This window comes from Aphis gossypii, chromosome X (assembly GCF_020184175.1).
Source record: "Aphis gossypii isolate Hap1 chromosome X, ASM2018417v2, whole genome shotgun sequence".
Lineage (NCBI taxonomy): Eukaryota > Metazoa > Arthropoda > Insecta > Hemiptera > Aphididae > Aphis > Aphis gossypii.
This window is the reverse complement of record NC_065533.1, coordinates 31,339,301-31,483,479: the sequence shown is the minus strand read 5'-3', so window position 1 is coordinate 31,483,479 and position 144,179 is coordinate 31,339,301. Positions and strand designations below refer to the sequence as shown.

At 25.2% G+C, this 144,179-nt stretch overlaps 10 protein-coding genes, 1 long non-coding RNA gene and 1 pseudogene across 13 annotated transcripts in view; 5 read left to right on the top strand and 7 right to left on the bottom strand.

Moving 5' to 3' along the window:
* The window catches only part of LOC114128802 (keratin, type I cytoskeletal 9), a 14,005-nt gene extending 1,979 nt beyond the window's left edge, over positions 1–12,026 (top strand). The window contains exons 2-5 of the mRNA XM_050206877.1: positions 7,201–7,333; positions 8,923–9,072; positions 9,590–9,847; positions 11,486–12,026. Of these exons, the coding sequence (XP_050062834.1) occupies positions 7,201–7,333; positions 8,923–9,072; positions 9,590–9,847; positions 11,486–11,601 (657 nt within the window). The 3' untranslated portion in view covers positions 11,602–12,026. The remainder of the gene's footprint in view (positions 1–7,200; positions 7,334–8,922; positions 9,073–9,589; positions 9,848–11,485) is intronic.
* LOC126552194 (uncharacterized) lies at positions 6,056–7,960 on the bottom strand. 2 transcript variants are annotated; one of them, XR_007606026.1, is made up of 3 exons: positions 7,837–7,960; positions 7,120–7,326; positions 6,056–6,963 (listed from the first exon to the last, which is right to left on the bottom strand). It is a non-coding gene; the product is annotated as an uncharacterized LOC126552194 (long non-coding RNA). The 2 variants fall into 2 exon arrangements; XR_007606025.1 differs by having other exon boundaries at positions 6,056–6,960.
* Positions 12,027–14,137: 2,111 nt separating the features above from the next.
* Positions 14,138–21,341, bottom strand: LOC114128801 (uncharacterized). The gene is made up of 2 exons (XM_027993384.2): positions 20,455–21,341; positions 14,138–15,281 (listed from the first exon to the last, which is right to left on the bottom strand). Exons 1-2 carry the CDS (start codon positions 21,154–21,156, stop codon positions 14,778–14,780), a joined length of 1,206 nt encoding a protein of 401 aa, XP_027849185.1. The 5' UTR covers positions 21,157–21,341; the 3' UTR covers positions 14,138–14,777.
* An 8,463-nt stretch (positions 21,342–29,804) lies between these two features.
* On the top strand, positions 29,805–53,584 carry LOC114128800 (eukaryotic translation initiation factor 4 gamma 3-like; annotated as a pseudogene).
* Positions 53,585–55,746: 2,162 nt separating this feature from the next.
* Positions 55,747–59,811, top strand: LOC126552470 (uncharacterized). The gene is made up of 4 exons (XM_050207171.1): positions 55,747–56,164; positions 57,768–58,287; positions 58,954–59,170; positions 59,407–59,811. The coding sequence occupies exons 2-4, from the start codon at positions 57,845–57,847 to the stop codon at positions 59,809–59,811; spliced, it is 1,065 nt and encodes a 354-aa protein (XP_050063128.1). The 5' UTR covers positions 55,747–56,164; positions 57,768–57,844.
* A 1,569-nt stretch (positions 59,812–61,380) lies between these two features.
* Positions 61,381–67,526, bottom strand: LOC114128803 (uncharacterized). Its single transcript, XM_050206061.1, has 7 exons — positions 67,411–67,526; positions 65,717–66,236; positions 64,828–65,044; positions 64,194–64,594; positions 63,191–63,386; positions 62,825–63,109; positions 61,381–61,833 (listed from the first exon to the last, which is right to left on the bottom strand). The coding sequence occupies exons 2-7, from the start codon at positions 66,157–66,159 to the stop codon at positions 61,543–61,545; spliced, it is 1,833 nt and encodes a 610-aa protein (XP_050062018.1). The 5' UTR covers positions 66,160–66,236; positions 67,411–67,526; the 3' UTR covers positions 61,381–61,542.
* A 6,327-nt stretch (positions 67,527–73,853) lies between these two features.
* LOC114127495 (uncharacterized) lies at positions 73,854–81,573 on the top strand. 2 transcript variants are annotated; one of them, XM_027991740.2, is made up of 15 exons: positions 73,854–74,182; positions 77,595–77,780; positions 77,851–77,896; positions 78,202–78,407; positions 78,488–78,578; positions 78,650–78,738; positions 78,855–78,991; positions 79,055–79,238; positions 79,303–79,499; positions 79,564–79,723; positions 79,799–79,885; positions 79,958–80,050; positions 80,111–80,205; positions 80,316–80,464; positions 81,286–81,573. In XM_027991740.2, exons 2-15 carry the CDS (start codon positions 77,613–77,615, stop codon positions 81,342–81,344), a joined length of 1,761 nt encoding a protein of 586 aa, XP_027847541.2. In that variant the 5' UTR covers positions 73,854–74,182; positions 77,595–77,612; the 3' UTR covers positions 81,345–81,573. The 2 variants fall into 2 exon arrangements, with proteins under 2 accessions (XP_027847541.2, XP_050062504.1); XM_050206547.1 differs by lacking the exon at positions 73,854–74,182 and adding an exon at positions 74,691–74,710.
* A 68-nt stretch (positions 81,574–81,641) lies between these two features.
* LOC114127496 (sodium channel protein Nach-like) lies at positions 81,642–92,322 on the bottom strand. The gene is made up of 10 exons (XM_027991742.2): positions 91,562–92,322; positions 90,192–90,395; positions 89,252–89,414; positions 88,984–89,126; positions 86,160–86,313; positions 85,141–85,435; positions 84,091–84,144; positions 82,669–82,804; positions 82,202–82,320; positions 81,642–81,892 (listed from the first exon to the last, which is right to left on the bottom strand). The coding sequence occupies exons 1-10, from the start codon at positions 91,657–91,659 to the stop codon at positions 81,642–81,644; spliced, it is 1,617 nt and encodes a 538-aa protein (XP_027847543.2). The 5' UTR covers positions 91,660–92,322.
* Positions 92,323–94,913: 2,591 nt separating this feature from the next.
* On the bottom strand, positions 94,914–109,007 carry LOC114127500 (sodium channel protein Nach-like). The gene is made up of 10 exons (XM_050205718.1): positions 108,863–109,007; positions 108,571–108,774; positions 105,243–105,402; positions 102,956–103,098; positions 101,810–101,966; positions 99,862–100,156; positions 99,404–99,457; positions 98,612–98,747; positions 96,135–96,256; positions 94,914–95,441 (listed from the first exon to the last, which is right to left on the bottom strand). Exons 1-10 carry the CDS (start codon positions 108,955–108,957, stop codon positions 95,281–95,283), a joined length of 1,527 nt encoding a protein of 508 aa, XP_050061675.1. The 5' UTR covers positions 108,958–109,007; the 3' UTR covers positions 94,914–95,280.
* A 629-nt stretch (positions 109,008–109,636) lies between these two features.
* Positions 109,637–115,601, bottom strand: LOC114127498 (small glutamine-rich tetratricopeptide repeat-containing protein alpha-like). The gene is made up of 7 exons (XM_050205719.1): positions 115,362–115,601; positions 112,616–112,828; positions 112,255–112,370; positions 111,375–111,524; positions 110,265–110,507; positions 110,109–110,174; positions 109,637–109,881 (listed from the first exon to the last, which is right to left on the bottom strand). Exons 2-7 carry the CDS (start codon positions 112,826–112,828, stop codon positions 109,743–109,745), a joined length of 927 nt encoding a protein of 308 aa, XP_050061676.1. The 5' UTR covers positions 115,362–115,601; the 3' UTR covers positions 109,637–109,742.
* Positions 115,602–115,830: 229 nt separating this feature from the next.
* On the top strand, positions 115,831–125,319 carry LOC114127497 (protein penguin). The gene is made up of 12 exons (XM_027991743.2): positions 115,831–115,998; positions 117,421–117,672; positions 117,740–117,954; positions 118,019–118,249; positions 118,317–118,525; positions 120,411–120,594; positions 120,652–120,780; positions 120,872–121,026; positions 122,116–122,261; positions 124,490–124,657; positions 124,728–124,818; positions 124,904–125,319. The coding sequence occupies exons 2-12, from the start codon at positions 117,432–117,434 to the stop codon at positions 125,046–125,048; spliced, it is 1,914 nt and encodes a 637-aa protein (XP_027847544.2). The 5' UTR covers positions 115,831–115,998; positions 117,421–117,431; the 3' UTR covers positions 125,049–125,319.
* A 13,062-nt stretch (positions 125,320–138,381) lies between these two features.
* Positions 138,382–140,084, bottom strand: LOC114127499 (uncharacterized). The gene is made up of 3 exons (XM_027991745.2): positions 139,952–140,084; positions 139,528–139,874; positions 138,382–139,103 (listed from the first exon to the last, which is right to left on the bottom strand). Exons 2-3 carry the CDS (start codon positions 139,870–139,872, stop codon positions 138,405–138,407), a joined length of 1,044 nt encoding a protein of 347 aa, XP_027847546.2. The 5' UTR covers positions 139,873–139,874; positions 139,952–140,084; the 3' UTR covers positions 138,382–138,404.
* Between the last annotated feature and the right edge of the window lie 4,095 nt (positions 140,085–144,179).

Genomic DNA, 144,179 nt, shown 5'->3' with positions numbered 1-144,179 from the left:
CAGTGCTTACAGAGCTTATTACGTATATATTTTAAGGCTCAAACCAATGTAAAAAAAAAAAAAAAAAAATGAAAACTGTTATACTGCCGTATAGTAGAGCAGTTTAAATAAGTTTGATAATATAAACAGCTTAAAATTAATCTAAATATTAGAAAACTAATTGCTTTGAACAAATAATAATAATATATATAATAGTATAGGTAATCAATCCATAGATAGTAGAATTGAAAATTTTGTAAATGTTTGACCACAAGGCACAAATTTTAACTATAAACTATAAGTAAGTTTTCGTGATATTTATAAATGTTGTCAAAATATAATCTTTAAACACTTAAAAATAAGGAGAGAGGTGTAGTTAATCGCTCTGCTGTAAAGTTGGTTTTGAGTACATGCGCTATGCTATGATATCCCCAGCGGTCTGTCTAACCAGTTACGTTTTTTTCTTTACTCTTTAGTTAGATACTTAGGAAGTAGATATAGTTTATAAACCAGTGGCGTGCACAGCTTTTTTGAATGGGAGGGGATATTCATTTTGATCTACGAGCAAAATCTTGAATTTTAAACCTAAATTTTTTTTCATGTTAACAATAAATCATTGCAAAAAAATCCAAAGGGGGGATATGACACCCTGATCCCCCTCCCGTGAGCACGCCACTGTTTTAAACTGAAATCAGTCAAAAAATGTGAACAGTTAAGCTTACGTATTGATGAGTTGAAGAATTAATATCCTTTTGATAAGAGATTAGGACTATAATAAAATATTACTTAAATTAAATTCATGATAATTAGTAAAAAAATATCTTGGTTAAAATTATATCTTTACTTATACAATATATATATTGACTATATTCCATGAAAATTAATTCAAAAAAATTAACTGACATAAACCAGCCTTTTTGAAAGGAGTTTAAAATTGTACTATTTTGAAATACCTATCCTGTAATCTCCTGCGAAAAAAGTCTGCGTAATCTTATGGTTTAGAGTGTTTAGAGTAGGTTACCAATTGACATAGCGTAATAACTTTGTTACTGAATACCTAAGACGGTGTAATAAATATGTAAGACGTCTAGTCAACTTAAATATTATTAAGAACATTTTATGGTATAGGTGTTAATGATATTTCTATTGAACATTTAATATGATATGTTCCTTATAAGATGTCATTGTTTATAATTTAAAATATTTAAGAAATTGTATAACCTCGTAGGGCGGAGTTTTTTTTAAGTACTTGAAGTTCAAATTCACAAAAATATATAACTTATTTTATAATTAAATATGTAGGTAATACATTTTTTATAAGCAGTTCACACTATAACCAAAAAAAAACTAATCAATTTATAAATATATTTTTTTTTATAAGCGTTTTAAGTTAACATTTAAATAAAATTAAATATTTATGCAAAAAATAAAAATGTATTTTTTTGTTGTAATTAAAAAAATACGATTAGCAAGTACTTGAAACTTTTAATGTACGTACCTAATTAATAATTTAATTTTATACACATTAGAAATTTGTTTGTCCAAACCGGTGTAAAAAAAACGCATCAGGATATTTCGCCTCTATTTCTATGAATATTTTCTAATAGGTACATTTATTTATATTACTATTAGTAATACGATTTATTGGCATAATTTTATATAAAAAAAAAGTTGTAAATTATAAAAACATTTTGAAAAAAAATTAAACATCAATTATATGGTACCTACATTATTTCGGTGCGGGATAACTTAACACTTATTAAGACCATTGAATTTCTAGATACAATACGTAATTTAAGTTAATTTTATGCTTTTGCCTGCTGTTCATTCCACAAACCTATTCACACCGTTCTACGGTAAGTCGGTATTGGCTAAAAAGTTAACAATATTATATAATATTAATATAATTTACAATAATAATAATATTAAATATTAATAATATAATAAATTGTATTTTTTTGGCAAATTAATTTAATTTATCATATCATAAATAATAAACTAAATTACGCTAATAGGTATATAAATATATTATAATATGTAATTAGTATTATAGGTCCAAAGATTGTCTTTTTTCAGCCCCTTTCGAATCGTGTATAATAAATTTCAAAAAAATTTCACTTTAAACATTTATAAAAAAAATAGCCAAAGTATTTTCAATGTCTTTCAAATGCTATAAGAAAAGATTATAAGAAATGTTGTATTAAATTATTAAGTTTTTTTAACTATCGAATAAAAATGTATCATACTCAAATCGAAAAATTATCAAATATTTCAAATGTTCATAAAAAAAAGCCCAAATATTTTTAATTTTATTACTTTATACCTAAAAACTTTAAATATAAATATTTGTTCAATAAGTTTTTCATTTTTAAAATATATAAAAATAAAAAACGAAATTTGAAAATACATTAATGAACCACATTTTTGTCGAAATCGAAATATGGATTTGCATGAAAATTTTCTATTTTAGTACCATTGAAAACTTTTTCAAGTTTACTTTTAATTCTCTAAGCTTCAAAGTAGAAAAAATACGTTGTATAAATCAATACATTACAATTTACAATACATTTGATACACGTATATTGATTATAATTTTATAAATTTTTAATACATTCCTAAAATAAGACTATTTATGACTGCCTGTTATTAGATAATATTATAAAATTAATAAAAAATTTTAATCAAGTATGTATAACAACAAAAATATATATTATTTGATTGTATTATTATTTATTAATGATTAACTATTATGAAACCTATATGTCTTTTTTAAATATTGTTTAAATATGTGTTTTATATCTTATTAACTGTCGTAATATTTATTACAGTATAATTATAAAATACATAAATAATAAAATAAATACATTGAAACTAATAATATAAAATATGTAGATAAACCTACTATAAATACTTCAATATTATAGAGAGTCAATTAGATATTTGTAAACGTACAACAATATGTTTTTGAAAAATGATAATTGATAAGTGTTAACTTTGAACAAAATAATTGTGTTAAACTTAAATAATAACTATCACCGCTGTTTCTTCTACGTCTATATTAATAGGTACCTATATATACTTATTATGTAGGTAGGTACATATATATATATATATATATATATATACATATGCAACAAGTTTTATATTCTAAAAATCTAAAATATTACACGACTATTCCTATAAATAAGAACTTTGTGTTAGGTAGGTACGTCGGTACGTGAATGTATAAACACGCGTGTACTATTTACTTGACTTCACGAAATTCAATATCCGATAAATTTCAAGTCTTAATAAACACCTTTACAAGTTCGTGTTGAAGTTGTCAGAAAGTTTTAAGTTATTCGTGTTAAACACTTAAAGACGGTTCACGATGTTCACACGTTCATCATCAATGTTTGCACTGATCGTTTCAAATAAAGTGTAAACAGACAAATTAATTATGATTTTTTAATCATCTTCCTACTTTTAAAACTTATTTCTTAGTTTTACGTTTATTGAATTTCAAATTTTCATTTTATTTTGGTAAGCTACTCGTTTGGCAGTTTGGCACGCTCACATTATTTCCAATAATAGTCAGAACTAGTTTAAAGTTGTGAGTATCTACCAATAAGCATGTAACTTAATAAAGAAAAATAGTAATGGCTATAAATAAATTATTATTATCTAGATAAACAACCGTATGTATAATTTGCGCCAAAAAAAAATCTAAAAAAGTGCTCCACTCCTTTCTCAGACCTAACCAGTATACTACATTCCCACACACTTGCAATAATTTAATTATTTTTTATTTAAATACTAAAATATTCATTAGATATAATTTATATAACAAAACAACGTTTGCCGGGTCAGCTAGTACTATGTAGGAATATTAAATTTGAATCTAATGCAGATAAGCATCATTATATACGAAAAATAATTCTGAAAGGAGATGATTTTTCTGCCTAGGATAATATATAAAATATATTATATTTTAAATTGGTAGTAAAACCACCTTTTATGTTTTAATGATCTGAATACCTAAAAATTAAATCATGTAAAGAAAATTCCAATTTAAACGACTGGTACTGGTGTATGTTTCAAGTTTTTACGACTAGTAATTTTTAACTATAACAAAAATCAAAAATTATTTGATAGTAAATCGTTATTTTACTAGTGAATTTTGCATTTTGTCAACATTTAAACTATAAGGATAACATTTTAGATTCTTAACGAAGTGATGAATGTATTGATTTTATAATGATGTGTGTGTTTTTTTTGTTGTTTTTTTGTTTGTTTTTGTGTCAGTGTACAACTTAACGAGTCGAAATAATGCTTCAATTTCAAACTTCGGGGGTGGTTTCCGATAGCAAAGTGAATACCCTTGGTGCATTATAGAGGTCAAAAGTAAGAATTTTTTAACAGTTTTCAAAAAACGAGTCACTATAAATTTTAAATACTTGAAATGTTCACAAAATTTTTATATTAGTGTTATATAATATATACAGATAAATTTAGTCATTTTATTATACTTAAAAAAAAAAAAAATCAAAAATCGTTAATCAACATTCTTTTTCATAAGCGTTTTAAGTTCAAATTTGTATGAAACATATCAAAGTCGCAAAAATTGCAAGTTATTTTGTAATTGAGAATTCATACAATTTTTTGTATACAGTATACATATATATCTAAAGTTAAAAAATTCAATACTAAGTTTTCCATAAGTTTTCCTTCAAATAGCTTTAAAAAAAACTCGAAGCCTCCTATAGGAAAAATGTTATGAGTAGGGCTAGGATTTATATGCATTTGCATGTTTTTTTCCTTAAGTCCAAATTTAATGGTTGTCAGATTTGTCCACGATTTGGCTTATTCTCGTTTAAATAGAACCAATTTATTTTTGCATATTTTTGCATATTTTGAACACAATGCATATAATTGCATATTTATAGATTTTTGGAATTTTGACTTTTTTTAACTTAAATTTTCAAATTTTTATAATTTATTGTTAATTTTAAATGGTGTTTTTTTTCATAAAATCGATAATTTTTGGTTTATCCGTCGAATTATTGTAAATATAAAGTATAAATATTATCTATCTAAGAAATCGATATTGATTAACTCCAGGATAAATCGCATTATTTAAAATATGCACCAATAACCTCGTGTGATGTGGAAGGAGTTTTAGTCAGTATAAATCTATTTTACGTTCAAATCGCTGGATGTTTGTATTTGAAAATTATTGAAACAACACATTATAGTAGCATGTATAATGATATAATATAAACTAATATTCAATATTTTAATGTAATAATAATACAATTTTGAATTATGATAAATAATAATACTCTAGAAATAATAAAAATTTGTTTTGCATATTTTTGCATATTTTGGTAAATAAAATGCATATTTTACAATTTTTTATTGCATATAAATCCTAGCCCTAGTTATGAGCATTTAAATTTTAAATTTTTACGAAATCGCGTAACGATACGATTTATCCTCAAAAGATTTACAATATTTGTTATTATTCAAAAAGTATAAGCCGCAGATAATTGAAATTTTAATACAAAATTCCTCATGAGTTATTCTTGTAATTATTTAAAAATTATAAAATTATAAGATTACATATAGGTACAACTTTTTTTTTATTAGTGTTTGAAGTTCAAATATTGACAAAAATTCGTCAAAATCATGAATATTTGCAAATTATTTTGAAGTTATAATTTATAAAAATGTTTGTATAAGTAGCTAAGAATTGAAAATTTAATACAAGATTTTCCATCCATTTGGCTTACAATTGTTATAAAAGAACTTAAATTTCGGGGTATCCAGGCCATTAAAACATCAACCACCTTTTTGGTTGACAAATCGTCTTCGTTCAGAATCGTTTTCGTATACAATGATACCTATTTGATTCAAATTTAACACATAAATAATATAGTGACCAACTGTACAGCAGAGCGGTACCTACTTGACTACACTTTTTTATACTAGTAATTTTAAGCTACAACTAAACTTTTTCTAATATCTAATATTATTTTGTCTCAAGTCTTCATATATATTTTTTAGATTAAATTAATCTAAATTGGGCACGTGTAAGTATTATTTTATAGCTGATGCGATATTAGTAGATTTATCATCTGGTGAATTCCAACAATTTAAGTTAAAAGTGTAGCGCAGATTACACATTCCATTTCGTTTTCTGTCGTGACGACAGTGGCGTAAATTACAAAATTAATTTTTAGATTAGCGCAAAATATACATGTTATATTTGTATATTTTAGCACAAATTACATAGGTATGTGCTAAAATGTACCTATCTATTAGTGGCGCAAATTATCCTCTCCCAGGTAAACACTCGATGTCTTATACATCAAAGTATATAAGTACTAAGGTACATCGTAAAACAAACCTATATAAAATAAGTAATCCATCATAATTTTATTCATTTTTTTATAAACTTTGTATTATTTAAACATTTTCTTATAAATATTAAATAATAATATGAAAATAAATTTTTATTTCCTGTATCTGAATCCTGATATCCTGAATCCTGAATCTCTTGCAAATTACACTGAAATCTATCAATAATTATTAGAAAACTAAAATACACAATTGTATGATATTTCAATAGCTATTTCTATTTTATGATTAATTTCTGGCGACTGGCAATATTATTTTTTTTATTTGTTTACTCTTTCAATCCATAAAGTTAAAGTAATATGATCAATAAATAAAATTAAATAGTTAAAAAGTACTTATAAAAAATTACAAATTTAAATATAACAGTGATCAGGTTAGGTAAACATTTTTTTTTATTTTTCGCGTTTATTAAACAAATAGATATAAATAATTATTCGAATTTTGTTTTTAACTTTTTTTAGTAGTTTAAATGTATACAACCATTGAACCATACAGGTTAATTCCATGATCCATAATCACAATTATGTACATTTTTTTGATTCCGAATGATGGTCATTGATGATATTGGACACATTTGGGTACCTACTTAAAAAAATTTTTACATGGCATAGTTGGCATACATATCTTTAAAGAAAGATAAAAAATATAGCAATGTACATTTAATGGTTCATCGTAATCAATGGTTATTGAATTAAGAACTTTTGTGTAATGCGGTGAATATATAGGTAGGGCTTCGTGTACCTTATTAATGTTGTATGAACAACACTACAACAGTACAACTCTGGCATGCGATGATTTTTAATTTATTATTTTTATTTGAAGGCACTGGAATTGAGCCCCAATGACAAAACGGCTTTGGTTTCTAGAAGCAAGTGTTATTTACTTCTCGGTCAACCACGTTTGGCATTGAAAGACGCCGAAGTGGCGTTAAACGAGGACAGCACATATCTGAAAGGTATCATAAAAAAATTATAACTTTGTACTAGAAATAAAAATTAATACAAAATTTCTTGTTATAAGTTACAACCACTCGCAGGGTGTATAAAAATAATATTTTACAATATCTATTCTAAAAGGTTATATATATACCTAGTTATTTATATATTTTATGTGAATATAATAATTATTTTGCGCAGAGAGGACATTTTTTAAAATATAAAAAAAAATTAAGCGAGTATGTACTTATATTTAACTATGTAAGATTTCAAAATTCTTCGGTGCACCACTGTAGTACTATGTTGTATCTATTTCTCGGTTTAACATTTAAGTCACTAGTATTAAATAATATAAAGAACATATTTTTTCTATAGTGATTATAATTGAAAAAAGTTTTAGGAAAAATATCACTGATAATTATCAATAGGTAATTTTATTTGTATGGGCAACTTTAAAATCAATTTTAAATGTATTAAAATTCGAAATATTATCAATTATCAAATCAGTTAACTATATACTTACTCTATATAGTAATTATAATAGCTAATATAAAAACTCAAAGCAAACTCAAGGTGACTCAAAGTTACTAAAGAGGCTATTTTTTAATTTAGCAAAAAAAAATTATTGGTAAAATAAATAAGTTTAATTAATAAATTGAACTGATAAAATAAAACTAGTAGGTAACTATGTGCATTAGCTTTGTTCCTATAAATATATATTTAAACATTTAATCAGTTCACTCTAGAGTCTAGTTCAATATTAAATAGAAATTATAATAACTACGTTTTCCGAAAAACATAGATAATAAAAAAACAGATAAACGCTAAAATTTTACAAAGTAATTTAAAAATGCAACATAGGCCAGATATAAAATTACACAGGTATCAGTAAATTGTCCATCCCTGCTATAATTGGATGTCCATTTCCTGTTGAAGCACCATCAACTATTATTATAACGTCTGTTTTCGGCCAAAATAAATTAATATACTATTTTGTATATTTTTTAATCCAAATCAAAAAAATTATAATGATTACAATAGACACACCATAATATATCCATATCTCGTATTGTTTTATTTATATCATGTCAAATAATATATTTTCCTAACGTATATATTATATTATACTCTATTTGTTGGATTTTTATTTGATACACAGCGTATATTATAACTTATAAATATTAGTATAACATATTAATATATATTATTCATTACCTATGTAAAAGTCAAGAATCTAAGTATAAAAACTATTCTTTAAATTTATTACGATTAGTATAAATACTTAATAGTGTACCTGACATCTACCAATTTATATAATATAGCTATACAATATTATAATTATTAAATATTACAAACAAGCTTTGCTTTTGAAAAGAGAACCAAAGATTAATTAATTTATGCTTTATAATATGTTTGTAAATTTAATTTATAATTTGGTACCACAGATAAAAAATATTAAGATACGTTGCTCAAAATAATAAACTAATGCCCTCCTCATCAGAATTTAAGAATTACTGCTATTGACTACACTGTCATTAACATATCATACACTACATAGACCTATATTAGGTAGGTATATAATATTATATTTTTTTTTTACGTTATGCAGCCATTTATCAGAAAGCGGAAGCACTGTATCATCTCGGTGATTTTGAACACAGTCTCGTGTTTTACCACAGGGGACTCCACGTTCGACCAGAACTCGAACAATTCAGGCTGGGAGTGCAAAAAGCCAGAGAAGCCATCGAAAACGCTATTGGTAAGTCCTAAAGTCATCCATATCGCCTGAGTATTAAGCTCCGTTACGCCAGCACTGCCACTTTTGAATTTTAATATCAAACCTTGACAGTATTATGTACTGTATCATTTAAAATTGTGATTTTTGAATATTTGGTAATGACAGCACTGGAGTAACGTTATTCAAGCATCCAGCACGCGCGTAAGAAAAACGGTTTTGTCGGGTTTGAGGAGTTGTACAAAATGTTATTTTACTTGTACAAAATGTTACAAAAAAAAAGTACATAATACTGTCAAGGTTCGATATTAAAATTCAAAAGTGGCAGTGCTAGCCTCACGTAGCTTGAGTTATCTTCAATGATAATTTGGAATATTTTATATTAATTGTGATTACATTTTAATGCACTTTTAAAATATGTCCAATAAAATCTTTATTATTATTATTATTAAAAGATTTCGAAATAATGAGTGCTGTTCGATAAAAGAATCACTCTGTATAATTCATAAGTTTAAATATAATATAAGATATCACTGCTCAGGAAAAATGAAGGATACCGCCATCGTGATACAACATGTTGATTGGGGAGACAAACGTCAAGTAACCGTGGCTAGAACAGTAAACGGAGGTGATAGTGCCGTCGGCGGTAGCAGAGGATCGACACCAGCTGTGACAGGGTCGACAACGAGGCGTAAGGAAGCAGCAGTGTCCGCAGCCACCACCAAAAGTCAATCAAAAATGCTGCTCAGGGAATTGTGTGTGGACAAGGAATATCTGGAACACTTGACGATAGATCCAAGTAATATAATTATTTCTAGACAATACAATAAATATTTTTCTCGTATTTTAAAACGCAGCAAAAGTAATAGAAAATACATATTTATTTTTAGTCTTTAAATTATACTGATTAATTTTGTGTTTTTGTAGAATATTAAGATCCTAGCCCAAATTGTTTTAAATATGACACCACATATTGATCCAAAATATAATGAAGTCACCACCACCATAAAAATCATTAATTAGGTACTAGGATGTTGGCATGATATTTGAAGGCAATATAAACAATAAAAAAACACTTCAAATGTAAAAAAGGGAAATAAACATTTATTGACAAAATATCTTAAATCTACCCATCTAGAACACATTTCAATTTATAGGTAGTATAAGTACTTTAAAAACTAAATTAACTTTATCGAATAATATCTACTTTATTAATAGGTACGTTTATAAGTGGTCTAATAGCTATAATAAAGCATATGTCTCAAAAGTAATTTTAAACATAACATCGACAAAGCAGTTTTCGCAAGCTTATATCGATTTATACCTACCGTTAAATTATTATAATCAAATCAAATGGTAATTAATCACAAAAATAAATAAGAGAAAAAAGTAAATATTATGTTTATCCATTACTTAAAAAATTAAATGAAACACATTGTCATAATATGATGGTATTTATTTATCTATCGTTATTTCAATAAAATTACATTTGTTTTCAAATCTAATCCCTTCTAATTGTCTATCGATTAGGTACTGTTAATTTTATTATCGATTAATATATTATATTTACTTAAATACGATTACAATAATTGTTTTCTACAAGTGAAAGTTTTAGACCAGACAGTGGTGGACACCTAAACAATCATAAATATATAATACTACAATCTATCCACATTTTTATTTTTTAGAATTGCCATTTAAAATGATTAAATGTATTGGTTTTACAATGATGTTTATTTCTTTTTTATTCTGTAAACACTTTTTCTCCCCTTAAACTTGCTCAAAAGTACAAGTGTAGTATCTTTTCTGAAAGGCAATGTTCTTGAGCTGGTACTTTAGAGAGGTCATTTTTCGATTTCCTCAATAGTTATTTAACGCCACGGAAAAAACACCGAAAAATTACAAAAAAACGGGATTTCAATTTATAACGCTTTGTTATAATATTTAAATATTTAATGAAATAAAAAAATATTCTTTCGTCCGTTCAGAATCGTTTTTTATCGAATACTGCAAAATTACACTATCCTCTCCGAGGACCAAAGGGACAATATGGACAAACTTCCTCTACCGCAATGCTAACCTACTTTTTTAAAATATATTAGGTTCTTGTATGCAACAATTATACATTTTAAAATAATATGAACTAATAAAAATAATAATTAATTAATATAAATAGTTTGCTAACTCTTTCAATACACTACTATTTTTATATTTTATAATTTTTAAGCTATAATAAATTTAATATATAACTTTTGCACCTAAACCAAAACATAATATATTGTAGGGGTGTACTAATAGGTACAATTCATTATTGTGTTATATTTATATACATTGCATTTTCCCGACCACAATTTTATTATCTTAATCATTATATTCACTAAATTGGACTAGCATGATAATCAAACGTATGTTTTTTTATTTTTTTTATTTTTTACAGACATTGTGAGTGCAATTCAAGAAAACGATAACTATATACTCTCCGAAGCGAAGGATGGCATTAGTTTTTTGAACGGCCGAGAAGAATTCTGGAAACAACAAAAACTTATTAATTAGTTAATTAATTTTTCTGAGATAGGTACCTAGATCAAAATTAAATAGATGTAGTTGTACTTACTTATAGTAGTGGCATGGTGAGCAATTTTAATTATTGGAGCCAAATATGTTTTATCCATCCCATCCGAGACCCACCCACCCATTCATAACAGGATATATACTAAAATTGCTTAAAATAAATAAACTTGCTAATATCTCAATTCTCAAGTTCATAATTTAGAAGCAACTAAGCAATACATTTTACAAATCTACCACCATCTAAAAAAACTGCCTCACCACACCACTGACTTATAGTTTACGTTAAATGACAATCGGGAATGTTCGATTTAATTTTAATTTTTTTTTCTATTTATTTATTTATTTATTTACTTGTAAATATAAAAATACATAATACCTATAAAAAATAAATATATTTGATTTATTAAGTAGTTTTTTTTACTCTATAAATATATCGCGAGGATCATATTGATTTTACAACTATGTTTTAAATTAATTAATTGTTATTTGTATTTTTTTTTTTAATAAAGAGAAAAAATAACAAAAAACAACAAAGAGTTAGAGAATATTTAAGTAATATCAGTTTTTGACAATGCCAAATTATGTCATTATAAATGCATATTTTTAATTATTTCTTAAAGAACCCAAAAGTAAATAGTTCAAAAAAAGTCAAAATATTAAAAAAAAAAAAAAAAAAATATATATATATATCATATTGTATAGAAAATGATAGTATAAACATTTGGTGAACATGTCTAATATCATCGGTCATTCAATTTATAGTTATTATAATAAATAATAATTATATTATTTCACTTGAAACTTATTTAGGTACATTTTTAATGAATTCCTAATTACAATATTATCAAGATTTTGTTAAAATACCTAGTAAAATACTCGTACTTAAAAATATTTTGTATTTAAATTCGCAATATCTTTTAATTGAGAAATAAACAACTCATTAGGAACCTTATAAAAAATGTTCAAGCATTTTTTCCCTAACAAAATTGTTTTATTGACACATATAAAAAACAAAAAAAAAAAAAAATCAAAATATTCTCATGTTTATAATTAACTCAAACAGAGTCAAAATGTTTCAAAAATTATACCATATTTATAAAATGATAATACAAAACATTTGGTGAATATTTTAGTAGATGTATCAACGAATATTAAAATCAATTGTGTTAAAACATGGTTTTTCGTAAAAATTCTCATTCTTCCCGATTATATTTTAAATGATATTAAAAATTTTTAGTTTTAATTTCTCATAAGTACAAATTAGTTTCAATTTCCTATCCAAAACTATTTTCAACATCCTCAAAGTTGAAGATCGAAGTATTTTATTGACCAGGTACTTATCGGTACACACACGTCACACACGTCATTTTAAAATCGAAACATGGATTGCTCCATTCGGAATCTAAAAAAATATTTCAATTATTTATTTCTCAAAATATTTCAAATTGATTTAAACTATAAAAATTATATTTATCACTTTACAGTTTTAAAAGTATGTCTGGAGATTACTAACAAAATATCTATCGCATTTGTATAGGTACTAATTATTATGTTTATACCAACTTAAAGATATTGATCTCTTTATCTCTAGATGTTTTTTTTTGCCAGAAAACATTCTATAATAACGCATAACTATCTATTATTTATTTTTTTGTTTTGATTTAAAGCATCTATTTTTTGTCAGTAATATAAATTTACTTAATTAATAATTATATATTTCTATAGTCATATTTAAATTCATATTGCAAATTCCTTGAAAAGATTTTCTTATGAAGTTTTTAAATTCAACTTTAATAACTAGGACTTGGAAGTATAAACTAGCAAATACATATTTTTTTTTTTAATAAATCTCAGAACATTCAAAGTACCTACTTACAATAAATTTATTTATTTGAACATTTTGAACCAATTTATAGACATTTGGATTTTGGAAGCAAACTTCTTTTTTTTAGTCAATTGATTTTTCAAGTTTTCAAATTTAAATTTGACGGTAGACACCGTATCAATATTCTTTAACACCAACATTTCCACTGATAAATTAAATATTAACATTTTCAAAATATCGTGTTATATCAAACAATGAAGAATTTAGTAGGTATTTCATAAGATATGTGCATGTAATAAATATTTTAAATAATTAGTTATTTTTATCTAACATATTTGTTATAAATGCTTATAAAATAGAAACTATTATCTTCATTTAAATGAAAAAGTTGTCAAAAATTTAGCTAGCTCTGAGCTCTCATTAAAATAATATTTCTAAATTTATAATTATATCTCCCTATGAACGGATAATGGATATACAAGAAATCATATTATATTATTTCACTATTAGTACTTTTATACCAATACTCCAATAAAAAACTTTTTAATATGTCCTCGTTTTGTTTTTAATAATTATAAATACAAATACATTATTAAATAGTAATATAATAAAAAATAATAATACAATTGACATAACATATATTTATACATTATACATAATTCAGTCTACACGAAAAATAATAGATATAAAACTTAAAGTAATACCATTTCATTAATTTCATAAAAATTACTTTAATTTAGTTTAATGAACTTTTAATATGCTTTCCAAATTAAAATTATGCTTAATTATATACACTTTAAGATAATATAGTAGATTTTATTATTATTATTATTTTGTGTGATATAACATTTAAATTAAAAATACATAGTACATTTTTAGCCATTGTTACAAATCTCTTTTTTCTTGATCAAAATTAGTGCAAATAATCAACTAGATAAATATTCTATATTAATTTTTTTTATATTTTAAATGATATTAAATAATATAATTATCAATTTTAATCATCCTAAATTATAGTAAGAAAACTGTTTATAAAATATTTTTATACAAAAAGTAAAAAAAAAAAATATTGTAAAGAGATTCATACTTTTATACAATTAAAATGGACTATTTTAATATAACATTATAAATAATCAAATAAACTACTATGATTAATTAAGAAAATATAAAATTGAAAAAAAAGAACTATTTTAATTGTTTTTAGTTATAGTATAATGAGTAAATTATTAAACTGATGATAAAATAATTATTGGATATGTAATTTATATGACTAATTAACTAATTGTTATACTTATATTTTTATATTGATATATATACATAAATATGACTTATACTAAACCTGTCTCATACAATTATTTGGACTACTACAAGACATTGATTGCCATGGTATACTGATGTTTCTTTGATCTTTAATTAAATATATTGCTTCAGGTAAAGCATGTGAATAATCTATTTTAGAGTAATATGGTAGTATCCATTTCATACAAATAATACAACGACCCACTAAATTAAAATACATCCACAATGTACGAGGTATATCTTGTCTCTTGAATGGTACACAATTATCCATCAAATTATACAATGCTAAATGACTTAATGGTTTTACAGTAAGTTCAAAATCTTCTGTCAAAATCTTGTTAGTGTCAACTGCCGCCAAATATTGAAGTAAGTGATCATATTTTGATTGACTTCTTGGTAAATTAAATAAGTTATCTGATAGGTCGATTTCGTTATAGGTTTTATAAGATAAACTATGAGGAAAATATACTAACAAATTGTCATAAAGAAATAAGTTTTTGAGTTTCTTGAGTTCACCAATAAACTGAGGTAAATATGACTGAAAAAAAGCAATATTTTTCAAATTATTCATTGGATTAAAATAACTAGGTAATTAAATTCTTATTGTGTATAAAAAAAATAATGCATGGTTTTTTATAATAATAAATAATGAAAAGAATAATTAATTTTTTTTTTTTTGATTTTTCAGAATTATAATCAATATGAAGCCTGAAATGATATGCATTTGCAACATATAACACCAATTATAAATACTGAGTTTAATTTTGCATAATTAGAGGATTAATGCATTTAACTTGAGATAAATCAAAAAATTAACTTTTTAATTTTTCAAACGAATCTCTGTGCACTTTTTGTATTTTTTCTCTGACCTATACATAACGCAGGTACCAAATGTGCATTTAGCTGAACTAATCTTGTCTTTATTAGCTTTAATATTAAAGATAATTAACCAATTTCGATATTTAAGTTTAAATCTTCCGTTTTTACTTTGGATTTTTCTATAATGTTTTAATGATTTACACCTTATCTTTATCAGCATTTTTAATTAAATTGTAATATTATAATATACACCAGGGGTGGCCAGTGAGAAGAGACTCGTAAGCCACCAAATGTATTAATAAATATAGAAGAGGCAAAATGTAAAAAAAAAGGTCATATTATAATACTTATATAATATTATATAACACATAAATTCATATTAAAAATGTATTGTAAAAATGTTACTATAAGATGCAAGCCGCAAAAGTCTATGTGGCGAGCTGCGGTTTGGCCACCCCTGATATACACTCATACCTTACATAAAAATTGAAATATCAAAAAGAGTCAAATTACAAAAACAGAAAATGTTATTAAGTTTATGTTTAATATTTCACAATTCACTCTAATATTAGAGGTAACACTAGATTAGTTCTGTTGAAGGAAAATTTGCTGTCTACAGGATACAAAAAAAACCAATGACTTAATAAATATGAATAAAATAAATAAATACATTTTACTGAATAATAATAACAATAATAATAATAATAAAACAGTAAATATTGTAGTTGTTGTTATTAATAATGTTATCATTAATTGAAATATAGAATATTGCAGTTAATTATTTGAAACTATTGAACAGTTGTTTTGATTTTAAATAGGCATATGAGTATTTATTATTGTAAATTATATAAAATTTGAAACTGATTCCTGGTTCAATTAATAAGAATTTTTTTATAAAGTACTTATATGAAGTATAAATAAAATTTATGTAACTGCATTAGGGTGCCACTTATTTTCTTATGTTATATTTTTTACTAGTGCGCCCCCTAATTTTGTTTGTATGTATCTTTTAAATTAAAATATATAGTTTGAGCTCAATTGAACAAATTTAACACATGGCGACTAAAGCTGAAAGTTGAATAATATAAGTATATCAGTTTCTATAGAACTAAGTATTATTATAGTTTTATAATAAATGATAGAGATATCCATCTGATAATCTTTATTACGCAACAGCGTAAATTGATTATTATTAATAAATAATAACCTTTTATCGTACTTGGGAATATTCTGTTATCCTATATATATATATATATATTTATACCGCAGTTAACACACAAAATAATAAAACATACCGTCAGTGTGATTTGTTGTGCAGTTATAGTATATATTTATTTCTTAGTTTAGTTATTATTCAAATATTTAAAATGTCTTCGCGTGAAAAGTTTTTTCTAATTGGTTACATAAATCATCAAATAACAGGTTCAAAATTGCCTTCTAGAGGTGACTGTCTAAAAGTTTTATTTTATAATATGAGAATAACAAAACTAAATTTAAACGATAACGCTTCATTAGTGATTGAGGAATGTATAGTGTTTTGGAAAAAAGCTAGGATTCCGACACAAGTACCTCATAGATGCAAAGATAAGTTAAAAAAACTTTATGAAGAATGGAAAGGTATTTTAAAAAATAAAAATAAGACCAACCAAACGTTAAAACAAAAAGAACAATTATTTGGTGATTCTATGAACGACCTTTTTGATATTGCTCATCAAGATTCACTTAATATGATAAGTATACAAGAAGATAAGTTATTTTTAGTGAAGCAAAGAGAAAAAGGACGTACAGGTTCGATGCTTGACGTTGACATAAAATTAACAAATATTGAAAACGAAAAGAAATAAGAAAAAAAATGAAATGAAAAGAAAAGAAAATTATTTGAAGAATATTAATACAACAGCAGGTATTTTTTATTTTATTTAAATTTAAGTTCAAAATTACTTCTTACATAAAGTTATCTGGTTACCTAAGGATTATATAATTTAATTAATATAATATAAATAATTAACTAATAAATTTTTAATATTTTTAACTAAAAATTAAAATAATATTTATTGTTTATTAATTATTTATTAATTTTTTTTTTTATTATTTAATTTGAATGTTTTTTTATCATTTATTTTTTTAGCTACGGATGAATACAGTACGGAATCTGAACCAGAATATTATATGGATGGATCTTTTGAAATTGATCAACAGCAAGAAATAGGTCCATCCAAGCTTAAAGGGTTTGTAAAGAACTATTGACCTCTAGATTAGCTGCTGCTTTTGACAAATGCAAAATTAGTGAAACAATTAGTACATTTACTAGTTGCATTTTTGGAAGCTGTGTCATTAGATCCTTCGGATTATATTATCAATAGGACATCCATACGAAATGCTAGAGCTGTCTATCGTGAATCATATGACAAAAAATTAAAGCAATCCTTCACTAATTTAAATGTTAAGTCAGTTGTTGTTCACTGGGACACTAAAATAATGGAAAATTTATCAGGAAAATTTGTCGATAGATTAGCAGTCATCGCTACAGGTACGAATTTTCAACAATTATTAGGAATACCTGAAGTGTCGGTGGGGACAGGACTTGAAATTTCTGTTGCAGTTTTTGATACTTTAGAAAGTTGGGCACTACTAGATAAAACTCAAGCATTTGTTTTTGATACAACCGCGTCGAACACTGGTAGATATAATGGCGCCTGTACATTATTAGAAAATAAATTAGATAGAGATATTATTTTTTTTCGTTGTAGACACCACATATTTGAAATAATTCTAGCTGACATTTTTAAAAAATGTAAAATTTCACCAATGACAGGTCCTGATATTCCTTTATTCAAACGATTTAAGGGCAAATGGAATACTATAAACTTCAATAAATTTGTTACTGGAATCTCGAATATAGACATTAAAATTGCATTAGGAAACAATTACATTGACATTTTGAATTATGCAAAACTTAAACTTTCGTCAAATTTAACCCAAGATGATTATAAAGAATTATTGGATTTGATAATTATTTTCTTGGGAGAAGTACCTCCTGGAGGAATTAAGTTTAAAAAACCAGGTGCATACCACCATGCGAAGTGGAGGGCCAAAGGAATCTATTGTCTAAAAGTTTATTTATTTCGGCAAGAGTTTAAGTTAACAAAAAATGAGGATAATTCTATTTTTCATTTTAATTTGTTTTTAATTAAATGCTATGCATGCTTCTGGTATTCTGCGCCAAATGCCAATGAAGCTTCATTAAATGACATCAAGTTTTTAAGAACCTGCTATGAGTATCGCAAAATAAATGAAATTATTTCTAATTCTGCTATTCAAAAGTTTCTTAAACATTTGTATTATTTAAATGAAGAATGTATCACGTTAGCACTGTTTGATAATAGAATAAATGAAGACACCAAAATGAAAATGGCTCAAAAAATTATAACAATTGATGAGGAAGATGATTATGAGGAAGAAATATCGGAAAAAAAATTAACTTTAAGTAAACAAGAATTAATTTGTCTTTTAGAAAACGATAATAATAATATTTTATTAAAACTTGTGAACCATAAATCTAAAAATTTTTTAGAACGATTTGGTATTTCAATTGCATTTTTAAAATCACATCCAAATATATAGAATAATTTATCAAAATTCATAGAAGGGCAAAAAATTGTGAGTGATCTAAAAGTAGTAAACGATCCTGCAGAACGAAGTATAAAATTAATGAAAGAATTCAATTATAAAATTACTAAAGATGAAGACCAAAAACAATTTCTATTAAAAGTAAATGATAAATATTAACTTTATATAAGTATAGAATAATATATTAACAAACATTTTTATATTTTCAGGCTATTCAAGATTATCGTAAGAAATATCCAAAAACTGCTACATTAGAATATCTTAAAAAACCTTTATAAAAATTTTATCTTTTAAATAAGTTAATCATTTTATAATTTTATAATAATTAAAATATATAACTTTTAATTATAGTTCTAAGATAAAAAAAACATAAATAAATAATATAATAAAAATATAATTTTTTTTTTTTAATTAAAGCAATTATACACCAAAAACCAATATTTTACTCTTTTCCACAAAACTTTGAGCTTAAGTCACCACCTGTTAATTCAGTTCGATCAAGCTCAAATTACACTGACATTACTTTTAGGTTTACTGTAACAATATTCCAGCCTGCACTCTTAACAATTTAGTTAAAAAATAAATTTTTCAGTCATATAAATAAGTGGCATCCTAAACTGCATATTTAGGTAATCTCTTTATTTTACTTCATATTTATTAATTTTTAAATACATATAATTCTAAATTCTAGATTAATAATGAAATTTTAGGCTTTTGCTTAAATTCTCAAAATGAATATATATTTTTTAAATAATCTGTCATGTACAATGCACAAAAAACTAGTATTACCAAATAATGGTATTTAGCTCGGTATTTACTATACTTATAAGTATAGTTTAGTATTAAAGTACTAAAAAACAAATAAATTTAACTAATAGAATACATGTCAATAAAGCAAAAAAAATTAAAAACATGCAAAATAAAACTTTATATTTGAATTCTCCGTTCTATATAGAATATTAATTGTATATTACTCTACTACATCTATGATGAATAATCAAATGCTATAAACCCTGCTAATAAGATTAATACTATTTGTAACAAGACTTATTGGATATTCAATAGATATATGATAGATGTAGTAAAATATAGGTACATTAAAAATACAATAGGTAAATTAAGAAAATAATATAAAACAATAGCTTAACGATCTACAGTTAATCAATACAATGGAGAAAGAAATAATAGAAAAATATTATAGTTTATAAAAGCGGATTGTAAAAAGATAATAATTATAAGTAGTAATGAATTCATTTAATTACCAGACTATTGTTGGTTGCAGATAAAGTTTGTAGATTTTTGAGGAACATTATTTCAAATGGCAATTTTTTCAGACCTATGGCATCTATTTTTAAGGTTGTTAATGTATCGCAAATCTTGGTAATAGACGTCCAATTCCAGAAGGTATCTTGATTAGTAGGTAATTTACTACCCGATATACTAAGATATTTAATAGGCAAATGACCAATTTCTACTGGAATCGTTGGTAAATCACATTTTTCCAACACAAGTTTAGACAAAAGTCTCATGTTCAATACACGGTTATCAAAACGATTAACAGCTATGAACTCGGTAGTCATTGGATCAAAACGATTAATAACGGCTTTTTTAATAGATACTGTCTTGGGCATTTGATGTGTACTAATCTTCACATTTTTCCCGTCAACAATAGCCTTAATATGAGTGTAGAACATGAGAACTTCTGACTTATGCTGAGAATCGATCAACAATATTTGTTTAGGATCCCTGAACTCCAATCCCATTTTTCCTTCTGAAATAAATTTGTTGTACAGATTCTTCAACATGGCCAAGTTGAAGAATTTAATATTCGGATACATTGAATTCTTGACACACACATAGTATTTGTCATTTACTTTTTTGGTCATCACACATGATTTAAGTGGTCGTCCTTTAGACTGTGGAGAGTTTAAATCTTGGATAGTGAGCGAACATCGGACTAACATCGTTATATTGGAAAAAACACGCACTTTCACAATTAATTAAAAACGAAGAGTTTCTATCGAAAAGAGCTTACATTAGATCCGCAATGGTCGTATAACCAAATCGAATGAATACTACAATATAATATAATATTTCTGTAATAATACTACTATTTCAGTTATCGGTATTCCAACGTTTCGCGGCTAAATAATAAATATCACGAACCGAGATAATACTACTATCTTAGTGATAAGTATCAAACAGTGTGAAAAAAGTACTGAATCAGCTGTTTTGCTTTTACGGCCTCCATGAATAATATTCGCACACGTTACACCGGTGCAGTTATGGAGGTAAAATAAAAACGGGCAAGTTTCTTGTGTATCGCTATGCTTTACGTCAGAATGTAGGTGTAAAGTGTTGATGGGATCACTGTAATGGAAGTATTAAATTTTAATTCGATTATATATTATTGTAGACAACATACAATAAATGATTCTGAATAGAGACGGTATTACTTACATTATTATGTTATTATGTTTTTTGATACCTAGTGTTAGTTACATTATTACTTTAATAATTATTATTAGAATACAGCATACCATTATGGCCATAATTATAATGCTGACATTAAAAATGTCATTTTATTTTAATTGACGAAAATTCGCATTCCAATTTAAAAATTTGTAATGTTAAACGTAGGTAATTTATCAACAGTGTAAATTGTTTGCTTTAATATGACGCATTTTACTACTCACATATAATCACTCTGCAGTACCTATACTCCTTTTAATATTTTTTCATTCACTATTCGGCGACGTTGATTCATTTCAACGATCACAGTTTCGTCATAGATTATTATATACCTATTAGTATACCTATTTGATTCATGGTTTCGTATAGTATTTTGTATAGGTAGTGCTTGTTACATTATTACTTTGATAATTATTACGTAGGTACACGAATTTACATTATTAGAGCCATCAGTATAATGCTTACATTAAAAATTTCACATTATTATAATTGACTAAAATTCACTTTCCAATTTATAATAATGTAAGTAACCAAAAGTGCAAATTGTTTGCTATAATATGACGCAATATTATAATATTAAACTGGCAAAAACAAAATGTTTGGTGTTATTGTGAATTTGTAAATCTTAATCGTTAATATTTTATATTAGTAGGTGAGCTAATACCTAATGCATATAACTATCTAAATTATCTTCAAAAACATTTAACATCTGAAAACAACAGTTTATTAGTTAGCTACACAACACTTTGAACTAGTTAAACTTAGAGCTATTAAATAGGTAGTATGTATTTAATATTATAAAGAAGTTTGAACTACCTATCAAACAGGCCAGTAAAATGACAACTTCGTAGAATTTATTGCACTAATTCTCTATTGAGTTTATTCGTCTTGAATAGTATAATATAAGAAATAGTGAATTACACTAATTACAGTTGGTAGATGAAACTTAGTAGAAGTATCATCAATTTGTAATAAAGTTTCACACCACATATTATATATAATATATATTATATAGGTCAGTGGTTTTCAAACTTTAATTATACACGGCACACCGTAAACTTCAAACAATTTTCACGGCACACTGACCTTTTTTAAACCAACAAAATTGTTTTGAATTAATTATTAATTTATTTTCTTATATCACAATTCAATGCAATCGGTAATTTATGAAAATACCGCGGCACCCAGTTAGAAAACCACTGATATAAGCTGTAATCGTTTACACACTACATAATTTTTCCACAATTTCAGATGTTGGTAGCACCATACTCCACTGGATGATAATACCATAGACATAATTAATATAATAATTATTAATTTATATTATTATTTATATAATTTATATCTCAGAATAGATTAGATGATAAATTGATACTACCATGGTACCATTAGCAGGCTGCTTCCTGTGTAGTGTGTAGTGTGTACCGTACCGTACCTACTACCGCAAGCAGCAGTTATTGTCGTATCTTAAACTTCAGTTTTAGATTTAAAACCGGTCGACAACTTTTGTTTGTACTGTATGTTAAAATATTATTCTAACCTTTTAAGTGAACCACCGTCATCAATCGTAAGATCATGAATGAATGTTTTTCATATTTAATTAAATCATAACTTTGAGAATCAATGAAAGCCAATACTCGAGGATCACATCGTCCATCACAGTCAATATTTTGTTCTTCAAAACCGCAAAATTTTTAATTTGTTCCTTTGTATGTATTGTTCTATACTACTATTTTTTTCTGTTCAATATTTATTTTAATTTTAGGAAATTCAGTATAATACACAATATGTATTGATGTATGGATAATATTATTATCCTAAATCAAAGTAATCAATGGTAGTCTATTTTATAATGTAAAAAAAGGTAACTGCACATGAAGTTTTAATGTTTTTAAAATAGGATTTAGTATTAGTATAAAACATCTATATTAAATTTAAAAAATATACACAAACTGAAATTACAAAAATTCTATTCCTTATAAAAAATATAGTTTACACAAATTGATCATTTTGAAACTAACCAGTAGATTTAAAATTTAATTTTGTAATTATTCAAATACACGTGCAATCTATCTATTTGAGATTTTTTTTTTTTAAACAAAATAATTTTTTTTCATAAAATAGTGACAAAAATAGAAATTTCTAATTTTGATTTGTTAATAATTAACTCAATTTTAAAACCCATACCAGTAAATTTAGAATAAAATTTTCTTTTTGTATTTTTTTAATTCTACTCGAAGGTAATCTAAGTTTATACATAATATTATGTTCTTATGTAACATATATAACTAAACAAACCTTTTTTATATCATAGTTTTGTGTATAAATGCACAATTTCAATATTGAATTGTCAAAATTCATTCTATTATCATTAGTTTCAAAATTTAATTTTACTCTAAGACATTATTAGCTTTTACATAATATATTCATAAGAAACTTATACGAAACTAAACAAGCTTACTTTACCTTTCTAAAATGTGGGTATTTACAGAAATATGAGTATTTTATTAAATTCTATATATTAACATACCTATAGTTCAATGAAATACTCCCACTGTTTTAAAAAAAAATATTTATGAATTACCTACTATTATTATTTATTTCTATTATATTATTTAACATTTTTTTTTTATTATTTAATTTAAGAAGTAAGGTTATTTCAGATTTTAGTTCACATTTTATCATGACATATCAATAAAAAATTATAATACAAATAAAAATTAATTATCTGTTAAAATTTATGATATTTTTTGTTATTATGTTATTATGTTTAGGTATTGTCAAATTTATTACTGTAAATGGTAATATTTTTTAAATTATTAATTAATATTATTTTTATAGGTGAATGCGTCCCTCTATGAGAGTTTAATAGTTCAAGAGTACAAACAAATAACTAAATTAATAATTATTAGTAATAAGAACAATTTAATAGTATCATCAGAAAAATTAAAAATATATGGTGTTTATTTAAGTACATAAATGAATTATATAATACATAGATAATAATAACAATTTTACATTATATTATCATGATTCGTGTGATGAATTTCATTTTTTTTTTTTTTTACTTACAAAATGTTAATATAGTGAGATAAAAAATAATATTAATAAACATTAATACCTATCTTGATACATGCACACATTACAGTACACATAATCAATATTAATAAACTTAAGTGTAAAGCACAAACTTCAATACTAACTAGATAAGGTACTCCTATATTATTTATATTATGAACAGTGAAGCACATGTATCAGTTTCAGTAATTTTTTCGGTTGGAAAAACATCACATTTATTATGTAAAATGTATTAGGAATAATATTGCTTTTAATGGTAAAATATAATTATAAATGTAAAATGTTTTATAGAATTTTATTTTTTTTTTAAATATTAGATTTAGAAATCATAAAATACAATGCAACATAATATAATAGGCATTTGCCATATAAAATACCATATAACGCCAACCAAAAACCAGGCTTCAACTGTTAGAAGCAGTTCTATACAGAAATCTGTGGTGTAAAGTACTCAAAAATACAACAAAATTATCAGTTATCACAATATAATTTTTACATAATCACATGAAAAGTTGTTCATTCATTATTTTTAAAATAATTTATGATCGAGGAATTTAAATCTATTTATAAAGACTTGGTATCCTAAATATGTGTCATTATATAATAGTATAATACTATAGATATTCCTTACATATATTTTACAAAAATTTTATAAATTATATCGTTATGATTAATGCTATATTTACTATTTTCCGGCATGTGCATAATATAAATAAAAATTAATTGTATATTATAGATAAGTAGGTTAAGGTGAAATTCCCAACAAGTATTAATATTTATTTAACATTTTATAATACATTTAATTCATCATAACATAAAATTAAACAATTCAATTGTATAATGTTAAGCTAGTTAAGTATAAAATAAGCTTCAGAAAATAACAAATAGATAAATGTTTAAATAAATCTTATAAAAAGTTAAACCGCAAATTTGTAACATAACTTTTTATAAGAAAGTACATTTGTATTACTTCAGTAGTTCTTTTTGTTGATCCTTTATTACATATATCAAATTTATATGTCTTCACCGCTATAAATTCTCATATGAATTTTGACACTTGAGCTCCTAGCAAACTTTTTCAAACAAATTTTACACTTATAAGATTTGGATTTAATATGAATATTTATGATGTGTCTCTTCATACTACATTTAAAAGCAAATGTTCTAGAATATATGTCGCATTTAAATCGTTTTTCACCTGTATGAGTTCTCATGTGTCGATTTAAAATAGTAGATAAAGTAAATAATTTATTACAAACATCACACTTGTAAGGATTTTCACCAGTATAGATCATCGTATGATTTTTTAAATGGTTTTTTCTAGTAAACATTTTATTATATTTTGTAGATTTGTCTTTTGTATCTGAATAACTTTGAGAAACTATGCTTTCAAATGTATAACCATCGATATAATCTTTTTCGATTTTTATTTCTGTTCCATTTATATTTAATTTTCGTACAGTTTCACATCCAGTCCTATAAAATAACATCATATTATTTTTATATTTTTTGAAAAGATAAGTAATTATAATATTCATGTGTCTTTTTTTTCTAATATAAAACTAGGGAGCTAAGGGGATTATTAACCCACCCAAAGATGATTTAAGTTCTTTAGTAAGTTTTTAATTTTTAGCCTTTGTATTGGTAAAAAATTTAAAACCTTGCAAAAAAAAAACTATCAAGATGGAATTCAATAAGTAAAATAATTCATAATCGCTAAAATTTCTAGAAACCTAAGGTTATTTTTTGAAAAATACAATTAATTTAAATACAAATTTAAGGCACGTTCGTTAATAATGAAAGATTACAAAATCAATCTTTTATCTAATCCAGAAAAAAAATTAATAATTTTAAGAACTATTTTGAAAAACTACTATAATATAATACAAATTATAAAAACAATCACAACTTACCTTACAAAAAAAAAATATATATATATATATGAAGAGATAATGTAAAACTCGGAGTTAAGAAACCAAGTTTAGAATAAATTGAATAAATCGTAAACACATTAAAAAATTATAAAATACCTGAAAATAACATCAACTCAGAATTTTTAAAGCTATGTGGGACAAAAATCTTAAAAAATATACAGTTTCTCATTGTAGAAGTGGACAAATTGAGAACCTAAGAAACTTAGTTTCTTTAGTTAGCTCAACCTTGCTTATTGTGCTAAGTAAATGTTTATATTCAACTATTTGTATATGGTATTTTTGTTTAGTATCTCTTAAATATTAAATTAGAATAATTTTTATATGCATACAAAAATGGTTACCTATAGAGTAAAATATCTTTATATGATTAAGTATCAGAAAAAATTGTAAATTATTGTATTTATTAAAATGTTGATAACATTGATAACAAAAGTAATGCATATTATAATATTATTATGATTTTTTATTTATTAAGAGATATCTATTTTATAAATTACAAAATAAATACATATTTTTTAAATGTTATCAAAATCAAAATAGTATCCTTATTATAATTTTATATTATGATACAAATACTATTCTTACCCAATTTGTGATGATTGATTATCACTATAATCATCAGTCTTTTCAATGAATTCCTGTTATATTACTATATCAGATGGTCGATTGGTTAAATGATCACATCTAGTAAGCGAAATGATCAACACTCTTGGGCTGTTTAATATAAAATCATACTTAAAATAAATTACAAAAAAATAAACAAATTATTTATTATTAAATAGATAACTACTGTATAAGATGTAATGCACTAACTGAATAATACATATATTATAAATTATAAGAATACCATGTGTTAGAACATTTAAAAAAAAATAAAGTTCTTTAAAAACAAAACTAGTGTGAATTTATTATTTGTAATTTTGCATTAATAATGTATTTGCTTACTTGGAATTTATTGTAGAATCAACTAACGGTGTTCCATGTTAAATTATTGTTTTTCACTTATGCGTTATAAAACCGAAAAAAAACACACTGAACAGTTAACAGACTCCAACAGCGACTGAATATGCTGTTTTTAGTGCTTATACTGTTAAGATATGAAGACGAAGCTACGACGTGTCCAGCCGTCGTTTCTAATAAACCAGCATACCGACGATAACGCACGCTTAGGACGCGTTGGATACCACGCTTGGCGGCAGCCGCCTAGCCAGAAACCGATTCAAAATGGATTTGAATTTATTATTATGTTTACTTGAGATCCATCAGACGAATAGAAGGCACATAGCATGTCTTATAAAATTATACCTACCTAATGATTAAGAAATTTAAGCATGTTATATCATTATAATAGGTATATTGTGTGTGTTATTAAACATACCTTACCTATGATAATTTAAACTATTTTATAGAATCTAGATACACGTGTTGTCAAAATACTAAATTCGTTAATAAATCATTAAGCACGAAATTTTATTTGATGATTTAACACTTAAAAGTATATAACTCATAATCATAAACCACGGATTAAGATATAATATCTTAGCCTGTGTTATAAACATCAACAATATAATATTGAATCGCGGAAAAAATGACCACGGAAAAAAAACCCAAACTAAAAAACACATGCCGGAAAAAAAGCCCAAAAAAATATATTATACATAATATATTTACATTTATTTATAGATACATATTTTAAATAATATTCACAGTAGTAAAATATAATACTTTATTAAATTATACATACATACATACTTTTTAGCAATTCAATTAAATTTTATAATGTTTTAACTTAGCTTTTTATTGTTAATTATCATTATTATACAGTTAAGTTAATTTTAATTTTTTTATGTATAGATATAGCCTAAAAGTTATTATTATAATTAACCTTATAATTCAACAATTTACTATTGTATAAAAGTAGAATTAGTAATACTAATAGTATTAACTATTGATTGTTATCGTTTTGACACCATTTTAGTATTGTCTCAATTGAGACAAATGTAATCAATGATTATTAATTAACCCTTAATAAATGTTGATTTTGCTTGAATAAGTTTAACTTTTTTTTTATAGACTACTTATCGAAAATTATTTTTTTAAATTAATAATTTATTATTATTATATTATTTAATTATTATGACTATGCGATCTCTCATATTATAATTATTAGTTATTATTATGTTACCACAAACGAGAATAGTTTGTATTTTTAATATTTTGTTCCTATATGTTTTATTAAATAATTATATGATAAAATTATTTAAAAAATATTATTATTTATTTTTAAAAATATATTATATAATTGTAAATCCATTGTATAATTAACAATCAACCACAGTTTATAAAATATTTCATAATATAAGATTACAATGATAGCACTTTATTTTCCGTGGGCTTTTTTTCCGGCGTGTGTTTTTTAATTTGGGTTTTTTTTCCGTGGTCATTTTTTCCGCCTCCCTATAATATTATATAGGTAAGTATGATTATAATTAGATATTATCCAAAGTTTGGATGGCAATATAACATAGTGTTGAACTGATAAATGATAATGATACTAACAAGTACATATTATTTTAAATAAAAAACCGACACTAAAAATGAACAAAATGAAAAAAAATTGTATTCTAAGATTCATGAGACAGTATCCGATCACCTACAATGTATTTCAAAACATTAGGTATCTATCATCATTCGTCATCACCAGTCAAAATTACGAATAACGTATGAGCAACCGTGAACGGTTGTGAAATTGAGGTGAATTAATAAATGAATGGTTTATGGTAAGCATATTTCAAAGTATATTTTTATTGTTTGTTAGTTTCTGATAAATGACATTGTTTTATCATCGTCTTTGATTAGAGGCCTATAGTATATTGCACTTATAATATTATAGAGCTGCCAGATTTTAAAATCACCAAACCGGAAAATCTTATTATTAAATCTAATTAACCTAACCGGGGTGAATGGCAAACCTATAATATTAACCTATGTGGTCGCAGATGGCAACTGGATTTTACACAACTCACTGTTCAATTTCTTCCTTATTATTATTTTGTAGGTTAGATTTTTAATGTTAATATTTTTATTTTTTAATACCCACATGACGTATTATACTTGTTATAGGATATCAGAGCACTAATCAATATTGTCGTATACTCAGAGCGTCCCGATAAATATCAACACCACTTACAGAAAGACACAGCAACAACCAAAGTAGCAGCTACAACCGTAACCGCCCATATACTGTCAAATGTGGCCTCAATTTTTTCAGGCAAGTTTTGATCTGAATAAAAAGGACGTCAAAATTGAATAAACAATTAGAGACTAAGCTGTTTTAAAATTTAATAACACTACTACGGTGTAAATATTCAGCTACTATATTAACTGTAGGGACGTAACACTCAATATTGATCTCACACACCAGAAACTATTACCTACCATGAGTTTTAAAATTTAATTATTCCTAATTATGATATAACTTAATACATGATAAGTTTATTTTAGATTTCTAAAAATTAAATAGCCTTATTTTTTTAACAAAAAAAACAGTGAAACACACAATTTATTTTTTTATTTTGGTTATAAAACATTCAATATTGATCTCAGACCCTTTAAACATCAATATGCAAAGGTTAGACACTCACAAAACAAACAATAAAGAAGTCATAAGTGTACATCAAATTCTGGTGACCAATTTGCTTTCATTAAATGGTTAAAATGAATTTTGGCTACAACTTCATTTTCTTCAAGTGACATAATTTTGAAACGTTGTGTACACAATTCTGTTGAATCAGCATTTGAATTGTCATTAAAGAGTATATTATAATTAGAGTGATCAGACACAACATGATCCAAATTTATTAATTCAAGAGGAAGTATATTGTCATCTTCAAAATTAATAGTCTGATTTACATTTTCATGATACAACTGAGATAAGTCATTTTTAACTGTCATTTCTTTATCACATTCAGCATTTTGTATCAAAAGCTTGATTCCTTCATCCCATCTCTTTTCCAAAATTTTTTTTATATCAAATTTGAAAACAGATTTACGCTGTCTTTTTGAAACAGTTTTTTTTTATGTGCATTGTTTTTTATCATAAATGGTTTTTTTCTTTGTTTTTGGCATTCTGAAAAATAAATTAAGTAAATATTACTTATACAAGTATTTTAAAATATTGTGTATTATAAATTATACATTATTAGAATTATTAGGTATTTACTTTAGTAAACATTATCAAATAAACAATTCAGTAAACAGCGATAAAAAAATATAATTTTATTTTTACTTATGCTATGTAGAATATCAAATGTATCATAGTATCAACCAATTAATTATTACTATTATATGAATAAACTCTGTTGATACATAAACAAAATTCTAACCTATTATAGTACATGAAAATATATGAATAGAGAATAATGAAAAGTCTAAACTCTAAATCAATATTATTTTGTCATCATAGATTTATACAATAGGTTTTACTCAAGCTGAGAAATCTCAAAACGATATTTAACAAATTTTTGTAATAATTTCACCTCTAATTCATAACAAATGATATTACGATTACTGAAATAATATTCACTCAGCTAGTGTATGTATATTGTATATTATTTATTTATTGTATGTAATTTGACCAATATTATTTTCGTTTCATAAACAATAAATAATATTATGTTCAAATTGTACAGTAACAATTGAAAATGACACAATCTACAAGGCCCTTGAATAAATTCTCCCAGATATAATTTTAATTAAAAATAATTTATATATTTTGTGAATAGTCAAATATTTAAATTTTACCTTTGTTGCTTGATCTTCAATTTTAATGAAATCTCGGAATAAGCTCGACTGAAATGAATCTTAAATACTCCGAAATGCTTGATGTGTCGAGTACAAAAATCTCGTTACTGTATAAATAGTAATGAATAAAATATTTTTGATAAACAACTATTTTATTATGTGTTTCCAACTAGTTACTGCCAGCTCATCAATTTACATCCACATTTTTTTGTTTTTAGGTTATGTTCAATGTGATTAACATTACAAATAAGAGTGATAAGCACATGTTCGAAAAAATTGTTACCTTTTTTCGGGTGGTGGAGGTATACATTTTTCTCCGGGGGTATTCCCCCCCCCCGGTCGCCCCTTCTGAAATAAACACTGATTTACTATAATTATTATATTACTTTGACCACAGTTCAATTACATTCGATTATCTATTTATTATTATTCATTAATATTTTTGTCGGGTGTATCCAATAGTTAAATTGGTTAGGTTAAATAATAATTGTTTTTGTAGTGTAAAATGGCTGACTTTTCTCATCAAAGAGGTACTTGTTTACATTTTATTCACTATCATTTATCATTTATGAAAACTGAACAGAAATGAGAAAACAATAATTTCAAAAGATTATATTATTATAATGTTATATAAATGAACTTTATGAACTGTTCTATGATATAAGTTTATAACATGTCTATAATGAATGAAAATAAATAATATAATAATATGCAGTTTAACTTAATAAAATAAAAAATTCTCACATTTAAACATATTAAACTTTAAAAATTAAATAATAGTAATATAAAACTTAACATTTTTGTTTACCTAATTATTATTGATTCATAAAAAGTATGTGCTTGGTAAGTTTATGTCTGTCACTCAGTGGGCTTAAAATTTCAGTTGAATACATTTTTCCATATGCATGGAGTCTAATACCTACTTAGATATGTTTCAACCAGTAAAGATATTAACAGCATTTTGTGGAGTCTATCAAATAATGGAACATAACATGATACATCTTTGAATATATTTTGATCAAGGGAAAATTTTTTGTTACAAAAATCTATAATTTTTAAATCTAAATTTTGAATATTCAATTTTTTTAAATCGTAGTCAATAATAGAAGATAATTTTCAGTTTCAGATATTATTTTAAATACTTTCGGAGTAGCAGAAATTAAACCTCCATTACTTCTAAAACTAACAATTTTTTTTATGTTGGTTAATACATAATAATTAAGTTCAGAATATGGTTCAATAAAAGATTGAATGCATGAGGTACAATCTAACATGGTTATAATTTTTTTCTCAACATTATCACATACGTATTACATTATATTATTTTTACAATTTTTATAACAGGAATTTTTATTGTCAAGAGCAATGTTGATCAGTTTAAAATATCTTCATTCATTTGAACCAAAATTATCAGTTAAATTTTTTTTTATTTTTTGAACTATGAGTAAAAAAAAAAATTGACACAGTTATAACATTGTCAAAGGAATTAAAATTACTATTTTCTGAACATTTAATAGCATTTTTTATAGACTTTAATATTTATTTTTTAATTTATTTTATATAAGACTATATTAACTGTAGGGACGTAACACTCAATATTGATCTCACACACCTGAAACTATTACCTACCATTAGTTTTAAAATTTAATTATTCCTAATTACGATATAACTTAATACATGATAAGTTTATTTTAGATTTCTAAAAATTAAATAGCCTTATTTTTTTAACAAAAAAAAACTGTGAAACACACAATTTATTTTTTTATTTTGCTTATAAAACATTCAATATTGATCTCAGACCCTTTAAACACCAATATGCAAAGGTTAGACACTCACAAAACAAACAATAAAGAAGTCATAAGTGTAGAAAAATTAAATTAGCACCAAAAAGTTATTTTAATAGTCAATAAACTAAAACAAAATAAAATATTTTTTGAATTTTTAATGGACATTTAGAACTACTTCACAAATCTGGCCAAGAGTCATTTTTTGGACATTTTTAGTTCAGTCAATGTTCCTATTAAAAAAGAATTGAATAAATTAATTGTTAATTTTAATTTGCATGCTAGTTTTTGCCAAAGGTTATGTTTATATATTATATTAAATTGTACAAATATGTTAACTGAATGGTGAATATAATTCAACATATGACAAAAAGAACTATCAAATAATTTTTACTACAACTGAATATTATTATTCTGATTTTTTATTATCAACTATTCCATGTCAATATGAAAATGAATTGAATAAATGAAAACATTTCATTTTATTTTATTAGTTTTTAATTTGCTGTTCAAAACATTGTGAGTTAAATAATACAGAGTGAAGCGTAGTACAATTATCTTTAACAAATTATAATACAAACAAAATTTAAAATCAAAGCAACGCTAAAAATTTATATACCAAAATTTAAAGAACATGTAAATGGGATTTTACAAAAAAAAAAAATTTAAAAAGAATTAAATATATTTAAGATTTACTTATAAATTAATATTAATATTTTTTCATTTGTAGTATCACCAATCATTATTTAGAACTAGTTGACGGTTGAGGTATAAACGGAATAACCGCAACCTCCATTGGTCCAAAATATTAACGAATCTTGGATCTGACAATCCAGTTGATTTGATTGCAGTGCGTAGAAAATTATACATATCATTTAGTTTTTCTTCTTCTTTATACAAATCGAATATAACCACAAAAACACTTGTGATCCATTTGCTGGATGCTTAAACCATGGTTTAGAGTCAATAAAATTGTTACTCAGATTACATCCTAATATTTTTAAAATAGAGAAATTAGTAAATGCTCCATCCAGTTACTTAACCTGTTACTCCCCATACATGTATACCAGATTGATGAGCTAATACAAGGCTCAACTTGATTAATTCTGCTTGAGAGACTGCATTTATTTTATTTTGGAAAACATAACCTGCTAGTATTTTCCATTTTACTGTAAGACTCACCAACATTAATACTAAGGCCTCTGTAGTAGCTGTTCCAGGGCCTTCAATCTGCAGTTCACCACCAAAGTCACAATAACCAATTAACTTATGCATTTTTTATCCCATACAACTTTTTTTTTAAAGCACATAACATCCAAGACCAGATTACAGTCTCTTTTTTTTTTTTACTGAAAGGATTTTAAAGCTTTAAAAACCTCACTTAAAAATCCTGGTTCAACATTAACAGTAGCTGTCCATTTTCTTATTGCAGTAGGATGAGGAAATTGGAATCTGTGGTCTGCACATGCTCAGTAAAAACTTTTTTTTTTAAATAGTTACACCTATTTTGAACACCATATTCGGATAGGTCAATTTTTTAAGTAATTTTAATGTATAGATTATGGTTCTAAATACAAAATTGATGGAATAAGAGCCATGTCAACTTTAATGAATAATACATTTTTTTTTTTTTATTATTTTAAACAATTTATGAAATCATACAAAACTACCTAATTCTTAATGGTTACTTTTTGAATATTTGTACATATTTTTTTTTTTTTAGAAGTGTTATAATTTTATATGTTTATAACACTTCTAAAAAAAAAACTTTACAAATATTCAAAAAGTAACAGATTAATATTAATTACAAATGATTTTATACATTTTTGACTTCATCAATTTTGAACTTAGAACTATAGTTGATAAATGAAAATTACTTTAAAAAAATAGGCTTATCCGAATTTGGTGTTCAAAATAGGCGTGCAATAAAAAAAAAAATAAAAGATTTATGCGTAGACCAAATTTTCAAAAAATCCTGTATGGAAAAACCTATTCTAAAAATAGAAATGAACATGTCATTTTATAGTTTTTTGTGAAAATTGTTCGCTAATAAATGATTAGTCATCAAGTATTTTTTTTATACATTTCTTGGATTTTAAGCTATTTCTTTAATTAACTATCTAAAATATTTTATCTATTTAAAGAATTTACTGGTTTCATATCACCGAATAAAATTTAATATTACCTAATATTGATAATTTCAAGAATATTTGTAACTAAATCGTAAAAAATATAATTTATAAGATTCAAATGATTCTAGAAATCAACATTGAATTTTTATAATAAAAAAGCATAGTAAAAGGTGGTTACACTGATATAATCCTAGAATATTAAACGAATCAAATAAAATAGTTGTATCGTGTTTATTGATTAATAGGTAAAATAAGTTAATAATATCTCACGTGTTTTTTTCTATATTTTAATACTATTATGATTCTTCAATTTATTTATATACTTATCAATATTTTTTATAATAATAATATAAGTTTTATAGTATCATAGTTTAAGAAGCCCTGTTTGAGTTATTGGTTGGAGGGGGAGAAACAGCTGTTGCTTCATATGCTGTGATAGTGTTTATCTGAAGGTATTAGTGGTTATGCCGGCCTGGAAATCACGTTTGTTAAAACACAAAATTGTTTAATATTCTACAATTATTAATTTAAGTGAATAATTTTGAAAATTAAATCCCGATTTTTTTTTTTGTGTGTGTACTATAATATATGTACCTATATGTTTTTATAAGTTTTAATTTATATTAATCATGAATGGTAAGATTATATTTGTTTTTTTGAAATTTTAAATATTCTATACAATCATATATTTAATTAGTTAAAATACTTATTTGGCGTTTTTTTTATAATTATAAAAACATAAAAATATAATTCATCAATAAAAATATTATTTGGTTCAATTTAAATTCTGTCAACTTCCCAGTAAATTTAAAGAGTGTATATCTTTCAAATATTTTATTTCTATGAACAAATTGCTAATATCATTATCAATCAATCTTTAATTTTATGTATATTTTATTTTAGATCCTAATCATCAGGTTCCTCAGGCTGTCGAAGTTCAAAATCCAGGGTATATAGCCAGTGGTCCCCGTAATTCAAGACATTATGTAAATCCAGGTACACATAACGTTAGTGATATGAGAAATAATCAAAGGACAAATATGACCCATGGTAAGTTAAATATAAGAAAAGAATAATATTAGAAATAATATTATTATATTTAATATTAATACATTTCTAGGTCAAATCCAAATGGTACCTAGACATATCACTCAAAGACAGCCAGCTGTAAGTATATTATTATATCTAAAAGTATAGTACTTACTTATATAATATTTATGTGCATTATTTTGCATCATTATAAATTAACATTTTGATTAATGAGCTAAGTATTTTTATTTATAAATAGAATTTAGATGATATATGGAGTTAATGAAATATTAAATTGCAGAAAGTAACAAATTATCTAAAAAAGTTATACATGTGTATTTTTTATATTAAATATAATATGTTAGTTAAGTAGTTAAATGGAAGTCACATACGCACGTGTTTTCTTACAAACATACAAAATAGAAAATTTATCTTCAATAGAACCAATTCTATGTTATTTGCTTAAATATTAAAATTAACTTACTATCAAGCTGAAAGATAAGAACATTATCTAAGATTCTGAGTGGAGTATCAAATGTATTAGAATGTATTATGATTTTAGAATGATATTTTTTTGTAGCTTTAAAAAAATATATATATATTTCTATCATCTTCTAGGGAGATTTTTGATAACAAATATAATGTAGTATGTATTTGGTAGGAAGGGGATTTATAAATCAGAATTTTTTTTACTTTGATCCATAATATGCGTTTTGACATTTAAGTTAAAGATTGAAGCCTTATTAATACAGTAAATTACGTTTAATAAGGACAACCGCTTAATTGGGACAATTCTTCAATGACAAAAACAAATCTATACTTGTAGGGTAAACATGAGTATATTAATAGATCAATAGTCCGACAATTGCTACAGACTCGTGTAATCGATCATTAGATTAAATTTATGTTACTTACATTTTATCTTATTGTATATTCTAATGTAATGTGTGTTAAATGTTATTTATATGTATGTATTTTTATAAATATGTATTTAGGGTATAATATCATTGTAATAATAAAATTATAAAATATGAAAAATCAGTTACCTATTCAATAAATTTGTATGTTCATTTTTTTATTACGGATTATCGAGACAAAATAATACATAACCGATGTGTCCCAATCTTAGATCATATACATATGATGTATATAATCTAAGATCTTAATAAAGCGGAATCGACTGTACTTTAAATATTGGTGATTAGCTAAAAAAAAACCATTGAAAAATCATATATTGATCTGTTCAGAATCTAAAACTATTTTAGCTGAAAACGATACATTTGAATATGGAATGTTTAACATTGGTGTTATGCTAAATAGCTTTTTTGGTGGGTTTTTTTAGTGTTAGCAAATTCACTGACCTAATAGTCTGTTTCCCTTTAAATGTTCACCATTCTAACAATAATTAAGCCCTTTGCATTGTTTTTAATATTAAAAAAATAAATATCCACCAAAAAATGTAGATATGTATGTTCAAGACGAATTTATTAAAATGTATTATCTAATTGCATTAAATTTATTTTTATCCATGTATCAGTTATAATTTTAAATATATTGGGCTAGTAATTGTGTGAATATGGTAATGAATAGTAATGAGAATTTTAAAAGTTTTTTTTCACTTTGGTATTAACAATTTTATTACTTGAATAATTTGTACTGTAATTTAATTTATTCAATAAATTCTAATTTCATTCATATTTGAAATTTCTTTAAGTAAATGTATATAATCTCAATACTATTTAATACAGAAATTAATACAAACCTTTGTGTTAGTGATGATGTCTAACTTTTTCCAAACTAATTTTTGTTATGTATATTAATGCTTGCTCTTTGTGCTCAGCTATCCCACCATATAAGACCAAATGTACCACGTAATTTACCAAGAGGACCCTTCCAGTATCAGGTAATTTTCCATGTAAATTACTGATTTGGTAAAAAAAAAAATGTGTATAATATAATCTCAATGTTTTCCTTCCATTTAGTAAAATTGTGTCACATAAACAATCCATGAAATAAACAATTCGATAAACCTTTTTTATGTTTTATAAGTTTATTTCACATAATTTCTATTATACTTTGATGAAAAAAAAAACAGTTCATTAATATGTGTACAATAGTATTATATGTCTATTATCCAACTATTTTTTTTTCATACTATTAAATAATAAATTCTCTATAGTTATCAATTTCAGTGTTAAATTTTATTTAAAGCCAATCTTCATTATAATCTGGATTTAAAGACAAGCATTTGGTGCTATCGAAAGTAAATTTTTCATGTTAGAACATAAATTAAATTAAATATTTATTAAACAAACATGGTTATGAATTTATGATCATATATATAATATATAATATATATATAGGTAAAGATTTTGAATTTATTTAAGTATTTTATTATAATCAATGTTATTGGCTAGCTTTAAAGCTATTAACATTCATTTAAAATGATTTTACTTAACATGTGCTCTATTAATTACATAGATATATTATACATAATGATTATTGTTAATAATACTAACATAATAATTAAAATTATTGAAAATGGTATCATCTCTGTTGTTTTGAAGTGAATTTGTATTTATCCGGGCGTTGGACTTAAATTATATACATTTATTAACCCCTTTTAGATATTGATTGACAAAAATTATAATTTTATTAACTTAGTTGAACCTGTATAATTTGTATTTATTTTTTAACAGAATAATGTTCAAGCGAAACATAATTTGAAATAGTTAACTTATCTAGAAAAACTTTATGGTATAGTTGAATGAAAATATTAATTATGTTAAACAATTATTTTTATAGGTATATTTGCCTGGTAATGTGGCTTATCAAAGATCCAGTAACCACCCTGTTGCCGCACATTATCCATTTAATCCACAACAGGTACTTAATTGCTAGGATAAATATTATTTAAAATAATTTCTTTGGTACATATTTTTTTTTATTCAAATTTGCTAATATTAATATAAATTCAAACTGCTTGCTTATTGTTTTTATTTATATTCAACTAATATTCTATGAATGTAAAAAGCATGAGACTTAATTGTTTTTTAATTTTAATTTAATTTTGTTTTAACTAATGTATATTATTTTATTTTAGGCTTCACAAGCAGCCGTACTAATGCCATATGTAAACTATCCTACCAATCAACAAGGTATTTACAGTCTTGTTTATTATTTTAAACTACATAGTTTTTATTACATTTTTTATTTATTAAATTTAGTTCTTGATTCAGCTAAAATTAGATATTTACTTCTTAAATCATTCATATTATGCATTGTTGTAGGAAATTATATTTCATTGTTCATACAGATTTAAATCAGTATGGTTTTATTTATTATTAAGTTAATTACATACATTTTATTTTTATATAATCATAAATGTAGTATCAAATTTTATAAAAATTTCCGAAACTGAGTAGAATTACAAATGCATTGATTTTACAATGATTTGTTTTTTTATTACCAGCTGAAAAGTGAGAGCAGTATTCTATTTATGATACATTTTTTAACTGTTGGTTCTTAAAAAAAATATTATTTTTTTAGCTGTTTCAAATGTTGAATAAAAAATATTTGTCGGGCATTAATGCTTGGAAATGTAGTAGTACAAAGATCTTCATAAAGCATTCATTTCTCAAATAAAAAATGTTGATAATTTATAATTACGATATTTTTTTGAGTGTTTAACGTTTTAATTTTTAAAAAATTTGTCAAAACCTCAAAAATATATTAATTATTTTATAGTTAGAAATTTGTTTTTATTTCTCAAATTTGAAAAATTAATATAAGATTCTTTATAAGTTTTTCAATTTTATATACACCAAAAATTCTACTGGAAGTAAAATCAATTTTTTATGATCATCTGAAGTAAAAAATTGTATGATATCGCATAAATTCATCTATAAAATAACTATTTATTCTTAAGTAATTTTTAATGTATTGCCGTAAATAATAATAATAATAATTTCACATTAGGTATATATAAAATATTATATTACTATGAATGTATTGAACTCTGGATTTTATTACACCCAATGACCTTAATTTATTTATTTTAAAATATTATCTATTTAATATTTATACTATGAATCTAATTTTATTGTGTTTTACTGTATTTATAAAAAGATGTTATTCAATCTTGAATTATTAAAAGTTGATATAATATTGTATAAATATATATTATTTATCATAATACTAATTATATAATCAATGCAATAGTTTAGAAAAAAAAATTATATCAACTTATACTGTAGTATTTAAAGTAAAATAAAAATGACTTTTAATTGTCTATTTTTGTATATTTTCATGATATGCTGACAGGTATTCTCGGTTCACAATTGGATTTTTTTTTATATAATGATAGATAATTAAATTTAAGTTTAATAAAACTAAAATATAGTTCCAATTGACATTTTATATATTAAACAGGATACTTACATACTTATATGCTTACCTTCTTTTTTATTGTTAATATAACATACTTATTAAAATATATTTTTTACAAAAATTGTTATTATATTCAAGCTTAACTTATAAAAACTGTTCTAATGTTGAATTGTCAGTTTTTCTTATTTTATTTGATATTGCAGGTATGTTTTTTACCCCACCTACCAGGCCACTACGGATGACTAATCTACCACTGAGACCACAGAATCCTCCTGTTGCTAATATGAGTAATGCTCAAAATTCCCATGGGCAATCTCTCATTGTACAGTCCCAACCAATGGAGATGGCCCTTAATACACAACCTATGCAACAAGTACCACTACAACCTTCAACTATTCCCATGCAAATCTTTGGAGCTTCTCGACCTGTTCGAAAAAAAACCATTATTAAAATAATTGATCCTATTACAGGCCGCGAAGTTGACTTAAATAATTCATTACAAGGGCCACCAGTAAGATAATATCTATTAATTTTTTAATAAATAAATTATGTGTTCTTTATTAAATTATGCTTAAAAATGATTTTAAGCAAATGTTATTAGTGACATTTAATAGTTCTTTTAAGTGTTCTTACCCCTGTTTGTTAGACTGCTGATGAATTGGCAAAAATGAAAGTTCAAAGCCAATTCCAAAGTCAAGTATTAAGTGCTGTTATGAAAGATAATATTAAATCGTCTGATAATAAGCAGGTAATAATTTTTGTATATTATCAACAATTATGAGTAACCTAGAACTTGTTAAGAGAATGTCATACCTGCATGTGTTGTCTCCGTCTTATGAATTTAAAACAGCAAAATTTGCGTTCAGCTGAATCAACTTTGTACTGTAAGTTTTAATATTAGTCAATTTACCTATCATTAAACCTTAAGGTAATAATATTATCTGGAACAGAGTGTAGGCATTTATTGGTATTTTAATTTTTAAGTTAGTTAAAATATTAAAATTTTAAATGGTTGTAACTCATTTTAAAAATGCAAATTTTTATGTTTTACATTTGTAAGATAGGCCATAACATACAGGTATGACATCCTTCTAATTACGTTTTGTGGTTAGAAGTTAATGCTACAATATTTAATTTTTTATAATTTAAAAAACCTAATATTGTCAGTTTCTTTAATTTTTCTGTTTTATTTTTTTTTAATATAACTCAAAAATCAATTTAAATTTAGCATTTGCAACAATTTTAAATATGTATTTTAGAATAATGAAGGAGAAGATAAAGTTAAAAATGAATTCCAATCTCAAGCCAAAAAATTATCAAGTGAAAGCGTTTCAGAACCCTTAAAAGCCAAAGGAATTGACACTCAGGTTTCTGAAGAAGTTATTAGTGAAGTTGAAGAAATAAGTGTTGTTTCTACTAATATAAAAGAAGAGCCCGTCATAATAACTGAATCAACTTCTATTGATGTTGGTTTGACTGTTAATGCAGAGGAAAACTCTTCAGATGTTAAAGAATGTGAAGTAGAAGCACCAATAAATATTGTACCAAGTTCTACTACTTCTCCTGAATTACAAATCCAAAATGCTGATGTAATCAATATTTCAGAGGATCCTACTATTTCAAAAAAGAATTTCGATGAGGAATCTATTAAATCAGGTAATAAATTAATATTAATTTATTAAAAATAATTGTTCTTTTAAAATCAATTTTTATTAAATAACACTTCTAAAATAAAAAAAAAGATGGTGAACTAGCTAATACTCTGCTGTACAGTAGGTATTGAGTGGTCCACAGACATAGAGTAGAAAATTATAATGGATGTGTGAAATTTGAATGCAATTATAGGTATCATTGTACATGAAAAACCATTCTGAAAAGAGATGATTGTCAGCCTAGGATATATTTACAAATTGAATGGTGAAAAAGGTGGTTTATTGAAAATTGAACTGTGTATAGATAACATTAATATTATAAAAATTTGGAGAAAATTTCAACTCTTTACAGTGATTCGTTTTTGACTTATGACTAAATAAAAATTTGATTTTGTCAAAAACTAATTTCTTGAGAAATTAATAATTTCTGTTTTCCGTCACATATTGAGGTTTTTCTCTACACTTTTGAAAACTGCTGGAAATATTTTACTTTTGACCTCTATTATACACTAAGAATATTTAATTTGTCACCAGTAACCACCCCTAACGAGTTATAGTGTACACAGAAACAAAAAAAAACACATTATTGTAAAATCAATACATTCCTTACTCCGTTCAGAATAAAAAAATAATAATAATAAACACAGTAGTTAGTAACACAGTCAGTCAAGGTTATTAGTTACTTTCAGTCTATGTTTTTTTCTATAATAATGTGCTGTAGAAACTCGATTAAACATCTTTATCAGGATCATAACCCATGCTTTTTTATGTACACAACTAGTTATAAGGGTTTTATATTCATTCATAATTGAATTTTTGGATACAAATAAGTCTTTGATGTTACCAATCACCAAAACCATTTAAGATTGTAAGTTGGATTTGCTAATTTTTTGATTATAATGGATTACAAAGTTATGGGTTAATCAAGTTTCTAACGTACTATACCAGTGATTATTAATTGTTAATATGTCCTTGCTAAGTAATCTAGGTGTTTTGTAGACGTATCCAAATTTAATCTAATGTTAGTTGCATTGTAACATTTTTAAAATTTATATTCAACACTATTTGAACCATATTGTCTGAAAATAATAATTATTAAAATTGAATGTGTTAATACTATTATTAGGTTTGCCTGAATGTTTTGTCTTTGAAAACAACATAAAATACAAGTTGTTTTTTAAGGCTTCATATATTTTTATTTATTTAACTTGACCATCATTTTAAAAAATGTCCACCTTTACTACAATTCAATTATATTAGATTATTATTTCTCCGAGTCTTATTTTGTCAGGCAGGTGTCATTTTTAATTTAAAATCTATTAAATTTATATAAATGTCCAAATCTGTGTCCAATCTAAATTAACTAAGTTTACACCTACCTTCAAGCAGTTATACATTCCATCTTAATTTTTTTGTTTTAATTGCATCATATGTTTGCATTGTTTTAAACATGATACATATTAATTGTAGCAAATGTACTTGCTAAAATTTACTAGATTCAACAGTTTTAGAACACTTTAAGGGTGATATCAGTTAGTCCAATTAATGCTTAAATAAAATCATTTGTTAATTTTTATCAAGCTTATATTTAAACCCTAAAATTATATTACACTTATTCATATTTTGTTTACAGAATTTGCATGCATATTTATTTCAACATTTTTTTTAAATATATTATATGACTTAGTGGGAGGGGTTAGATGCTTTTTACATTTTAAATTTACTAGGTATATGCTTCATATCAAAAGTTCCTATGTGAATTATTATTTGAATGTGAACTCCAAAACCTAGGGGACCTAAGTAACTCCCTAAAATTTTTAATATTGAATATTTTAGATTATCTGTAGAGCTACTTATTACTTTATTAAACAATGCATTAATAGTTTAATTGATTAAAGTTCAGTGTTCAATTATATAATTATTATTTTGCACTACCTACACTGTTACTTATCATACAATCTTTCTTTTTTTATAAATGATGCAAATAAAAGCAGCTGACATTACTGAGCAGTATTAACTGTTTGCTAATGTTGAGGTCGATTGTTGCCTTTCAAATTGCTTTATTATTTTTCATACCAGTGGGCACGTAATTTATTTTCTAAAAATTTTGTATTTTTATATAAAGGCTTATATACTTCAGTATTTAAATATCAATTGGGAGAATGCCATTATAGGTATTTGGAATTTATATGATGGGACCTATTAATGAGTACTTATCGATTTTTATTTGAAAATGCTAAATTATTGTTTCCTAAAACTCAAGTCAATTATAATATTCTTTTTAATTAATTGAATTGTATGATTTTATTTTAAATTCGCATCTAACATTGCATTTTTTGATATTATCAGAATTGTAAATCTACTAAGTGCTGTTCAATTTTCAGTTGAAAAAAATCATGAAATTTTAACTGAAAGTAATAGTTAAATGTACAAATTTAATTTTTTTTATAAATTGTAGTCATTTTTTTTTTTAAATTAAATAGCAAATCATAAACTTTTATTACAAATTGTGTTTTGTTATACATGTTGTTAACCCTGATAGGTTTAGGAAATTAAATTTAGAAATTCATAATAATCAATATACGCCGATGAATAATAAATATAACTAATAGGTCAAATTTAAATGTTAAGTTAGTTAAAAACTTAAGATAGATAGATAGATTAATATTTTTTTATTTTTTTTAATAAAAAAATGTTTTATTTGTTACATGTTTGATATCCATTATTCAATCTATTTTATCTAAAATAAAAGCATTATTTAGGTCTTTAGGATGAAACAGAAATTTTTTGTTCTATTTAATATATTATGGTAAAAATAACTTTGTTTGCATAATTGGACTAATTGTTATTTTCATATTAAAGATCATAAATTAATATTGTTTATACTAATTACAAATTATTGAATCGATATATTACTGTATTATAAATTTAAGTTATTTTAAGTCTACATAAGAGAAATCATCCAGTGATTCTAAACTTTCTACTTTATTTTATTTTAAGATAAAATATTTATTTTTAAACTTATCTATACCAGTTTCATATCTATTTATATTTACTGTAATTTAATTAGGAAAACTAATTTGGTTTGTGATTTATATCTTTAACTATATTTAATTTCATATTTTTCAAAGTAAAATAGTTATAGATGCTGACACATGATCCAGTAATTTACAAATGATATAGCTTTCACCTATTTATAGTATTTTCATCATCAGGCTATTTAGACTATTCTGATAGTCTGCATGACTTGTGAACAAAAAAATCTGCTATGATGTTATTTAAAATGTTATCATCATATAATCTTGACAAAATGTTTAAGCTTTATACAATAGTTGATTATATTTTTAATTTTTATAGCACAACCTAAAAAATCTAAAATCAAAAAGAAGAATAATCAGCAAAAGAATTTGGTTAAATCAGATGCCAATGATGGAATAAATGTAAATTCAATTGAATCTGCAGCTATTGAGCCTATTATTGAACCAAAAACTGTGAGTGAAATAACTATGTAACATAAATGCTTATAGTATTAATTTATTATTATCCTACTGTAGACTATTAAAAATGTATCATCAACCAAATAAAAACTAAAGTGTGTGGTAAAGTGAAATTATCATTTAATCAATAATTTAGTTATCATTATGCTTTTTATTTAATTCAAATCAAATATAATATTTAATATTAATATTAGATAATTATAAGATAATCATTTATTATTATTAGCATTTTACTCAGATAATATTTTTTATATATTTAATTTATTTATTATAAATTCATTTTTCTAACTTTATTATGAAGAACTTATTTATGATGCCTCTTCTTCATTTGTTTTTTCTTGATGGACAATATTTCATGGCTCATAAAATGCTAGAAACAATCTTGTACCATATTTACAGAACTCAATAATTGAATGTAATCAACTATGTATTAAGCTTACAACTTTACTTTTTTACTCTACTGTAAAACATAATATAATTTCTCAGGATATTATAAAACAACAAGAAAACAAGGAAAACGAAAATAATAATCACAACTCTAAAAATGAAGAAGAAGAGAGTGTTATTCCAAAACCGGAGGAGTTACAACAACAACCAGAAGAAATCCAAAACAACGGAGTTAAACATGAACCTGTTGAAAATGCAACTCCTAAATTACCCAGTTATTTAGAAAAATTACCTTATGCTGAAGGTCTGATTACTTATTTTTAATCTTTTAATTTTTACATGAGTACTAAGGTTTTTATTCTATGTTTTACAGGACAATGGAGTATTACAAATCCAACTGGAAAGAAAGTGTATTCAAAAGTATTTTTATTACAACTTGGAAGTGAAGCTGTTTGTCAAAAAAAACCTGATGTATTAAACAATTGGAGTAATCTAATAAAGCTATCTGGAGCACCACAATTTAATTCATCAGGTGTAAGTTGTAAAAAGAAAAAAAATTAATAGTTCATCTCGGGTTTAGATCATTTACAATAATATTATTAACACATTCACCTCTGCACGCACATTCCTAATCTAGTCCCACATACCAGCTGTTAGTAATATTATGCGCATTACGATTCGTGATCGGTGGCGGCCACTGCCTTAATGAATGAAGGCAATAGCTGCAGCGACTATCATGGATCTTTGTATATTTTAAAATTTAGTTTCTAACTAAAGTAACATTTTTGACTCTCAATGAACTGCAAGATCAATATTTAAGTCTAATATAAGACTATAAATAAATAGATACTCAATTATAGAATAGTAATTATAAAATTAATAATAAGTCTAGAAAAACTAAAGAGAAATAAAAGCTGACTGAAACGCATTGTTTATTAATACTTTTTGAATGACTATGCTAAAACATATTAAATATTAAAACAGTGTGTCTTTGGCCGAATTCTTCATGAGACATAACTACGTAGTGCTGATTTGTGATTGGCAGTGGCGGTGAAGTGTTCAATATGTGATGCTGTTCTTATTAACATTCATTATTTTGAAGTCTATTTTGTTAAAACCATTCAATTAATTATTTTTTTATTAAACAATTTATGAACTTTGTGTTTATTCTTTTTTTTTAGCAGTCAGGTGCCAAACGGAGTAGTAGTCAAAGAAAAACAGCTAGTAAAACAGCAAAACCTAATACTATTCATTTGTCTCTCTCTTTGCAAGAAGAAGTTATATTAAATCAGACTGAAAATGCTTGGGTTCCAACAGCTGCTAAAAAAGCCACCAAGTCCGAAGTATCTAAAACCAAGAATGAAGAGGAACAAAAGAATGATGTAGGATTTAAAAATTAAACTCTTTAATTAATTTATTAAAATTTATATCTAAAGCTATATGCTAATGCTGGCTTGATTATAATTTAATTTAATTAGATTCTAAATTCATGACATATTTAATTGTAAGTGTTTTTTCATGATATAAAAAAATCTCAAATACATACAGTATATAATGTTAATTAGAGTATGAAATATTTAATAAGTCTAAAAAAGTTTTTATAATTCTTAAAATACAAGATTTCTTCACATGATTTAAACTATAATGAATTTTATTTTATTTTTTTTGAAAAAAAAATTAATGTAGGTATATTATATTTTTTTATATTAAATATTTACAGGAAGTAAACAAAAACGTTCGATCAATTTTGAACAAAATAACTCCTGATAACATGCCTTCATTAACTGAGCGTTTTAAGGCATTACCTATCGACACTATTCAAAGACTGGAAAGAACTATTGATTTAGTTTTTGAAAAGGTAATATATTTTATAAAAAAAAAACAATAATACTTGAATTCAAAGTCTTATTTACTTGTTATTTATTTACATATTATGTCTTATAACTTAAGTATTCAAATGGTAAATTATTTATTAGTTTATTACATTTAGTAAAATTTAATTTTTTTTTCTAAATATAACAACAAAAACTGATTTGAGTGTTCCGTGATAGTCTATTTTTATAAAGATAATTAACCCGAGTTAGTAAGTTTGTTAAATTTGAGTACAAGTAATGTTACTAGTTATACCTTTTGAATACTAACTATTTAATTTAGAATTGTATTCTTAACTAAAAGAACTAAATATAGGAAGGCGCAAATAATTTCTATTGGAATCAGGAAGATCAAAATATTAAATAATTAAGAACAAATCTTTATAATAAATCTAATTAATATATTTTAATAGTTCAGATTTCTACATTTCCCAGTCCGCCAATGGGCAACCTTTACTATGTAGTATTTGGTCAATTTGTTCTTAATAAGCATTAATTTTTTTTATGCTTACTTTTATTTTTATATTTCAGGCAATAGAAGAACAAAGTTTTGCACCTCTTTATGCATCTTTATGTTCAGCTATGCAATCTGTGCAAGTTAATTCTAAAGATGGCAAGACAGCATCATTTAAAAAGTTGATTATAAGTAAATGCCAAAGTCTATTTGAATTGGACAAAGCCCAAGAAATGGATTCCGCTAAGAAACTAACTGAAATCAATTCGTGCAAAGATCCAGTAATTTTAATTATTCGTGAACATGGTAAATGTGATCATTGTTAAATTGCTGTAATTTTAATTTTTAGGAAAAGAAAAAAGAACTGCAATTAGAATTTGAAGATAATGAAAGAAGATCACGCCAACGCTCTGTAGGAAATTGCCGGTAAAAAAAAAAAATAAATAAATAATAATTAATAAACACACAATATTTAGTTTCTATATTTCTTTATTCTGTCTTATTAGATTTATTGGTGAATTGTTTAAACAAAAAATTCTTTCTCCAAAAATAATGTTGTATTGTATTGTGAATTTAGTCACTAAACATGTTGAAGAACCACTTGAATGTTTATGCAATTTATTAAAGACTGTTGGAAAAGAATTGGAACAAGTAAATTTACATTTTATTCTATTATGTTGATTAGATATTATATTTCATTAAATATTATATATATATATATTTATTTTTTTACAAATTGAATCTATCAATTCATTAATTGACAATAGATTAAGTGTTAACAATTTGCAATTCAGACAATTTATTAATTATAGTCAGATAATCAATTTAAGATAAGGTATCATATTGCTTAATTTGTTTTAGCCTTACATCCAAAACATCTTTTAATATTCTAATTTATCTTATACTATAAAATTTATTTTTTAAAAATGACTAGTTGTATAGAACATCATACCAGATACATTTCATTACATTGTTTTTATATTACAAACAAACAAGCAAAGCTTGAGATGTTCATGCATATTATTTTTTATTGTATAAGTTTAATATTAGAATTAATTTATCATCCTACCTAATTTTTAAGATAAAATCGTTGTTGCATATTTCTTTTTTTTTTCTATAAATAATTGTTATTAAAGTTTATTTTTTTAGACTATTAACTACTATTTTTTGTTTAATATTAAAATTATCTATAATTTGTTATTATCAAATTGTATATTTAATAATATATATTGTATTGTTTCAGTCATACAATTTAAATGATACCTTTGATAAATTAAAAACTTTAACATCGAGAGACATGAAATCAAAAATTCCATCTAGAATAAAGTTCATGATACAGGATGTCATTGATTTACGTAGGAATAAATGGATACCAAGGCATACTGATAGTAAACCAAAATTCATAAATGAAATAGAGAATGATGTCAAAAATGAAGCAATAGAAGAACAGTCTGTATCATTATGTTATAATAGACCTGAAAAAAGAGATCATCATCATGGGGATGACAAATTCAAAGGGAGAAAAAATCAAAGTCGCCGTACGTATCTTAAATTTATATAAATAATACATTTTATAATGTATCAAAAAAGTAATTTAAAGTATAATGTATTTTTAAATGATTGATTTTGTCTAATCTTCTCACTGATAATGTTGTTAAATGTTGATTTAATTACTCTCTATGATAAAAACACATGATTATATAAGTTAAATTGTAATTAACTTCATGTTAAGTAGACAATGCATGTACATTATATTAATTAGTAATATTATAGTTGACATGAAAATGTTCTTTTTAGGTGGAAATGAGAATGAGTTGAATGTTGTCCAAACTAATACTAAGTATAAGCAACAAAATGATACTATTGATCAAAATAAATTATTAGGTCTTAAGGTAATATATTAAATAATTAGGATACAGCTTCAAATGTTAAATACTAAATATTTTTTTAGAACAACACATCTATGACTACTGTAGGTTCACCTAAACGGTCATTTTCCACTGGTAAAAATATGAAATTTACAAACAGTAATCCATATGATATTCTAAATGATAAGAAACCATCAACTTCTACACAAATTAAGTAAATATATTGGTTTATTAATTGTGCAAAAATTGTATTAAAGGTTCTTACATTTTTTTTTTTTTAAGGTCTAATAAAAACACATCACAAAAGTCAGTTATATCAGAGTCTGAAGAAAGACAACAAATGATGTCTGGTATGATTTATCTTTATGATACACAATACACATACTTGTTTATTAAATAATAGCCATTAAATTATATTTTTTCTGGTGTAGCGAGTATGATGCCTCAATTTGCTCAACCCTCTCCTTCAATAAATTCTTCCAGCTCACAGCCCAAAGAACCTGCTGAAGAACTAACGCTAGTATTGGACAACTCAATTCCTGATAAAATTAATATAAAATGTAAAAATATCCTTCTTGAATATGAGCAATTGCAAAATTTAGATGTATGTATTTAAGGCTAAAATATTTAGAATTTATAAATATTGATAATATATAATTTGAATTATAATATGCATTTTCTTAAATAGGATATAATTTATTCATTATCAGAAGATCAATCTTCGGTAATCCGCACAAGACATGAAGAATTCGTTAAATCAATGTCACTTATAACCTTAGATAATAATCCAATCACTCAAACAACTGTAGCAGGAAAGATTTTTGCAGAACTTTTATCTAAAAATATTCTTTCTATGGAGGCCATTACTCAAGGGTAAATACATTATTACAAATTATGTTACATGATAATTTTTTTTTCTTTTTATATATATATATATAGAATTGATGCTGTCCTTAAAGATTGGAATGATTATTTAATGGATTACCCTCAATTTTTCTCCTATATTGCTGCCATTATTGGTAATTTTTTGTTTATCTACTATCTCAATTATTTGAAGTATACAAGCATTTGCTAAAAAATAAATATATTTTTTTTATAGCTCCATTATTGTTATCACAAAATGCTTCCTTTGATTTCAATAATTTAAAAGATTCTTGTACGTCAATACGGCCAGATAATTCTAGTAAATTTTTCATAGAAGTATTAAATAAAATTCTTAGTTCCAAGGAAACACAAAACATAAAAGAAGTAAGTTAACAGTATATCTATTTACTTAATATTAGATTCTGATCAAAATTAAATTTTAGTTACAAAAAAGTTACATGTTTTTGAGCAGAATAAACTAATCTTTAACTTTAATGCTTGTTTTTAGTAGCAAATCTAGCCAAGTTTTTTGTAATTGAAGAGCTTCTAATAAAAAATCTTCTATGGGATAAATTATAATTTACTAATTAAAAAACAAGTTTCAAAAAACAATTGTATTATTATAATTTTTTCTAAATAAAAATATATGTAGTCATAAACCTTTGCATCTAACATTTATTGTAGTGTTTTCTTGTACCATGTAATATTAAAGGTTCTTCATAAGTTTTAATCAAGATTTAAAAATTAAAAACTTTTAAATATCATGTTTGTACTTAATTTATATCTAACTATATTATATTTATAGAATATGTTATACTATTATTATTCTGAAGTATAATATTATTTCGAATGAATTATTAGCCTAGCATTTAGAAATTTTCTTGAATATTATTTAATAGATATTTGTAACACTATTTTTGTATTGTTAGCAGCTAGGTGGTATATTGTGGATTTATAATAAGTGGATGACTTCAGAATATGTTCCTCTTGACGTATTTATGCCTAATAACCAAATAAATAATTTTTTTAAAAATGATGTAAGTTTTTAAACATTTTTTTTATGTAATTTTTATTTTTATTTATAAATTGTATTTAATTTTAGCGAATTGGAGTATTCCTTTTATCTATTGCTATGTACGATAAAATGAAGCTGACTGATAGTAAACTACTGTATGATATGTTACGTAGTTGGATAAGTGTGAGTTAATTAATTAACTACTGATTTAAAATATTACATTATATTTGTTAATAATACTTTGTAATTTATTTGATTTAATTTTTTCTACTTTATAAAGGTTAATATCAGTGCAGAAATAATAAAATGCCCACAGTTTGTACGGGCATTAACTATAGCTATTGTTATAGTATGTGCAAGTAAGTCAATATTTTTGAAACTCATGTAAACTAGTTATTTAAATATTAAATCTTAACTTATAGAACTGAATCATTCTTATGAAGATTTCTTTGACCATGTTCATGTGAAATTATTGACTTGTTATATTCGGTCTGAACCACTTCTAGAACCTGAAATCCAGGCACGTGAAATACAATGTCTGTATGGCATTCAAATAATGTCCGCAGCACTTGAACATCCTGGAGGTTAGTTATTTACTTTATAATTATTAGATTTATTATTAACATAATTATTTTTCCAATAGGAATGGTATTAAGACTGTTCCATAAGCTCTATCAGGATAGTCTTATAAGTAAAGAATCATTTGAACTATGGAAAAAAGATGATGTATTCAAATCAGGATTTGATGAAGACATAGAAACAAAAACTATGGCTGTTGTAGTTTTAAATTTATTCTTATAAATATTTATTATATTTATTTATTCTTAGGTCTAGAGTACCTACACTATCAAATAACTGCATATTCATCAAGGGCGACACAAATTCTTCTATTTTTTTTATTTTATTATAGATACCGCCTTATAAAAAAATTATATAAATAAGAAAAAAATTCTAAATACTAAGCCATTCTTCATTTATTTCCTTTGGAATTCAATTATTTATAAACTTGCAAATATTTGTAAGCAGTACTTTTTTATTAAGGGTTTTATTTTAATTTATTTATCTTTTGTACATCTAGTTTTACTTTATATTAAAGCTAGTCTCCTTAACAATAAACAATAAAAAATGACTTAAATTGTTGCCTCTCCACCCTTCTTTTTTTGACAATGAGATTATGACAAATTAATTTTGTTGCTATATTTATATGAATTATAATGTATAACTAATCATTGTGTGTATATTAACTACATTAGTTTTTAATACACGCTTCAGTAAATATGGAGACTATGCTATTTCAAAACTAAAATTAATTTAATGTGTCTTGATACAAGCTCTTATAAAAATTACTAATTTACAAAATAATTATTGTTATGAAGATAATTCATTGGAGAAAATAACTATATTTTTCTATATACGTTGATACCATTGTCGGACTATTGTGTACAGTTATATATAATTTAATAATGTGTTAAGTTATTTACAAAATAATTATTGTTATGAAGATAATTCATTGGAGAAAATAACTATATTTTTCTATATACGTTGATACCATTGTCGGACTATTGTGTTCAGTTATATATAATTTAATAATTTGTAATGTTATTTCTCATATAAAATAAAAATTGTAAAAAAATAATTGGCTTTAAATGTTTTAATTTTAAACATGCTCTTCTTTCTCAATCTGTATATGTTATTGTAATAAATGTATACTATTCCCTACCTTATAAAACTTAAAAGTTACATTTTTATTGTTATGATCAGTATGTGTAATCGATTGTTGTAGCATAATATGCCTAAGCATTATACTCAGTAGGCAATTATGATAAAAAATTTAAATAATATTATTTATTTTATCTTATATAAATACTAAAAAAATAAATTATGTGACATATTAAAATTTTAGTTAAACTTATTTATAGTTCTGGAGTACTATTAGACATTAAGTCCAGCAATAGTTGTTGTTATTCGCTGAAGCTCCTTTTTAGCAGATTTTTCAGTTGATGTAATAACACTAAACCGAGACTCGCCGATCTGGAACCGCGGAGCTCGATAAAGGTTTTCAGCTCGACTGCTTTCTGTATCTCAACAAATAAATGACCAGAGATCCACGCCCTTGCCACGAAATCCACACATCGACATTCGACGCCCACGTCCGTGAGAAAACGATTCGTATTGCAGTCAACCTCGAAATCGCAGATCATTGGAAGAGGCAGCTCACGGCGTCCTGAATGCTGAACGATATCAACGCTGTAGAATGTTCTGCGTTCCGTGTGTGTACCTAATCTCTATAATACCTATTGTCTTTGGCGCCGATGAGTCACGATCTATATAGGTAGTCTCATTTTTCAGTAAATATTTCATAATTAAAAACATTAAACCATTATTATAATTCACTATAATTATTGTGCTTATGATAATGCAACAATGTCGATGAATATTGCAATCGAAATAACGAAACATGTTTTAAAATACGTTCTATATTTTAGCTCATTCAAATACGTTTATCCGACTGAAACGTGATTATATCTGTATTAACTTAGATTATACTTTAGGGATTGACCTACGGCATATTAAATTTATACAAAGAAGTGTTACCGAGCCTAACCAACTTCCGTTTTTCAGGTTTGACTAATGGCGAACTAAAATACGTGTATGTTTTGTGTGAAATCGATAAAATTAAATCACAGAATAACTTTGTATGTGTAAGTCAATTCAATAATTATTTGTAAGAACATAACCATTGCAGGGCTGGGATTTTAATGTCTGAAAAAACTCAAAAAATGCATTTAAATTTATTTATAATACCTCAGAAATAAATATTGGTTTTCGAACTTAATAATAATTTTAATTTAAAAAAATTTCAACATTTAAAATTTTTTTTCGTTCGCTGATTATGAACGATTAATGAACGTACAATATTAAGTGCATCAAAAAAAATCCTAGCACTATTAGTTGTACTAACAAGTGTAATGAGTGTTATTTAATAAAAGAATTGTCCATAACTTGCAGCTTAGCTAATTGAATAAATACAAAATGTAAGTACACATTATATTATTATAGAAATTGATTTTGTAGTAGGTACCTATTATAGTTGTGGCAGTTTAAAACGTTTTAATAATTTTCATTAGGTAACGTAAAAAAAACAACATACAAAATATAATACCTAATAATTCAATTTCGCTAAATTATATGCGTTTAATTTTAATTTTTTTTTTGTAGTCTATCACTAGTTAGTTACTATAGTTCTCGACATTTATGAGCTATGATAAAAAGTTATCACATTTAACATTTTTAATGTTAGTGGTAGTTTTGTTAAGTATATTTCAATAAAGGGATATCATGGATTAAAAAATTCGCTTGCCCGAACTGGTTTAATAAACACGTGTTATCTACAAATAATAAATCTACACCGGTTTGCGATATCGAATATGTTAAGGATCCAGGATTTTGTACCATATCATTCATTTGACCTGCAAATTAAAGATAGGTTAGGTTAACATTGTTCTGTAACTATGGTATTTTTACTTATTACTTATTAGTTATTAATTAATTAGTTCTTAACGTTAAGTGTATTTAGTATATTTTTTATATTGTCAAAGCGTGTATCTTTACTGCCATTTTTTAAATTTTAAATTTAGTGTTTATTATATTATTATTTATATAAGTAATACATTAGTTGAAGATTAATCTGTGTCAGCGGTCAGTGGCTGATGCTTACAAAATACAAATTCTCAAAAGCGAAAGTAAGTGATTTTGTCAACAAAGTCGTTTTCACTATGAACGTTTCAGCAGATGTTATTTAATAGGTATTCAGCTCTCCGGTGGTTAGTAGATTTTCTAAAAAATTAGAACCATTAGGCCTTATTATATCTATTGACGGAGACATTTTAGTATTATTTTTTAGACCATAGCTCAGACAGTTGTAATGTTGTCTTGCTATCTTCAGAATTGTGAAGTTTCATAATTTCAATTGTTCATAGCAGTTTGGTAACGAAAATGTGTCTTACTCAATAAACAATTAGGTATAATTTATAATACGATATGACATGTATTATTTTGTACAGTGGTGGTTCATACATGATCCTGGATATAATACTTAATTATAATAATGATTTATTATTAATTAGTTTTTATACAGTTGGCTCTGGTGAACAAATTCACTGACATGGACCTATATTTTAAAATGATGTTCATTGTCTTTGCAGAAGTAACTTATACAATAAGTTTTAATTCAATCTTTGATTTTACTGTTTTTCCTCATCTACTCGTTACATTCATTTTTGTTGAAAAAAAAAAAATGTATTTGGTTTATTGTTAGAAGCTCGGTTAGAAGTGTGCTCATTGATAGATTTAAATGTAATGAAGATGTATTTTAAATAATTAATATATTTTTAAAATCAAAAAATTTATTTTCTAAAATTTACAAATGTTTTTCTCAACCTGATCAGTAATTACTCTGATGGAAAAAATAGAAAAACTTGTTGAGCACTTAAATTAATGTTGTTTTTGTATACTCACTTTTAATTTTATATAATAGTATAAAAATTAACAAGTACCCGGCTATCATACATTTTTCTACTGATGGAATTTGTTCTATATAATTCAAATATTTTACCAGGTTTATAGATAAAATTAATAAAATAAATAAATAAATAAATAAATAAATAATTAATATATAAAAGCTACGTCTTTTGAGAGAAAATTTTTAGAAAAATTTACGGACCCGTATTCAACATGCGGAACAAAAATGGGAAAAAGAACCAACACCCAACTATACCAGCTTTACAAAGAGAATGTCCAATTTATCAAAGGACAAGGATAGAAGGCAGCATGTGTGGCGAGCTGATGGAAGTGTATTGAAAGGAGCACTGACATATATGATAAGAGGAAAGAGACCAAGGGGAAGGCCACGGAAGAGATGGAAGGATAGCGTCAAGGAAGTATTAGAAGAAATTGGAGGAGACTGGGACAGGCATACAATAGAGAACAATGGAAGGATTAGTTTGGCGGCCAAGAGTCTAAATGGCTCGTAAAGCCTAAAAAAAAAAAAAAAAAAAAAATAGATAAAATGTCTACCACTATAACTTGTATTATAAGAAATTTGGTTTTTTAATGTTAGAGTTATTTTTCATTTACAATCATTAACTATTTTCTATTTAATTTTTTTTTTTTTTTTTGTAGATAGTTAAATATTATAGATACATAATAAATAATTTGTAGTATTTCAAAAAAATTTAATTTATATTGCTATTGGTCACTTTTTAGTAGGTAGTACCAAAACAGAATATGAAATACATATAAAACATGAATTATTAATCTTCTAACTTGTTTCTTTGTTTTAAAAAGGTTTTCCTCATTTATTAATAAATAAGTTTGCTTTGATGATTGAGTAATTTATTTATTACTCTGATATAAAAATCAAGATGATGGGAACACTTGAGATGGAATCAGAAATAGTTACAACTACTAAAAAGGGTATTGAAATCTTGCTAACTGAATCAAAAAAGGTAGAAAACAATTCAAATAATGTTGAAATTGATTCCGTGATGAAAGATGATGTTGCCGTTGCTATCGAATCCTTATCTATCGTTGATACTATACCAGAATATCTCTATGATAATGATTCAAGCTCTTCAGATGATATTATACATGAGACTAAAAATGAAGTGAGCTCCATTGGAAAAAATCAAATAGTAACTGCTACAATTAAAGATCCGAAAACAATTATGAGTCAAATTAAAAATCTTGAATGTTTATTTACATGGTATATAAAACCAAATAATGAGAACAATTTAATTTTATTGATACAGAATAAATATGGAGAATACAACTTAAATATACAATCATCTGAGTTTACATTAGAAAGGTATGTTGAATTTTAATAAATTATTTAATTTAATACTGCATGTATTTAATTAAGCATAGGTAAAATTTTAACTGGCTAATATTTTTCATTTATGATAATATATACCTCAATAGATAACTACTAAACTCTTATAAATGCCAACATATAACTATACAATTTTCGTGTTCAAATTAACCATCATCTTATATAGTTTTGTATGTATAAATTTGAACTTTTAAAATCAGCTTATCTATTGTATAATCAAAATCTTTTTTATTTATCACAAGCAGCTATAAATATAAAAATATCTATGAAACTAATTATTCTAAAAAAATATTAAACTGTCAAAAAAGATTTAAGCAAGGACTTAAAAAATAGTACGTATTGTTATGACTTGCTTATTATTAAAAAAAAAAAAAGAAGAATTTTTAAATAATTTAATCAACGAGCATTCTAACAAAGAGCTATTATTTTATTCTTTTAAAAACTATTAATTACACAGGAACTACATAAAAAAATCACAATTATTGAGTATGAAGAATGTTCATTTAGAATATGTGTTAACTCATGGCAATAGGCTACAGAGTTATTTCATATCAAATATTTTTGACCACCTTTATTTGGCTTTATGATTATATTATAATAATAATGTTTTATTAAATAAATAATTTTGATTGTTATTCTTAGGTATATAGGGAATTTAATTATTTCTTATGAATTGTTTCATAAGAATGAACCCGAATTAGCTCAATTCAAATTGTTGGCAATTCAAGATTGGCTTGAAAATTTAGATAAAGGAACTGATGAGTTTTATTTGTCTATTAATACCGGTCTTCATCATGTTGTGAAAGCTACATTCATTCATATGTTATATATTACAAATCTTACTGAAGAATGTAAATGGGTAAGCTATTAAATAGAAGATATTATTTTAATCCTTTAAGTATTAATATGCTTGTCCTTAAAAATATAGTAGGATATGATATTTCTTTTAAAATTATTTTAAAATACATAAATTATAATTTTCTAAAGAAAACAAACGTTATATTGATATCTTGAGATTAATTTTCTAACATTTGATTCATTAATTAGTGCTAAATTTATGACCAATATATTAGTGTTCTTTTTTTTTTTTTTTAGATATTGAATGATGTTGTATTATATTCCCATTTGAATATTAAATCAAAAGCAACAATTAATGCAATACGCGGGGCTATATTAACCGAGTATGGTGCAAACAATATGATCTATTTAAAAAGAGCATGCAGTAATGCTAAGAGAGCATGTGAATTAGATCCTACAACGTCTCATTGGTTTTACATTTATTCACTTGCATTGACAGCTATCAGACAATTCTTTCATAAATCAACTCCAAACATATGTGAAATAAATGCAATTAATCAAGCATGTATGTTGTCAAATGGAAAAAATGCTCTTTTCAATTACCAACAATTAAGTCTATGTAGATATGATACAGTTAGAAATTATAATCGTGATAATAATAAAAATCAACAACATGAAAAATGTGTTTCTGTTGTTAAGTAAGTAAAACTATGAGAATTTCTTTTTAATTTCTTTTTTAAAGTTGTAACTTTTCCAGTGATAATGCATTTTTTAACTAAACATTATTATTTTTATATTTGTGAATAGACATCACTTTGTGAGATTTATCTCACAATTTAAATAATATTATAAGTAGGGCTGGGATTTTAATGTTCTAAAAAATCTTAAAAAATGTAAAAATGACTTAAAATACTCAAAAATGTACTAAATTATATTTATTATAGCTTAAAAATTGAAGAAAAAAAGAATTTTATAGTACTTGTTACTTGAATAGTTCTGGACGTACTAATTGATTACTAATTCAGTAATTCTTATCAAGACCTAGTTATGATAACTTGTTGTCATATATAATTTATTATTCGTACCATCGGCAGTTTGGCAAAAGTCTCATGTTAATCACAACAATCCTCGTTCATTTTATGAACAAATTGTGAAAAATGATTTAAAAACTAAGAAAATGAACTAAAATCATCAAATAATGCCAATTCATTCAAGATTAGGTAATTTTGTCAAAAAAAATGCAAAGAAAAAAATGATTTTAAAATGATCATTATCATTATTTATGTAAATAAAATATTTCAGTTTAAGATTACATATTTATATATAATAACAACACAATTTCCTTTTAAATTAGTAGTAATCTTTTATTTTTTGAAACTATAATAAGTAAGACCTTGTACTCAATGTATAATAGGAGAAATGCAAATTAAGGTCGTATTCAAACTGAAATTATTATAAATTCAACTAAAATTATATTTAATTACAAACATTATTATCTTTTATATTGAGAATTGATAAAAGGTGCAAAAGATGTGGTAAAATGAAAAGTATAATATTTATCTATATTGTTTCTCTAGAAATTAATATGTTTAAAAGTCAGTATTGATTTTAAAATCAATAAACCTAACTAATAATAATTAATAAATCCATTTAAAAATAAAAATAGTTTCACATAGTAGGTAATGGAATTAGAAGTATTTTTAAAAAGGTATATTTTACATTGAACAAAAATTTAAAAATGATAAAATTGTTTTAAATTTTAAATGGAGCCTTTCTATTGAACCAGATAATATTCTAATTAAAAGTTATCCAAAAATCTAATATTTATAAATATTATTATAACATTATGGAATGCATATATATATATTATATACATGTATAATTTTACTTCCACCTTTTGAAACTTCTCCATATACCTACTGTTTAATCTTCAACATAAAAATGTTTTTAAAAATACATGATTTTTTTGAAATTGTTAATATTTAAATTAAAGACAAACATTTTCTCTATAAAATATTCATTATTTTATATAAATGGTAAAATTTTTTGTTCTGTAACTACACAATCAAATATTGAATAAAAATAAAAAAAAAAAACAAAATTCTTATAATTATTGTTTTAACTTAATACATTTAAATTTTCAATAATTAGTAATAAAATATATTTTATTACTTAACATTACATTTAATATTTTCTTTACGATAAAATTAAAAAATACATAGATATTTTATTAACTTTTTTATTTAAATGACATTATATTCAGAGGATATTTATTTATCATTAAAACGTGTATGTGAAAAATTCCTTACATACGAACAAAATTAAATGGGAGATTCAAATTTAGTTCCATATTAAGTCGAATTTTAGTTTTTGTTTAATTGTATGTCTTAATAATTATAATTATACATTATTTTGTACCTATGTATATAGTTTTTAAATACATTTTTTTTTAAAATTATATCTTTTTCCAATGTACACTCTTGGTGATGATTCAGTTTTAAATTGGACTGTTGTCAAATCAGCAATGAGCTTGACCTTCATTGATGAATCTATACCTTTAATATTTAAATTACAAGTTTCCATGATTTTAGCTAACATTTTATAATAATAAATTGTATCTTCAGCAGAAATGCCACTTATATTTGTAGCTAATCTAATTTCATTGAAAATTAGCTCTGATAAATTAAAATTAATTTCTTGTGATCCCATTACCGTAGAATGTTTCTGAAAAAAATAAAACACTTATAAGATGTTTAACAAGCGGGGCCTAGTACAAATTGTTGGATTAGGTAGGGGGGTTAAATTAAATAATGTTTTCATTTTAGGTAATTAAAAAAAGAAACTATATAAATTAAATTTATTAATTGTAAAATATCTTTGAGTGGGGGGGGGGGGGGGTGAACACCCAAACCCCTCCTTGTATACTGCCTGACAATAAGTATCATATGAAATGATAATTTTAAAACTTTAAAAAGTTATTATTGTATAGTTTTTGAGAGTATCTCATCATTGAGATCTCTTATATTAATATTACAGTTATGTGAGAATTGTATAATACAAATTGTAACTATTTAATTTATAGGAACAATTTAATGAATTTATATTTCAAATTGTGAACTCATGGGACCCCCACGGCCCACACACATGTTCAATGGGGCCCATTATCTTCTTGAAAAATAAATAAATATATGTATTAAATTAAAACAGAATAATAATTAAATTCTTTCAAAAATTAAATCTGAGTGGTGAATGTGCCAGTTGTATTTAATCGTATGGATATTTTTCAGTTTATGCACATAACTCTAAGTAATTAATTTTTAATTAAAATAATTTTAGTTTAAAATAAATGAATGATAATACTATTAAAAAACAACCCAAATTATTGTAAAAACAATCATTGCTTCACTTATTAGAATCTATACAATAACAAATGTTTCTTTTTACATCATAAATCAGTTTTATTATTTATGAATAGTGATTAATAAAGCATGATATTTGATATTAAGTGCCAATTTGTATGAATGGGCATGCATTTATATATAGCAAGCATAAATTTCCTCATCAATTCAATGGAGATGACAAATAACTTTTGCCTGACAAAACTGGTTACCAACGAGTATGGTTCATAATTTAAATAGAGTATAGTAGGATAATTTAATAGTGAAATGGAAAAAAATTAGTAAATGTTTACTAACATAAAAACAAAATTACTTACTGTAATAATAGCATTATTGGCAATTCCTGGTTGTTCAATCAACTTAATAAACTGATCAATGCCAAGTTTTAGGTTGTTTGTGTATAATATTAAATACGAACATAATTGAGCTAAAATTTTTGATTGTTCAAGTCCATCATATTTAGAAACCAAATTAATTAGGTAAGAAACAGGATCTTCTCCATTCATATGTTTTTTCTTTATACATTTTAAATCAATTGTTAGTTTTGATATTTTAGTCCTTAACGGTGGTTGCTCTGGTTTATTTATAGATGTTTTAGGTTTCTGTTTTGTAGAATAAAATTAAAAAAATTATATATAATTAACTTATACAAATGTATATTATTTTTGAATAATATAACCTACAGTATTATTTTTATAAGGGTTGACTGCTTCACTAATAGCTTTTAAAACAGTCTCATCATTTGGTGCCAATTCAAAGGCTTTCATTAAACATTGTTTTCCCAGATTAAATTCAAGAACCATATTAGGAAGAGTCATTAAAATTCTAGCACACTTGACTACTAAAAGTGGATCTTTTGGATCCATGCTGATAATATTCCTGAAAAAAAACAAACATTTTTTTACTTAAAATGTTTTTTGTTAAATATTTAAAAATAATTTTCTATGCGGGATTTAAAATTTTATTTTTACTGACTTCTTTCAAAATAAGATCTAAATTCTCATAAAAAAATAATTTGTTATAATTAGGGCTGAGATTTTGTTGTAAAGGCATATTTTTTTCTGGTGTTTTGAAACGTTTATCCGTAAGTATAAAATGTGTTTTAGGTGATAATGATCATTTTAAAATCATTTTTTTCTTTGCATTTTTTTTGACAAAATTACCTAATCTTGAATGAATTGGCATTATTTGATGATTTTAGTTCATTTTCTTAGTTTTTAAATCATTTTTCACAATTTGTTCATAAAATGAACGAGGATTGTTGTGATTAACATGAGACTTTTGCCAAACTGCCGATGGTACGAATAATAAATTATATATGACAACAAGTTATCATAGCTAGGTCTTGATAAGAATTACTGAATTAGTAATCAATTAGTACGTCCAGAACTATTCAAGTAACAAGTACTATAAAATTCTTTTTTTTCTTCAATTTTTAAGCTATAATAAATATAATTTAGTACATTTTTGAGTATTTTAAGTCATTTTTACATTTTTTAAGATTTTTTAGAACATTAAAATCCCAGCCCTACTTATAATATTATTTAAATTGTGAGATAAATCTCACAAAGTGATGTCTATTCACAAATATAAAAATAATAATGTTTAGTTAAAAAATGCATTATCACTGGAAAAGTTACAACTTTAAAAAAGAAATTAAAAAGAAATTCTCATAGTTTTACTTACTTAACAACAGAAACACATTTTTCATGTTGTTGATTTTTATTATTATCACGATTATAATTTCTAACTGTATCATATCTACATAGACTTAATTGTTGGTAATTGAAAAGAGCATTTTTTCCATTTGACAACATACATGCTTGATTAATTGCATTTATTTCACATATGTTTGGAGTTGATTTATGAAAGAATTGTCTGATAGCTGTCAATGCAAGTGAATAAATGTAAAACCAATGAGACGTTGTAGGATCTAATTCACATGCTCTCTTAGCATTACTGCATGCTCTTTTTAAATAGATCATATTGTTTGCACCATACTCGGTTAATATAGCCCCGCGTATTGCATTAATTGTTGCTTTTGATTTAATATTCAAATGGGAATATAATACAACATCATTCAATATCTAAAAAAAAAAAAAAGAACACTAATATATTGGTCATAAATTTAGCACTAATTAATGAATCAAATGTTAGAAAATTAATCTCAAGATATCAATATAACGTTTGTTTTCTTTAGAAAATTATAATTTATGTATTTTAAAATAATTTTAAAAGAAATATCATATCCTACTATATTTTTAAGGACAAGCATATTAATACTTAAAGGATTAAAATAATCTTCTATTTAATAGCTTACCCATTTACATTCTTCAGTAAGATTTGTAATATATAACATATGAATGAATGTAGCTTTCACAACATGATGAAGACCGGTATTAATAGACAAATAAAACTCATCAGTTCCTTTATCTAAATTTTCAAGCCAATCTTGAATTGCCAACAATTTGAATTGAGCTAATTCGGGTTCATTCTTATGAAACAATTCATAAGAAATAATTAAATTCCCTATATACCTAAGAATAACAATCAAAATTATTTATTTAATAAAACATTATTATTATAATATAATCATAAAACCAAATAAAGGTGGTCAAAAATATTTGATATGAAATAACTCTGTAGCCTATTGCCATGAGTTAACACATATTCTAAATGAACATTCTTCATACTCAATAATTGTGATTTTTTTATGTAGTTCCTGTGTAATTAATAGTTTTTAAAAGAATAAAATAATAGCTCTTTGTTAGAATGCTCGTTGATTAAATTATTTAAAAATTCTTCTTTTTTTTTTTTAATAATAAGCAAGTCATAACAATACGTACTATTTTTTAAGTCCTTGCTTAAATCTTTTTTGACAGTTTAATAATTTTTTTAGAATAATTAGTTTCATAGATATTTTTATATTTATAGCTGCTTGTGATAAATAAAAAAGATTTTGATTATACAATAGATAAGCTGATTTTAAAAGTTCAAATTGATACATACAAAACTATATAAGATGATGGTTAATTTGAACACGAAAATATTGTATAGTTATATGTTTGGCATTTATAAGAGTTTAGTAGTTATCTATTGAGGTATATATTATCATAAATGAAAAATTATTAGCCAGTTAAAATTTTACCTATGCTTAATTTAAATACATGCAGTATTTAAATTAAATAATTTATTAAAATTCAACATACCTTTCTAATGTAAACTCAGATGATTGTATATTTAAGTTGTATTCTCCATATTTATTCTGTATCAATAAAATTAAATTGTTCTCATTATTTGGTTTTATATACCATGTAAATAAACATTCAAGATTTTTAATTTGACTCATAATTGTTTTCGGATCTTTAATTGTAGCAGTTACTATTTGATTTTTTCCAATGGAGCTCACTTCATTTTTAGTCTCATGTATAATATCATCTGAAGAGCTTGAATCATTATCATAGAGATATTCTGGTATAGTATCAACGATAGATAAGGATTCGATAGCAACGGCAACATCATCTTTCATCACGGAATCAATTTCAACATTATTTGAATTGTTTTCTACCTTTTTTGATTCAGTTAGCAAGATTTCAATACCCTTTTTAGTAGTTGTAACTATTTCTGATTCCATCTCAAGTGTTCCCATCATCTTGATTTTTATATCAGAGTAATAAATAAATTACTCAATCATCAAAGCAAACTTATTTATTAATAAATGAGGAAAACCTTTTTAAAACAAAGAAACAAGTTAGAAGATTAATAATTCATGTTTTATATGTATTTCATATTCTGTTTTGGTACTACCTACTAAAAAGTGACCAATAGCAATATAAATTAAATTTTTTTGAAATACTACAAATTATTTATTATGTATCTATAATATTTAACTATCTACAAAAAAAAAAAAAAAATTAAATAGAAAATAGTTAATGATTGTAAATGAAAAATAACTCTAACATTAAAAAACCAAATTTCTTATTAATACAAGTTATAGTGGTAGACATTTTATCTATAAACCTGGTAAAATATTTGAATTATATAGAACAAATTCCATCAGTAGAAAAATTGTATGATAGCCGGGTACTTGTTAATTTTTATACTATTTTATATAAAATTAAAAGTGAGTATACAAAAACAACATTAATTTAAGTGCTCAACAAGTTTTTCTATTTTTTCCATCAGAGTAATTACTGATCAGGTTGAGAAAAACATTTGTAAATTTTAGAAAATAAATTTTTTGATTTTAAAAATTTATATTTAATTATTTAAAATACATCTTCATTACATTTAAATCTATCAATGAGCACACTTCTAACCGAGCTTCTAACAATAAACCAAATACAATTTTTTTTTTTCAACAAAAATGAATGTAACGAGTAGATGAGGAAAAACAGTAAAATCAAAGATTGAATTAAAACTTATTGTATAAGTTACTTCTGCAAAGACAATGAACATCATTTTAAAATATAGGTCCATGTCAGTGAATTTGTTCACCAGAGCCAACTGTATAAAAACTAATTAATAATAAATCATATTATTATAATTAAGTATTATATCCAGGATCATGTATGAACCACCACTGTACAAAATAATACATGTCATATCGTATTATAAATTATACCTAATTGTTTATTGAGTAAGACACATTTTCGTTACCAAACTGCTATGAACAATTGAAATTATGAAACTTCACAATTCTGAAGATAGCAAGACAACATTACAACTGTCTGAGCTATGGTCTAAAAAATAATACTAAAATGTCTCCGTCAATAGATATAATAAGGCCTAATGGTTCTAATTTTTTAGAAAATCTACTAACCACCGGAGAGCTGAATACCTATTAAATAACATCTGCTGAAACGTTCATAGTGAAAACGACTTTGTTGACAAAATCACTTACTTTCGCTTTTGAGAATTTGTATTTTGTAAGCATCAGCCACTGACCGCTGACACAGATTAATCTTCAACTAATGTATTACTTATATAAATAATAATATAATAAACACTAAATTTAAAATTTAAAAAATGGCAGTAAGATACACGCTCTTGACATATAAAAAATATACTAAATACACTTAACGTTAAGAACTAATTAATTAATAACTAATAAGTAATAAGTAAAAATACCATAGTTACAGAACAATGTTAACCTAACCTATCTTTAATTTGCAGGTCAAATGAATGATATGGTACAAAATCCTGGATCCTTAACATATTCGATATCGCAAACCGGTGTAGATTTATTATTTGTAGATAACACGTGTTTATTAAACCAGTTCGGGCAAGCGAATTTTTTAATCCATGATATCCCTTTATTGAAATATACTTAACAAAACTACCACTAACATTAAAAATGTTAAATGTGATAACTTTTTATCATTGCTCATAAATGTCGAGAACTATAGTAACTAACTAGTGATAGACTACAAAAAAAAAATTAAAATTAAACGCATATAATTTAGCGAAATTGAATTATTAGGTATTTATATTTTGTATGTTGTTTTTTTTTTACGTTACCTAATGAAAATTATTAAAACGTTTTAAACTGCCACAACTATAATAGGTACCTACTACAAAATCAATTTCTATAATAATATAATGTGTACTTACATTTTGTATTTATTCAATTAGCTAAGCTGCAAGTTATGGACAATTCTTTTATTAAATAACACTCATTACACTTGTTAGTACAACTAATAGTGCTAGGATTTTTTTTGATGCACTTAATATTGTACGTTCATTAATCGTTCATAATCAGCGAAACAAAAAATTTTAAATGTTGAAATTTTTTTAAATTAAAATTATTATTAAGTTCGAAAACCAATATTTATTTCTGAGGTATTATAAATAAATTTAAATGCATTTTTTGAGTTTTTTCAGACATTAAAATCCCAGCCCTGCAATGGTTATGTTCTTACAAATAATTATTGAATTGACTTACACATACAAAGTTATTCTGTGATTTAATTTTATCGTTTCACACACAAAACATACACGTATTTTAGTTCGCCATTAGTCAAACCTGAAAAACGGAAGTTGGTTAGGCTCGGTAACACTTCTTTGTATAAATTTAATATGCCGTAGGTCAATCCCTAAAGTATAATCTAAGTTAATACAGATATAATCACGTTTCAGTCGGATAAACGTATTTGAATGAGCTAAAATATAGAACGTATTTTAAAACATGTTTCGTTATTTCGATTGCAATATTCATCGACATTGTTGCATTATCATAAGCACAATAATTATAGTGAATTATAATAATGGTTTAATGTTTTTAATTATGAAATATTTACTGAAAAATGAGACTACCTATATAGATCGTGACTCATCGGCGCCAAAGACAATAGGTATTATAGAGATTAGGTACACACACGGACGCAGAACATTCTACAGCGTTGATATCGTTCAGCATTCAGGACGCCGTGAGCTGCCTCTTCCAATGATCTGCGATTTCGAGGTTGACTGCAATACGAATCGTTTTCTCACGGACGTGGGCGTCGAATGTCGATGTGTGGATTTCGTGGCAAGGGCGTGGATCTCTGGTCATTTATTTGTTGAGATACAGAAAGCAGTCGAGCTGAAAACCTTTATCGAGCTCCGCGGTTCCAGATCGGCGAGTCTCGGTTTAGTGTTATTACATCAACTGAAAAATCTGCTAAAAAGGAGTTTCAGCGAATAACAACAACTATTGCTGGACTTAATGTCTAATAGTACTCCAGAACTATAAATAAGTTTAACTAAAATTTTAATATGTCACATAATTTATTTTTTTAGTATTTATATAAGATAAAATAAATAATATTATTTAAATTTTTTATCATAATTGCCTATTAGTATAATGCTTAGGCATATTATGCTACAACAATCGATTACACATACTGATCATAACAATAAAAATGTAACTTTTAAGTTTTATAAGGTATGGAATAGTATACATTTATTACAATAACATATACAGATTGAGAAAGAAGAGCATGTTTAAAATTAAAACATTTAAAGCCAATTATTTTTTTACAATTTTTATTTTATATGAGAAATAACATTACAAATTATTAAATTATATATAACTGAACACAATAGTCCGACAATGGTATCAACATATATAGAAAAATATAGTTATTTTCTCCAATGAATTATCTTCATAACAATAATTATTTTGTAAATAACTTAACACATTATTAAATTATATATAACTGTACACAATAGTCCGACAATGGTATCAACGTATATAGAAAAATATAGTTATTTTCTCCAATGAATTATCTTCATAACAATAATTATTTTGTAAATTAGAAATTTTTATAAGAGCTTGTATCAAGACACATGAAATTAATTTTAGTTTTGAAATAGCATAGTCTCCATATTTACTGAAGCGTGTATTAAAAACGAATGTAGTTAATATACACACAATGATTAGTTATACATTATAATTCATATAAATATAGCAACAAAATTAATTTGTCATAATCTCTTTGTAAAAAAAAGAAGGGTGGATAGGCAACGATTTAAAAATATTTTTATATAGTTAAAAAAGAAACGGCCTTGCAGTCGTCAAAGCCCTCTGCGTTTCCAAGAAACTAGTTTTATCCTTCGTGACAAACAGGGCCATATTTACGCACGGACAGGTTAGGTTAGAAATTTGTCCTGGGCCCACCGATGACTATCACTAACTATGTAATATTATATACTAATGTATTATTTTGTTGAAATAAAAATTTATTTTTAACTGTTATTATACAATGATATATCTGCACCATACCATTACAGAACATTGTTACATTAGTAGTAATTTAAATAATTTTTATACTATGTATAATCAATACATAATTTTTCAATTAATCATAGATGGCCTGGATCTATTAATAATTATTATCTTTATAATAACAATATTTTGAACAATAATATTATCCATCAATCGTTAAAAATCGTTAAATATGCAAAAACCTCTAAAATATGCAAAAACTCCAAAATATGCAAAAAAAAAATGCAAAATAAAATTTCATATTTGAATTCTCCGTACTACAAAACGTATTTGTATATTACTCTGCTATGTTTTACTTCACCTATGATGGATATGCAAATACTATAAGTCCCGAACCCTTGTGATGACACTTTGACTTCCAGAGTCCACTCATAACAAACATAATTTAAAATAGAAATCACCTTCTAATATTATTCCACAGTTTTTCATTTTTTAGAATTTTTTCAAGAACTATGGTCTATTACTATCACTTTAAACGTATTTTATAGTAAGTACCCATTATAAACAAGAGTTATTAAACAACAAATGATAGGTACTTTTTAATGTTTGTATAAAAAATATATTTATAAATTTATTAAACTTTTTTGGTTACAGTGTAAACTGCTTATAAAATTTTTTTGTATTATCTACATTTTTAAATATCAAATAAATAATTTAAACTTCAAGAACTTAAGAAAAAAAATCTTCGCCCTATAACATTTCTTTAATATTTTGAATTATCAATAATAACATCTTATAAATAACATATTGTATTAAATGTTCAATATCATTAATACTTTTATTATAAAATATACTTAATAATATTTAAGTGGAGTAAAAGTTTTCGTTCAGAATCGTTTTTTTATTTTTAAATTCAAAATTAACATATTCATTACAGCGTCTTCAATAACAAGGTTATTACTCTAAGTCAATACTCTATACAATCTAAGCACTCTAAACCAGCGTTTCTCAAAGTGTCGTCAGTAAATTTTTGGTAGGTTGCAAAAAATTTTTTGAATAATATAGATTCCAAGAAATTTATGTTAAATTAATATTAAATATATTATGATGTTATTAAATATACAATATATTATTATAGCAATAAAGTACCAAAAATTACGTAGGTAACAAATAATAATTCATACTAAATATCTAATATTATAATGTAATTTTTTTGTACACTTTTGATTTTTAATAGGTGAAAAAAAAGAAATACTATATTAAATTTTAAAATCTTTGATAAAAAAATCATTTTTTAAATTAATTTTTATATAGCTGCAAAATAATTTGTAATAATTGTCGAGATTCTTATGAATTTTGTCATTTATAAATTTAAATGGTTATAAAAAAATATTGTATCTATAAATTGTAGAACTTTTTTAATTGGGAAATTTACAAATTGGTTATTAAATTAGGGTAGGTTAATTCAGCGCCTATAAAATATTAATAAATTAAAAAGAAAAAATATTTTGAAAACTGTACTATTTATACAATATATAATAGAAAATGGTAAAACACTTATTGAAAATTTCCGTTTTTGCGGTTATTTATTTTTGAAATTCCTATAGATAATAAAATACAAAAATCGATTTAGTTAAAAACTAGTTTGACATAAATACCTACTACCGTTTTCTTTGTTTTCCTCTATTATTTAAAGAAAATATTAATAATGTTTAATTTTGACCTTTTTAAAGTAAAAACTAGATCTAATTTACTATCTAAAACCACTTTTCAAGTTGAAAATTGAACAATTTTTTGATTACTTTTCGTGTATGCGACACGCCACACGCATACAAAAATGAACTCACGCACGTCATTGTAAAATAATACATTCATTCCTTTGCTCAGAATTTAAAATGTAGACTAATTTCAAGTGATTTATGAGTATTTGAAATTTTTGAAAATACATAGGTGATCATAATTTTATTTTATACACAAGTTTTCTTAGAAAACTAGTGGGTAGAGATGGTATGTGTAGAAATAATTTAATTAAAAACCTATATTAAACCTATATATTATTATAATTTTGTAATAGTAAATTAGTAAATATAATTTCTCTTAATACCTATTATATTTTTATACTTAATTATAAAATTTTTTTTATAAACAATTAATCATAAATATATTTTTACCGTGTTTTTTTCAATAGGTACCTACCCATAAAAACATCTCGTGTCTGCAAGTATTTGACTTACAAAAGCAAACAATAAGTGAAGTACCTAATAATTTAGTGTAGGTAGTAGGTATTCGTATGATGAATAGTAAATAGGTATAATAACAAGTTAATAAGTTAAAACTGTTAAAACTGTTAATATTATAATTTTATCTTATTATTATAATTAAAATATTATTCAATATGTATACAACTATTATAATATTATTACAGAGTAAAAAAATAAAGACCTTTTTTTAAATCATTATTTAATAAAATAATTTCTTCACATTGTAATATTAATAATACATATTATACTTAATACAGATTTATTTATTTGTATTTTTAATGTATGAATAATATTTTAATACTTGAGCAGAATTATAAATGTAATATGTTTTTTAACAGTAAGGTAATTAACAAATCAATTTCTGTAAACATTTAAGACTTTCACTGAAATATTGAATATTCATTATAGCATTAACTAGAAAAGTAGAAACGCAAATTTAAAAAAATATTTTGAGTCTTTTTGTGTTGCTTACTTAAAAATCGGTACTCCAGGTACCAACTTGCCTACATATTTAAAATTGTTTACTTTTTTTTTTAAGTGTTTGATTGATTTATGTATTTTATAAGTGTTGATTTAGGATAAAATGCTTTAAAATACACCTATTGCTCTTCAAAAATTTTTTTACGTATCAATTAAAACACATAGAAAGTAAGTTACAATATTTCTTTATGCAAGTGTCTGAAGTAAATACAAAATTCGACAAATAGTAAACACTTGCATATTATTTAATATATTAAATTTTCAATATATTATGTTATATCTTTTACCTAAATTTAAAAATATAATGGGTACAATAGGTTTCAAGTAGGTACCTATACCTCGTAAAAAAAATTAAGCTAACATGGTCTATGAGCACCTGAGGTTAAAATTTTGACGAAATTGAATATTTACGAGTAACACATTATACATTACCTATCTAACCTATCTCATCATATAATTCAGGTATTTTTTTTTTTTTTGGTTTGTACCATTTCAAAAAGTATGAATCGTAGAAAACTTGAGACGTCCCTCAGCAATTTTTAATTTCTTTGAGCTAATTATTAGATATTAAGTAGATATTTATTTATTCTTTCTTTGTGTTTATTTAGCCTGTTGTAGTGTTGTCTGTACAGCCTGTACCTAGGCTAACCAGACTTAGCTACTGTCTGTCGTGTACGCCGTACGGTGTACCTAGTCGGCTGGTGCCCACACCACGGACTAGGATAATATTATTATGTTAGTTCGTGACCCACAACACTACCTCGTCATAGTGTGTCCGTCGTTATCAATCGATTCAACCACGAATTACCGCCACGGACACCTATAACACGTCGACGTCGCGATCGGCTACGATAACGCTGAACAACAACACAATCAGTACGACGGCGGCGGCCGACAACTACTCACTCCATGTCGATCGGGCGCGCGCGCTCTCTCGTCGTGATAAGCGATCTCCGCCAGAGTTGGTGGTCATTCGCTGATAAAACGACTACGACACTACGATCGCCGTCAGTTTCCGAGGCGTAGGCATTAAAGTATAAACGTTATTGTCGTCCAGCAACGTTTCGTTTTTTTCGTTTTTTTTGAACAGTGATCGTTTTGCTGTTCTCGTTAAACGTCATAGTCGTCGAGAACCTCAGTCGCCCGTGCACGCTACGATCTGCGTTCCAAGACCATGACGCAGCCCAGGACCGTGCAGAAGATCAGATGAGTCGCCTGTGATTCCGGTGAGTTGGTCTCGAGCGTCGCGATGCTTTCGTCACACCGGAGGTAGATTTTTGGCCGACGACCATCCGTTACGTCCGGAGCGGCGGCGGCGGCCGAGACTATTTCCGTACTATTTTTCACATTCGCTGCTCCCCGCCCTTTGGTCCCACGCACGATAAATTCCACACACGCCGATGTCGCGTACGCGTAAACAGAAATTACGTTTATATTTAAAACAAAACATACCTACTAGCGTCGTTAGACCCGGTCGAACTTGACCCGTATTGTGTTGACGTTTGGCCCGATTCAGTAGACTATAGTTTTTTCTGTTGCCAGGTCGGAATCGCGCTGTTTTCCAACAGACTCGCAGAGCGTCGTTTCGTGTATTGTTTCTTATTAAATACTTTCATCTAACTATTCCACAAATGTGAAAAGCAAAATGTATTTGTTAATTTTTTTATTATTATTATTCACAACGCTACTTATTTAAATCTTCATTGATCTGAACAACTCATATCTATCTATGCAAAAAATAGAATATATATTAGGTATTGTTTTGAACTTTTAAAAAGAAACTTATGTATAGTGTAATAAAGTGAGTGTAGAATATTGTTTAAAGAGTCCTTCTTGTGTTTTCAGAAAAAAAAAACAGCGTTTTCCAATTGGATTGGAATAATTAAGTTTGTCATTTACCTATTTAATAATTTTTTTTAGTTAATAGGTTTACTATTCATTTTATCATTAACCAAATGATTAAATAATAGGTTTATTTTTATTAAAACATAATAAGTAATATACCTACATAAAAAAATATATTATCTACTGTGACATGTTTGATAAGCAAATTTTTACACGTTTTAATAATACATTCCTGTATGTAAACTATTTTGAAATATAATAATTTTTCATACCTGATTATCTAAATATTTCAATTTTATATAGGTATATGGTTTGTAACACTTTTATATCTTAATTATTTACCTATACATTTTTTCCATAGGTAGGTTAAAAAAAGAAATTTTAGTTTGTTTAAACATTTTTCATTTTTATAAATATTGATGATTACTAATTTTAGAATATAATATAAAAAATTCCTACTAGGTACCTAACTAATTTTCAGTTGGTACCTAATTTTTTAATTTAAATTTTACCTATATTCTTGATTTTTTACTCATAATAATAACATTTTTAAATAATTTTGTCTCATGTTTCCTTTTTAGCTAATAAGTATCTAGTTTACCATAAATAACAAGAACACTTTTTTTGATAAAGTTGTAAAGTTAACTATATTAAAATCTACTAAAAATATGGTATCATTAAAAAAAATTAGATGTTAAATGAAAAAATCAATTGTAACCAAAGTATTAATACTATGTGCTTAAGTATAATATCAATCATAATATGATAATATATTAACATAAATAATGAAATAGGTACAGTTTTTTTCCCCATATAGGTACTAAAATATTATTTTATAAGCAGGTTTTTGAATTCATTGGGCAATAATTGAAATTTGTAGCTTTTATAGATTGTGTATATATATATATATATTTTTAAACCATTAAGTAAAAAATTCAAAACCTATGAAATTTTTGTCACCAATTATCATATTTAAATTTAAATTTATAATTAATTATGTATATCTAGTTAGTTTTTAGGAACTAAAATTGTTTTAAATAAATGATAATTAATTTTTAATTTAGTGTAAAAGTATTAGATTATTTTCAACTGAGTTATGTATCTATGTATCTAGTTATGTACTGGTTTATGTTTATTTGACATACATAATTTACATTTTACACATTATTTTCTTTTCTAAGAAATAATTTAGTAAGCTAGGTAATATAATTAGTTATAGGTATAGTGTTTAGTTGAACATCACAACTTATAAATGCTATGTGGTATTTATATATAATTATACAAATGTAATAGTCATGTTAATTAAATTTATTGCAATATTTAGGTTGAATTTATAATTAATTTATTCATATTTTAAAGAAGCATATATATTAGAGAACATATAATTTAGTATAAAATGCACTCATAAAAATTAATCTAGGGGAATAGGAAGTAAAAGTTACAGTTTTAAAGTAAATAATACTAATTAATAACATTTTTTTATATGAAATATGTGGTTAATAGAGTTATTTATTTGTTTTTTTTTTCAGTATTTTATTTAACTACAATAATAATAATGAGTTACATATGTACTTAAAATGTATCATTTTTCTTAATTAAATTTATCGGTTATACCATTCTTAGGTTTCCTGTTTCACGTCAATTAACTTTGTTTTAGTTTAAAACATACAAAGAATACCAATAATATAGTTCAACAGCCAACAGATAATCATAAATCACTCACAAATAATTATTATGGGTTATTATTTTATACTTTTAAATTGCATACTACTATTTATTTTCAAATTTTTCCCAATATAAAATTGGTAGGTAGATTTTATTAACTATGTAAATTCCCCTTAAAATTGAAATAACTGGATACTTAAAAAATGTATAAGTTGGCTTAGTTTTACAATTTTTTAGGGATTGTTATTTAAATGTTAGAACTTATTTGATATAGGTATATATATATATATATAAACATTTGAATGTAATTAGTACAGCATGATGTTATTAATTTTATGTTAAATGACAAATTATTTAGAAGGTATGGAAGCTGATTCATAAAATAGTGTAGTCTTATTTATTCTTAAATAAATAGAAATTATTTAATTTCTATAGTAAATAATTTATTATAAAATGTATAGTACAGTAGGTATTAGATATTAAGGAAATTAAAAGTTTAATGTTAATAGTTAGAACATATTCTACATTTATTGAAATAAATTTGTAGATTCAAAAAAAGTAGTAAATTAGTAACTATTTACACATTTTAAACAAAAATTTTACTAAAATTGAAATCATTTACTATTGTCTACCTATATATTAGGTGTTGTCATTACTATTATAATTGTAATTTATTATAATTTAACTAGATAAACTTAAGTACTTTTTTATTATTATTATTTACTAGTTATAACTTTAATCATGATAATTCTTTGCCTAATGTTCAAAAAGTTTTTGATTTAGAATTTGTATACAAACAAGTAGATAAATGTTAGGAATATATCTAGAAATATAGATATTTTGAAAAGTAGATGAGGAGTATACTACAGATAGTGGCATACCATTTTGGATTTATTATTGTTTACCTATACTTATTTTAATCATATAAACACTACAGGATTGTTTAACATTTAGATTTGTTCTTATTATAATATGTTAAACAAAAAATAATAATAAATATAATATGGACTTTAATATGTTGGATCAATTATGTTTTCAACACATTCTAATTAAATAATTATAATATATTTTAATCTTAAACATAAAAATGTTAAGGTATATTATAAAAGTTAATGATCCCTTTTATAGATTTTATGAACAAAAAATATGAATTCCGATTATAAGTGGAGAGAGCAAACAACACAAGCATCATCAAGACTGAATGGGAAAAATGCAAGGGATTCTGGTGAAAATGAATCTAACATTAATAAATTTGTTCGTAAACATCAACGCAATCTATCATTACCTGTCAACAATGTTTTTCAGTCAACAACGGTAATGTATTATTATATAATATAAATAACTAAAATATGTACTCTTAATTAATCCAAAATTTTAATTTTAGACAAAAATTGATACTGTATCTGTAACTACAATGTCTAATTCTAAAGGTGAGTCTTATAAAGATATATTTTAAAATATTTTTTTTTTGTATATACCTAGTATTTATTTGACAACATCTAAAATTGTATTGTTTTAAAAGTATTAAAATTAAGAAGAAATCAAACATTAATACTAATGAAAATTTATATATTAAGAATGAAAAATTAATAATTATCTGTAAATTCAGATACTCTAAATGTAATTTTATTGTAATTAATTAATTTTGTTTTGTTTAAATCATTGACAAATTGTAGACTGTAGAGCTTAGAAAAATTAATAGAATATAATTTTATATTTTTTTATTTATGTATAGGCAACGGGATATCATATTCTAGCCCAGTTCATAAAAATTACTTAGAATCCAATGACTGTGATGATTCCTCTTCCAATAGTGATACTGGTAGTACAGGTACTTATATTATTGAGAGAAATGATACATCTCTTGATAACAAATCTGAACAATCACCAGATTTTGACGATAATGTTGATGATTTTAAGAAGTCAAATTCCATGGTTAAGGTAATTTATTTATTTTTAATATAAATTAAATTTTTTATTTATTAGTTTAGTTTAATTTATACTTATAATTCTTTATTTAGAAATTACGGTCTAGTTGGGTTAACGAATGGCATTCAAAATTGAACCAAAACAAATCATCTCTTTCAAATCCAATGCCTTTGCTAAAATCAGGTAAGAGTACTGTTTGAGTTCAATTAAATCGGTTTCAATGATAGTTTATGAAAATAATTTTCTTTCTTTAGATTTCAAACCTAATTCACCAATTTTAATGAAACATACAAGGAAATCAAATATCCCTTTGCCAAATGCATCTAGTATAAAAGACTTAAGTGTACGGTTTGTTATTAATAATTTGAATGAATACATTTAAAATGATACTTGCATGTCAACATATGCCATTACTCTTTAAACAATAATAAATAATTTTTTAATATCTGATTTTTATAGGAAAATAGTGCTAAAAGTATTAGCAGTGATGACGATACGAGATTACTTTTAAAAGATGCTGAGAATTGTGTATCTATGCTAGAAGCTAAAGTTGAAAAAACGGGTCACACTGCTATTCAATATAATCGAACTTTTAAGTATGATTCATTATTTTCTTCAAGTAAATTTTCAAATTTTAATAAAATATTAAATAATTTTAGCCTGCGTCGTGATAGATTTACAAAGCTGCAACAAGATACAAATAAAAAAATTGTAGATTCAAAGACTGCTAATGATAAATCTAACTTATACAAGCCTTCAAGCCAAAATTTAAGTTCATCTTTGTCAAGAGTTGACTGTGGACGTTATAGTTTAAGAACATCTAGAGTACCTCAACCAAATTCAGTACGCAGTTATACATATTTAAAAACAGTTTAAAATTATCAAAATAAATTTCATATTTTTTCAGTCACCATTGTTGTCTGCTCGTAAAAATTTATCTTCAAAAAAAAAATGGAACTCGAGTATACTTTGCAACAAAGTTCAAACTCCCAATAAAGAAACAGAATTGGAAAATTGGAAGCGACGTAAAAACTATGACCCATTAAAAGCGGCTGCGCAAGGAAAGAAAAAAGATCAACAAAAATTGTCATCATCTTCCAAGGAGTTAGTAATTTATTTATTTTGTATTTTATCTAAACATTTTTCTCGAAATTAATTTTTATTGTAGAAAAAGTGTTGAAAATTCTGGTAATCCGGTATTGAGGTCAGCATCTTTTCATGGCCGAGATGGGTTTTCTCAAGAGGATGACAGTGATGGTTGGGAACAAAAGAGTTTACATTTCTATGATCATGTTGATGATTGGCATAAATTACCACAACCACCTGCTGTGAGTATATTTTATTAGATTTCTTAACAACTTTATAATATTACTGTTTGGTAATTAATTTTTTTGTTAATTTAGACATCGCGGGATCATTCACCCCCACCATCCAAAAATGAAAATCTTTCTTCATCAGCAAATTCATCACTGGCCATGCTGCCTACTCTAGTCTGTTAATTATATTTTGTTGACATTTTTAAAAGTAATCAAAAAATGTTATTGTTTTTTATGTTAATGTAGATATCGGCACATAATGGCTCACCTACATTTTTGCATAAATCATTGTCTGCATTTAATAGTTCTACAAGCTCTTCTCTTGATGTCAGTTCAATGGTAATGAACAACTCAACATTTGTATAAATATTGGTGTTTACATTGTATTTAAATTTTCAGCCAGATGCTTTATTTGATGATAAAGATTCGTTGGATATGGTTCAGTTATCACATAAAGCCAAAAAACGTGGTATTGAACTTATGAAAAGAATAAGGTTTGTAACATATAGATCACTGATAATATTAAAATACATTTAATATATATACCAATATATTAAAATACGTTTAAAATAATTAGTAGTAATTGATTTTTTTTTTTTTTTAGGAAAGAGTTACCAGAGTATGACGATATAATACTTACTAGGGGAATTGCAAGTATAGATATGATGGACGATTCGTTACATATTCCAATGAAATCTTGGGGTATGTCAGTCTCGGCAACTAATATTAACTGTGTCGATAATATATTCAGAAGTAAGAATTAATTAAGTTTAATAAAAATATATATTATCTGAGCCAGAATAATAATTTGTCTTAGTAGTAGACTGTAGACTTATTAATGTTACTTGAGTGTCCTTAATTATAATACTTCAGCGCAATGTATAATAATTATGTACACTTAAATTAGTAGCTATGTACTTGTGGGTAGATAGTTATTTTGTCCCAGTCTACATCTGAAATTTATCATATTCTGATTCTGACAGAACAATATGCACAGTTAATTATTTTATAGACATATAAATGACACATTTAACTGGCTGGTTTTTCATAAATTAATTAAGTTTTGTGTTAATAATTATTAATATTAATATTAAGTTAAATATATGTATTGTTTTATTATTTCATTTCAATTTGAAAGAAAAATTTTACATTATCCAGAATATTATATAATTGATAAAATACCATTTTAAAGTATAGAAAAAAAACTATTTTATGTCAAAAAATAATAAAATGCTCAAATGTAATATTCTTATTCAATATTTGTTGTATCATAAGTATAAAATCACAAAATACACCCAAAACTATGTAGTATACAATTTATATGTGAATAGTATAAACTAATTTAATTTGCTTAAAATTATCAAATACTATAATATTACATCATAAATTTGTTAAATTTGAATAGTTTTATGAATCAATTTATCTTTGAATTAGAAAAAAATTTAATGTTGAAAAAATAAACAGAATTAGGATTTCAGATTTATTTTTTAACCTAAAGCAAAATTTAAAATCGTTTACTTTTTAGTTTTTCTTTTTTATAATTAAATGTACATACTTTATTATTTTATTTTTAGTACTTGAAAACGTTTTATTCAGAGACAGTGATAGCAGAGAAAACAATTCAGACAACTAATCTCCAAATATTTATTATTTTGTTTAAGTTATTGTTTGTTTGTTTTTATTTTTTTTTTTATATTATGATGTTATATTACTGCAATGCCAAATTTACCGTGTGATAAAAATAAAATACAATAGTGTAATATTATATTTTAAAATAATTGATATTAGTTTTAATTTATTTGCTAAACAATACTTATTTTTAAAATATAAATCATCAGTATTATGCTATGTATAAATGCAAATGACTGGTATTTTTTTTCATCTATTTTTAAGTATATAAATATATAAAGTAAGTCACCTATTGTGTTGCTCAATATTTGACTTTCTTACAAACTTCTGGTAGTGTGATACCTGGTGGCTTAATATACAGAGGCTTGCAAAAATGATGTGTTTTACGTTGGCGACGATATAAAATGAGTTGTTGTTCATGTTTTGAAAGTGTTTGGACTTTTGTATATTTATGTTTAAGCATAATTAACGATTTGTAGATAACATAAATTAGTTCCACCACGCTGACCAAACTACAACCAAGAAATAAACTTGCCATTCCACCAAATGTCACTAATAAAAATATGTAAAACATAAATTTAATATTAATTTTCGGACAAAATATCTATTAGCATATATAATTGTACAATATGGTATATAATATGTTACTCACTTCTATAATATTAATTAATGATATTTATATATTAAATATGATATTCAAATAATAATAATTAGAGATTGTAAATCAGTAAATCAATTTTGAATGATTTAATTGATTTAAGTCTATAATTTAAAGATATATAGTTTACACTGCATGGCGGCTACATTGCAGGTACTCACTACAAGTTTCAATTTTAGAATTTTAAAACTGGTTAAACTTACCTAATAAATCCTGTGTAGTGTACTTCATAGACCTTAGGTAACTGATGGCAAATCTTTCTTTGTAATGTACCTCTATGTGTGTATAAGCGTGTGGAAATTTTGTATAAGCCAAGAAGTCTCTAAAACAACAATTAGAATTTATACCCAGCAGTACCACAAAATTTATTTAATATTATTTATAATATAGTTATTAATATTTTTTCTGTATTGTCTTGTTTCAACAAAATTGTAACAAAACAAAAATTCTTAATTACCAAGAGTCCAAGACTAAACAATAATAAAAAATAAAATCTACTAGTGATGATTTCGATTTAAATTTGAAAATTATGCATGGTAATAAATTACTAATGATATTAAATTCAAAAGACTAATTCAAATACTATGTATAAACATAGCGCCTACATTGCCACAACCTATACCTTGCTTACCTTAACACATGGCTATCAATACATATATATTGCACCTACTTTGCATAGTTACGGATTTCTGTCGTGTATCCAACAAACGAACAAGGGTGTGGGCAACTGCAGTTCATGAAATCTTGTACATTCCATTTAAGAAATCCAAATTCTTCATCCGATGCCCGAGCGTTGTGTTGAAGCACTATAAAACGCGATCAACAGTTAATAAATTTGTTAACTTATTTATGGACCAAGCAGGGCCGGTGCAAGCAAATTTTTATATGAAGGCAAAAATCAAAATTGCCGCCTCTTGTTCTATTATTTTTTCTTATATGCCGCCTCTATATATAAATATAAATTTTTCCGCCATAGTGCCTACGTTGCCTACGCCTATAACCGGCCCTGGGACCAAGGTATAATAAACTATAATATAGTAATAAGTAATAACTAATAATTGTCTGCGTATAAAATAATACTTATAAAATTAAGTTAATATTTCGGAACTCATCATATAATATAAACAGTTATTGTTTTCAAGTAAGTATTAGATTATTTGAACGATATAAAAATGTTAGATATCTTTAACGTTCTTTGCGTTTTATTGATATGAATTTTTAACGTTATATTAAATATTAATGTTATTTTTAACGTTGGGTAACTAAAAAAATATTGGTACATTTTGGTGATAGATTAGAAAGTATCACTCGTCTACTGGTTTTATGAATTGTGTCTATCATCATTTTTTAAAAATTAAATACAAATAATACAATATTCCTCTTAAACAATTATTCATATTGAAATTAAAAAATCTAAAAATTATACATTCACGATTATTTTTCAAAGATATTTCAAGTGTTGATGATGATGAAATTACATAATATTTTCGACGAATAACGATGTTAATTATTTTTTTTATACCATATCCAAAAATAAATTCGATATTTGTTGAGACTTGAAACAGTTAAAACTTTTACGTATTCTATAAAACGGTTTTTTCAATATGTAGATTAGTTTTAAGATATTACTTAGGTAAGTAAGTATTTATATTTTTGACCTAACACATTGTTTTACTGTAATAAGATGCTATTGATAAAAAGTTACTAAGAAGAATATATTATGGACTAATAGGTATAAATAAGTTATATTATTTTAATAATTAAATAATAAATACTAATAATAATATTAATAGTGAAATAAATTACTTAAATACCTTTATTAAAAAAACATATCACGGAAACATATCTACTTTGTAGGTACTTATTCTAAATTTTTTTTAAAGTAATAATTTAATTAATATTTTTTTCATTCTTATGTAATCTGTTAACGTAGATGCCTAAAGTGCATATAGATACTTAATTTGATACTTATTAATAATGTTTTGAATTTCTTATTTATAAACAATATATATAATTTATTTTGTGCGTATTTAATTTGTTAATAATAAATTATACAGATAATACTTATAAGTATTAAGTAAGACAGAGGTACCTTTGATTTTGCTGAGACATTGTACGTGTTCAATTCCACATTGTTGCTTGCCCTCTATATCCACAGAAATTGAATGTTTAGTTCAGTCGCATCGTTTCAATTTTTTATTTGCAGACCATTTTAAAATCATTACCAAATCATTACCCTCCTACCAATCTAATAATTCAAATAACTCGTTTTATACATAGTGGATAAAATATTAAAATCATAAGCTATACTTATAAAAAACGATTTGTATATCTATTCAAATTTAGTAATTTTTGTAAATTTGTATTAATTATTTATTAATAATTATATTTAATAATTTATTAGGTATAAGTATTATACCTAATAACTTATCTAATAACAATAATTACCATACATAATTTTTGTTTTCTCATTTTACCCAACTTAACGTTGTACGCAGTACCTACTACAGTTTAAATATTTTTATTATGGTGATTTTAAGGTTTCCGATGAACCTAGCTAATGAATTATGATCTATAATCTATATATTATACTAATATTCTTTATAAGCTTTATTGTATATTATTTATATTTAAAAGTTGAATGGGTTAATATTGGAAAGTGCGTACAAGTCTTATTATAATTTAAATAATAACAATTAAATAAAGTATTTTCGTATAACTAATAATATTTTAGAAATTTAGCTATACCTAGATCGTTAGTCAGAAATATTAGGATTACATTTTATCTTGATTTAAAATTTGAAAAATACCTAGGGGCTAGGGGTATGATGTCTTTCAGATGGCTTACGAAGTGTTCGAGTAACAAAATATATTGAAACATGTACACTGCATAATGCATAGGTACTCGTATTTCTGCAAAAGTGATAATTTACAATAATACGTTACCTATGTGTCGTAATTTGGGCGAAGATCAAGAAATGAACAGACGATCGGCAAAAGCTTAAAATTAACATGTACTTAAACCTGATTGGAATTGTATGGCCCAAATCATTATATGTATATTATATTTTTATCCAGTATTATATAATATTATGTAACAATGAGCCACGTGTACAATTATTCAATTAACGCAGTATTATACCTTTCATGTCAAAGTAGTACGGCGTGCAATTGCACATTTTATAAGTACTCTTTAGCCGGCACTCGCTGTAACAGTTGTCCTCGGCGTTGCTCCTGGACGATGGGAAGTTCTTCGTAGTTGTCGTCCTCGTCTCGTAAAAGAAACATTTACGCTCTTTTTCGTCGAGACGGTGTAGCGATTCGTCTGCCCGTATGTGACTCACGCTCACCGATATCCGCGACGATTGGTTCAGTTCGCTGTACACCTTATAGCTGCTTGCAATATCTGGGAAGTCCTCGGGCGTGTGTATCATTATCTGCAAGTAAATCGGTACCTACCTAAGTCCATTGAAGTAAAAATTGAAACATTTTTAAACAGTTATCGGTACACATACAAAATTCACAAAAAAAAGCCAACATAAAATGGATCAATCAATCTGGTGTTATAAAGTTTATAAAAGAGTTAAATATGTTTTTTTTATTGCATTATCAACTTCACTGATGTGATACGAACAAACAGTAAATATATGATTTTAACATAAAATATTATTTGTCGATTATTGATGAAATTTGTGTGCATAATTCCTCACCATCTCTTTCACTATATATATAATCATCACATCATTACACTGTTGGGTATAATGAACTGGACGTTTACAACATACAAATTCGCAACTCTAGCGATGTTTTCTGACAAAGTGGCATTATATAAAGCTGTTAATTACTATCTCTACTAATTAGGTATTTATATAATTTAAAGGGTAAAGAAATGTTTGAGAGTTATCTGTATTGTTTCATCAGCACTAATTGTAAATTGTAATTTATAACTTTACGAGTTATATTTACTACAATTCAATTGTATAATCATGCACGGAGGATATTATTATACATTTTCTCAAAAGTATATACTTCTCACTTCCATAGAATTAAGAGAGAAGGTTTGATTTTTGGAGAAATTAGTTTTATTATATATGCATATAAAAATATAATATTTTTCCCTTTGTCACGATCTCGAATTTCGAAAACGCGACGATGCCGTACGTTGTATCCTTTGAATCGCTTGTCATTTGGAAAGTATTCAGTGATTAAACTCTTCATAATCAACTCAAGTCCAGTCATTTTGCCCGCAACATTGTTTTTGAGTGGTATTAGCTTTCCATTTGGTTTGGCGATTGGTGGGTTGAATTCGCTATCACTGAAAACATAACAAAACCGATCATAGATACTATAGCTGCATAATCTACGGTAAGTGAAATTTAGTTCCTTAAAATAAATGAAGGTATGTCTAAACATATTTAAAAAGCCATTTAATTGTTACATAATTTTAGCACCATCTACTTTTCCAAATCATAGGAGCGAACTTGCTCATCTATATATTTTTATTTTGTTAACGGGTAAGAGTTATTAGGTTATTTTAATGAAATCCGAAAAATACTTTTTATGGTATATACTTATATATAGGTAGTATAAGTATACCTTAACATCATATATCTAATCCGTTTTTTTGAAGTGAGGGGGGGGCTTATTTGGTGGTGATAATAAGTATATTATATTATGTTGTGTTTCTATGCAAGACGTGTAATCTCAATTTTCAATAAAATGTCGAGAAATCGATTAAAACCGTTATTGTTTAATAAAATGTATTATTTCCATTAGATTTTTTTTCTAAAATGTTCCATATCTACTTTTCTTAAAAACGTGCTATTTTCTGTACTATATCATGGAGATAGGTCACGCTTTTCATATTTTTTTAAAACGTAGTATATCCATAACGCGTACGTGTTATTACCAATATTATTGATACAAGAATTAAACTACATTTTATACAAAAAGCGAATAATGCCTATATTGTTGAATTTTTTAAAATCAAAATTATATTACTTATTACCTAATTCATATTAAAATATGAAGTGGTTTAATTCAAAACCAATAATTAAACACAGAAAAATAATATGATTCAATATAAAAAAAAAATATATGATAAAGCCCATCCATACCCATATGATTGTAATTTCCCCTCAAAGTTTATGATAGCTGATTTTGGCTTCTTTGTGATATTACTATAAAATTTGTGTTATCATGTTAATAGCCGTACCTAGCGGCGTAGCCCTTAATCCTATATTTTCATGACAGATAATTATTAATACTAAAAAATTTAAATATATATTGTTATGCTTCATTTTTTCTAAGATAAATAAATTATCTATCTAGATAAATTCGGCTGTGTAAAGAAAAATAAAATTCAAATTGTTGTTGATGATAAATAATTTATTGTGTTAATAACTTATATTTGATGCTATCCAAATTGCAAATAAAAATTCTAGTACATGTTTTTTAAATAATAATATTATTTATTAAATTTTTTTTGTAAGTAGCTTATATATTGGAAATTTTATTATTATACATGATGTTGTGTTAACGTTCAAGATGTGGTAATTAAAAATTTAATATACCGACCTAAGTAGGATTAGTAGGAGTGACTGATTCTACAGTTACATGTGAAGTTTTAATGTTTGTAAATTATGTATTTTATTAATGACTTTAAAAAACGTTTTTCTTGATAATAAATATACCTACCTTAAGTTGCCCCGTACAACAGTAACATTATATAATAGTACCTGATACAGTTATAAACCATAAATATGTATTTTAATTTGTTGCGATTTACAAGTTGTTATAAGTTCCTATACTTTATATTGCCATAGATTGAAAATCCTTAACAGTCACCATATTATATTGTAAGTACCTAATTATGACTATTAATAAAATTTTCATAAGAATATACATATTATAATATTATAATTTATAACTATTGATTTCTATGATATATTCTAATATAAATAGATTATATGTAGTTGTTACAATTGTAGTAAATTTGTTGTAAAATGCTCATCAGGCGTTGATGCCAAAAAAAAAGTATGCCTATTTTATTTATGGCGACTGGATGTTGGCAAATAATTATATAGTATTTATTTAGAACTATGTCATGTGGAAATTTGTGATTATTTAGTAGGCCAAACATATCATTAAAAAAAAAAAAAATATATGTGTTTATTTATATTTTCAGTGAATGTCGATACATGCCAAGGATAAAGAAACTTTAATGCTTACGGAATCACTCATCTGTATATAATTTAACCAGAAACCCAACTTTGCTTCAATCAAATTCGTAGTCACCGATATTTTAATTTATATATCGTTATACTTTTGTACAATATGTAATTTAATCTTTTCAATATTATCTAATGGTAACTGTTGCTTATTTAAGTATATAGGTACTAGCGAATAAAAAAAATTGTTTATTTACTTTTAGAATTTTATATAGGTAATCCATAGTTTGAATACTTAATAAATATACTGTGTACGAATAATGTTTACATTGCATATAAAACCTATGTATATACTATTCCGTACACGTATATTATTATGTGGCATACCGGCTTACTGTTTTACTGAATATACAAACAGACATATATAAATATGTAATATAAATTATAATACTATATTAATACCATAAACAGTACTATATTATATTGCAGAGTCGATGGTTAAATTAATCACTGTTTAGAAAAATATTTTTAAACTAAATTAATTTCTAAAATTAAAAACTCTTTACAGAAAGTTTATTTTTGCAAATATTTCACAATAGTCGTACTGCATTACATATTATTATTTTATGTTAAAAATGTAAATAATAAAGGTATTGAACAGAGAGTAGGTACTAACAATTTATACGTACCTATAGTATTAAATCATTGATTGAATATTGATATAAATTGCACATATCAAACGAATAACGAATGAATGAATAAACAAGACGGAACAATAAGTCCGATAAATTATGATGTTAGTTTTTAGTACTTACTTTGCCATCCTTTCCGACGTCTTGCTGTTGAACGAATAACAAAATCCTTCTTCGGTTCGTTGCAGCCGTAATATTTCCGAACAATTGAAACCGGTGCCTCTCCAGTAACACCTATCAAACATCTCGTCGACGGTGGGCATAAGCTAAAACGCATCGCGACAATGAATGATAATATAATTATGCTACATAATAATTAATAACAATAGATAATAGCGTTAAATATATATTTGCGAACTATATAATAATATATAACTAGTAAGCATTATACTTTCAACATGAGATCGGAGATAGTCTCCAGTGAGAAATTGGTCAGAACAGGGTTACTTTCAACGAAGCTTGGAAGTTCTTTGTAGTACGGATATTGTAAAAATTCCATGGTGTATAATGAGTTTTCGTATTTTTTCTTCAATTCCGGTTCGTTTTCGTATTTACTAAAACCAAACCACACAGGTGATACAGTTATAGTTATTACTATTTAATAGTATAGATAGTCGCTACTAGATACAGTCTACATTATGGACATGATATATCTGCAGAAGCGTATTTGTAGACAAATATGTTTTAATATTTATTCTCTATTATTTTATAAAGTACTGAGCATTTTTAATTTTGAATTCTATTATAAATAAATAACAATCAGATACATTTTTCCATAATATATCTCCGTCAAAGTTGATGACGGATGATGAAGCTAATTGTAAAACTAGGTAATAACTTTTTAATTACTGCTTATTATAATGGAACGAATTTGAAGTTGTTACATTAGAAAATACTTTAAAAAAAAAATTGAAAGTTATGTAATTTTGTAAAGGGTAATTTAATATTTTAATTTGTTAATGCCTAGTCTTAACTTGCATATATTTTATGTAGGAGCATAAATACATTATCCCTTTTAAGTTGTTCATGTTTCGTGTAAGAATTTCACATTCCTTTCCAACATGGCTATATATATAATCACAGTAATTATTAATTCATTTTTAGCAGCTTATATATAGGTACCAAAATCATTAAACTAAACGAATAGAACAATTAATATCATAAAATAATATACGTGGGTACTTATGAAACAAATTTTATTTTGAAATTTATAATTGTTTTATGTCAGTAACTCGTGTAAAGGCACTGAGGTATATTGTATAATATATTTATATAACTTTATAAGAATCTGGCACTTATATTAAAATATTAATAATACATTTAATTCATACCTTAAAACCAATCTTTTAGCCTTTGAATAAAGGATTTTGTTTATGGAACAAATTGTTACTGCCGGAAAGTCAATTTTGCTAAGTGGAAATCGGGGATCGTCCACTACGATTTGAATGGATGAATATGAGAAAGTTTTCCATGAAGCATACAAATGCACAAGTATAGTGACACTAGCGACTGCCATTAACACTGCCCACAATAATCTATTACAAGATATATTATAATTAAAACAGAAAAATTGTTCATAATATTAAACAAAATATTAAATAATATTATTAATAGTTATTAAATCATATTTCTGAAAACTGTTATATTTGGTATAGGACATAGGTATATATTTTATATTTATACATTATATACATGATACATCTATAACTATTAACTATTGGATGATTGGTTAAATTATACTATACATATAACGTAAAAAATATATGCATAATAAAATATAATATTTAAATGATTCGACTAATTTGAATTTTAGATGAAATTTATTGATTTTCTAAACTTTTTCTGTTCCACTTTGTGTACAATAATATATATTATTATGTTGGTGTTTACAGTAATACAGTCACCGCCCATTTTTATAAAGCCAAATTTTTGTAATACTCTCTCAATCAAGATTGTAACTTTCATTGTATCCTTTCTTCCGTGGAGTTTTATGGACTCCAAAGGGGTAATATCACTTTGGGAAACACTGATATATACAGTATAATTTTAACACTTAAGTTAATCCTTTCTAACCTCTAGCGGCCTGTGCCAATGTTTAATCCAAGTTTATCAGAAAATAACTTTTAAATTTAGTATTATGTACAAGCTTATTAATACAATTTAAATAATAATAATAATTAAAGAAAAATATTTACCATAAAAAAAAAAAAAAATAAAATCCAAAATTTAAATTTTAGTTCCTGTAGATATTTTTAACCGATAGCGATTAGTATCAAAAACTCTACCCTAAAATGACGTTTTATTTTTGTAGATTTATAGTAACACACTAACACAGTAGTCATTAATCATTGATTAATAATAAGTTTTGAGTAAAAAAAAATGTCCTCGTCTAACGGAGTAAGTCAATCGATTACTAGCTGAGTACGAATATCATAGAGATAAACTAAATCATAGATCATATACGCAGTATTAAATATTAACATATCTCTGTATTAATCGATATGATACAGCCATGTATAGATATGAAATATAATATATAATATTATAATAATTAATAAGTAATAAGGTATGCGTATATAATAATAATATAATATACTATACCTCATATATAGAAATCATATAATGTCGATAAATTACGCCAGTAGACTAAAATAATTGTTAGTTCGGACGAAAATCGTAATTATAAAACTGTAGTTCTTACCTTTCCCAAGGAGTTGCTTCCTTATGGACAACATACCGGAGACCATGCAATGAACTCTTTTCGCAATATTCGGTCCAAAATGTTTTTACAGACTTCATGGTGGTAGAATGGAATAATAAATCGTTGTTATGAAACTACTTACCTACCTATCGATAAATTGTATATTTTTCACATTTTCAATAATTCAGAACCATACATTATTTATAGGTAGGCGCGACTATACTATAGTAAATAAAAATATCACTGCTGGGCGCGAACTATAATATCAGAAAAGAAATATTGCAGGTATTCATTTTACTATAGTATATTATGCAAACACAGGTCAAACTCGTATTAAATTAAATTTATTATTAATTTATATTTTTATTTACAAAATATGTTTGACGTTATAATAAGAAAATATTATTTATGACGATTACGATCACCATTTAAATCAGATATGACTACTGTATTTGGTACCTATACTTGCAATTCTTTCAATGACGGAAGATTTTTATTCAATGAAATAGAGGCGTATACCGATATTATTCAAACAAACAATTTCGAAGTCCTTTACTTCTATGAGTAGATGTTTTTAGTTTGAATTTGATATGTCTATGATTTTTGTTTACGGTACAATAAATCTAAATCGTTTTTACCGTTCGGATTTGTATTTGTTTGACATCTCGATTAAAATTATAAATACCTGTATAAATGTATAATATTGTTAATATACAAATTGATTTATCAATAGAAAAGATATCGTTGATTTTCCAAACAGGCGATTCAATATTAATATAGGTATTATTTTACGTACATAAACCTCCCTATATAATACACAATTACACAACTTTCATTATATCAATATTTGTACTATTTTATATGTTATTAATTGAAATTAATGAATAATAAAATATATTATGCTAAAGAATTACTTATAGTCTACAGGTTTAAATAATATATTTTGTTTGTCAATGAAAGCCCGTTTATAATTTATGTAGTTTTATTGTTTACACTAGGTATCGTTAATCACCCAAATATGTAACTCTTGTCTTGTCATTTGCACATAAGCACAAATTATTATTTACATAAATTGCATGATTCACATTCAATACGTAGGTATCTATTTTATACCTGTTAAGTAAACGAAGTAGTTGATGAATGCTCAAGTATGTGGTAAAATATTACATACCTATACTATATATCATATATAGTCCTGTCATAATATTATTATTCTCATGAAGTCTTAACTCGTTGGCATATTTTCTACGGGAAAAATCTTATCTTCTATCTTTTAAAAACAAATTATTTATATCTCATGTGTGTAGAAATACGCAATACCAAATAAAATTTTCTATAATTTTTGTTGTGCGTAGTTGTACAATTGGCCCCTATTTACATAAATGTGTTTATTATTAAAGAATTCACAATATTGCTGCATCCTGTTGTAAATATAAGACTGTAAAGTAAGGTCGTTTAATAGTTAACGGTATCAAAGATAACATGCTTTTAGTTGAAAAACTCCTCTTAAGAAAAATTCTCATATAATCTCAATAATTTTATATTTATTATTTGAAATATGAAGATTTTATATACTGGTTGTGTAGTAGTGAAAATGAAAATGGCTGAAAAAATTTTAATTTTCAAAAACCATTTGAAAATAATCTAAATAAACTCAGTATGTATAATATTTTTAAGGATAGTATAATATTAGATGGGTATATTTATTCTCATTCAGAAATTCAGAAAACAGGATAAAAAAAATTAAATAATTTATATTATACACAACCACCTATACTGACTACTGGGTACATAATTAAACAATTTATACATTGTAATTTTTTTTTTCCAGAATTACAGTGAAGTTTAAAGTTAGATAGTATAATTTTATAGATTTTTTTCACGTGTAATTTAAGGTTAGGTAAAACTACTATTAGAAAGTACTAAATTAAAGCACTTATTAACTTACATACGTGATTGCAAAAACTCACTATCCACAAAAAACTTCAAATACGTACAAATTATGGTGGTAAATTATAGGTTAGTAAATTGAAATCTATAATATCTATGACAGTATTTTTGACATTGGTATAAAGCGTGTGATCTATCGGTCTGCCGTGATCTACTATTAATAGCTAACATAAAATAAAAAATGTCAATGTCCTATCCTTTAATAATATTATGGTATACACTAGTCCCTTATTTTTCTTCGTATTGTTGAGTGTATAGATCATACATAAATTGTCATATCATTTACGACTAATAAAATTGTTAACATTTATTTAACAGAAGTCTTGTTTATACCAATCAAAAATGAGTACCTAAAACTCAAAGTTATTATAGATGTTCCATTCTTAGAACCAACTTTAAAATCTAGTTGGTTAAGAGAGTTTGGAAAGCAAAAAAAAGATCAGTATCTAATTTATATTTACAGCTTGTTTATTAAGTTATTTTAATGTGAGATTTTACTATGTAAAATTTTAGATGATAATATTCAAGATTAATATTATTTTTTTTTAATTTTAACAAGAAATATACAATCTTGTACCCTTGGCAAGATTATAAAATAATAATATTTTAGTATAATTATAATATAATTATAATTTAAGATTATCAAATTATATTTTTGTACTTAGGTTTAAGTAGTTGAAACAATACATAATATTAGAAATTTTAAAATTGTTAACATCACTTACCGTGTATATGTTTTATTATATTTTCTTTATTAAAGTACACATTACAATTTTTAAAAATATTCCGACTAATTTTAATCTATTTATACCATGAACCAATTTACCCTATTATACATTGGTAGGTATTGGTAAGATAGAAAAATAAATTATTAATGGTAGCATATAAAATATAGGTAAATAAATTATAAAGTATCCTAATAGTAATAGTTGCTGACGCATATCATATATGAGAGCTCAGAAATATAGTTCTTTGTGTTAAATAATATATTAATGAATTCAAATTTAACACATTTATATTACTTTGACCTACTAAGTATACTAATATGTACAACTAAGTGACTACCTCAACTTTCTTTTTTTGTTCATTTACTTAAATCAATATTATGTAAAAAAGTGTAATTAAAAATTAAAATACGATTTCTTTTAAAGCATAATATATTTTAAAATATTCTATCATTTTATAGTATTTTTATTTTATAAGTTTAATCTCATATTTGGTATTTTTATGACATCATACTGCATTACTTTGTATTTTCTGTAAAAATCGTAAGTTCAATTTCGAAAAAAAAATGAAGATTTTTATAAAGACAAGTAATTCAACAGAATTTTTTTCTGTTTCTTTTAATTTTTTCAAGAAATTATAATATTATCAACAGGTTCGTAGCCACGGGGGGGGGGGGGGAGGGGCGTTGCCTCCCTAAAAATATTAAAAATATTAGATAGACATTGTTTTTAATTTGTATGTATAATGCCCCCCCCCCCAAAAAAAAATTTACTTTGCCCCACATGAAAATTCGGTCTAGCTACGGGCCTGATTATCAATTATAGAAATAATGGTATAATTTAGTACCTATATCAAATTATACCATGATTAGGTAGGAGGTGTATAATAAAATAAATGAATAAATTAAATGAATGAATATTGCTATAACTTGTTTTATATTAATTTAAAATCAAAATCATTTTTTCAAACGCTGTTTTTGGTGCATATACGCATATTTTTAAGGATATATTTTTGTGATTTTTAGTGCATATAAATCTGAGCTCTTAATGTGATCGCTTAACATTAGTTTTATCTCGTCGTGCTAGGTTGTTGTTGTAGAGTTGTCGCACAAGTACCAATAATGACTTGTAGATGACGTAAAGGATTTCCACTATACTAACCAAGCTGCAACCAAGAAACAGGCTGGCTAGTCCACCAAACGATACTGTTGGACATAAAATGATTTAATATTATTAAATCAGAACGTGCCACGGGCGCCTATAGGTAAAGTTTAGAGAAGCCAAAATAAAAAAACCCCAAATGTAAGATAATAAAGATTTAATGTTATTTTCCTAAATAAATGTAAATATGCCATATTTATTGAACTATAAGTTCATAATATTTTTGTCCAGGAGGGGGTAAATGCCCTATCTTGCCCCCCTAATTGGCGCCCATGTAACAGGCTCACCAATTTCGACACATAAATTGATAAATCTTACATAATATGTTAAAAATCTTTAGTGTTGAATTTCATTTTAAAAAACCATGATGTATATTGTTATGGTTATTATATTGATGGAATTCCGATGATATTGCAAGATGGACCATTACTACACATAAATTATTATGCATTTCAGATTCTATACAAATTAAATAATTTATAGAAGAATTGCTCAAATATTTTCACTTAGAAACTTCAAATATAGAAAGTTGGCTAAGTTAAATATAATGTATAAGGTAAAATATATAAAATATATTACTGCTATAAAATGTAAGAATAAAGAAAGCATTTTTTGAAATTTTCAACTGATTCTCAATAAGTTTAACGTAAGGAAAATAGTCAAATAATATTGAACCTCTATAACATGTGATTTTATATCATGAAAAAAAAAATAATAATAAGGTATAAGATACCTACCCAACAAATCTTGAGTAGTATATCTCATGGATCGTCGATAACTTGTTGCATAAAGTTCTCTGTAATTGATTTCCAAGTATACATCGTATCTCGAAGATGGCGGTTCATTGTTAACAAATTGCCTAAAGAAATTAAGTCATATTACTTAGATTGCATTTTTATTGGAAAATATATTACTGTTATAGCAGATCCATGTATATAGTAAATATAATAATAATGCTAATATAATTGACAAAAACTCAAATTTACCATCACAGACGGCCGAACTATATCAAAACTGAATTTTTTAAGAATAGAAAAATGTTTTATTTTAATTTTATCAATTTAAAGAGGACTATTATATACAAAAAGAGTTAGTGGTTACTCATGACATATATTTTTTTTATAGAAATTGTATGAAATATTTATTTTAAGAAAAATCATTATTAAAATTGTAATATTGTATATTCATAAAAAGTTGGCAAGTGGGTACACCTCTGCTGTACATTAGGTTTCGAGTGAAAAATATGATAGTAGAGATATTAAATTTGAATTAAAAATGTTGTACATGAAAAACTTTTTTGAATAGAGACGGTCTGTCAACCTATTCTCATAATATTATTAAGTGTATTTTTTCAAAATGATTTTTTTGTTATAACTATTCAATCCATTTATTTTGTTATGAGTAATACGGTAAGTTTATTTAATTTTTGAGAAATACATTGCATTTATTTTATTATTAATAATTATTTTATTTTATTTTTTTTTAAATTTATTTTTAAATTTTTTATTATTTTTATTATTATAGTATTTTTACTAGGCGTGGATCTAGAAATCACAAATGGGGGGGGGCTTATTATCAAAAAATGATAAATAAAGAATTTTTTATAAATATTTTTTAAAGTAATTTAATTTTATATAACTTAAAATACGGCCGAAGGGGCCCCCTCATTCCGCGTCTGATTTTTACCATCCCTATTAGGCATATTATTATTATTAACTTTTAAATTAATAACACTTTATTGTAAATAGTATAAGATAGTATCATAGTCTCATTGTATATAAATAGTTAATATCTTAAAATTTATCTTCATATTTTGAAAATGTCATCAGGTATAGTAAAATTCAAAATATAGGTACTGAGGTACGTGAAAGATGTAAAGTCTCACGAATGATGTTTTTGAATTATAACAAAATAATTATCATAGTTATTTAAAATATGTGATTTCGTCCAAATTTGAACTTATCATAACTTATCGTGTATCATCTAAATTTTTTAGTTCTATTATGAACTACTTATGAAGAATATTGTGTTATTTATATTACATTTTTAAATATACTTTAACTATAAAAATTTCAGATTCCTACATTCAAAAATAATTATGTCTATGTACTCTCAATATTTTTATACCTACAGACGTAGGATCAACTCATGTGGGATCTATTTTAATTTTTTAAGAATTTTTACCTAGTGAATAAATTTTTATCGTTATTTATAGAAAAAAAAATTGAAATACCTATGTATAAAAATAAAAAAAATATCCTTATAGTTGAAAATCGAATCATTTTTTCGTATAAAATTTAAAAAAAAAACATCATTATTAATCAATTCATATAGTAAGTTCCGCTCAGAATCTAAAATTTATTTATTTCATCACAATAATATAATATATAAGTACCTACATAACAAGTAGCAGTTGAAAGTTGTACATGACATTGTTTATTAGTATAGGTACAACTTATAATAATTTAAACTCTTAAGGCTTAATAAGTCACTATGATTTTAGTAAAGTGCAATAGTTGTAATTATTATGATAGCTAATATTGTTGAATGAAACTCATCGTTTCTGTCATAATTTTATTATATAATACGTAATAAGTATAGGTACCTATATTAAATATTTTGTACCGTTGTATACTTAGATATATATTTTATTATTATAAAATATAAATTCATAAATATAGCTATGCGTGATTATTAGGTTTTTGAATTTAGGAATTTGTGTCTTACAAAAATAATTATTGCATACACTAATAACCTTTTTATTTGAGCATTATAAATAATATTAAAATGTATATTTTTAATAAAAAGATTATGTTTTTTTACTTAACCTACTACCAGTACTACCTACTTTAACTACTGTTTTAAACAATGTTTATTTGAACTTACTATTAATTATTTTATTAACTACATACAACTTTAGACGAATCCATAATATAATAGATAATAGATCGTAGTATCGTACCTACTATAGTTTTGTAGAATACTCGAGTTAATATTTTCAAGACTCTCGAACAATATAATTTATATTGAAATAATAGGTATTTTATAATTGTATATAACAAATAATAATTTGGGAAAATATTCAACCATTAATACATAGTACACACAGTACATACATACATACATGTTTCTAATGTGTGTATCTCTATAGTCTATAGCATATCAATTTTCATTAATAATAAAGTATTGACGTATTTCATAATGACGTGCTTACCTAACTTCATACCGGAGCTCGGTCGTGTACGCCATAAATGAACAAGGCGGTCGGCAACCGCAGTTCATAGAAAATGGTATACTCCATTTAGGAAACCCTGGTACATCTTCTGGAACTTTGGGGTTGCGTTGAAGTACTAATAAATAAGGAAAATATACTATTGTGCGCCAATATCAGTAATATTATTCTATACTGTTTATAGTCATATAGATATTAATTTTTTAGTAATTATCAAGTACGTTTTGTAATACTGTGCATACAATGTTCATTCGTACCTAAATATTTCAAATCAAACTAAAATATATTATATAACTAACAGTTACAGACAGATTCTATGTTTTTTTTATTTTTATAACACGTACCATTAAAATTAATGCTATATTTTTATTTAAAAATTCTAAACGATAAATACAGGTGTATTATATTTATATTTTCAATGCACAAATCAAATGTTTATTTTAACTTATGAGTTTTTAATAGGTAGATTAGCAATATATAATTTAATTATTTTTAGTTATATGTATAATAATATATTCAAAATTGGCTTAACTTTTTAACAAGCCTTTTTCAATAATATATATAGATACGTAATTTAATAATTAAAGCTTATACTTTATAGGTAAGTTATAATTTATTTATTTATGGGTATAGATTTAGCGTAGGTACTTCTTATAATATTAATGTTTTAATCGTTCGATTAAAATAGTTTATATGTTTTAAGCCTACAACATGGTTAAATCCATAAAAATAGCTATAATAGATGATAGTATATAATATGAACCGTAGACTTACTATCATTCGCGATCAAACAAGGTATGTGTTCAATTCCACAGTGACTTCCTAGGCCTATAAAATAACATCAATACAATTATTATTATAAATAATTGTTTTATATAACATACCACAGATTACCACACCACTATAAAAAAATAATTTTAACAATAATCTGTTTGTATTATAGTGAGTTATGATAAAATATATATATATATATATATATATATATATATATATATATATATTATTGTAATTTGTATAAGTAAATACATATAATATGTATATAACAAGTAGGTAACAACAATGTAACCTAAATTAGCTGTTACACATTTATCATAACTCATAAATCATACACCTATATAAAAAATACCTAATACCTAATGAAAGGCTAATATGAAAGTTTTTTTTTTTATATTATAATTTATAGATATTTTTTTATGATGTATTCATTTAAAAATCGTAACGACTCATCGTACCTTTGTACAATTTGAAAAAGTACTGTGTACAGTTGCACGCATTGTAGATGGCCCTCAACCTACACTTGATGAAACACGTGTCTTCGCTGCTGCTCTTGTGTAACAGTGAGCTGAGGTACTCCGCCTTTGCTTTGTACAAGTAACAGTGGCTATTCGTATTGTCGAGACGGTCGAGCGAATCATCCGCCTCCACCTGGGCCACGCTCACTGATATCCGCGTGATGCGATGGTGTACGGCGTGTACTTTGTAAGCGGATGCCACGTCCGGAAAGGAGTCGGGGGTGTGCACCATTACCTGTACCGAATAAATTACAGTTGTCTACCTCTATGTACGTTTTTTAAAAATAGACTTAAAACTATCAATTTACTATTGTGGTTACGTGGCGTTTACATAGACGCATGACCAATAATATGTTTATGGGTAAACTATATTGAGTACAATAATTAATTATATATACCAGGGATGACCGTCGAGAAAAGACTAGCGAGCCACTTAACATATTAATAAATACGGAAGAGTCAAAATGGAAGAAAGATCATGATATTATATAATTATTATGTATGTATTATATTTATACCTATATAATATTATTATGTAAATAAGAAAAGATATCGAATTTAATCAAATGTGAAGAATACAATAACAATAATTGTAAATAAGAACATAATAATGTAAAATTAAATTGTATCTTAATTTTGTCTTCATAAATATCATAGAGACATACAGACATACATGGATAATGGATTTATCTTTATAGTGCTGTTCGACGTCGTGAGTGTATCCACATAATATTATAATTTTCAAGGACAGCTTTAAAAACATATAATCCTGATTTTAAAAAATGTATAAAAAAAAAAATTAATAATTTAAAATTAAAATATTATATCAAGAATACTTTATTTAGATGCGAGCCTCAAAATTATGACGCGAGTCGCAATTTGGCCACCCCTGATATATACAGTACACATGCATCTTCTAACGAAAATATTTTTTTTATGAAAAGTAGTATAGATCAGAGATAGGTAAGCTTTATAATAATGTCAATTTTAAATGAATATACACTTATATTTTTTATTTTTATATTTATAAATAATTGATGATTTTATAGCATTATAATTTACAAATAAGACGATTTAAGAACATATAAGTATATAACTGATACAAAGCTCTGATAACTCCCTATAACTAAATTAAATACAACATGATTTAATCTTATTAGATTTAGTTTTCTATTGATACTGACTAAGTGACTTCCATAAAAAATTAAAATTAAATAATTTCAATATAAGGATAAATAAATAATACATTAATAAGTAATGTTTTCCATTCGTCCAGGTTGACCGGGGTTAAAATCAAGCATAAAATAATAATAAAATGTACACTTAATAATTTTATTATATTATCTTACGACGTTGTCTAAATTACTAAATCTAATCAGAATGGTTTTAGGTTCATCTATCACCATACGAATTACAGAATAAATATTAAATATTTAAAAACTGTACTTAACTATTGTCGTATACTCCGATTACTCGAACGTATACCAAAATAAAGTAAAACCAAAAATGATGTGAAATACTTTATTTGAACACTACGTCCAGTGGTGATCGAGTCACACGATCACCACAACTGACCCCTTTGATGTCTTAACCATATATTTTATATACTAAATTTACAATTGAGTAATTATCGATTGTTACATCTTCTCTTACTATACTAATTACATTTCATACACCTTAACTTACGTAATTATTATTTTAACCCGATTAATAACAAATTTTATTTACATTTTTACTACTATGTTTTGATTACTATGCTAACTAAAATATAAAAGTTTATCAACACTATATTTCACAATTGTTATCTTAACCTATTTATATCAGAAATATACTCGTACATCTAACAACCACCAACGTCTATATTGTATAAGTATACCTATTTACTTACGTTAAAGCCTCTCCTACGATTATCGTTTGGGAAAAAATTGTCGCTCATGTTGCTCATTATTAAACTGAGTCCGGTCCCTTTGCCCGCGGCGTTGTTTCGAAGTGGAATAAGTACTCCATCCGATCCTATTAACGGTGGATTAATTTGGCTGTTGTCACTAAAATAATATATTATATTATATTATATAAGAATAATAATCATAAACTTATAAGGAAAAAAAATGATTAGTAAAATAAAAAAAAAACATAATATACTGACCTACAATATGTAAACGTCATATTATTATTACCATTTAAAATGTACATAAAGTGATGTATTGCTAAAAATAATCGGTTGTACACTTTTTTTATGTAATTGGAACAGGTAGCTAGATCGTATAGGTGACAATATGGTAAAAACGTCTTCATAAAGTTAAAAAAAAAATTATGTAGAATTTCTCTATTCGTATTTTTGTTATCATAGATTTTAACGAAAAGATTTTTCTTCTAAGGAAATGGAATTTCGCGGTTTCACGTGTATCTGTAGGTACTAGGTACTATTTACGAAAAACATCTAAAAATGTGTACTAAGTATAGATACTTTTTGAAACACGGTATATTGTGATCGAAGAGTTTATTATTAATAGTTATCTACCTGTATTAGCTATATACTGTTGTAGTGTTGTGAGTACGGTTTATAAAATGTTTATCTGTTTTTTTTATAGAATTTGGTTAAGAATTACTTTGCATTGTTATTGTGTAATAACTCATATTATGTGTTTAAAGTTATTATTCTATGGGTATTATTAAATCCAAGTTCGCAGCTACGTCTGCTAGGCTAGTTCCTTGTGTCGTATTCTGATTTGTCGTTATAATTGTGGTATCATTCACTAACCGACACTGCACGATAAACAACATAGCTGCGAACTCGGCTTTATAAAATTGATATGTATTAGTGGTAACGATACCATCACGGTGTACAACCTTAATTATTGAATGTAACCACTTCGATGGAAATTTTTCCAATCCGTACATACAATATAGTATTATATTTGGTTTATAATCGTCCTGTGTAGTTGTAACTAAAAAGTCTTGATAGTAAACGCTTTAATATGCGATATGCCCTAATAAAGGCTCTCTATTTGTACTCTGTAGGATAGGTGCCTACTTTTCATTCCTCTCGGCCGTTTGGCTGTTGAACGAATAACAAAACCCTTCTTCGGTACGTTGAAATCGCAGGATATCCTTGCATTTATACATTGCGCCTCTCCAAATACATTTTTGAAATATATCTTCTATGGACGGTGCCAACTATAAAATATATCATGATTTATTTACAATATATTAGAACCCATTCATCAAAATATTAAAAGTAAAATGAAAATATAGCAATGAAAACGACTAAAATAATTTACATTTACGATCTATTTGCACCTTATCCCCCTGCAGAAATAAAAAAAATGGCCTGTTGGCCAAAGCCCAAAAGTCATGGATAAAAATGAAATATTATACTAATATATTTTATCAAATCATGATCGATGTGCCTATTCTTAATATCGATGGCTAAGAGGCCAAAAGTTGTATGTTCAATTTTTCTTAAAATCGTTTTATTAGTCTATTGAGTTAATCTGGGTCGTCTTTTTGATTCGGTAAAACATTATACGTCAATATTTTAATTAAAACGTGTTTTATTTATTATATATTTTTGTGATTTTGACGCAAGTTAGGTTTTTTTAGTGCACACATATAACAAGTCCTAAATTAATGAGACATACAATCAATATTTTACCCTGGTCTAAATTTTAAGCGGACAGATATAACAAGTCCGGACTTGTTACTTTTGTCAAAAACAATTCATTCAATTTTGGACGTATAATGTTTTAGATAATATTGAATTTGTTAATCTATCTTTAAAAATGTAATATGTCCGGACGTATTATTTTTTAGAATACCTATTTTTAATACATGTTGTTGTAATCACTGATGATACGTCATATTATTTTTATCGATAATAATATGATTAATATGATATTAATATTATTATCATTTAACATATTATGTCTCTCGTTATGACTCCAGTATTGTGAATTTCTTCTTTTTCATTTTAATTGGTTAATACTTAATAGTCAATTAATATATTTAATTGAAATAATAATGTTATAATTATTATCATAAAATAAAATAAATTATTATGTATGGTATATCTTTATGTTTCTTACATTTAAAATGTGATGTCTTTATAAAAGCATAAAATAACAAGTTTTATTTGACTAAAAATTTGATGAAAACACTACTTTTTATTTATTACAATAAATAATTTTTTTAATATTTTTTAACCTTTTTACGACAATTATATTTATTTAATTTAGTATATCAAAAAATTAGTCTAAAATAAATTTTAACTATTTATACTATTAATTAATTAGAGTTTATATTGAATTAATAGGTTTTAAAAGTCCATCAAAACCTCGTATGTTCATTGTAAAAGTATATTTTAATTGTCATTCATAACAAGTCCCATTTAAGTTTAAAACATACATTATTATTACGTCAACAAAAGCATTTAAGACTTAAAAGTAATAATTTATGTAATCTACAAAATGTTTCACAAATAAATAAGTTGTAACATCTGAAATCAAAAACTACAACAAAAATTATTTGGTGTGGAATTATTTAAAATCTTAAAACTGCTCTCCTGTAAAATTTAGTGTTTGTGACATACAAATGTTGGCCTCTTAGCCATCGATATTATAAAATATATTATAGACACATCTATTTGAAAACAAATTTTGATTGTTTTCCCAAGAGGAATAACATCATTGTTTGAAAATGTATAGTATATTTGTCAACTATTCAATTCATGATAGGTAGGCACGTGAAAAACATCTATTTCTAGTGATACCTATAATATGTATTAAAAGAAAATATTGAAAAATGTTTGATCGAAAATCGTTATTTTGTTTATTTTGTCAAAATGTTAATTCAAAAATAATTATGTAATAACATTTTACTTTTTTTTTTATAATTCTTGCTAAAGAAATATACGAAGAATTTTGTATTGTGTTTTTAAGATTTTTATTTGTAAATAAGCATTACTAAAATAAAAAATAAAATAAATAATTTCAAATATCTATAAAAATGTGGAGCCAACATATTTTGAAAACACACAACATTGTAAAATAAATATATCATTTATCGCTAAGCTCAGGTTAGGTTAGGATCTTAAAATCCATAGGTAGGTACCTAGTTAAACTTCATTGCCATAGGATAATTTCTACCAATTATTTATACTTAAACCAATATCATAAGTATAGAAATAGAAATATAAGTATAGAATATTTTTCTAAACCAAATGATAAGAACTACCTTATACCTATAGGTGTCTACTTTACAACACTAGCTGTTTATAGGTGTGTACGAGTATATTTTAAAATATTTAACCCAACGCGACTTACTTTTAACATGAGATCAGATATATCATTCAAGGGTATGTTGACTGTAGACTTATTCTGTAGAAAATAATAAAGATTCGTGTTGTGCGGGAACTGTATCCTTGAAAGTGCCTGCAACGAATTTGCCCACTTAGTTCTTAAATCGGAATCGTTGGAATATTTACTGAAAATAGATAAAAAAAAGTGTAGGTAGGTAGGCACTATAACTTATAAGTGTATAACGGACCAACCTAACTTACTACTTAATAGAAAAAAATAAAATAATAAGTTGTACACCAATCTCTGATAATAATTACACAATTTTAACCACCAGGCAACAGTTTACATTTAGGTATACCTCTCGCACACCAGAAGAAAGTAATTGAATTGGTTCCCGTTTGACAAAAGTATTTTATTAGGTTAGTTCAGGTCAAATAATTACAATTTTAATTTTATTTTTAATGATTCATACAACATATTACTTACTTATAAATTATAGATAGTACAAAATATAAATGTACCCACACTCTAAAGTAGCTATAGGTTGTTGGACCAAAATAATCATTTATCACCCGAGAATTTCAAGTTTCATAAATTATTAATTTTGGTAGAAGCATTTTAATCATTAATGATTAAAATGCTTATTATCAGTCTGCAAATGAATAATAATTTATTTGAATTATATCAATTTATTAGGAAACAAGAAATTAAAAATGAAGTTATAGCCGCATTATCTTGTCTTCGTCTTTAAACTTCATAACAAAAAATGTACGTGCATCAGTTCACGTTTAGCTTCATAAATTCAAAAAATAGAATTTAGAGTGAATTATCTAATAAAATATAACAGTAAGAACGTTACCGGGCAGCTATCTGTATTCGTATAAATTTTGCTTTTTTTTTATTATACTTAGTTCTAATTTTTAGAGGAAAAGAGCATTTTATATATACCTATTAATGCAACAATTAAAAATATTCCACTACAATTATCTATTATAAAAAACCAAAATACGAACAAAGATTATATTACAACCATTAAGTTTCATAATAGGTCAATTCATTCTAATATTTTTAAATAAACGAACTTAAACATGGACTGTCGTACATAAATTGCTTTGCTAAGCATATATAACTTTTTAAGGCGCATTACAAAGACAGCAAATGTAGGCGTAACGTCACAATAAGTCGCCTGGTGCCAATGCCATTTTGTCCTCAAAAATACACTCTATACGGGATTAACGATGATACCGCCCTGTAGAATCAACTAAATTTTTTCATATTTATTTTTATCGATAGAGGGAAATATTCTATAGCCCACATCGAGTTATATTTTTCAATATTTAAATCCCAAACATTATATGTTTAAAAAATAGTATAAAAAAAAAGTCTTTTTTACAAATTATTTGAAGTAAATTTAAAAAATGAGGGCTGTAGGTATAATGCTGCTGTTCATCAATTAAAAAAGAAACTATCAAAAAATATTCAGTTTCCAATGAGTCATCAGTATTCTTGTGATCATTTTCGTCCGTCAAAACGATCTATTAAATATTTCGTTATTTGTTAGTATTGAGTATTGACATGTTCTTGCGAATGAGAGTGAGGATTGCTAAGGGACAGTTTTTAAGGAATTCAGTATAGGCAATAATATAAGCGCGTGCGTGCGAGTACCACAAGCTTGTTCATTTCACCGCAACAAATATAATGTAATCTATAAGGAAAGACGCCACTTCGTTAGCTTCCATAAATTTAATAATTGTAGGTAAATACCTAATCTTGTATCAAGCTTTTATTTATTTTGGTGCTGTAAAGATACCTACAATAAAATAGATAAGTAAAAATTAAATCACTCATACATTGAAAAATACTTATTTCTAAATTTATTTTAATATTTAAGTATATTTTTAAACATTACCTATTATACATTTATACATAACTACATTTATAATATTTTGAAAGGTTAAATGGCATAGGTTATTTATTTTAGTGTAATAATTGTTCATTGTTTATTTGTTTTAAAAATATTATTTAAATACGATTAACTGTTTAAATATTATTATAAAAAACATTATTACTATTTAAGAAATCTACTTATTATCAATAAATAGGTAGATATTGAAATGATTTTATATTAATTAATAAATTGTAATAAAAATAATGTATAATTTGATACTTATTTATGTTAGAATAATAATAAATTTAAATCAACACGTCTGTACAGGTGTTAGCAAAAAATTATAAACAGTTAAAAATGTATTTTATTAGACTGAATGATTGACATTTGTCAATAGTATGTACAAGTGTTTATTTAATTAGATATAAAGTATAAATAATAAAATGGTAACCATAGCAATTCAGAAACATACAAAGGGTGTTATATGAAAACAATATATGCCTGCTCTACAAGCTAAACGGCTATTTTAAATGAATGCACTAAAAACACTTAATATTTCTTTTAATATTTACTTAATACTTAACACAAAATCCACAACTGCGATTAAAATTGTAATTTATTTTATACTGGATTCTGGTTGTACTATATAATTTTTTAGTGTAATGTATTATGTATAATTAGTAACTGTTGAGCTATCATAGTTTTAAACTAGTAGTTAATAAATAATAATATATAATATATAATAGGAGATAGGTAAAGAAATTAAAATAAAAAGTTGAAAATTAGTTCAATACTATTCAAATTTCAGTAAAAAATTTTAATTTTAAAATATAAATATTCTCTCATGATAATATAATATGTAGTTTAATACAAAAATAATTCAAATATATTAAAAAAAAAAAACAATTACTTATATTTAATTCATAATTTGGTATACTTTATAATGTTTACAATAAATCATAGAAACTACTACGATAATTTTGAATAAATATTTCAAAATAAAAAACAGAGATATATCTGAGATAAGTTATTAATTATTTTATGAGTACCCTCTAAAACTATTATTTTGAGCCAAACTCAGTAAATATGTACCGAAAGATGCTGTTTTTCAACGTAATTGTATGAGTTTCTTTTTTTATACATTATATAGTTAGTGAGAAAATATAAACTACTTTTAAAATTATTCTTTTTTGAAGATACATGAAGACTGCAAATATTAGAGGACTCCTTTTTTTCATAAATAAATTAAAAGTATCATTTAAATAGCAATCAATACACTCCACTTCTAATTTTAGCAATTGAAATTTTATTAATTATATTGTTTTTCCACAAATTAATCTACAGTTGTATTTTATCAGCTGAAATAAACTATTATTCAGCTTTATTTGCTTAATGTTATATAATATATATATATATTATGTGCTTATAATAATTAGAGAATTTAATTAAATTAATTGTATATACTTAAGCACTAGATCGAGAGCCTTTGAGTACATGATTTTGCTGATAGGACAAATAGTAACTGCGGGAAAATCAATCTTGGTGATTGGATAATGAGGATCATCCACAGTGATTTCCATTGAAGAGTAAGAATACTTTTCCCAAGATGCTGAGACCAAAACCACTATTGCAATGCTGGAGACGATTAACAACAGTACCCAAATAAATCTGTGTGTACAATTCAATATCACTTTAAATTGTCAACAATTTAAGTAAATATAATAAATCAATAACATCAATATTAATAATAAGATACCTCATCCATGGTTTCTCATCTTTCTGAATAATGTGCCTCAAACCATGTATTGAACCATTTTTACAGTAGTCAACCCAGATAGATTTTAGAGTCATGATAAATAAAATATTATAGTATTTTCACATAAACATTATTTTATTTGGATTTAAAAAGTGTATTATAAACATTAGACACTGGATAAGTGTTAAATGTTACTGGAGTTCAAACAAAATATAAAAGTGGAATATTAATAGTTAAATATTTATGGAAGGGGTGCGGGGGAGATGATATCATTCGATAAGGAATGAAAACAGTTTATAATTCAAATAAAAGGGCGCTACTAAAAAAAAAAATAATAACCATTATTTGTAAAATGTACACATATATATATATAAAGATTATGCAGACATAATTTTTAATTTACTATAAAAATCATGGCTAATATTAATGAATTGATAGTTGATACTTTACTTCAAAGAACTATTATGGTTGCCAAACATATATAGGGTTATCAAAATCTATTATCATTGGTATTTTTAGGAAATTTTCACACAACTTAAGTACATGCTTTTATTAAATATAGTAGTACCATGTATTAAAATATAAATGACTGACAAACATCAAAAGAATTAGTAATGTATAATTAGAAAAAAAATAATGGTAAGTGAACATGTTAAATAGTTTTCAAATATCTTGAAAACAGTTATTGTTATTTTGTACTGCATTATTTCATGATGGGTGGGATCAAATACCGTTTATATGTTTGGCAACTTCTAACTGACAACAAACAATACAAAACGGATTAAATTAATTTAATTTAAAAAAAGGTATTTATAATTATATATCAATATCTATGGATAAGGAAAATATTTAAAATTATTGAAGCTTATATTTTGTTAGTTTAAGGTTGAGGTTCATCATCATGAAATCCATTGTGTGGTGATGGTTGTCCTTCGTTTTGAGCATTCTGAAATTGCATCCGTAATCCATCCAACAGATTTGGATTAGCTGTTTGAAGACGAGTAACTATAGTTTGTCCACTGCAAAACACAATAATGATTATATAAACATAAATTTAAAAAACTTATAACTTAAGTTGATATTTAGTACTTAAAATTATTATTTTAAGCTTCATTATATTATATAAAATATTTTAAAACAGAATTTATATTTAAATATCATACAGCACACTAACTACATCATTATCATAACAACGTACATACAAAATTATTTTTAATATTGAAAAAAAAAAAAAAAAAATACTAACACTTGCATCAGTCGATCTAGTCCTTCACTGCCAGAACTAGTTACATCTCCCAAAATGTTGTTTATCCTAAAAAAAAAAATTAGAGAAATGATTTTCATTTCTTAAACATTGGCCTTTAGCCAATAATAAAATAATCTAGTAAAAACAATTTCATACACTGAAGAAACTTCTGGATTTTCAGTCATCATACGTGCAGCGGTTTCCATTAAATTTGGATTTCCTAAGATAGAAGAAGAAGGGTCAATTGGCGACTGTTGCGATGTTCCAGAATTTGTTTGCAAATTATTTAAAGAAAGCTGATAGTTCCGTTGATAACCCTGGTTAGAAGGATCTAATTCACATGCTTTTTTGTAGCATGATGAAGCTTTCTGATAATCTTTCAAGTAAGAAAAAGCTAATCTATAAAAATAAAATACATAATACATATGGATTATTTCTTAACAAAACAAAAAAATGTTGATAACAACTTTTGTAATATTATATATGATGTATCTTATATTTAAATAAGTGCTCAATAATTTAATCATGGATTAAACTTAAAAATTAAAAACCATATGATATAAAATATATCTAAACCATAAATATATATATATTAATAATGTATGTAATATTTTAAATATAATATGTATTAAGGTTTTATTAGCCAAAATTACTATGCATTTTTACAATGAAAAATCAAAAAAATTACTAAATTAAATTGTACTAGTAAATTATATTAGTAGTTAGTACCATATTTTCTAATGTAGAGTAATGTTTTTTTTTTTTAATAATTTAACATAATAATCAACAATAGTTTTGACATCTATAGATAATAGGTACTTATTAAATGATATATTTAATTTTATTTCTGTAACAATAATTTAATTGTACTGCATTGTGCATAGATTAAATAATAATAAGTTTTTATAAAACAATCAAAATATCATCTTCAACTAAAATATATTCTAAAGCTTATGTAATCATAACCAAAACTTTTAAAAGTTTAGATTTTAAAATTGGTTGTTTTTTTTTTTTAAGACAAAGTAACTTGGTTTCTATAATTGATATTATATAACAGATACAAAATATCATTGCATTTACTACCATCATAACTACATTTCTTGTAATATAACAAGGATTAGTATTATTCATGATATAACATGTCAAACAATAATTCAATTCAATTTTTTGTAGTTTTTAGCATTTTGTTACTATAATTAATTTTCAATGAATGTTATTAAATATAATAAACTAAGATTAATTATTAAAAACTATAATTATAATCACCCCAAACGGCAATATGCTTTGCAATATGTTGGATCAAGTTCAATTGCTTTCTGGCAATCCTCGATAGCATTATTGTACTTTCCAATAGCATTAAAGGCAGCAGCTCTGTTGCAATAATAAATTGGATTGAATGGATTTAATTTGATCGATCTGAAATTAATATTGATAAAACAATTGAAATTAATTAAATGTTAACAGTTTAATAGAGCATAGAAATTTTGCTATGCATCATATTTACAAAATATCGAGTATACACATTTAATTATTAATTTTTTATATTATATTTTATTGTTCACTTGCTATTTGTAAATTATACATCAAAATTAAACTTAGATTAAAATAAAATTTAAATAGTATTAAATTAGATAATATTTAACTTTTAGTCATGGGAGGTATCAGACCACATACTCCACATTTTAGAGTGCAGATTAATTTTTTCTTCTAAAATAATAGCAATATATTTAATAAAATTGTATTAATAACCAAGTGTTTAGTACCTATTATATTATAAAAACATTTTAATTTTTTATTATTATTATTATTATTATTATTATTCTATATTAAAGTATATTAATTGTAATGTAAATCAATTAATTTTAACTTTTAGTGTAATATACAAAATAAAAATTATTATTCAACATTGTAGTAATTGTATGGTAATTACTAAGAATAATTAGTAATATATTAAAAATAGACTAATAAATAATTACGTCCGGGTGTCCCTAAAGATTAAAAAGTTTCTAAAGGATCATTAAAAATTAAAAATAAGAATGTTTATAAATATTAATATTTTTAAGTAACAAAATACTTTCTATTATTAGAATACCCAATATTTTAAAATATTAATCATGAAATTTAATAGTTTAGTATTTTAACATACATAGTGTACGCATCAATAGCCTTGTCGTTATCTTGAATTTTCATGAAATCATTTCCATACTTCTTATAGTTTTCAGCTTCATCTTTATGAGCTTGACTTATTTCCTTAACATTCGACTAAAATAAAGTAATACAGTTTCAATTAACATAAACGAATGATTAAATTTAAACAATACAAATTATATAGTTTATAAAATATGACAAATATTCAAATTAAATCAATATAATTCACTAAATAAATATATTAATTATAAAAAGATATATGATTTCAATATACTACTGATAACTATAGTGTAAGACAATGTTCTAATTAATGAATTATATTAATTTTATCTTATAAACAAAATAAATAAATAATTTACCTTTTGTTCTTTAACTTTATAATAATCTTTCACAATGTTTTCCAACTTAGTGTCAACATCATCTGATTCGGTTGGATTTAAATTATATGCTGACTCAATGCACTGAACTGCTACTTCCATACTTTCCAATGACTCGTCAGTAAAGCTACCATTACTTAGTTGAGTTTTCAAATGGTTTACAATAAGTAGAGCCAATTTTTTTTGGTCTTCCATCTTGAAAAATAAATATAAATAATAAATTAAGTGTTATGTTTTGTTAAGTACCTTCATAGTATATAACTTTGTAGTAATTTTTTATATTATTTAGTTATATATTTTTAAATTGAACGAATCAAGTATCTGTATGAAAATGTAGGTTGATAAAAATATTGCTTTAATATTATTTTATACTACACTGCATTCATGTAGTCTGGTTCAAAGATTACATACACCTAAAGCAATTTATTTTAAGATTTAATTATAAATTGAGTAAACCACGTAAGCACTAATAATTAAATAAAAGTTTACAATTGTCATTCATTTTTGTTTACCTATTTTTGTTTTAAAATTTTAAAACATCAATAAAAAATATTACTAAATTATGAAAAAGTAAATTATAATTATGATAAAAAAAAAAGTGAAAAATAAATATATTTTATACTTGGTAGTACAGAGTGGGGCACTGAAGAGGCCGAATTTAAAAATAGATATTTTCAGTAGTAGTTAAAACAAAGGTGGGCAAGTTAATGAAAATAATTAACTCAAGTTAAGTTAAGTTGAGAAGATACAATATTGATAAGTTAAAAATTAACAGTTAACAAATTTTAAATTTAACTTAATAAGTTAAAAGTTAATATGGAAAAAAATATTAACTTAACTCAGTTAACCCGTCGTTGGTGTCGATAAAATTTTAACATCGTTGGTGTCGTGTTAGCGTTTCGCTCACCTATTAAAATACAACTAATACAAGTGTGGGCAGGGCTTATACAGACAAATATCAATATTGAACTGCTAAAGCATAATAATAAAATAATTTAATAAGACATTAATAAAATATCAAGATAATATGGTAAAGTAAATAAGGCGATCTGTGACGTGCGGCCACTGCGGCGAGCCCAACGCCAACATAATACACGGTATTTTTACTTATACGACAACATTGGGCTTCAATAACTTTGTTAGTTTATTTATAACTCTCAATATTTTTCCATATTCGTTTTTGTAAACAACTCGAAAAAGCATGTATAGAATGTTGTCAAAATCGTATGATATATAAAACAGTGGTTCTAAAAATGGCAATTGTGTGAGCGAAATGCTCATAGCGTCACCAACGACGGGTTAAAAAAAGTTAATCTATTTTTTTAAATTAGTATTTAAATAACATAAAGAGCGAATGTTATTTAAATTCATAATATTGTCTATAATTAGTATAGAACGGCATAATATTATCATGTATATATTATACACAACTATAACTATATAATTTATACATAAGTTTGTGTTATTTTTGTGCTATTGGATATTTTTATTTTTTACTAATATAGTAATATTAACGTATAAACGAAAAATTTTAAAATGTTTTTAACTTTATCGATTTTTTTTTATATCAACTGTGAAAAGCTAAGTTATTTCAACTATAAATTAAACTAGTTAAGTTCATAAGTTGATTAGAAAATAAACTAACTACCTAATTAAGTTAAAAAGTTAAAAAAAAATTAACTTTTTAACTTAACTTTAACTTTTTAATTAGTTAATGCCCACCTTTGAGTTAAAATAAGAATTTTTGCTAATTATTATTAGTTCAAAGACACCATGTCATTTAGTAAACATGGAACAGTGGAGTGGTAACGTGCTTATGTGTTAAAATTGTTTTACAACAATAATGACATTTATGTAGCTTGTGCGTGTTCATTTCGTCTTCATTTTATTTTAAATTACATGATTCGGATATCATCAACTATGGCTATTAAAATATGGATAGCTAACTTTGAAGAAACGGTTTAGTATTAAAAAAATAAGCTTATCCAAAGATTTTTTTAAGTTAAGAGATTTTAGCTGATACTATTAATTTTGACAATTAAGGTTACTAAGAACATGATGTGCGTGTTGCTAAAATTCCTAGATGATCATCCATCCAGGAACTAGCAAATGAATTACTAGCTTAACACCAGTATAATCAGACAATTGGTGCATCCTTTGCACTACACCATGCCTATTTCAAACACTTTAACTATTATTTATAATGAGGTAAAACATATTTTAAGGTAACTTTCATTTACATAATTAATGAATGCTGTTAACAAGTGAGAGTATCAATAGAACCTTGAGCATGTAAACTAACATCAGTACTGTACATTAGTCAGAAAATCAACTTAAATATAAGTGTTAAAACCTGATGGAAAACTTATCTATCTTAAAAGACGTCTCCGTAATCCCTATCGATTAAAGCAATACTCGTACATCATCTAGAGTATTTCCTCGCCCATCCTGTTAAGACGTTGAGGGATTCTAGTTTATTTAAACGCCATTTCAATAGGTTTTATAGTTTTTCAATTTGGTTTTAAATGGCTGTACATTACAGACGCTAAACCAATGATTTCAGATTGCAGTTTTAAAAACACGGTTTTAATCTAAGGAAAAGAATACCGGAAAAATCGAAAATTACTGGTGCGACAACGAAGGCGCAATAAAATCAGGCTATTCGTTAACATAATGGCGTCATTCACACTGCACGTAAACAAGTATAAAATTAAAAAATTCAACATACCTTGGACGATGGATTACTTGCAATCTTTCTCACTGAACCAATATAACAATAATTTAAAACGAGAATATAATGTCGTACGTTGTCGTACAACTAAATAAGAATTGTATTGTTAGAGTTACAGTTTATTAACATGTAACATTTTGTTAAAATTTAAAAATAAAAAGTGCTAAGCATTAGGCTTATCCACAAATCCGGAATAATTCGACGCGACGATGAGTTTGCGTTTGTAATGATAACGATTTGGGTAAGTATACGAAGTGACGTATTTGTAATAATAATAATAATAACACTTTTGATTTTTGTCGACAAACGATGTTTCACCACGTAACCACAACCGAAATCCTACCGGTGTGGTCATCAGTCATCACCAAAGGTAATCATTATCACGGGTTTATAACACCAAAAACGAAACGACAAAACATCACTAAAACATGTTTATCGTAACCCACGGATAACACGTTTCGTACTTTGTCCTTAACCACATTTCACATGGTCGGCTTACTCGGCGCTGTTGATTATTGATTAATTCGAGAAAATATAAATTTTTTAATTTTCATTACCGCGTTTCTCGTACTCATCACTGCTTTCATCACTTAATCAGACAATATTCTATTTGTATTGTACATTTTGATTTCAAGTAAGTACCGAATTAATTCGCTGCGTTTATTAGTTTGTTTTATAGCTTTTAACTACACTTTTTTAAGTGTCATACATGCGGATATTTGTTGATGTTTACGATCTCTATAGACACGACCTAGCCATTAGAACTTCAGTAGAAGTCACTGTAGCGTGCTGCGCGAGATTTTTTCAGTTCTTTTGTGACCGTCTTTGGACATTTTTTCCAATGCTGTTTGTCTGTTAGAATATTGATTAGATTGAGTTTTTTTTCTGATATGCGGACAGCAGAGTTTTCGGCATATATACCATCAAGCTTAATACTATTTCAATCGTACGTCGTCGTTTGTCCATTTTATTTTAACATTAAGTATTGATTATAAGAAGGGTTCGGATTTGAAGGCAAAAGTCTTTATTTTTTTAATAATAATAATATAAAAATAATTTTTATATAAAAGTTTGTGTCAATGTATTTATTATGTTGTTGTCAAAATTATAGACTATGGGCATTGTTATTTATCCCTGTAACCTACCTTAGGTGGTGTTGCATAGTAAATCGAGGGATATTTTCGTTTTGAATGTCTGGGTTAGCACAGCGAGCGAGTGGCAACGTTGGCCCCTAATTTTCCTTAATAGAATTAAAAATAGAACTTACTTGCAAAATACAAGATTAAAGTGGGACAAGGCGTCGCCATAACCCATAATATGTGGTAGTCGTGATAACTCTCAAGTACCGGATTTTTCATTGCTAGTATCTTAAATCTTAATATAGTAATATATATTATATAGTTGCAATCTATGCTATAACAAGTATCCTATTGCTTATAATTAGGTAACATGTTTTATTTTAAATACATTTTTTTAAAATGTGCACTATTTTGGTTATTTTAATTAAAATAAGACTAATTTTTATAGTTAAGGTTTTACTTAAATTGAAAAAACTTTTATCATTAAATTTACTTTACTGGATTCAGTAAATATGAAGCTTATTACTGCTTATATTGAAAATTAGTAAATAACAAAACAACAACAATTTTTTCTAGTTGAAAAACTGTAGGTATTCTTAAACTAAGAAGGCACTGTACATATTGACTGCATTTTATTATCACTAATTCATTAACTTATAATTAAATCTTGGGTAGTTTTTCTTTTGATAATTTAATATTATAATTATATTTTTCAAAATTAAAACATTAAAAAAATTTGGAAGGTGTGCTATGTTCATACTTTTAAATTTGTTGATAGGTCAAATCACTTGAAATAATTGAGGGAATTGATATTGGATCTTTCTAAGTAAAGATTTATTTTGAGTTTTTTGCTATAATAAAATTTGTTCCTTATGTAGTTATGTTATATTTGTTTAGATATGGAATTGAGAAAAAATTAAAAATAAATTTTTATTAACTTTTAAGATTTGATTAATTAATATTTCGTTATTTTTTAGTCTAGAACAAAATGAAGCTAAAACGCAATCCATCTACTGAAGATAGTATTAAAAAAAAACAAAAGCTAAATACTGAAGATTCAATTGACTATACTAAATCATTAACATCAGAAGATGCTGAAACAATTGAATCTGGATTTGAAGAATTAGATAATGCTGATAATCCTCAAGCCATTAAAAAAAAAGTACCAAAAACTGATAAACAGAATAAATCACCAAAGAAATTTAAAGAAAAAACAAATATTAAAAATGGTGAGCGTATTTTATTGTTATTATTTTATTTTTTAAATTTTATATGTTCCATTATAATTTACTATAGATGATAAGCCTACTGAAAAACCTAATTGGAAAGAGTTTAAAAAAGAAAAACAAGAGCTTCGACTAAAACGTAAAACTCAAAAATGTCCATTTTATGAAGCTGTCGTGAAAGCTAAAAAGATCTGGGAACATGTGCGTCGTGATGATTGTCCCAAAGAAAAAAAAGAAACCTTACTGAAGGACCTTTTTAAGTATTCCAAACCCCATTTACAAACAGTAAGATCAATATATTTTAATTTTTAGTATCAGATTTAATATAAGTTTATGTATGATTATTTAGATGGTTTATTCACATGACACTGCTCGTATAGTTCAATGGATGTTGAAACTAGGAACACCAGAACTTCGTTCACAAGTCATAAATGAGCTAATAAAACATGTTCCAAAAATGATACTTTCTAAGTATGCTTGTTTGTGTGTAAAAAATATGTTAAAACGAGGTGATGCAGAACAGCGTAAAATTATAATTAATTCCTTGAAAGGAAAAGTTTATACATATACATTACATACAGTAAGTATACATGTAATAATTAAATGCTGTTGAACATATTTTAATTTTAAAAATTATATTTTATTAGAACTCAGCTAAGATCATGGATTTGATTTATACAACTTATGCAACACCAGACCAGCAGAATGCAATGATGCATGAGTTATATGGTGCATCTAGTATCTTATGTGATTCACCCAATGTATTATCATTTACTGACGTATTGAAGAATTCACCAAACACAAAGGACATTATACTTGCAAAGACAAAAGATCACATTAGAAAATTTGTTTTAAAGTAATTATTAAAAATTAAAAAAAATTATTTCTTAATACCTATCATGTACCATTTAAAATATTTATTATTTTTCTTTTGGGAACACTAAAAATAAGTTATATAATTACTTATAAATATGTGTACAAGTAAAAACATATCTTATTTCACCAACTGAAATCTTTAAAAACAGCAGTTCATAATATTAAGATGATAAAAATTCTACTAGTTAGTTGGTAGTGCTTTGAGTAATTACTAGAAAAAAATATTTGATTGAAAAATCTGATAAGTTATTTTAAATAAATTTGAGTTTTTCAGTTCTAAAAATTAAATAATAAAGTTAAAAATGAGTATTGAGTATTCCTGAAATAATTAACATTTTTATTCCATAGTTGATGCAATAATTTCTAAATTTTTAGAATCTATACTACATAAAATACCATCTACAGATTTTTTCAATAATTTTTTCTTAAATGAAAAGTTTATAAGATATGTTTTCAATCATAAATAAATATAATAGAACCCTAATAATCCAAATCTGTTATACAAACTTAGCATTGTTTAAACGTATTGGCTTATATACTTATTTTAATATTTTTGTTAAGTTTTATTGTTAGTACATTAGTTAGTGCATTTACATATAATGTGATAAATTTGCCTTTAATAATTTTTAATTAATAATATTAATTATAATATAATACATTCAGATTGCACATTTAATATAAAATTACATGTACAATTTTTAAAAAGATCCAAGTATCTGAATTTTGACTTCACCAAATTAGGTGTGATCCCTATAGTTAGGATAATCCAAGTTCTACTGTATAAATGGTAGGTAATTATGTATATGACTGCTATGTTATAAAATTTATGTTTAAAGATCCGATGCTGGCCATTTATAAGTTCAAATATGTAATTTTTTAACTGTGTGCATATGTGTCATGTGTATGTATAATATGTAATAACTGACTAGAGTAAAAGAAATAACAGGTTCCTGCATAAGTTAACAATGCGCTACAGAAGTATTAAATATTTTTATTTTAAAAGTTAATATTTTGTTAACTGTTATTGATATAGTTAATTATTAATTAGTAATTAATTCAAGTAAAATATATCTAAAATTGTGTTAAAAATTGTTATTAAGCTTGCTTATTTCAAAATAATTTACATTTTTTAAAAAATTTTCTAGTTTTATATTATGAACATTCAAAAAAGTAGAAAAGGTGTTTCCAACTAAATTAAGAAAAAATCATGTTTTCAGAAATAATTATTCTATAATTAAAATATTTGGTTTACCATAAAATAGATATTTTTTTTGCAGAAATAAGCTGGGTTGAATACTATTAGTATTCAAGGTTGGCAAGTTAATGACATTTTTTAACTCAGTTTCATTATTATATTAGCATAACTATTTTTTTTTTTTTTAAATAAAAGCAATATACATTTTGAATACAACAATTAAGTTAACAAATATCATTAATTTAACTTCAATTAATAAGTTAAGACATAAAAAAACTGCATTAAGCATCCAAATAAGTGATAATCACAGTAATATAATATTGTATCTACCCATTGAATGTGCAGTGTATACATATATATTATCTATGTATTTTAAATTAATGTATTCATAGAACTCATAATTTGGGGGGGATCTTTTAATTGTATTTTTTCAACATTTATAATTTATAAAATAATAAATAACTCAAATACAGTCAAGTCTTGATAACTCGAATTTTTTTTGTCCCAATGGAATTCCTATACACTCAATGAAATATTTTTAACTCGAAAAATACATAATTCGAATTGATTTTTATCTCCTATGAAATTTGAGTTATCGAGACTCGACTGTATTTATATTTACACTCTCGAGAGATCTAAGTGTATATTAATATTGTATACTTAATTTTAGACAAAAGACTTCTATGCAGACAACATTAGTTCATAATTTGATATATGAATACGTTTTATATAAAAATGGACAAGAATGTGATGAACTGTTCACTTCACTTAAAGAATTTCCAATAGAACTATTTTATACATCCAAAAGTGGTTGTCATCTTGCTATGTACATTATATGGTCTGCAAACTCTAAGGTAAAATACATTTAAAATTAATTTTTTTAAATTTATTAACTACAACATTATGTTTAGGAGAAAAAGTCTATACTGAAACAAATTAAGACTACTGCTGCTACGCTTGATTTAGCCACATCAGAATATGGATATTTAATTTTATTAACTCTTTTTGACTCTGTTGATGATACAGTTCTAGTAAAAAAGGTAAAAACTGACATTTCTGAAAATTTTAAAATAATATTTATGAAATTAATTGAATTCTTTTGTATTAAATACAATTACTATATGGTTTCAGACAATTATTCCTGAAATTTTGAAACACCTTGAAGCAATTGCAACTAATGAGCATGGCCGTAAGGTTATATTATCATTGGTGGCTTGGAGAGATTCATCATATTTTCATCCTAGAGACATTGATCTAATGAAAAAAGGAGAATCATTAAAAGACTGGTAATATTTAGTTAATAATTATTATAATTTATGAAACATGACTAAATTATTATTATAACTTTGTTTACACATTGTATTATTTTCATGGGGAATTAATATTAACAGTATTTATCTAAATATAATACTGGTAAATTAACATACAACATAGCAAATTTACATTCAGTAGAACATGTACTGTTAGCTTTAATAATATAGTTGATTTCATTATTATCAAAGTTGAAAGTAAGAATATTGTACGTACTTAAGCATTGAATTTTTTTTTTATTTTAATTTGTAAGCTATTAATGATCATATTTAACTTTTAATACTTATGATAATCATATTCTGTTTAAAAATTTAAATATTTAAAAAAGTTAACAAATAGCAAAGAATAAGTTCTTACCTTCAACTTTGAAAATAATGAAATAATAATGATAACATTTTCACTATAATAATAAAGCCAACAATGCACAATTGATTTTACTGAATTTAATTTTACTCTGTAGTATTGTAAGATAGTGTCAACACGCGTGAGGTTTTACTTAAATTCAATAAATTATACTTATTCTAATTTTTTAAATTCTCATAGTTTATAAATTTACCTAACATAAAAGTACATTATGTAGATACTATATATTAATTTATTTATAATTATATACATGAAATATGCTTTATTATATAATTAGACATTTTTTTATATCTTATTCTTATGCAATTTTTGATTTATTGTAATTTTTATTTTATACAAGTAGATTAAATGTTTCAGTTCATGAAAAATTAATGAAAATTAATGCAATACAATTTATACAAAGTAAAGAAATAAAAAATTTAGTTTAATTCTATTTTACATTAATTTGGTATAGCAATTATCACAGCACAATAATTTTTATTAATAATGCGATTTGATTTCATATTTTTTTTTATTCTAAACAGTATTTTTCTTCATTATAAACATTTTTGCCATATTTTTTCATTTTACTTCTTAATGTTTAGAAATTAACTGGTTTATTTATTTAGAATAAGAAAATTTTTTTTTGTTTGTTAGTTTAAATGTCAACATTGTCTATTAACCTCAGTATTCTAATTTTGTTTTAATTTTTATATTAACAGCAAAAAAGATGATAATGTGCGAGTAAAAGAACTCTTAGATGCAATTTCCGATGGTTTTCTACAGCACATTCTAAATAATCCAAAGTTCTGGTTAAGTAGTGGAACAATGGCAATGGTATTACTAGGAATACTAAAATCATGCAACGGTAATTTTTCAATTAATCTATTAGAGGGATTATATAAATTTAAATTGCACATTTGTATAGATCAGCGGTTCCCAACCCTTGGGCCGTGGACCATATAATATTAAATATTAGGTATATTATATGCATAAGATTTTTTTTACAAAATTGGTGGTCTACACAACTAAAAAGGTTGGGAAACGCTGGTATAGATTATAGTTCTTTACTCAGGTTAGGTAACACAGATCATACTAACAGTTATAATATATTATATGTATAGTGTATACTATTAGCAATGGTATAATTGGTTCTGCTATTTACTGTTTTCTCGCAAAATGGATAAAAACTCATTATTACTCTACTACTTAATATTTTTACTTTAATTAAATCATTATTTATGAAAGTTTATTGATTAATATTTAATTGATTATACTTAAGTTCTATATTGTAAGCTATGTATTTGTTTACAAAAGTAACTCAATTTTTGCTTATTTAAAAATGGCCCAGGTTAAAAGTCATCAGAGTTTATTGTTATGAATAATTTAATTAATAACATATTTTGTTCAAAATTGATTAATGATAATAATTTTGTTAAATACTAAAAATTATTGAAATTGAGTGAAGATTAACCTATTTTGTTTTGATAGGTACTTATTTTTTTTAATGTTTATAACTATTTTTATAATCGATATATTTTATAAGATTTTGTTTATTAACTATAATTTTTCTAGTCATATTTAAAAAGATATATTATACAAATCTTGATTAAAGAAATCACTGAAATAACATCACTCAAAAATCCCCTCATACCTTGCCCATAATTACAATTACATCTGCAGAGAGGTTGTTTTTAAAAGTGACAACTAATTAAAAAATTTTTAATTTCAAAGAAATACGTATATTGAATTATATCTAGTATACTCGTACTATAAAAACAAGTTTTTTTAGTGATATTTCATGAAATATGTACTGTCCTCAGGAAAACCAAGTGCCTTGCTACAACACTAAATTTACACAAACATATTATTTTCTAAATAAACTTAGCTTCAAACCTAAAAATAAAATATATAAGTAATCTATATTACCAATTGTATATTATTTATAATTAATTTCGAGGAAAATAAAAATCAATAATTCACTGTATGATACACATATTAATAGGAAACCAATGATTACTTATGTTATTATTTCACCAATAAACTATCTGTGATTCCCATCTGACCATATATTTGAATAGTGTATCTTCTAACCTGAGTAGATTATCTTAGGACAAATTCACAATATGCACATTATGTATTTGGAGGGTATACAAACATTTTTTTTTATAAGTGATGACTTATTACATTTTATTAGTGTGGCTAAATGTTTAATTACAGGCAGTTGAATATTAAATGTTGAATAGTTAATTACCCTGTTAAATAGAATTTATTTTTTTTATTTCTATCTATTTATGTTTTTGTTACAACCAATTATTATTTGTCAATTATTTTGATCTGGTAAGTCTATTAGGTCTTTTTATTTTGCACAAGTACAGACATATAACACTAGATTACTAACTATTTCATAATATCAAATGTTTATGTTAGCCACCATTTTGGTTATAGTTAAATGTTTACTTAATTATCTTATCATTTATCAATAAGGTGTGATTGTGATAGCATGATAGTATCTAATAAAAATCTAATGCAATTTGAATTTTAAAGTGATGAGTATATTTATTGGCATTAAAATTTGATTTTTTGATGGTTAAAATATTTATTTTGCATTTTCACTTAAATAATACTTTTTAATTATTCTGAACATGGCAGAAAAGCATTTCAAACTTTAAAAACTACAAAACAGTTACTATAGTATAGTGTTTACAAATAAATAACTATAAACGTTAATTAGAAAGACAATTCTTGAATATTTTAAAAATATTTATTTTAGTATAAAGTAAGGTAGCTCCAAAGTGGTGACAACAGTTATTAAATATTATATACTTTCAATACTTGATTAATTCTTGTTCTATTATTATATATAGGTATCTGTGATTTTACATTAGTCGAAACTTTGCAATAGTAATGGTAAATGTGCACATTAACACATTATTTATCATAGTTTATATTATGTTGGTTCTCTCTAATCATTTTAGTATTAGGTATGCATGTTTTTTAGACATTGATTTAAGGTCTTTAGTTTTAGTCAATGGTCGAAGATCATTATTATTATTTTATTTTATTATTGTCATAAACATTTGGTTGTTTTTGTAGGAGCAAAATTGAAAGAAGCAATGACATCTGTAGCAAACTTTTTAATTGATCCTAATAGTAAAGTAAAGGATAAAATTGGAAAAGTTCCTGTTTATGAACACTCTGGTATTCATTTGGTATTAAGAAAGATAATAGGACACGATAAGATTTTAGCAGAAAATAATGAAGGTAGGCATGACACATTTTATAATTAAATTTAAAAAAAAAATTATATATAATTATATTTTTACTTTTCTAGCAACATTTTCTGAAATATTATCATCTGTAATTACTACTGATACATTAAAATCATGGGTTAAATGTAACCGTGCCTGTTATTTGCTTGTTCTGTGAGTAATAATATCTTAAATTAACAATATTATCAATTAATATCAATCAAAAATAAAAAATAAAAAATAAATTAAAATATTTCAGAATGATTGAATCCGAAGTCGAGTTGGCTGTGAAAAATATAAAATCACTGTTTTCAATAACAATGATGAATTTGTTAAAGGAACAAAAATTTGCTGGGGCCAAAGTTTTAGTGACCAAGTTAAACTCCCTAGCGACCAACAAATAATTTATTTTTGAAAACCGTTTGAATATTAGACATTAAACAATTAAAAATGTGTGTATAATACTTATAAGAGATAATGATATCTATTTTCATATATATAAGTATTAATTATCTTTTTCCTATTATCTACAATTTGTATCAAAAAAAAAAAAAAATGTATTTTGTGGATTATCAATGTATATTGTTGCATTTTTATCTGTTTTATTAATGGTTTTTTTTTTTAAAGATACTGTATAAATGTCAAACAACTTGAATAAAAAAATGTTAATTATTACATCTATTTTTTTCTGTCAATGATTTGATGTATTATCTATTTTTCCTACAGTTTTTAATTTAAATAAAAAACTGGCTAACAATAATGTATTAGTTAGCTGACTTTATTTAATTTACATTCAAATTTTAAGTATATAATATGTTAATTTAACGTGTTTAAAATTGTTTTGATTGATTTCTTAATGTAACTGATTACTTAATAGATTTTTAGTGAGGTCTACAATGTGCACTACTAAATGGAAAAATATTTAAAATTCACAATTAAAATAATATCTAAGATGAGTGATAACTGATGACATATTAATTAATATACTTAATAATTTATTCTGTTAATGTGGTGGGTAAAACAATATTATATATGTATCTAAGGCTTAATTTAAGCATTTGGTTTAGTTAAATATTATATGATCTATAATCATATTAACAATAACCAATGTTACAAGATGACAAAATAAAAATCTGCAACACAAAGTACCATGAATATCAAAAAAGTTACTAAGGAATATAACAATATTTTTATTAACAATTTTTAAATAAATTACAGTATTAATATGAACTATTTTTTCATTATTCCAATTAAAAAATATTAAAAATAGGTAAATAGTCATAAAAATTAAATTTTCAAACTTTGATCCAAAGAAAAATGTCATCTACACTCTACATCACTAATATATTATAATATAAAATACCCAAAAATTAAAGATTAATTATATTATACTAATACTATGACAATTTTCATTACTTGGCCCAGGCTGAATAAGTTTTTTTTTTTAAAAAAGTGATGGTACTCTGTGAATATATTTGATAGTCAAATTCCTTTTACTAGAATTCCTCTTTCAATGCCAGTATGTAGTCAGATCCTAGTTAATCTAAGGTTCTTAATCTTATCAACAGTTAGTATTTTAAAATATTAAAATAAATATAACTAAATAATAAATAATAACTATACATAATATGATAAGTAGAAATACACAGAAAACATGTCTACGTGCTTTGATTGCTTTGAAAGACTGTACTTATACCTAGGTACATAATGGGTTTACCTTAACGACCGCATGATATTTTTAACCACGGTCAAGTAGTGTCAACGCGAAGTCCACGAGCAACTCGGGTGACTTGAGTGTAAGAGGCCACTTAACTTCTCACTCTGCTGCATAAAGTGAAAAACTGTTTTAGTTTAAGTTTATTTATAAGTACATAGGTAATTCCCCGACTTTGTGTAAGTTCTATGATCACTGCACTAGATCGATCAGGTTAGGTAAAAGCCCTTCTCCCTGCATCATCTTTGTTCCTTAAGTCATAAATCATAATATATCCTTAATCGGCGTTGTACGTCATGCCTACGGTAAATCGGGGACAACTTAAAGGACAAGTTTGATTGCTTATTTATTATTGCTAATTTTTCAGGCGTTTTAATTCTGTTGTCTAACCTTTGGATATTTATTACCAAGTGGTCCTTCAGTTATTTTATGTTCCATACCATATACAAAAAGTATAAATTAAAAAGTTAACAACAATATTTTATAATTATGGTATAGATATTATATTATATTTATCTGTACTTTTTTTAATTATCATATTATATACACGCTTCTATTAAAATAATAATTAATAATACTTTCTATTCAATATGATTTTGGTAAAAATTAAATTGACCAACCACATTAATAGGTAGGTATATGTCCATATTATTAATTGTATGATAATTATTTTAATAGCAACATAAACATATAGGTAATGAAATATATTGAGTAATTGACAAACCGACTTCGCTCAGAACTATTTTATATACTGTGATATTATAAATAGTATTTTTTATATAGTGGTATATACCATACCTATATTTTAATGTTTTATCGTTAAAATACAATTTAAACACAATAGGTATTCTAATATCTATGATATTGATGAAGTACTCTCAATACCTATAACGGACAACAATTAAACAGTTACTTACCTATTAGTCACTTATTTTTTGTATTGTAAGTAATTTTTGGTAATTATATACTTGTATATAGCAAGAACTGTATCTACGATTGAATATATTTGGCTAAAAAGTGTATTATTAAAAATGGGTACAAAACTGTTAAAACCAATTATTATTCTTTAACAAAATATATAATATACTATAGTATTATCAAGATACTTCGAGAACTTAGATCCAAAGCTGGATTCAAAAAAGTAATCATTTGTTTTTTTTTTACTAGTTTGTTAAGTAATACTAAAAAACAAACAAGTTAAGTTAAAGTTAATTTTAAAATATAAATTTATTTGAGTATGTAACCATGTTAAGATACAGATTTTGAGGATAATAATAACTAATTCAAATTAAAAGTTAAGTTTCTTTTTTATTCCTTTTGTATTCATGAACATTTTTCACATCGGAAGGAAAGGGAAATAATTAGTTTTGGTATATCGTATTATAGTAATATTCAAAATTATTATGACCATGACAATAATTTTGTTGTTGTTGTACTCGAAGGATAGGTAGTATTTAAAATTACATTATTAGAAGATTTTTAAACGTAAGTAGGTGGTAAAAAAAAAGGCGGGTAAGTGGGTACCGCTCTGCTGTATATTAGGTACCGTGTGGATCACTATTATATATTATAGGAGAGTTAAATTTGAATCCAATGATAGTTATCATTGTATACGAAAAACGATTCTGAACGAAGATGATTTGTCAGCCTAGAATATAATTTCCAGTGGTTGGTGAAAAAGGTGGTTTATGTTTTAATGGCCTGAATAAATAATACACTTAATACACCAAAATTTAAGTTCTTTTATAATTATTGTAAGTTAAATTTATGAAAAATCTTGTATTAAATTTTCAACTCTTAGCTATTTATGCAAAATTTTTATGAATTATACCTACAAAATAATTTGCAAATATTCATGATTTTGACGAATTTTTGTCAATATTTGGATTTCAAATGTTAATAAAAAAAAAAAATTGTGCCTATATATTCTTATAATTTTTAAATCACTATAAGAGTAACTTATGAGAAACTTTGTATTAAATTTTCAAGTATTTTTATTGGGCCAAAAAAATTTTATCAATACTCCAAAAAAATTTTTTCAGAAAAATTGAAAATTTCAGTTGTCTATAAATAGCTCAAAAAAAGTCAAAATATTTTGAAAATTAAATCATGTAACGAAAATGCCAATCTAAATAACTGATAAAATTTTCAAGTATCTACGAATTATATTTTTTGAATAATAACAAATATTTGAAATCGCTTGAGGATAAATCGTTATCGTTACGATATTTCGTAAAAATTTAAAATTCAAACGCACTTTCTCAAATAAAAATATATACATTTACTTTAAAATCTAAAATTTAAGAAAGATGAACTACGAATTACAATATACAAAAATTCAAAAAGAATATTTGTAATATGAGTAAGGTCGTAAAAATTTAAAAATATGACGTTTTAAAAAACAACAAAAAAAGGCGTTTATTATAGGTTTGAAATTTCAAAATAAAATGTGTATATTCTTTGTTCCGAATCAATTAAGCATACAACAGTACAACACATTAGTAGCTTGATTATTACAAGCATAATATACGATTAAAGAGAAATACGTTTAAAAATTATCAATATCCTATTTCGATTAATAATTACTAATTACAATAAGAGTTTTTAACTAGTAAAATCACCACTAACATAACTTATCGAATAGTGACTATAAGTATATCTAATGTTATACATACTTATATCACACTCCACGCTAACTATACTCACGGCTGGCAAAAAAAAACATAGGTCTTCTTAAAATGTAAGTGCGTGAACACACGTCTGTCATTTACGAGTATCTACTTTTATTCAATTATTATATGACGTGAAGGTTATTAGCAGTCGTTGGAAAGGCGATTGGTTTTATACATGAGAGGTTGATTTTGTTTTTTATTGCTACGTATTATAATGTTATTATCGTTATAATACAAATACATACACTATTAATATAGATACCTGACCTATACATAATACATTAGGTCTGTATTTATGTTTTATTTTAATGTCTAGATGTATGTAGGTATAATGAGACAAAAAGAATGAGATATAAATATTTTTAAAATAACTATTAACATTAATTTATAATTATTAAGATTAATAAGAAATTAGCGATTCGTATTAGGTAATTATTGTATTATGACATTATAATGTACTGCTTGGTGAGTGATATTTTTATAGTTTTATGTTTTGTATAATTATATTAGCACAAAAAAAAGAAGAGAAAAAATTTATTACGACTTATAATGTTTGGCGAACGATTTTAACATTTAAAATAGGGCTTTTGAAAATCGAAATATTTGGTGTTTGTAGCTTACGACTTATAATTATTAAAAACTGTATATAATATATACATCGCATGGTTAGTATTAGTATAGGCCCAAATCGAGAGTTACCAGGTATAAATCAGTTGTTTATTGTGTAATCCAAGATCATAAGACTAATTGAAAAAAAATAGGGGCTGCTTCAGTACCCCTTTTATTGAAATTACGCCTCCCGCTGCAAGTACTGCAACAGCAACATCCCCGACATCCGCGGTCCAAACAGGTGTTTGTTCGGCGCCCACGATAAGGGTTCGAGGGCGCCTATAATATGTATTATACGTTATAGGCAAAGGTGCACGTAGTTGTATAGGAAACCATCCCTTTCGGTTCAAACACTTTCGCACGGCCGGAAACTACGAGGGTTCGTCGTCTGCGTCTAATTTAATGGGTATTGCATTTAGACGGATGTGCACTGTGCTGCAGGTACCTACCTATAACGCGGTAATATTATTATGGTATACTTGCACCTACCCTGCACAGTGCACATGTGCAGCCACAGACGACCCGAACTCATACATTATTGCATTAATATATTATTTATATTTTTGAACAATCGCACACTTGTGTACAATTTCCGCGAACTTTGATAATATTAATATTATTATACACTTTGACTACAAGTACCGGCGGATAGAACTATGAGCTGAGCAGCTGTCACATGTGATTATAGAGTCCGTTAAAAAATGTCCAATTTTTATGATTGATGGTTGTGGTGACGTAGTGAGAGGGGAGTGAAGGTAAAATATAGTCATTTTCCATTTTAGATTTTAGAATGGGTATGGATTTTCACTATATCTATTTAGTGAATTGTCAGGTGTATTAAGTACCTATAAAGAAACAACAATACATTTCTTATGAACACAATATTATGTCGATAAACAATAATATTGTAACTTTAAGTTTTATCTAACAACCGTGATCTGACTCTCCGTTATATCCTTCCTCGTATACGCCACTGATAACGTATTAAATATTTAAATACCTTTAAAACGTTCTATACGAGACATTTAATAATTAAAATAATATATTATCGTAAATATGACGGGTAACCTTCTGCGATCCAGTGTCTTTTTCTTCGGTGTGCCGACCTATAAGATCTTACTGTCAAACATGACATTCTCTGCCACTTATCTCATATCATCTGTTCATTGCCAAATCTTGACAATTCTCCCCGGGCATACGCTAAACATAGGTATTAATAATATAACGTTTACGGTTAGCATATTATAAAAGGTAAGTACGTAAGTTAAGAACACACATTATATTGTATACAGTGTTACAGACGATGGAGCATATAAAGTCGTGCGTACAAGTACAATGAGCCAGTCGGCCGCAGTCAATGGTGCCCATACAATATCTACATTCTCTCTCTCTGTATAAATAATAGTGATCTGCAGATATTATATATTTCATACGTCTAATGTAATTAAACAGCATGTGTATCCCATGTTTATGTATGTTATCCGGGTGCTTTTGAGACGTTTTATAGACGTCGGGCGCTTAGTCGAACGATATGATATTGTATATGAAATAAAACCGTTTTCTCTAGTATTAATTATGTGTATATTATAAATGCGTACATTACACGCGACTAGGTTATTCTATTCACTTGAACCAGTACCTACCTTTTATATACCGCAATGATGCAGTGCAAGGACATGACTGTAAAAGTGTAACATTATAATATTTAAATAAAAACGCGAAACAGATATTCTGCAAGCTCGTGATATCGCTACAGGCGGAAACGCGTATTTGTAGGAAGCCAATAACAATCTATCTGTTCACAATGTACGTATATATTATTATATATGACGTAGTATTATGTTAGTGTGTAGATGTATAATATACGAGTAATAACCGCGATTTTTACGCTTGCGGCGATCTCATACGTCGCCTGACTAGCACTATAAAAACGATCGAGGGAAAAGGATTATGAAAATAAACGATTCTTTGGAAATATTTTATGAAAACATAAAAATCAAATAGAACTTATATAGAATACAATCATACATTAATGACAATACAATATAATACATACTTCTACAAGTAATAGTTTTGTTTGTGCAAGTGCATTGCATATATGTTCCGTATGACATACACATAAATTATGCTAATGTTTAAAATATATTGTATTTGTGATAATACAGATCTACTTACAATATAACAATCAATATAAAAATAAAAAAAAATTGATTTTAACACACTAATTAAATAATATATATATAAAAAAAAAATAAGAATAAGGTACCGAAATATTTTCAAAAGTACCTATTCAGAATACAACATTAAATACTTAGCGGCATTCTAAAAGTAATCAGATTTCTGAATACCACGAGAGTTTGTTAATATACCTAATATAGAAGAAAAAATAAGTTAAAATAATGATAGTACAATCTGCAGTAGAATCATCTCTCGTCTGCACTCGTACCTTAACATTATAATATTACTATTCATGTATGTGGCGATTTACGATGTTCGTTCACGGAGGTAATAGCTATACTTACATCACAATGTTTTGAGATAAAAACATATAATAATATAGAGGAGAAATAGACAAATTTCAAAGTGAGTGACGATTCCATACAAGTAGACGACGACCGACGACTAGTGCACAAGGGCCACGCGGCGCCCACCCACCTTCGTTATCCAGATTCTGTCACTAGCCTGCGGTCATAGTTGAAAGGACAAATAGTATTAATAGAGATCGTTTTATGGTATCTTATGGCTAATATGACGTTATTTTGGAGTTAATACTCGTACATAATAATATAATACATATTATTATTAAGGTACAATAGGTAACATTATTATAATATTGTATTCGGTTTATCAGTAATTTTTGAATGTAATGCACTCGAAAATTAAATAATAATAATAATTATCATTATTGTTGTGGTTATTTTGTTATTTTTTATAGTCGAACTCGAGAAAATTATGCACTTCTATATTATATAAAATACACCGTAGACTAAAATTGAAAAGAATTAAAAATCACAGTCATCCGCACTGTTCTTGTATATATAATATTATTATAATTATACACAGTGTCGTTGTATGATATTATAACTCGCCTTCGCTTTAAAAGAAACTCAACTCATTGTGTTTTACAAACAGTACGTATTAGGAATCTATATCAATATAGCTAAATACATATATTTTATAGTATATATAAAATACGAATGGTGTTAAGGAACTTATAGTCATTGCTAGTTGGTACGTATAGTGTATTACTATAATACGCGTAGGAGATATTTCTACGTATAAAGTGATAAAATAACATTTTGGTTTCAAATATATATAGGTATTATTATAACGCATTAAAGAAGCAAAAAAAAAGTGTTACTCCAAATTATTATATTCAAAAACATTTAATTGGTTAAAATCAAAAAAAAAAACGTATTAGGATATTTGTAACAGCCTTATAACGTCATTAGACCGGGCTCACCAATATTGTCAGTCTAATTTTTACAAGTTTAAAAGTTGCACTACTATATTATGATTGTCGAAAAATTAAATACTCTTCAAAACTTTTCTCGACGTACATCACTGCATTCAATTGTAGGTTTGTAAAAAAATATGTCCTTAAAACGATGTCATTTCTTTGAATTGGCGTTAAATGGCATTGCGTAGGTGTTATAAAATACGAATAAAGTTTTTCTTTCTTTACTTGAAGTTATAAGAGTATGTGACACCAGCATATCGTGCCGTCTCTGTATAATATACTTTTAAAATAAATAGCAAAACCAATATTTGTGACTTGTGCTTTTACTTATTGGACTTATTAGGTACTGATATAAACTAAATTTAATTTTAGAATGAATTGACCTTATATCGAACTTTAAGATAAGAACATTATTTATGTATGATAGCATTTTATGGTATTTTAATTTTGAAACAAGTTATACCTATATGTATAGTATTAATTTTAAATGCTCTTAAGTCACTTAAGTTGTTTTTAGAATATTAAAAATAGCACCGAGCACTGTAACTTGTATTGACTAATTGTATATATAGGTATCTAAAGAAATAAAAGCTGCCATTGAAAATGGTTTTAGTCTTTATAAATATTTGTTGATTTTTACCCACATAGTGTGGCAGGTTTAATAAAATAGTTTAAATATAGTATTATTTTATTATTACAAGTCATATTGAAGCACAACCATAAAAATATATTGTTATTATTTTTACTTATTGAAAATATAAAAAATATAAAAAATATTATAGTAAAATTACAATGTTAGAATAACGTAATGGTATTATGAAATATTATGAATTTATCATCATAGTATATACTTTAATAATGCAGTATAACGATAAACGATTCATAATCGATTGAATGGAGACATGGAGTACCTACTACCTATCTACGTATACTCATCACAGAAGGGTCTGTCAATTGTCATTAGAAAAATAATATTTATTTTATATGCACATCTATACCGACAAGTTAACATGTAAACATATAGTGGTGTCGATAAGCAACAATGAAGTACCTATTAATAATAATAATAAATTAAATATCATGTATGGTATTAAGTATTCCCGTTAGAACCGTTAAAAATATGAGATAAATTTAAGCGAGATTGGTATTGATTGGTTATTTAAGTACTGCTTATATGATAGAAGAACGATAGAAATTTATAGCTTTTGACGATGTGCACGACCGTTGCATATAAAGTGCATTCATATTTCGTATAAATTGTCTACGATAGAGTGCTAACACAATCTAAAATAAAATATGAATTTAATAAGGTAGATCGAGGAATAAGTATATATTAGATTCTGAACCGAGTTTTTTTTTTATTAGCTTTTGAAGTTTAAATATTGACAAAATCACGAATATTTGCAAATTATTTTGTAGTTAAAAATTTATAAAAAATGTTGTACAAGTAGCTAAGAGTTGAAAATTTAATACGAGATTTTTCATAAGTTTTGCTTACAATATTTATAAAAGAAGTTGAGCGTTGATCAATTAAAAAATGTTTATCTTGAGTTAAAATTTTTACGAAATCAAATATTCACGTGTAAAATAACGATTATTTACAATTGAATAATTTTAGATTTTTTGATATAATTAAAAATTATTAGTCGTAGAAGGTTGAAACATACACCAGTTGTTTAAATTAAAATTTTCTGCACACAATTTAATTTTGGGGTATTCATGCCATTAAAACATAAATCATTTTTTTCACCACCCAGTGAAAAATATATCCTAGGCTGACAAATATCATCTCCGTTCAGAATCGTTTTTCGTATACAATAATGATACTTATCATTGCATTCAAATTTAACACATTTACATTATATTATAGTGGCCTACTCTGTTTCCGAGGTTCACTCGATACCTATACTGTACAGCAGAACGTTACCCACCTGACCACTCCTTTTTTGTTGTTGTTGAATTGTATAATAAACAATACGTTGATGTAATATATTATTATTAATTCAAACAAAACAATATGAATTACCTATTATAATAATACAATTTATGAAATTGTATACATGTGATTAAATCCCCGGGAAATTCAACCTAACTATCAATTTATCGTGAGCAATGTGAATTTATAACAATTATTCGTATTATTATCGTATTATATTATAGATTATAAATACTTATCCAGTCGTGCAAATAAATAAATGTTATTGAGTTATGCAAAAACATACAATTTATTGAAACTACACTTTGTGTTTTATTTCTTAGTTTAGTTTAATAGCTATTGTATTTTACAGGTGGGGTGGTATGTATATAGGTAGTTTATATTATAGGACATAGGTGATAATTGTCTGTTTTTCATTCATTATCAACAATTACGGAAATAAAGATTGTAAATAAGTTCGATATTAATTCTCATTGCCTTGACTGTTCCATGAGCACACTTTTGATCATAATATAATTGAAGTACGTTCAGTTAAATATTATGTGTATAACGAAAAATAGTTTAGTGTAATGTTCCAAAGATACTAGCAGACTTTGGTTATCAAAATATAGAAGTCCGTATTTCAATAAAATAAAAAATATTCTTTTGATTAAATATTAGTATACAAATATTCTTATCTTTAGCTTGTAGTTATATTTATGATTTTAAATATGACTGATGTATAACTTGATATTTCATACATTGCAGCTTGTTAGATCTTAGTTATTGTGTGAAATTCGCAGTTTTCTTTTTGATCAAAACGTGTTATATACATAAATATGCAGTAATATTGGTTACTGATTTAATTATTTATAGTTTATTATAATTTTAAAGAAAAACTAGATTTTTAATGTTGTATTATTTTTAGATGTTCATGAGTTGCAAAAAAAAAAAAAAAATGAGACATTTAAATTCAAGAAAGATTGAAATCGTCAGAAAATCTATTGTCAGAAAATTCAAATGACGAATTGTATTTTCATTATTTAGGCGTGTTAGGACATAATATTCAAAATATAACCATGAGAGTGAATTTTGCATTATAAACGTAATGTATTCTAAATCTAAAAAATCATATTAAATATCCTTGAAATGTTTGCACAATAAGACATGCGAGTTAAAAAAAAAAACCAAACAAAACGATAGTAGGTAACAAATGCAAAAATACGAAAGAATCAGAAAAAATGAAACTTTTCTACGTGTACGATAAAATAATATAATGGAATTATTACAATGAAAAATTGTATATTTCGCCGGTGAAGATTTATGTATAAACAACACGCATTATAGAGAATAACATATTTTTAGTGGAAATGAGGATAGTTTAGCCTATATAATTATTATAATGAGACGAAATACGCGTGGTTATTCTTCGATGAGATTAGATAGTCAAATTGTGATTTTTATTCGAATACCGAAACTCGTGGAGAGAAATAAACCATATGTTATTGTCTATTCATGAAAATGTATTGGAACATAAAAATATATGTAAGAGAAAACACACTATTATAACTATCGTTTAGTATGAAATAAATAATAATAGCTTTTTAAAGTGAACAGTGAACACTCAACATGTTATAGAACATGCTAAAATTCAATTATAGATATTATTATTTTACATATTTTTTGGAGACGATAATATAATGTCAATCTATAGAAATATTTGTGTTGCCAATGACCATTTTTAAATGTAGATAAACCACAATTGTAACTAATAAAGGCGTTATATAACCATCTTAATTAGGTTAGGATTAGGATTTGGTTAGTTGCACAGTAGGAATCAAAATAAGAGACCAATGAAAGTAGATCTTTATAAAACGTTGAATACATAATATTAACTATTAAAATCTTTCTTCAACTGGTAAACACGATAAAGGTATATTATTTTATATTCTCTTGCATTTTCTTCTTTTTCTTTAAACGTTATGGATTATACTAGAAATTGTATTTATCGTCGCATAGACTCACTGAATGGAAAAAACAACACTCAAATTTTTATTTCGTAATTTTGAAACTGACTATTGTGTATGAATATTGTTCTCTTAAACTAATATTGATCGCAATCGCGACCGAGATCGTGCGAGTTTGATATAAAGTTTTAAATAATCTAATCGTATCTCATTTTAAAATTGTATTGCTCAATTTATTTTAACCTTACAAATTGGCCGAGATTTTCAGTTTATTATCATCATAAAAAGTGTCCACACTGGGCACACGGTATGAAAATCAAACAACAGACAGTACAAAATATTCCGTTTACCGAAAGTTTTATTGTGCTGTCCTTAGTAGATATTATATTAGTCTGCAGTAGTTTTTTTTACCCTGTACAAACATTTTTTTTTATGTTTATATTATTTCGTAAACAACCATGAACCATTAATGGTTTTCATAATGTATAAGTATAAGTACCTGAATTTAAAATTTAAATTTTCATTAAAATTGCAGGTATAACAAACCCCCTACAATAAGTAAATATGCAGGTGCTCTTTATTGAAATATAAACAGGAATACATTTGTATAAACAACAATTCATACCTCAGAAATTCATATTCAATACCTGTACATTAAATGAATACATATTCACAACCGTGATAGCTAGTAAGGTGTGTGCAATTTAATAAAAGTGTTTACCACACAGTATGGGAGGGATAAGATCAGTATAAATCACGACAAAATGACCTCTGAAAGATTTTCACCCCCTCTCCCTATTATAACTTTTTTTTTCATGTAAATATCACAATCAACATACTTAAATTGTCATCATAATTATTGAAATACTCACTCAAATACGTATTTCCACATAAAGATTGCGTAGTATGTTTGTAATTAATTAAAAAAAAAAAAAGTTAACATCAAAAAGCCGACCCGATTTCCGTTGCTATGGATTTTTTTTTTTTTTTTTTTAATAAAAATAATTTAATTTATCACTTGTTATTAAAATGAATAATAAATACAATGTCCTTATGTTATTGTATTGTAACTATTATAGAGACAAAATTACCGATTTTGACGAAAGTTTGAGATATTGTTTTTAGAAATATTAGAAAAGTTAGGATAGTAGGTCTAACCACGTTTAATAATATAACAAGTTAAGTGCTATACTTAATCTGCCATAGGCGGATGGCCAATCTCGGTGGAATTAGTTCACAAAGCGAGGACACCAATGCCGAATTGTCCATGAACTAAGGTACACTGATAATAAAATCGTCATGTCTTATGTTTATTCATTTTTTCCCGGGCCAAGTCTCAATGATATATAACAATTATTATGTAGCTATAATAAATGCGATAACACTACTATAATTAGTCGTTTGTGATTTTGAAAACATTTATTTATTCAAATTCAATGTCACTATTTATTGGATTGGTGATATTAAAAGGCATTTTCTTTTTGAAAATAGTACTAATTAAATCCCGTAATTCGTTGTTTTTCAATTGCTCAGCTTCAAGCCGTTTTTCTAACGTTACTTTGTGAATGTCTTCAGAATCGTAACTGTTTAATATGTTCAACAAGTCCTTCTTTTCTTTCTGAAGTTGTGCGATACTGTTTTCGGCAACTTTCGTGCGTCTCTTATTTTCGGCTATCTGCATTTTGAGCGCACTCATCTTACTGTTGTGGTTTGATAATGGAGTTTTTTTTGATTTCTCATTTAGTTTACTGTCCAATACGATTCCGAACTTTTCCATACACTCCTTGCAAGAGGCGACGAGTTCCGATCTGATTTGTTCAAAATCATCGCCTGCTATTTTCAACGTCGAATTGACATGAACTATTACGTCCTCGAAATTTTTAAATTTACGTGTGTCCATTATCTGTGTCAAACATTGGTAGTAAACATTGTTAATGCTGACCACGGAAACAATATTTTGCCAAAAACGTTTGCCCATAGTTGTCAACATTTTATCTAACTCGGGCATTCCAGTTTTGAAATCAATTTCATCGGATTTTAACACATATTTTTCTACATCCAGTGGTTTTGGATTATTTAATACAATGTTTGAATTAAAAACTTCAAACACTTGATTTTTCACCTAAAAAAAATGTCGAATCAATAAAATAGTTTTAAATATAGGTAATACCTTAAAATAATAATAGTTCTTTATATTATATTGTGTTGGTAGTAGATATATTTACTGTAAATTTTAAATAAATAAAAGTATACTTAAATTATTGTAGTATAATATAAAAAAAGCAACCGCCTTTTTATTTTAAATTATATGTACGAGTATGTGATGTTTTATTGGATTCATAAATATATGATAAAAAAAAAGTTAACAACAACTAACAATCTTAGTTTATTAAATTGATTGAATATAAGTAACTAACTAATATAGTTAGTATAGTCACGACTTGCTTTTTAATTTTTTTAATATGATAATTAAACATTATTTTTATGCTGTATTGTATCCGTATATATCCGTTTATTTAAATTTAAATAATATATTCTAATCTTACAAAACTGTCGACGTTTTCCACCTGTTTTGTGTCACCTTCCATTTTTATACAATCGTTGTACGAACCACATAAATTTTTATAAGCATTGGCAAATGATTTTTTCTTAGTGTTGAAATCGTTAACTTTAGCATTTAGTAACTTGTCTTGAAATGACCTATGTTTGTCAATCAAAGCTTTTACGTTTGGTCTTTCAGTAGGTTTTTGGATTTCCTGCTCATAAACCGTGTCACCACTTTTATAAGACCCCGGTGAACGTTTAGATAATATGGAAGAAGCTAATTCAATGCAAGGCATCGATTTTGTACATTTAATTGTTGTATTAAGTTCAGGTCCAGATTCCGACATGACTGAAAAATACGTACAGATAGATGATTTTGTTATATACCACTTTGTCAATACTCAATAGTCCTCGAAGGATGTATACCTTTATTTATTCATATAAATTGTAATAAAATAAAAGGTATTAAGTTCAATTTAACATGCAATAAAACATATAATGTAATATTATTTATGTTGTATCTTAGTTGTGTTTAAGTTTTATTTTTGATTAAAAAACACTTGATTACAGTATAACAACGAATTATCTAGCCAGCAGTTGCTTGTACAATATTTTCAGTAACTACTAATATTCAATAGTTTTAAAATATCGGTGCTGCTAATGTCATTTTTCCCTCAAAAATGCAATAAATGGAAATAATGTTTTTATTCTGTAATACGAATATATAATATAATGTAATAAGAATAATTAATTTGATAATTTTTTAAAATATATATATACGGAAATACTCTATATTAAACTCCGTTTTTTTAATATTTTAATCTTAAACTTTACAATATGTCATTTAAAAAATACAATTTTAAGTTTTTTTTACAAATTATTTATTACCATTATTTGAAATAAAATAATGAACTAGAGTTCAATGCGGGCTATAGAAATTCTTTTTTTATCTGAATAAAATAACAGTTAAAGGACGTTTAAATTCGGCAAAAGTTGAAATTAACAAAACTATAATAATTACGAGAAATGTCCATATCAAACATCTAAATTAGACCACCAGCAGTTTTAGGTTCAAATCACTAAGTAAACTAAATTTTAACTTTCTTTTCCTAGAAAATATTTTATTACTGATTGTATAACAAGAAGTTTAATTACATATTTATAATAATTGCGTACCTATTTATAACCTTAAAATCGTAAAAATGTTGTCTAGTGTCAAAATCGTGGTCGTACGTCCATAAAAATAATTAAGTTACAAATTATCACGAACTGACATAAAACGATCACAATTTGTTGTTCTACAACAGTATAGTACAGTATGATAGAATATATATATTTTTTTTTTCAAAAGTAAGTAATTTATAATTTACTAAAAATTGTAAATATATCAGCATGTAAATGTATTATTTTCATTGAAATTATCATCACTCAAATATTGAAATATATGTATGGCACATAATACTATTATATGTTATTTTTTTTTTAATAACATAATATTACAAGAATAATATTTTGATATTGTTATTATAATACCGTCATTGTTTACTCAAATATACGTGGTAGGTAGCACTGCCACTTTCGAATTTTAATACCAGAACCTTGACAGTATTATGTACTTCTTTGTATAATTTTATGAAAAAACTTTTTGTCAATGTTCCCGAACGCGAGAAAACTTGGTTTTGGTATGCGTGCGATGATTGATGAAGAAACGTTTCTCCAACTCCAGCACTCCCTTTTCCAAATCACTTTGAACAAATACAATTTTTGGTGGCACTAAACAAAAACCAAAAAAAAAATAAAAATTATAACTACTAAACCTTTTCCAGCAAGCGCATAGCAAAAACAGGGATTTTTTTTCGCATTTGGATAAGTGCAAAAATTTGCATTTACATTCGTACAGTATGAAATAAAACACATAATAATAAACACCGTCGTGATTTGGTATAAAAATTTTATTGCATAGTAGTACGAGCGAAACGGGGCTAAATATTATCATTATATCAAGTACCTATATACTTAAATATATAATGTGTTTATTACCTATGTTGGTTGTCAACTGTGTAACACAATTATTGTGTCGGGAGTATACATACTTTGATCGTCGGGACGCGCACCTGAAGTAAACAATACATATTTACTGTATAGGGTGTGGGAATATCCGGAACGGGTTGGCTCACCGTTTCGTTTTTCGCACACCCACGAACAGATAATGCACCGGGTTCGTCTCTCTATTCATTCGCGACACAGATTTTGGAAAACGGTGTTGTTGACAAAAAAAAAAAAAATAATAATAATACTTAAAACCGAACCAAACCGCGCCGAAACCGTCACAAAACACGGAACGATATTGTATACGAAATGTAACATATTCTCACGGAAATCGTCCGTTTGAAAAGGTTAAAATCCTGTGCAAACCACCGTTTTATGTATACGGAGGGCGTGGGAACGTCGTCGACGACGCGGCTGCAGATATTATACATTATTATTATTATTATTATTATTATGAGTAGTATTATATTATTGAGATACTGTCAGGTGATCGATATTATTGTAATATATATACACGTTTCAGTCATGATGTGTATACCGGTGAAATACACATCATTTATTATTGTTGTCGTTATTATTGTCAACGTCCTCATCGATTAACGGCAGCATAATAAATGCATCGATCCGCGTAAACGGTTTTATTCGCCACATTGTGGTCAGGTTGTTTAAGGGTTTGCGTGATCTGTAAGTGTATTATTTTTACCGAAATTTTATAATATATTATATGCTACACGTGAAAACAAAACTAATATAAAAACCTAATCGATTTCGACAAAAGTAAAAGTCATCTCGTGTTCGTTTTAAAACTGCGGTACATAAAGATGCTAATGATTTTTTACTCTTTGGCACACGGAGGTACCAATCAATATAATAATATCACACACACATATATATATATATAATGTGCGTGTATTATATATACGATATAATGGATTTTTGTTACGTTTATTACACGCGATAAAAATCTGACCCTTATACTAGTAACATATTTTTCAACCCTCAAAAAACAATATATAGGTAACAATGATTTATTACCTATGTTTTTATATTTAGGTACTTTTATAATCGAATTTTTTTTTCTTTTCTTTTACAGGTTTAATAGTCCGACGTAATTTAACAGTATAACTATTATAGGTGGTTATACCTCTCGCATGTATCTAACAGATATTATTTAGAATTCGTAAAAACGGTACGCACACCGGTCATTCAAGCCAAATATTATGAAATTAAACGGCTTACGCATAATAGGTATTTGTTAATCGTATCATTTCCCATTACGGCATAATATAACAAGCAATAGTGCCCGACAGGCAACGACTAAAGTATTAACTATTAAATATAATATTGATATGTATGTAATAATATAATCATATAGGTACCTACTCGTAAAACGTTAAAAGGTGTATGAACATGGAAAGTCGTATAATATAATAACATTGGTATGTTAACTACTAAGTGTAAAGTGTAATAGTATACCTAAACAGATAGCTTTATTCCGTTTGTATTATTATTGAATTTTTACATTGTTTTGTTCGTAATATTATTATAATCTTCAAGTCCCCGGGCTTAGAAAAAGTCACGTAAATATGTCAAATACGAGCACAACGCAATAATTCGTGCAATAATTTGGTACTCAAGTATGAGTATTATACATTATATTACACAGGTATACTAATTTATATCATAATATTATTGTAAAATGTGCCATCGACTATTGTAACATTGACTGTAATCTGCGAGTGACTTATTAGTTATTAGTTTATTACATACTCGGCTACTTAATAATTATAATATTGTTGTTTCGATGATAAATGTTCGGTTGAATGGATAACTGTCATTAGTATTTAAATGTTTTTTTTTTTTTTTACAGCTATAGCTGATTATATAATCGACGGTGTATGACGTTTATTGGTCGGTATAAGATTGGTAAATTTAATCCGCGACGAAATGAAAACATAACATTGTAAATACTAAATAATTATTACGATAAAATATTTCAATTCAATAATTCAAAGTGCTCACATGTCGAAAAAGTGACGTTTTTATAATATGCCTTAGTAATACAATTAATTGATACCGCATAAGGGTTATTGCGTATTTGCGTTTATAGGTGCACATTGCAGCGTGTGAACGATTACATAACCAATTTTTTTTTTTTTTTATTATTAATACTTAACACGTTTTTTGATCATGATAATATATTATAAAGTATAAGAGGAAACAAACACGTGTTGAAAAAAATCACAGTAAAAAATATGTATGCTTAACGAGTATCAGAAATACAAAGGGAAAAGTAATGACAACCGATTGGCCGACATTCTGTAGCACCCAGTGTAAAAGTAGAGAGTACCAACAAGATTTTAAAACAATCAAAATTATACTATTAATGAATATAGGAAAATACATTTTTGTAAAAAAAATAGTAATCAACCAAAATAATTTGTATATATAATATTAAATGGGTTTTGATGAGTTCCCACACGAAACACATGAGGTAAACGGTTAAGATATATGTATAAGTTATATACGAAAAAAATGTATTAATTCGTATTTTTTCACGAATAAAAATACAACGTCGGGCTAGTGTTAGTTCTGATAAAAGTCT

What these genes read in the sequence shown, in the direction of transcription:
- LOC114128801 (XM_027993384.2), bottom strand. Translation starts at nt 21,156, where the DNA reads ATGTTAGTCCGATGTTCGCTCACTATCCAAGATTTAAACTCTCCACAG. An exon ending in CTGCAACCAACAATAGTCTG is followed by an intron (nt 15,282 to 20,454) that starts GTAATTAAATGA and finishes GCTTTTTTTCAG; the next exon opens with TCATATTTACCTCAGTTTAT.
- LOC126552470 (XM_050207171.1), top strand. Translation starts at nt 57,845, where the DNA reads ATGATGGGAACACTTGAGATGGAATCAGAAATAGTTACAACTACTAAA. An exon ending in TCTGAGTTTACATTAGAAAG is followed by an intron (nt 58,288 to 58,953) that starts GTATGTTGAATT and finishes TGTTATTCTTAG; the next exon opens with GTATATAGGGAATTTAATTA. An exon ending in TTACTGAAGAATGTAAATGG is followed by an intron (nt 59,171 to 59,406) that starts GTAAGCTATTAA and finishes TTTTTTTTTTAG; the next exon opens with ATATTGAATGATGTTGTATT.
- LOC114128803 (XM_050206061.1), bottom strand. Translation starts at nt 66,159, where the DNA reads ATGATGGGAACACTTGAGATGGAATCAGAAATAGTTACAACTACTAAA. An exon ending in TTACTGAAGAATGTAAATGG is followed by an intron (nt 64,595 to 64,827) that starts GTAAGCTATTAA and finishes TTTTTTTTTTAG; the next exon opens with ATATTGAATGATGTTGTATT. An exon ending in CCAATAATGCTATTATTACA is followed by an intron (nt 61,834 to 62,824) that starts GTAAGTAATTTT and finishes TATTTTTTTCAG; the next exon opens with AAACATTCTACGGTAATGGG.
- LOC114127495 (XM_027991740.2), top strand. Translation starts at nt 77,613, where the DNA reads ATGAATTCCGATTATAAGTGGAGAGAGCAAACAACACAAGCATCATCA. An exon ending in GAGTACCTCAACCAAATTCA is followed by an intron (nt 79,239 to 79,302) that starts GTACGCAGTTAT and finishes ATATTTTTTCAG; the next exon opens with TCACCATTGTTGTCTGCTCG. An exon ending in TGTCGATAATATATTCAGAA is followed by an intron (nt 80,465 to 81,285) that starts GTAAGAATTAAT and finishes TTTTATTTTTAG; the next exon opens with TACTTGAAAACGTTTTATTC.
- LOC114127496 (XM_027991742.2), bottom strand. Translation starts at nt 91,659, where the DNA reads ATGAAGTCTGTAAAAACATTTTGGACCGAATATTGCGAAAAGAGTTCA. An exon ending in GAAGCAACTCCTTGGGAAAG is followed by an intron (nt 90,396 to 91,561) that starts GTAAGAACTACA and finishes ATCTTGTAATAG; the next exon opens with ATTATTGTGGGCAGTGTTAA. An exon ending in AGCGATTCAAAGGATACAAC is followed by an intron (nt 85,436 to 86,159) that starts GTACGGCATCGT and finishes ATTTACTTGCAG; the next exon opens with ATAATGATACACACGCCCGA.
- LOC114127500 (XM_050205718.1), bottom strand. Translation starts at nt 108,957, where the DNA reads ATGACTCTAAAATCTATCTGGGTTGACTACTGTAAAAATGGTTCAATA. An exon ending in ACGGCCGAGAGGAATGAAAA is followed by an intron (nt 101,967 to 102,955) that starts GTAGGCACCTAT and finishes ATATTATTTTAG; the next exon opens with TGACAACAGCCAAATTAATC. An exon ending in TTGTTTGATCGCGAATGATA is followed by an intron (nt 98,748 to 99,403) that starts GTAAGTCTACGG and finishes CTTATTTATTAG; the next exon opens with TACTTCAACGCAACCCCAAA.
- LOC114127498 (XM_050205719.1), bottom strand. Translation starts at nt 112,828, where the DNA reads ATGGAAGACCAAAAAAAATTGGCTCTACTTATTGTAAACCATTTGAAA. An exon ending in ATAAAGTTAAAGAACAAAAG is followed by an intron (nt 112,371 to 112,615) that starts GTAAATTATTTA and finishes ACTTTATTTTAG; the next exon opens with TCGAATGTTAAGGAAATAAG. An exon ending in AAAGCATATTGCCGTTTGGG is followed by an intron (nt 110,508 to 111,374) that starts GTGATTATAATT and finishes TTATTTTTATAG; the next exon opens with ATTAGCTTTTTCTTACTTGA.
- LOC114127497 (XM_027991743.2), top strand. Translation starts at nt 117,432, where the DNA reads ATGAAGCTAAAACGCAATCCATCTACTGAAGATAGTATTAAAAAAAAA. An exon ending in ATACAGTTCTAGTAAAAAAG is followed by an intron (nt 120,781 to 120,871) that starts GTAAAAACTGAC and finishes ATATGGTTTCAG; the next exon opens with ACAATTATTCCTGAAATTTT. An exon ending in GGAGAATCATTAAAAGACTG is followed by an intron (nt 121,027 to 122,115) that starts GTAATATTTAGT and finishes TTATATTAACAG; the next exon opens with CAAAAAAGATGATAATGTGC.
- LOC114127499 (XM_027991745.2), bottom strand. Translation starts at nt 139,872, where the DNA reads ATGTCGGAATCTGGACCTGAACTTAATACAACAATTAAATGTACAAAA. An exon ending in TGGAAAACGTCGACAGTTTT is followed by an intron (nt 139,104 to 139,527) that starts GTAAGATTAGAA and finishes CATTTTTTTTAG; the next exon opens with GTGAAAAATCAAGTGTTTGA.